Raw genomic sequence first — 141,117 nt, 5'->3', positions numbered from 1 at the left:
AGTAAACTTACTCAATTTTAAGAGCGTGTTAAATATATTAATAATATTGATTTGAATTAAGTAATTTTTTTTGTTTCTTGAAACAGATCAGTTTAATTAAACATTCTCAAATATTTTGATAGAAATTTCACATATATATTAAGTATATTATAAAGAAATAATTGGTTAGTCAAATACTAAATTATTTTATTGAAAAAAACTTAAATATATCTGTAAATTTTAGATAAAATTAACTGTTGGATTTTTACTCAATTATTTTGGTATGTTTAACTCAAACAATCAAGTAAACGATATACAGAGATTTTATTAAGTTAATAAAGTTAAAAATTTCTGTAATATTTACTAAGCCACAGAATATTTTTTTACAGTGTGTGTTGTGGCTGCTTCATCTGCCAGAGCTTCTAACACAGGATTCTGGCTGCTTTATTTGAAATAAGCACCAGATGGCGCTGTTCTCGACACTTTCGAAGCTTTGAATCTTTTCCCGGAACAGTCTCACTGAAAAGCCTCGGTGATTCTTGAGGCTTCATTTCCCCATCCCTATTTTGCAGGTCTGGAGAAAAAAAAAAAAAGTGCAAAAGAAAATCCATTACTCCTTTAAACAGACAAATTTTTCACTGCTTCATTGTTATTGACATTAAATTACAACTAAGAGTTCAATCACATAAAAGAGACAAAAAAAAAAAAGGTTCAAGCTACAAAAACGTATAAAGTTCAGCAGGTGTATCAGAGAGAAGATATGGTTCAAATGACACATTGAAGATTATATCATCATGCTAATCATGATCTGGCTAATTATACCTTATGACCGGAAGTCAGACATCTCTAGGTTTCAGCGCCATAGAGAAATATTGGAAGATCCACAGCTCTCATCGGTTTGATGGTGTTTATGCTACAAAAATGAGCTTTAAATTCACTATACTCTGTAAAATAATTTGCTGCTGCATTAAATTAAGTAGGCCTATAATCCAAATGGCTGGTAGCTAGGCTACAGTCATTTCAACTGTTAAATCTTAAGTGATGAATTGCTTTGACTTGTGAAAGTGAAAACTGCTAAACTTATGTATGTAAGTTCCATCCTCAGATACCTGGAATCAGGATAACAAGTACCCCAGGAACACCGGTTTACCATTTTTATAGCATAAACACCATCCAACCGACAAGAGTGTTGGATCTTCCAATATTTCTCTATGGCGCTGAAACATAGAGATGTCTGACTTCCGGTCCCCATGTAACTGATACTCAACTGCCATTGGCTCATCTGGGTTGGAGGGGAGGGGCTTACCAATAGGTCAATTATCTCAGTTAACTCAAACTCGATGCTAATCATAAACAACAGGTGTGTTTGAAGATATAATTAGCCAGATCATGATTAGCATGATGATATAATCTTTGACGTGTCATTTGAACCAGATCTTCTCTCTGATAACACCTGCTGAACTTTGTAAGTATTTGTAGCTTGAAACTTTTGTTTCATTGTCTCTTTTATGTGATTGAACACTCAGTTGTAATTTAATGTCACTAACAATGAAGCAGTGAAAAATTTGTCTGTTAAAAGGAGTAATGGATTTTCATTTGCAGTCCCCTCCCCTTCAGACCTGCATAAAGATGTTGCTTTTATTTTCCTGTCTGCTTTCTCTGACAGCAGCGGCTACTGAAGGTACCACATTTTACATTAAGTTTCATGGATTGGCAGGAGCAGGATTTTGTGTGTCTAGTAAAAGTTTTTGTATTTTGTTTTGTCTTGCAGTGGGTCTTGGTGGAAAAGTGCTTTTCTTTCCAACCCAGACGGATTCAAGCTTTGTTAAACTCACTCCTGAAAAGCCACTGAGTCTCTCAGCGTTTACTCTCTGCATGCGTGTGGCGACGGAGCTCCAGGGTGAGAGGGAGATCATTCTTTTCGCCTACCGCACACCTGGCTATGATGCGCTCAATGTTTGGAGGGAGAAAGATGGCCGCTTTTCCTTCTACCTCAGCGGCAATGGAGCGTTTTTCCTCCTGCCTCCTCTCTCCAGCTTCCAGACTCACCTGTGCCTCACCTGGGACTCTGCGACTGGTCTTGCTGCTTTTTGGATGGATGGAAGGCGCAGTGTGTTCCAGCTCTATAGGAAAGGTCACTCCGTTAGTCCTGGTGGCACCATTCTGCTCGGCCAGGACCCTGATTCAGATGTGGGTGCCTTTGAAGCAGAGCAGAGTTTTGTAGGTGAAATTACAGATGTGCACATGTGGGATTATGCTCTCTCTGGCAGTCAGATTAAGGCAGTTTATTCTAATCAGGAACCGTATGTGCCGAAGGGAAACGTGATTGACTGGAACACCATCAAATGTGAGACCAGTGGAAATGTGCTAGTGGTTAAAAATAACTGATTCTGATCTTATTCCTCCACACAGTTGACAGTCTTTATGATCCGTTCTAATGACTTCCAAAGCTGTAAGGGTTAACAAATGTTCTCAGCATTACAACTGCAGTGTCTGTGCATCATTTAGAAGAAAGAGTTGAATGTTGAAAAAGGGGTTTTACTGCTTTTAGTGGTCTATATTTTAAATTTGCAGATTACAGTACCAGTCGAGAGTTTAGATGCGTAACTGAAAGATGTTTCTTATGCTCAAGGCTTCATTTAATCATACAGAAAAAAACAGTAATGGTGAAATATTACAATTTAGAATAAAGGTGTTCTATCGTCAATATACCTTAAAATATAATTTCAAGTATATTTGGTATAAATATGATCAAATGGTATATCTGTGATCAAAGCTGAATTTTCAACATTATTTTAGTGTCACACGATCCTTCTGAAATCATTCTAATATGATTTGCTGCTTTATCAATGTTGGAAATTTTTTATATTTTTGGATTTTTTTTTTTTCAGGATTAATTGGTGAAAGTTAAGAACAACAGCATTTATTCAAAATGGAAGTCTTTTATAACAATATTAGTCTTTATATTTATCAATTTAACACATCCTTCCTGAATAAAAGTATAACTTTCTCTCATAAGAGAGAAATTACTGACCCCAAACTGTTGAACAGTGTTTATTGTTACAAAAAATAACAATAGAAAGCCTTTCTTTAACATTGTAATATTTCACAATATTAGTGTTTTTTTCTGTATTTTTGATTAAATAAATGTAGGCTTGATGAGCATAACTACCAAAAAAAAAAAAGTAGTTTCCAAACCTTTGACTGATACTGTATTTTTGTGTGTATATATGTATGTATACCTCTAAACGATGTGGTCCATTATGTTGATAATTTATTTAGTTCATGAAAAAAAAAAAGATGATCAAAACAGCTTGTTCAGAACAACAGACCTAATAAAGGAACATATCACCTATTTCAAAAGAGCTTCATTGGTAAAAACTCTCAGATTGCAGGTGTCTTTGGCTCTATTGACTTTTATTGCAAAAAAGTACCATTATATATTTCTTTCTTTTGGTAATGTGTTTTTGACAACATAGCCTACATATTAATTCATCTCTTATAAACACCTGCACTGGATTATCTAGTTTATTTCCTTTACTCGACTCTCCAACCTCAGAAAACCTTCACTGATGTTGCTGTATATGATTGTTCAGATAATTCATAAGGGAAATTCATCTGATCCACTGCTGCTGTCTGGTTTTCACATGCAGGCAGTGCATCGTGAGAAACACCGACTCATGGCTTGAGTAATGGAAGTCTGCATTCATATAAAGTTCCAACATCACATTATTAAACCACAAACCTATGCACAGGGCCGGCCCGCGGAATAGGCAAATGCTAGGGGCGCCACTCATCCATAGGGGCGCCAGAATGAGGGTTTTGGGGGTATACAGTACAGGCCAAAAGTTTGGAAACATTTGGCTACTATTTTTAATGTTTTTGAAAGAAGTTTCTTCTGCTCATCAAGCCTGCATTTATTTGATCAAAAATGCAGGAAAAAAATAATATTGTGATATATTATTACAATTTAAAATAATTGGTTTTCAATTTATTATACTTTAAATTATCATTCATTTCTGTGATGCAAAGCTGAATTTTCAGCATCACACATTGTATGATTTTTAAATAATTAATGTGCATTTTATTGCATGACATAAGTATTTGATCAACTACCAACCAGTAAGAATTCCGGCTCTCACAGACCTGTTAGTTCTCCAGCCCTCCTGTTCTCCACTCATTACCTGTATTAACTGCACCGGTTTGAACTCGTTACCTGTATAAAAGACACCTGTCCACACACTCAATCAAACAGACTCCGACCTCTCCACAATGGCCAAGACCAGAGAGCTGTGTAAGGACATCAGGGATAAAATTGTTGACCTGCACAAGGCTGGGATGGGCTACAGGGCAATAGGCAAGCAGCTTGGTGAGAAGGCAACAACTGTTGGCGCAATTATTAGAAAATAGAAGAAGTTCAAGATGACGGTCAATCTCCCTCAGTCTGGGGCACCATGCAAGATCTCACCTCGTGGGGCATCAATGATCATGAGGAAGGCGAGGGATCAGCCCAGAACTACACGGCAGGACCTGGTCAATGACCTGAAGAGAACTGTGATCACAGTCATAAAGAAAACCATTAGTAACACACTACGCCGTCATGGATTAAAATCCTGCAGTGCACGCAAGGTCCCCCTGCTCAAGCCAACGCATGTCCAGCCCCGTCTGAAGTTTGCCAATGACCATCTGGATGATCCAGAGGAAGAATGGGAGAAGGTCATGTGGTCTGATGAGACAAAAATAGAGCTTTAAGGTCTAAACTCCACTCGCCGTGTTTGGAGGAAGAAGAAGGATGAGTACAACCCCAAGAACACCATTCCAACCGTGAAGCATGGAGGTGGAAGCATCATTCTTAGGGGATGCTTTTCTGCAAAGGGGACAGGATGACTGCACCATATTGAGGGGAGGATGGATGGGGCCATATATCTGGAGATCTTGGCCAACAACCTCCTTCCCTCAGTAAGAGCATTGAAGATGGGTCGTGGCTATGTCTTCCAGCATGACAACGACCCGAAAAACACACAGCCAGGGCAACTAAGGAGTGGCTCCGTAAGAAGCATCTCAAGGTCATGGAGTGGCCTAGCCAGTCTCCAGACCTGAACCCAATAGAAAATCTTTGGAGGGAGCTGAAAGTCCGTATTGTCCAACGACAGCCCCGAAACCTGAAGGATCTGGAGAAGGTCTGTATGGAGGAGTGGGCCAAAATCCCTGCTGCTGTGTGTGCAAACCTGGTCAAGAACTACAGGAAACGTGTGATCTCTGTAATTGCAAACAAAGGTTTCTGTACCACATATTAAGATCTGCTTTTCTGATGTATCAAATACTTATGTCATGCAATAAAATCCAAATTAATTACTTAAAAATCATACAATGTAATTTTCTGGATTTTTGTTTTAGATTCCATCACTCACAGTTGAAGAGAACCTATGAAAAAAAAAGAAACCTGCAAAATCGGCAGTGTATCAAATACTTGTTCTCCCCACTGTATGTAATAAGAACTTGGTATTTAAAGCTTCAAAAAAGTCTGTAACTTTTTTTTGTGTTCAAAATCAATATATTTAACAAGTACATCATGAATCCATTTTATAAACCGTGTTTTTGTCTTATCCTGAATCACTACGGTACACCTATAATAAGTGTTTATATTCAAACTATGTTATACTGGTTCGGGTCATACCGCAGCGGAGTAGCCCAGTACCTGCGTGACTCATCATAGACATAAACAGAGAGAAGTAGGTCCGGCTACAATGTTCTTTCACAGTTTTGTTTATTAACAGGCTAGAGCGCCAAAAGTTACGTACAGCAGCTTTAAAGTAAACATGTTTTAAAATATTTGTAAAGTATTTCTCAGAGATCTTACACCGATGGTCAGTATTGTGCAATAAACGTTACCCTCTTGTACAGCCATCCTCTGATCACCACTGGGCAGTTGGGGTCTCATTTTGCCGCTTGACATCTTTTTCCAAACGTCTGCACTTTTTCATGACACTGCACGTATAATCACACAAACCGTGTCATTGGGTTTAAAGCATCTACCTGTGTTTGTGTAAAATAGTGTAAAAATATGTGTATATGATTTACCTTGTCTCTGATTGGCAGAAAAGAGACTGGCGCTGCTGGAGGCCTGACTGACTCTGTCCTGATCCTCCATCATCCTAGAGACAATAGCGATGGACACCGAATGAATCATCAATAAACGTCAAGCTGTTCAGGTTACGCGACTTTGCTGTTTAAGGACCAAACAGGAATTGTTCAAAGATGGAGGGAACATTTTCAAGCCTTATTAAACCAAAAGGCATCAGTTGATCTTACAGTGTTAAAGGAACTACCAACTTTACCAAGAATAGAGAGTCTTGATGTTCCACTGTCCTTTTCTGAAGTGTATGCTGCAATCAAGGAATTTAAAAACAAGTCCCCTGGACCTGACTGTATTCCTGCTGAGCTCCTGAAGGAAGGAGGGTACCTCTATACTAGGGCAATCCATCAGTTCATCATCCTAGTGTGGCAGCAAGAAAATATTCCCCAACAATGGAAAGATGCAAATCTTGTCACAATATATAAAAACAAGGGTGATAGGTCTATCTGTGAAAATAGTAGGGGGTCTCACTTCTTCCAGCTGCAAGCAAAGTTCTGGCAAAGGTCATGCTCCATCGACTTGTCAATTCCATTTCTGAAAATCTACTAACAGAATCCCCAAGTGGATTCAGAATCGGTTGAAGTACAGTGGACATGATATTTACCTTACGCCAGTTGCAGGAGAAATGTCACGAGCAACATAAGAATTTGTTCATTGCTTTTGTGGATCTTTCCAAGGCTTTTGATACTGTACATCGTTACCTCTTATGGAAAGTGCTTTTGCATTTTGGATGCTCTGTAAAGTTTACCACAATCTTGCGACAGTTTCATGATGGGATGACTGCCAAAGTAACATTGGGTGGATTAGAATCGGCAAACTTCGCAGTAGGTAGGGTTGTGTTCTTGCACCTGTCTTGTTTAACATCTTACTGCGTGTTACAAAAATGCTGTATAAAGAGATGGAAGAAGAAAGTGGGGTTGCAGTGGCTTAAAGACTGGATGGTAACCTCTTTAACATCAGGAGGTTCCAGGAAGTGTAATGAATGGATAGAGGGGACAATAGCAGGTAAAACAGATCTTTATTAGAATGTACAGGTATAGCACCAGTCTCAGAGTGAATAGGGAAGCAGACAAAGTTCTCAATGTTGGAAGATCGCAGATGCAGTTCACAAGAGAGGTGTGTAGATCACAAGATCCTTCTCAGTGCGATGGTAATCTCCGATGATGATGACAAGGCAGCGCAGGCTTGCGTGGACAACTCGTTCCGATGGTCAGACGTGAAGTGATGAACCCAGTGTTGGTGAAGAGTGAAGACATAAACTGCAACGGCGAACTTCCAGATGAAGACAAAGCAGGAGACACGAGGAGCCGAAGAAACAGGAACACAACAGGCAACATCCACAAAACAATGATCTGACAAACACAAGACGCATGAGGTGAGTATAAATAGGCAGTGGTAATGCACAACACCGGTCGCTGATTCCCCTGGAGGATAATCAGCGACCACGCCCACACACACACACACATTCATTCACAAATACACACACACAGCACATGGGAGCGTCAATGAATTCCTCAACCGTGACAGGCAGTCACAAAGCTTCAGTTGGTTTGCGTGCTGGAATTGCAGTACGCGGATGATTGTGCCCTAGTGTCACATACTTCAGAAGATCTACAGTCCACTCTTAAAGCTGCTGTTAGGGCATACAGCAGGATGGGCTTAGATGTGAATATCAAAAAAACAGAAGTCCTCTGTCAATGGACATTGGATCCCCTACAAAAACCTCCAGTATTTACTATTTAGGATTCACCACTTGCCACAGTACCACACTTCAAATATCTTGGCAGTTATTTATCTGGTGATTGTAGCATGGATCAAGATATTCAACACAGGATCAAGCAGGCTGCATCTAATTTACATCTACACACAAAGATTGCTGTTTATCGGGAAATCTGCCTCACCACTCTCCTATATGGTTGTGAAACATGGACCATCTATGCTCGACGGAAAATGTTGGAATCTTTCCATTTTAAATGCCTGCAGCGTATCCTCAAAGTGACATGGCAAGATCGAGTGCCACATATTGAGATCCTGAAAAAAAACTGTTGGAGTATAGAAGCAACCCTAATGCTCTACCAACTCAGATGGCTTGGTCATGTTGTGAGAATGCCACCAAGTCGCTTTCCATGTAAGATACTCTACGGTCAATTACATCTTGGCTCCCGAAAAAAAAAAAAAAAGTAGTGTTTGAAACAGTATCTTAAATATCATAAATTTCCTTTTACAGTATCTTTACGAACCCTGTGCTTTGATGTTTGTATTGGTGCATTATCATGCTGATACATGGCATCCCCTTCAGGGTATATTTGAGCCATTAGGTGCACATGGTCCTCCAGAATGGTTCAGTGGTCCTTGACAGTGATGCATCAAGCACAGTAGGGAATGCAGCTCAAACCATCACTGATCCACCTCCCTGCTTCACTCTGGGCACAGAACAGTGTGGTTGTTAAGCAATGATCTATATAGAGAACTGGTTTGCTCATGATGTCATAAAAACTGAAGCCACCGCGCTGCCATATTGGTATTCCCTAGTACGCTCACGCCTTCTATTTAGTTAAAAGGAAATTATATGATTTTACTGAGAAAACATTGACTAATGAGACATCAATATCAATATATATTTTCTTAAATAATTAATTATATAATACATTTAAAAAAAAATGCATTTTCTGTTATTTATAGGCCTGAGGGATGAAACGAGAGAAAAAGAGGAAAACAAAGCAGTAAGCCACTTTTGCTTATGGATGAAAATGTTTGGATATAAAATAAAGAAATTAACAACATATTCAAGAGATGACAATTTTGGGATTTCGTAATAAAAATAAATATCGTTAAGGATAAAACGGTGGGTCACATTAGTAGGGTTAAATATAAGAACTTAAATCAACCCTAAATGTAGGCTACTCACAAAATAAATGGGCAGCAGTTTCTTCAAAAAGACCACAAAATGAGCAAGTTTAATCAATATCATGATATTTACAGACAGATGAATTAAACGTGTCGTTCAAATGTTTTAAGTTGTTGCGCTTGTGATAACGCGTCGTAGGTCACATGATAACGTCAACATGGCAGATGTCCGGTTCTCATTCATACCCAACGAGATCTGGCTATAAAGTACCTACTCTTTTAGCGCTCGTTAAGTAAGTACTTATTGAAATTAAGTACCTACTCATTGAGTATGCGGTTTCGAACGCAGCCCTAGAGATGTCTGACTTCCGGTCCCCATGTAACTGATACTCAACTGCCATTGGCTCATCTGGGTTGGAGGGGAGGGGCTTACCAATAGGTCAATTATCTCAGTTAACTCAATCCAGCGATGCTAATCATAAACAACAGGTGTGTTTGAAGATATAATTAGCCAGATCATGATTAGCATGATGATATAATCTTTGATGTGTCATTTGAACCAGATCTTCTCTCTGATAACACCTGCTGAACTTTGTAAGTATTTGTAGCTTGAACCTTTTGTTTCATTGTCTCTTTTATGTGATTGAACACTCAGTTGTAATTTAATGTCAATAACAATGAAGCAGTGAAAAATTTGTTTGTTAAAAGGAGTCATGGATTTTCATTTGCAGTCCCCTCCCCTTCAGACCTGCATAAAGATGTTGCTTTTATTTTCCTGTCTGCTTTCTCTGACAGCAGCGGCTACTGAAGGTACCACATTTTACATTAAGTTTCATGGATTGGCAGGAGCAGGATTTTGTGTGTCTAGTAAAAGAGTTTTTGTATTTTGTGTTTTGTATTGCAGTGGGTCTTGGTGGTAAAGTGCTTCTGTTTCCAACTAAGACCAACTCCAGCTTTGTTAAACTCACTCCTGAAAAGCCACTGAGTCTCTTAGCGTTTACTCTCTGCATGCGTGTGGCGACGGAGCTCCAGGGTGAGAGGGAGATCATTCTTTTCGCCTACCGCACACCTGGCTATGATGCGCTCAATGTTTGGAGGGAGAAAGATGGCCGCTTTTCCTTCTACCTCAGCGGCAATGGAGCGTTTTTCCTCCTGCCTCCTCTCTCCAGCTTCCAGACTCACCTGTGCCTCACCTGGGACTCTGCGACTGGTCTTGCTGCTTTTTGGATGGATGGTAGGCGCAGTGTGTTCCAGCTCTATAGGAAAGGTCACTCCGTTAGTCCTGGTGGCACCATTCTGCTCGGCCAGGACCCTGATTCAGATGTGGGTGCCTTTGAAGCAGAGCAGAGCTTTGTAGGTGAAATTACAGATGTGCACATGTGGGATTATGCTCTCTCTGGCAGTCAGATTAAGGCAGTTTATTCTAATCAGGAACCGTATGTGCCGAAGGGAAACGTGATTGACTGGAACACCATCAAATGTGAGACCAGTGGAAATGTGCTAGTGATTAAAAATAACTGATTCTGATCTTATTCCTCCACACAGTTGACAGTCTTTATGATCCGTTCTAATGACTTCTAAAGCTGCAAGGGTTAACAAATAAATGTTCTCAGCATTACAACTGCAGTGTCTGTGCATCATTTAGAAGAGAGTTGAATGTTTTACTGTTATTAGTGGTCTATACTTTAAATTTGCAGATTACAGTACCAGTCGAGAGTTTAGATGCGTAACTGAAAGATGTTTCTTATGCTCAAGGCTTCATTTAATCATACAGAAAAAACAGTAATGGTGAAATATTACAATTTAGAATAAAGGTGTTCTATCGTCAATATACCTTAAAATATAATTTAATCCTGTGATCAAAGCTGAATTTTCAACATTACTTCAGTCTTCAGTGTCACACGATCCTTCTGAAATCATTCTAATATGATTTGCTGCTTTATCAATGTTGGAAATTAATATTTTTGGAACTTTTTTTTTTCAGGATTAATTGGTGAATAAAGTCAAAAACAACAGCATTTATACAAAATGGAAATCTTTTATAACAATATTAGTCTTTATATTTATCAATTTAACACATCCTTCCTGAATAAAAGTATAACTTTCTCTCAAGAAAAGAGAAATTACTGACCCCAAACTTTTGAACCGTGTATATTGTTACAAAAAATAACAATAGAAAGCCTTTCTTTTACATTGTAATATTTCACAATATTAGTTTTTTTTCTGTATTTTTGATTAAATAAATGCAGGCTTGATGAGCATAACTTCTAAAACCCCCCCCCCCCAAAAAAAGTAGTTTCCAAACTTTTGACTGATACTGTATTTTTGTGTGTATATATGTATGTATACCTCTAAACGATGTGGTCCGTTATGTTGATAATTTATTTAGTCCATGAAAAAAAAAAAAAGAAAGACAATGAACAAAACGTTATTTGATTATCTTTTTGCTCCTCGGATATTATAAGTAGGCTACACTACAGCTTGTTCAGAACAACCGACCTAATAAAGGAACATATCGCCCATTTCAAAAGAGCTTCATTGGTAAAAAATCTCAGATTGCAGGTGTCTTTGGCTCTATTGACTTATATTGCAAAAAAGTACCATTATATATTTCTTTCTTTTGGTAATGTGTTTTTGACAACATGGCCTACATATTAACTTATCTCTTATAAACACCTGCACTGGATTATCTAGTTTATTTCCTTTACTCGACTCTCCGACCTCAGAAAACCCTCACTTCTTCTGATGTCGCTGTATATGATTGTATATGCATGTCCAGGCCCGTCTGAAGTTTGCCAATGACCATCTGGATGATCCAGAGGAAGAATGGGAGAAGGTCATGTGGTCTGATAAGACAAAAATAGAGCTTTTTGGTCTAAACTCCACTCGCCGTGTTTGGAGGAAGAAGAAGGATGAGTACAACCCCAAGAACACCATCCCAACCGTGAAGCATGGAGGTGGAAACATCATTTTTTGGAGATGCTTTTCTGCAAAGGGGACAGGATGACTGCACCATATTGAGCCTTCCCTCAGTAAGAGCATTGAAGATGGGTCGTGGCTGGGTCTTCCAGCATGACAACGACCCGAAACACACAGCCAGGGCAACTAAGGAGTGGCTCTGTAAGAAGCATCTCAAGGTCCTGGAGTGGCCTAGCCAGTCTCCAGACCTGAACCCAATAGAAAATCTAGTTTGGAGGGAGCTGAAAGTCCGTATTGTCCAACGACAGCCCTGAAACCTGAAGGATCTGGAGAAGGTCTGTATGGAGGAGTGGGCCAAAATCCCTGCTGCAGTGTGTGCAAACCTGGTCAAGAACTACAGGAAACGTGTGATCTCTGTAATTGCAAACAAAGGTTTCTGTACCACATATTAAGTTCTGCTTTTCTGATGTATCAAATACTTATGTCATGCAATAAAATGCAAATTAATTACTTAAAAATCATACAATGTAATTTTCTGGATTTTTGTTTTAGGTTCCATCACTTACAGTTTAAGAGTACCTATGGAAAAAAAAAGACTTCTACATGCTTTGTAAGTGGGAAAACCTGCAAAATCGGCAGTGTATCAAATACTTGTTCTCCCCACTGTATGTAATAAGAACTTGGTATTTAAAGCTGCAAAAAAGTCCGTAACTTTTTTTTGTGTTCAAAATCAATATATTTAACAAGTACATCATGAATCCATTTTATAAACCGTGTTTTTGTCTTATCCTGAATCACTACGGTACACTTATAATAAGTGTTTATATTCAGACTATGTTATACTGGTTCGGGTCATACCGCAGCGGAGTAACCCAGTACCTGCGTGACTCATCATAGACATATACAGAGAGAAGTAGGTCCGGCTACAATGTTCTTTCACAGTTTTGTTTATTAACAGGCTAGAGCGCCAAAAGTTACGTACAGCAGCTTTAAAGTAAAACATGTTTTAAAATATTTGTAAAGTATTTCTCAGAGATCTTACACCGATGGTCAGTATTGTGCAATAAACGTTACCCTCTTGTACAGCCATCCTCTGATCACCACTGGGCAGTTGGGGTCTCTTTTTGCTGCTTGACATCTCTTTCCAAACGTCTGCACTTTTTCATGACACTGCACGTATAATCACCCCAACCGTGTCATTGGGTTTAAAACATCTACCTGTGTTTGTGTAAAATAGTGTAAAAATATGTGTATATGATTTACCTTGTCTCTGATTGGCAGAAAGGAGACTGTGGCGCTGCTGGAGGCCTGACTGACTCTGTCCTGATCCTCCATCATCCTAGAGACAATAGCGATGGACACCGAATGAATCATCAATAAATGTCAAGCTGTTCAGGATAGCCGACTTTGCTGTTTAAGGACCAAACAGGCATTGTTCAAAGATGGAGGGAACATTTCCAAGCCTTATTAAACCAAAAGGCATCAGTTGATCTTACAGTGTTAAAGGAACCACCAACTTTACCAAGAATAGAGAGTCTTGATGTTCCACTGTCCTTTTCGGAAGTGTATGCTGCAATCAAGGAATTGAAAAACAAGTCCCCTGGACCTGACTGTATTCCTGCTGAGCTCCTGAAGGAAGGAGGGTACCTCTATACTAGGGCAATCCATCAGTTCATCATCCTAGTGTGGCAGCAAGAAAATATTCCCCAACAATGGAAATATGCAAATCTTGTCACAATATATAAAAACAAGGGTGATAGGTCTATCTGTGAAAATAGTAGGGGGATCTCACTTCTTCCAGCTGCAGGCAAAGTTCTGGCAAAGGTCATGCTCCATCAAATTGTCAATGACATTTCTGAAAATCTACTAACAGAATCCCAAAGTGGATTCAGAAGAGCGCTGAGAGAACACTGCGCCTACCGTAAGAATCGTAAGAATGGGAGCCGAAACGAAGCGGCTCTTCAGGTTGGCGAATACAGCTTCGGCTGTTTCGGACCACCTGAACGTCGTTCTGGGGGAGGTCAAGGCAGTCAGAGGTGCAGCTAGTTGGCTGTAATTACGAATGAAACTTCGGTAAAAATTGGCGAACCCCAGAAACCTCTGTAGGGCCTTACGGGAATCTGGACTTGGCCAATCCACCACAGCCTTAACTTTGTCAGGATTCATACGCACTCCCTCAGACGAAATGACGTAACCTAGGAAAGGGACAGACTGTGCATGAAAAGCGCATTTCTCCGCCTTGACAAAAAGCCTATTCTCTAGCAACCTCTGAAGCACTCGTCTGAAGTGCTGAACGTGTTCCTGGAGAGACGAAGAAAAAAATCAATGTCATCAAGGTAGACATAAATGAACTGATCGACCATGTCTCTCAGCACATCATTGACGAGTGCCTGGAAGACCGCTGGGCTATTGGAAAGCCCAAAAGGCATAACCAAGTATTCAAAGTGCCCCTGGGGGTGTTAAAAGCGATCTTCCATTCATCCCCCTTCCTGATGCGGACCAAATGATAAGCATTACGCAAGTCCAGTTTTGTGAAGACTGACGCTCCCTGGAACCTCTCGAAGGCTGAAGACATCAACAGCAAAGGATACGTATTCTTTACCGTGATGTTGTTCAGCCCTCGGTAATCAATGCAAGGTTGCAGAGAACCGTCCTTCTTCCCCACAAAAAAGAACCCCGCCCCCGCTGGAGAAGAGGAAGGTCGGATGAATTTGGATGCCAGAGAATCAGAAATATATTTCTCCATGGCCTCCCTCTCGGGAACAGACAGAGAGTATAGCTTGCCCTTGGGCGGAGACGTACCTGGCAGTAGATCTATAGCACAGTCATAGGGACGATGTTGAGGAAGAGAAGCAGCTCTGGACTTACTGACCACTTCCTTCAGGTCGAGGTACTTAGCGGGCACGTTTGACAAATTCACCTGCTCTTCCTGCAAGACAGAACAAGACAGAGACGAACCAGCAGAAACAAAACAAGACGCATAACACTCAGTGCTCCAGGCAGAAACAGAGTTATGTCCCCAGTCCACCCTGGGGTTATGCTGCACCAGCCAGGGGTGACCGAGGACAATGGGAACCTGAGGGGAGTCCATGAGGAGAAATGACAGTTCTTCAGAATGATTGCCGGATGTGATGAGTGTTATCTGACTGGTGGTGTGAGATACTGTGGGTAACTGTTGACCATTGAGTGCGTTGACTGAGATCTTGTTAGTAAGTGGTATGGTGGGTATCTGAAGCTGTTGTGCAAGTGACCAGTCCATAAAGTTACCCTCTGCCCCGGAGTCGAGAAGAGCTTGACAGTGATGTGACCAAGTTGCCCACTGCAATCTCACCGGGAGGAGGGTGGAAGAGGTTTTCTGGATGGAGACCCCGCCCGACAGGATCCTCTTCTTCACTGCCGGGCACGCTCTTTTACTGGGCAATTATTGAGAAAATGTCCAGCTCCGCCACAGTAGAGGCACAATCCTCGGGATCTCCTTCTCTCTCTCTCCTCCCGGGAGAGCCGGGCTCGACCCACCTGCATGGGCTCGTGATCGTCGACGGGGCTGACTGCATCACGAGCGTTGAGTGGGGAGATCCCAAAGCTCCTCTGTGTAGGTGTCGTACGAGTGTGTTGTTCCAACCGATGCAGGCGTGCATCCAAGGCCAGTTCGATCAGGTCGTCGAGCTTCTCTGGCAGGTCCAGGGTATAAATCTCGTGTTTGATGCAGTCAGCCAGCCCATGCAGGAAGATGTCCCATTGCGCCTCCTCGTTCCAGCGGCACTCTGCGGAGAGGGTGCGAAACTCGATGGAATTGTCGGCGACGGATCTTTCTCCCTGGCGGATGTCTGCGAGCTGGCGAGCCGCCTCTCTGCCTGCGACTGCCCGGTCAAACACCCTCTTCATCTCCTCCGAGAGTGCCGCGAACGAGTCACAACAGGATCGATGGTTCTCCCACACCGCCGTCCCCCATAGCGCCGCACGCCCGGACAGCAGTGTAAGCACGAAGGCCACCTTCGAATCTTCAGTGCAAAATGTCTGGGGTTGGAGAGCAAAAAACATAGAGCACTTGGTCAAGAAAGCTCTACAATAACTTGGCTCACCAGAATAACTCTCCGGCGTCGGCAGACGCGGCTCATGTTGATGGACGGGTGCGGGCGGTGCGTGGGGGATCGGCGGTGGGTTGGGCGCAATGGGCTGTGTCAGTTGTTGAATCTGCTGGGTGAGCCCGGACACCTGCGCTACCAATGCCTGCACCGCTCTTCCAGTTGCGGCGAGATTCTCCTCCTGCCGCTCCATACGGGCTGTGTTGTGTGCGAAGTAATCTGTGACTTCAGATCCGCTTGCTGCCCCCTGCATGGTCAGATCGTTCTGTAACGAATGGATAGAGGGGACAATAGCAAGTAAAACAGATCTTTATTAGAATGTATAGCACCAGTCTCAGAGTGAATAGGGAAGCAGACAAAGTTCTCAGTAATGTTGGAAGATCGCAGATGCAGTTCACAAGAGAGGTGTGTAGATAACAAGATCCTTCTCAGTGCGATGGTAATCTCCGATGATGATGATGACAAGGCAGCGCAGGCTTACGTAGACAACTCGATCCGATGGTCAGACGTGAAGTGATGAACCCAGTGTTGGTGAAGAGTGAAGACATAAACTGCAACGGCGAACTTCCAGATGAAGACAAAGCAGGAGACACGAGGAGCCGAAGAAACAGGAACACAACAGGCAACATCCACAAAACAACGATCTGACAAACACAAGACGCATGGAATTGCAGTACGTGGATGATTGTGCCCTAGTGTCACATACTTCAGAAGATCTACAGTCCACTCTTAAAGCTGCTGTTAGGGCATACAGCAGGATGGGCTTAGATGTGAATATAAAAAAAACAGAAGTCCTCTGTCAATGGACATTGGATCCCCTACAAAAACCTCCAGTATTTACTATTTAGGATTCACCACTTGCCACAGTACCACACTTCAAATATCTTGGCAGTTATTTATCTGGTGATTGTAGCATGGATCAAGATATTCAACACAGGATCAAGCAGGCTGCATCTTCATTCGGGAGGGTGAGAAAAAGAGTGTTTAGCAATACTAATTTACATCTACACACAAAGATTGCTGTTTATCGGGAAATCTGCCTCACCACTCTCCTATATGGTTGTGAAACATGGACCATCTATGCTTGATATCGGAAAATGTTGGAATCTTTCCATTTTAAATGCCTGCAGCGTATCCTCAAAGTGACATGGCAAGATCGAGTGGCACATATTGAGATCCTGAAAAAAAAAATGTTGGAGGATAGAAGCAACCCTAATGCTCTACCAACTCAGATGGCTTGGTCATATTGTGAGAATGCCGCCAAGTCGCCTTCCATGTAAGATACTCTACGGTCAATTACATCTTGGCTCCCGATTTGCAGGCGGTCAAAAAAGAAAAAAAAACATCCTAAGCATGTAAATGGTTATTTGTTTAAAGTCTGGAAGTTCCCCTTCTTATTAAAAAGTTTCGTTCATATTCATTACAGTAGTGAACATCAGCTCGGCGGGCGGATGAGACACTTCAGCAAATGTCAAAGTGCGCAATCCGAAATAGGAAGAAAGATTTATGCCTTGTAACCTGAAATTACCTTTTGCTGTTGTGTTTATGCATATAAATTATGTAATTAATAGTTGAAGTTTTTTTCAATTAATAGTTAATAGTTTATTCAATAACATATAGCCTACATCATATGGAAACTAATTCTAGTAAAAACGCCAAAGAATTTGTGCTGTCTTTAAGAGTCTGAAATAGATGTTGCTCATTCAGGAAACAAAATACATCAGCTTATTCAGACAAATAACGCTGACTGCTTTATTTCCAAGATGGTGCATGGAATTTAATTTTAATACAATATAGTGCAATATAGTCACAGAGGCTTGTATTAATATTTATTTTATCGGCTTTTCGAATAAATTTCTGCAACTAAACACAGATTTGTGTTCATGTTTAATATTTCCTACATAATAACATACATAAAGAAATCTATTTTGTGTTAGATCGGTCCTGTGTCAGAACTGTGCACACACACAATGATTTCAATATATGACTTATCCTCTCCGAAAAGACAATAACATGGATAACATTTGAAGTAACAATTATGATATAAACATATATCATAAAACTAATCCTGTGAGTCTGAGATGCTGCAAATTTGGTGATTTTAGGTCAATGTTTTGGCTGTAAATTGATGCAGGGAATAGTAAGATGGCCGCTCGAACTCACCGCCTGATGGCAGTTTAGAACGCAATGAACAATCCAGTCATACAGATCAGTGGTGTTAAGCCTCTTTGGGGCTTTTCCACACCGTAACTCCCACGGATGTGAAGGACAGTGAAGGACATGTTTCACATTGTCCACAGCCCAAGATTTGCACTGTTGGCACAGATGAAACCGACATTTGGCAATGACATGAGTGACCAAAGGTTTGGCTATAGCCGCGTGAGCTTGAAAATTTAATTTGTGGCGCTTCCGATGAACATTTTTGGTGGAAACAGGAGATTCGAGGTGTGCATTTAATTCTGCATGGTGGTATATCAACATTATCCTGGATACAATTTGTTCTCTTTTGAAGTCTGATGTCTCATTATGTTGTGTGGATTGCAATATTTTATGTACAGCTGTGCTATTGCTCTGCTAATTCAACCTTTTACTCTTTGTCTTACTAGTGGAATGTAAATTCAGTGAAGATTGACCACCTATATATGCCCACATATAGACATGAACTTCTTACACTATATTGATCAGTATTTCAGTTTTATTGTTCAAACCCTGTATGTACTGTGCCATTACCTCTCATTAAACACTCTTACATACAATTTAATTTGACCATGTTCAGATAAACCAAATATCACATCTTAAACATTTTAAAAGGAGTCAATGTATGCTGTAACCATTAGCACTTGATCAATTTAACTGTCCATGCAAGTGAAACATCTTTCTGTTATTTGTTAGTGAGTCAAGACACATACATCTTTCCCTATGATTTATGCTTTGGAATCTTGGTGAAATAAACCATAATTGTGCAGCCATAGTTTCATTAATGTGACCTCCTTTTCAAATGTAGTATTTTGTCATATGATAGTGTTTAGATCATTCAACAATGGTTTATGAAGAACACTGCATTGTTTTCTGCTAATACATTTAGTTTTCCTTTTAGATTTTTGATAAGGCATTTTCTCTTTATGTGACTTGTCATACTTGCTGCTCACCGGATACAATTCTGCAGAAGGACACACGTCTCTACTTCCTGCAGTGTGAAACCTGTCACTCACGTTGCTCACATGTAGCCAGCATCAAGACAGGCTTCCAGGCCATCACTGGCAAAAGAGCCCAGCTTCGAGCCAAAGCCAACTACAAGTACCCTATTCTGGCCTCTTTCTCAACTTTTTTCTTCCGAAAAATGTTATATCAGCATATCTGGCATAGCCTTTTATATTGAACTTTGTTTTATTAAAGGAAAACTGATTCTCCAAATGTCAACTTGTGTTTTTATGGGACAGTCATTTCACAAGAATGCACGAATGTTCAGACTGGATTCAAGCAAGTGTTTTGTTATCCAGGCATCCAGCAAAAGTGGGACTTCGACTTTGTTAAAGGAGAACTCCGGTCAATTTTAACATTGAGCTCATTTTTTTGTACATTTGGAGTGCTGTCAATACAGAGAACAACGACAAAAATCGCTGTTGCCTACACCGAGTTATTCTATTTTTAAAATTTGCACCCTGTTGACTTCAATGGGGCAAGTAGTAAACCTGCTTTTAGCCGGTTTTTCTACTGCAGTCAGATTCACTCGTGTTCACTCTGAAGGAATCACTCACATTTTCTGTGCACTTGTAATGACACATCAAGGATGTTAAGAGGCTAAAAGCAGGTTTAGTACTACTGAGAGCCTGTAGTCGTAAATCGTAAAATAAACTTTGTTGCAAGCAGATAATCAGAACCACATATGTATTGTGCACAAGTTTTATTAACTAAATCACAAACATAACTAATCTAAACATACACATTCACACAATCACACATACATGGGTAAAATAGAAAGTGACAGGATGAAACCATAAACAGGGAATGAAGCTATGGAAAAGATTCATCTAACTATGAAAAGAACCATCAGCTTATTATTTTCAGAGCACCTCATTAAATGTATACTTAATGGCCTTTGCAATGAAAGCATTTCGTTGCAAGTTCCTGAAGAAGGATTTTAATGGTTCCATGATTCCATTGTGGCCTGCCGGCCCTGGGCCAGAGAAGCCACACATCAATACGAATAAGCAGCAGAAGAAACCAGAAGAAGAGAGAGGGTCACTGTGAATTTGTCTTTAACCCTTGTGCATCAATTTAAAAAAGTTACTCATAGGTCCAAAGAGGACAAAAATGTCCATGTCAAAAAACGGTCATAAAAAGTTGAAGCTTGGGAGCACAGACTTAACTTTGGTATCATTTTAAAGAATACCCTTGCCAGATTATTGCTGATGTTAAATTTTTTTTATAAGTAAATCCAAAAAAAAGTTATATAGGTTTAAGTTTATGAAAATTATTTATGAATATTATTTTATATAAAATATATATTTTATGAAACAAGTTGAACTCTAAAACGGCTAGAAAATCAAAGCCATAAATCTAAATAAGTTGTGTTCCAAATTTGAGGTTGATATCTCAAAAAATGAGCTTTCAGTAAGATTTTGTTTGGGCGCAGTACCAAACTGTCCCCATTGGATCCCAGCAAAACTCCTCTGGTCACACAGTGATTGGCTTTGTTATTTGCAGTTGAGTTTTTCTCTCTCAATACTACAAACACACACATGCACACAAACACCTTTTTTTTTTATAACACACATACCAACCACACTCTGACATCCATACCAACACACCCACACAATTATCATTGCATAATTTATCCAACTGGCTCTATAATAGCTCAAAATTCATGCAGTTAACAGTAACAAAAAAACAAAAACTTACTCATAGGTCCAAAAGGGACAAAAATGTCCAAGTCAAAAAACTCTCATAAAAATGTTATGCTTGGGAGCAAATACTTAAGTTTGGTCTCATTTTAAAGAAGACCCTTGGCAGATTGTTGTTGAAGTGAAAAAAGTGAAAAACGTGCAACCAATTTTTTTTTATAGAAGTTTAAGTTTATGAAAAATATTTATGAACATTATAATCAATATTTTATATAAAATATATATAAGTATTTTGTGTAACTAGTGCAACATTTTTTTTTTCAAATGAAATGGGGGTGAAATAGTAAAATTACAATAAAAATAGACACCTGTGCCAAAATTAATGCAGTTAACATAAAAAAATAAAAAAAACTTACTCATAGGTCCAAAAGGGACAAAAATGTCCAAGTCAAAAAACTCTCATAAAAATGTTATGCTTGGGAGCAAATACTTAAGTTTGGTCTCATTTTAAAGAAGACCCTTGGCAGATTGTTGTTGAAGTGAAAAAATTGAAAAAAAGTGCAACCAAAAAAATGTTATAGAAGTTTAAGTTTATGAAAAATATTTATTAACATTATAATCAATATTTTATATAAAATATATATTTTATGAAACATTTGGAACTCTAAAACTGATATAAATTCAAAGCCATAAATCTAAACAGGTTGTGTTCCGAATTTGAGGATGATATCTCAAAAAATGAGCTTTCAGTAAGATTTTGTTTGGGCGCAGTACCAGACTTTCCCCATTGGATGCCAGCAAAATTCCACTGGTGAACACAGTGATTGAATTTTCGATTTGCAGTTGAGTTTTTCTCTCTCAAATATTACAAGCACACACATGCACACAAACACATTTTTTTTTATAACACACATACCAACCACACTTAGACATCCATACCAACAAACCCACACAATTATCGTTGCATAATTTATCCAATTGGCTCTATAATATGCCGAAGCAGAAAACAGGAATAAAGCGAGTATTTGCTTTATAGGCCTAACCTGAAAAAATGGCACCATCTGATAAAAAATGGTAAAAATGTCAATTTTGAAGCCTTGCCAACAGAATGAAAGCCTATTAAAAAAGATTGCATCATTTTATAGTTAAACGGCACAGGGATTAAAAAACGCAGTTTTAATGGGTTTCAATGGGGACATTTTTGTCCTTAAGGTCCTAAGAGGAAGTATTTTGTGTAACTAGTGCAAAATAGATTTTTTAAAGAAAATGATGATGAAATAGTAAAATTCCAATAAAAATACACACCCGTGCCAAATTTTATGCAGTTAGCATTAACACAGGCAAAGTGATCAAAAAAACAAAACTGAAAAAGCCAAAAATGTCCTCAAGGATGCACAAGGGTTAATAAAGTCTGAGAAAAGTCCCACCTCTCTGGGTTTGCTTGACCAATGAGAAGGGTGGAATTTCCAAGAGGGGAAATCTTTGGATCTTAGTTTCAAGCTCATTTGCATGTGAAACTGGATTGGTTGCTGATAATGAAACTATGAAATACTTTCTTGTTATACTAATATGTTGCGCAGCTATTGACATATCATATACACCAGTGTTTCCAGACCCTGCTCCTGAAGGACCCCCAACACCGCACGTTTTCAGTCTCCCTAATCAAACACACCTGATTCAATTCATCAGCTCATTGGTAGAAACTCTAGGACCTGAAATGGGTGTGTCAGTTCTGCTTTGAGGAATAGGTGGAACTGTCTCAGGCACTGCATCATGGTGGCGATGTTCGGTCATGCTCCGGGACTAAACGAGGATGATTTTTTTAGACTTTGTGCATACAAGATATAGGTATATTAGTCGTAATGTGTCACAGCCAACAAATATTTAAGATCATATCCACTAAATGATTAAAGGATTAGAATTCTTATCATACATTTTTGTAAGCCTTGTATAAAGCTGACATATGCTAAGTTTGGAGAAGATCTGGCATAAACATAAATACAATTGAAGAGTTCAGATGCAAAAGCCTCTAAGTGCCATCTGAAATTTTCTTCTAGAATGATAATTTTGATCAAGCTTGTATCAGCAATTTCACTTAAATGGCAATGAAAATAACCTATTAATAGTCATTTAAGTGAAATTACTGAACTTAAATATACAAGCTTGATAAAAATTATAATTCTAGAAGAAAATTTCAGATGGCACTTAGAGGCTTTTGCATCTGAACTCTTCAATTGTTAAGGCTTTAATCAAAGATTTAGAGAAAACAAGATTTTAAATACTATCATGCAGTAACAAATTTGTTAGCAAAAAATATAAAGTGCTTATTAGAAAAAGTAAAAATTGGCTTATTATAGTGCCATATCAGTGATTCAAGACCGTTTAATTGGCTTATATCTTTGCAGTGCTTTGATAAATCAAAATTATTTTAACAACTTTTTGTCCTAAAGGGTCTTGAGATGATAAGTGTGCCAAGTCCCAGGAGTTTCGAACCAGGAATTATAAAAAGTAGTTTTTTCAGAAAATTACACATGGTGAAAAAACAGTAAACAAAATAAAAATCAGACATATAGATTCTTGTAGGGCTTGACTTAAGGATTCAGAGGAAATCGGATTGATTCCAGTCAAACCATCCCACCAAGTTTGGAATCTCTCTATGAATTATGGTCTCAGACATCCAAACACTTTTAGGGCAGAAAAAGAATATTTGGCAAAACAGTAAAAAATACAGGGTTCCAGCACCATTTTTAATAGCATATCTAAAACAATACAACCCAATACATAAACCATTAAATTCTTTATTGTGACAGGTTACTTATACATACATTTTCTCTTATTCTTGTCTCTAAAGTGCTCCAAAAAATAAATAATCCATCAAAAAACTACAAAACATTCCACAAAGATTGAAAAATATCAGTACCAAACTGGAGAGAAATTGAATGACTTCAATTTAATTTGGTAGAGTAGTGTCTCTTTTGACTGCACATTATGTATTGGAGATGAATAATTTCAGTTTATTAGTAAAGAATGCAGGAGAGGCTATGTAACTGTAATGGAAGATATCCAAAGTCTTTGAAAGATCAAAATTGTAACAACTTTAGAAGATCTAAAGCAAAATCTCAAAGAGATTTCTGGTGTATAAAGAGTCCAGGTCATGAATTTCATTCCAGGGCAGGTCATAGATAAAGATAAACGTAATATAAAAATGCACTGGAGCTTTGCATAGCCTTGTCTGCATAACACTGCATCATAATATAGCAAAATATGAATGATTTCATATTAACTTTCATAGGAATCATTACGTGTCTGCAATTAATTACATATCCAGAATATTTCCAACTGGTCTAGTTAGTCCAGCAAAATGTAAAGTGCTGTAATGGAGAGTCTTTTTCTAGCACACATTCATACAGTATATTTGTCTTAAGAAGTGTTCAAACAAGCCTGAATTAACTTGACAAAAAACTTTGGGTGACAATTTTCCCTTACAAATACAAGTGTATATTACAATTTAAACATAATACAAATTACATGCTGCTTTCCCCTGAGTGGCCATCTTATAATGGTGCAGGGTTGACGTATTTTTTAGGACAACCCGGAAGTTAGTATCATCCTCAAAATCCCAACATGATTTCTCCATTGAATTATTGCAGAAAATAAGGTCTGTGACAAACAAAAGCTTATGATTCTTACACGTTGTGTTCATCATGATAATATTCACGAATGAACAGCGAAAATACAATCGGCAGAAGTCAAAAGCAAAACGTTGGCTATAATAGAACTACAATCTTCTATGCCTGAAGAAGACCCAGCAGGGTCGAAATGTTACCTTTATATTAAATATGGGAATTTAAAGCAGTGTTGCGGACATTACATTTTTTTCACTATACTAGAACTATACCACGGTCGCATGACTTCAACATCAACATAAGCTTCTGACAACTCTTTCTGTCTTTGGTTAAAAACATTTTCCCTGAAAGTTCGAGTTCTAATAGTTTGTAAGAGTGCGATTATAAACGCAACAAGGCTGTGGAAGTGGACTTGTGAGTGATAAGTTTACCTCTTCAGCTGATGACGTTTAATGTCCCTGACAACCTCTGTATAGTCCCATTTAGCCACTTGTTAGCAACCGCCTTTTACAAGACAAGTTAAAGTTTAAAATAGAAATCACAAGAGGATATTACTGATATATCTTATAACGTAGAATAAAAGGGGTTTTACATCTTGAGTTTGTGTTCACCACAGACCTTATTTCAAGCATTTAACCAAAACCATTGACTTTAGGACAATGGAACCAGTGCTACAATGCTAACCCGTTTCCAGGTATTGGCCTACAAAAATACACCATCCCAGCAATACTCTATAGAGGATAAAGAGGATTCAGGAGTATCCCCTGTCTCTGGAGGGTACTGTAAACTATGATGATCCTCTCTTATTCACAGTCTATAATATTACAGTCTCCACTGCAAAACAGTGGTTTTACTGATACTGTCCATAACCACGTGTCTCTTGGCCTTCTTTCGGAGGAAGCTGACTCGGGTCCTCCACAAAGGGACTCGCTGTTGATGAAGAGAAGATGCAGACAGTGAACACCTCTGAAGCAGCTTCAACAAAACTAAGTGCAGAACAAAACTAAAGGTATAAAAATTTCATAAACTATTACAAATTATTTATGTAATATCATAGGGTTTTAAAGTATGTAGCACCGCACCTGACACGCAGGTAAAGAAAACAAGATATCGTGGCCATGAATTCAGAATTCGTTCTCTCGTTTTAGGTCAATAGTGGCCACGCTGCATTAATTTGTTCCCCCATTTTAATTGAGTTAAATTGTTACATTGCCATGGATTAGTACAATCTTGGCATGATTTACACAAATTAATAAAACAAGGCAACAAATTAAAATTCTTAATCCACGGCCACAATATACTTTATACATTTTCTTTCTGCTCCGGCTCCGTATGAAAGGAAAGGTTTGTGCATGAAAAAAAAAAATCTTATTTGTTTAAAACTTTATGCAAAAAAAAGGAATGTGTTTTAGATATACTTTGTGTACCTAAAAAAAAAGAACATTCACAATTTGGAAATTTGGAACAACATGACAAAATTTGTATTGTTGTGTAAATAATTCCTAAATTGAATCAACTCTCTGAATCACCCAGACCTACACTTTTGAAAATAAAGGTTTGAAAAGAAGCGATACAATAGAAGAACCATTTAGAGAACCCCAATGAACTTTTTTTTTAAGTCCCCCTGTTCTGCTATTTGTAAGGTTAATTTTGTTTTAGAAGTCTCCTACAAAAGGTTTACATGCATCCAAAAACTTTTGGATGCATGTAAAAGATTCAGACTCTCTTCTTTTCTTACAGCGTGTGTCGGAAACGAAACGGCTACCATCTGAATTTCAGCTCTTGATACACAATGGCGTTGGTTTGGCCTTATCAATTCAAACGGGAGTCCTCATCATTTTGAAGTGGATTTGCAGTGCTGAAAACAGTGTCTTCTCAACATGTTGACAACACAAACCAAACTCTTCCAGGACAGGGTTTGAGGGCGGTGCAAAGTAGACGTTGTTCACGGCCAGCCAATGAAGACCATAGGCTGGCATTATGCAAATTTGTTACATTGTTAGGTAGGTATGTAACAGGAAGTGAGACCTGACTTGTTGACGGCTCATTTTAGCATTTCAGTTTTCCTTAAAGGAGAACTCCGGTCAATTTTAACATTGAGCTAATTTTTTTGTACATTTGGAGTGCTGTCAATACAGAGAACAACGACAAAAATCGGTGTTGCCTACACCGAGTTATTCTATTTTTAAAATTGTATATAAAAATGATGTTAAGGCGAGACACTACAGGTGAATAGGGTAACATTTTTAACTAGCAGATATCACCATGAAACTTTCCCAGTTGATTACCTACATTAAGATGAGAAAAAAATGTATTACAAGTTTTCTGTAATTTAATGTTTAAATATGCAAATTAGGCAATATCTAATTAAATATGCGCTAATTTGTATATATTTAAAAAAACGAAATCTGAGTATTGGATAAAGCCAGATTAAAAATTATTTTTTATTGTGTTCACATATTAGATGGGGAAAAAATTACAGAGGGATTTATGGATATCTACTTTTGTTATCCTGTGAATCAGAATATACTGTCAATAGCCTTAAAAAAAAAATTTTCGCCATGTTTTTTTGGAATAAAATGTTATATAAATCAGGCTAGGAATAATATATTTACAAATCCCTCTGTAAATGTCTTCATAATATAACTAGGTACAAGACTGGAAAGTTTGGTGTATATAGGTGCTACTGAAGTGGAGATTTCGGACTTGGAGTATGAGAGAAAGGTCATTTTGAGAAAATGGGCTTTAAAGATGTATCATCAGCCAATGAGATTGCGCATTCAGCCCTTTTACTTTCGCGATTGGTTGCCGATAAAAAGGAAATGACCATATTTGGATCCGACAGCATTGTACAGGAGAGAGAGAGCTTTCCAGCGGTGCCTGTTATGACAGAGAGCAGACAGATATCGCGGATCGGCTGGATGATTTACAACGACATCTTTTGTTGAATTTACACGAAATCTACAGACGCAAACAGACAAAGTGTAGTAAAATAAAGACCAAAATGTGTATTTCGGACATTTTTTCACCACAGTCTGAAAGAAGACATGTTATTGAAGACAGATATCCAAAAATCTCAAAATTGACCAGTAAAAAAACCCCAATGTTTTTGCCTGCCGTGTCTCGCCTTAAACCAGCGCAAATACCTGTGTTTACATCCTGTTTTCGGTTGAAGTCCAAAGTAGTCGATTGCCGAGTTCCCGCGCATAGGTTTAGTTACCTATGATCACGCGCGTGAACTCGGCAATCGACTACTTTGGACTTCAACCGAAAACAGGATGTAAACACAATTTTAACCAAGACCAGGTGCAAATTTTAAAAATAGAATAACTCGGTGTAGGCAACACCGATTTTTGTCGTTGTTCTCTGTATTGACAGCACTCCAAATGTACAAAAAAATGAGCTCAATGTTAAAATTGACCGGAGTTCTCCTTTAAAAAAAACCTCTTCATGCCTTAAAATAGCTTGAATGTAACTCTACACTCTTGCCTCATTTAGTATACGCGGTTCTATGAATATGCAAATTAGCCCCGCCTCCACTCACTCACACCAGCAGAAGAATGTTTCAATAATCTGAATAACTTTTACAACTGTAAAGAACCTTTTGCGCAATGGAAATATTCCATGGATGTTAAAGGTTCATCATGAAGCCATCAATGTAAATAAGGAGCCTTTAATTTTAAGAGTGTATTGTGTAACTTACGATTCTGAAACTGCTGTGCTGTATATCTAGTAAGAAGTATCCCAAAGCCCTCGATCAGTGCAAGCAGAATTCCCCCCATCATTGCAGAGCCCACCATGGCTAGTGGACCACCTGAAATACAAACAGTGCAAACACATTTTCAATGATCCAGAGGTAATTGCAAGACTAAAGATTTATGCAGCATGTATGCTATTACAGAACAGTCCAGATCATCATAAGATTATTTCCAGTAGGTCATTATACCTCAAATGTCAAAGACTGGAATACACTACACAACTTTAGCTCAGATTTTTGGCCCGATTTGCAGTATGGACGAGTCAACACTAGCTGCCTAAATTTAGAGCCATGCCTGCTGGCTTTGGGCAGTCGGAGTTGACAGATTTTGTGTAGAAATCCCGATTGGCACAGATTTTTTAGTTTCAGACTTTGATTCCATCCAGTCTGAGGATATCAAACTTATTTTATATTTTGTCCCGATTTTAGAACACATAGGGCTAGATTTACTAAACAGGGGAAATTAGCGCAAATACCAGTAAATTGACTAGTAAATCACCTTGCATGATTCATTTAAATACTCTCCTCCCATAAATTTGGCATTTAAAAGGGAAACTCCGACAAATGGATATGCAATAAGGTCAGCCGCAAAAATAACCCTGTCCACGCCTTTCAGTGCTAATTTTTCACTGCGTGTCTTTAGTAAATCCTGATAAAGAGGGGTTTGCGCTGGCGCAAGCTGTTGGTAAATCTGGCCCCTACTACTTGCACAACTACTTCCGCGTTCTACTTAGTACATATCGGGAGTTTCCGTTCAGCACACATACAGTACATGAGAATACAGATTATCACTACGTTTTATGGCTGCCAATTGCTTAAAACAATGAATAATGATCTCTGTATTAATTATCTTGAGCCTGCTGAAATGTTCCTATAAATATATTTTCTTTCCAACTGTGCATTCTGAATAATAAATAGGCTAAATATATTTATCCACTAACCTGCAGCAGTCCAATGCTCGTCTTCTCGTTCTCTTACTGATATTTCATACCCATTGAGTTTACATTTTTAAACGAATTTGACTTAATAAAAAGAATTTCTTGCGTTGGTGAAAAAGCTTTATTCCAGTCTTTTAAAATAGTTGAATGAATGAATGCTCGGTAGGTGCCTGTAATGGTGTTAAATAAACTATGCTATTTAATTCATCTTTAACAGTAACGCACACAGCGTAGAGGAGCATGACAGTCAACTACTTTGAATAGTAATTAAGCATTTTGGGCATAAACATGTAAAAAAATTGATTTTGAAAAATGACACAGAATGATTAAAATATTTAATCCAAATAAATAAATGTTCCAAACAAAAATTTGCAAATTTTTAAATCTTATCGCGGACACTCATTTTAGGTTTGTTCAACTCAATGACCACAGTACATTGAAAGTAAACATAACCGGAAATAAGTGAGATCACGAAGTCACGAAGTTCAGTGCAAGTGGTCCATTGTTTTCATTTGTCATGTTTCAGTGTGAATTTGTTGTCTATGGAATGAATTGAAAGTCTGGTAGCGTGTGATTCCAACAATGGTAAATATGAACAAAGCATTAATTTATGTCTAATACTATGGAAGAATACTGATAACAGAATAATAACCACTATGCTGATCTTACTGCGTGCAGCCAGTATAGCTCCAGTCATGGCTCCACTGGTGATGGAGTTCCAAGGGTCTTCCTTACCCCGTAAACGCACAAGACCACAGTCTATGGTGGAAAAGAGTCCACCCCACACAGCAAAACTCCCTGCAAGAGAAACAGAACCCATGCCAGAATTTATAGTGATTAGTGAATCACTGATACAAAATGCTAAAACTAGTCATACACAGCAGTTTTATTCCACACAAGATCAGACCAAGAAACAATACAAAAAATTATTCTGCAACATCACCTCCGATTTGTGGTGCTCTTACTCTCACAGCATTTGCGCTCCCTCTTAGCCTGTGTCGTACGCCCTAAAGTAACAGAGGGGGTTTATTACTGTATGTATTGTGTATTAGTGATGAGCTGAGCTCGATTGTTTTATTGGTGTCAGTGAAGCATACCACAGGTGCGTTCCGAAAGCCTTTAACTGACTGGAACACCCCCCCTCCAATTGCCCCCATGGTAAATGCACCTCCACAGTCATCAACTATCCTCCATGGACTAAAAAAAAGATTAGATAATAGAGCTGTTATTAAGTTATTATATTACTGTATCATATGTGATGCATGAATTTTTTTTTTTACCAACACACAAAACTTTAATTTAACCCTCTAATTGATAGTCAATACTTTTTTTCCCAAGTAAAAGGCCTTTTAATATTACTCTAAAAATGTCCCCCCTTCAGATCTTTTGTAACGTTCTTAAAAAGGTAAACATAAGAATAACTTTTATATTGTTATTAATATTTCAAGATAAACATTTCCTGGCCTAAAGCAACTTAGGTTTACTTGTTTATCCATACATTATTGTGTTACAAAAATCATAATGTGTCTATCAAATATGATACAATAGGCACTCAAACATCATTGTATTGAATTGTATTTATGTTTTGGCCACCACAATTAAAAAACTAAAAAATAAGCACTGAAATATCATCTTCATAAGACATATTATTGAGAGATAAAGAGTGATAACTGATTTTTAAATGTACTTATAATTTATAGTAGTCGGTTATATTGTTATAAAGATCTAATTGTTTTACATTACCAGATGTGCATATTTATGCTCTGTTTGAGCCTCTGAATGTAACTGAGGTGTATATTTTCTCCTTGACTATGAGTATGTTCTCACATAACATACTATAATAAAAGCCTGATGTATCAAACATGATACAAAACATAAAAACACACCTGCAAGATTTTCTTTTATATTTACCTAATAATTCGATAAACTGCTCCATTTAAAACTATAGATTTTCATATGATTTTCTATTATTTATTTTCAGGGATAATGATTTTTATTATATATAAACAAAGAGTTAATGTCTCTATTATTTCATATGGCTTTACAAGGATAAATCGTTTTATTATATCAACGAACTCAATACTAAACAAATAGTTAAAGCTGTTAGTGAAGGAAAAGAGCGAGCATTGTGCCTATTCAGTGCTGAGATGATATCGTACATGATAGCATGTTTATCAAACACTCGGTGTAAAGTGTCAACAATGTGTCTGAACTGTTACAGCAGGCTATAGAGAATGTCAACTGAGAAACAAACCGATGCACGATACGAAAACTAATGAGAATATAAACTGCTTCAAATAAGGACCCGTGCGGACCGGTCAGAAGTGAAGTCAGGATGTACTTTACCAGGGTTCACGGGCATATTCCTCCATGATAAACAGCTGACGTCAGAGCGGTTACGCAATTATTGTCCGTGACAGAAGGTTCAGTGTAGAACCAATGAAATGGGGCCTGATGTATAAACATTGCTTACGCACAAAAAAGGCATTGACATTTTCATTTTGATATACAATAAATATTCCACTCTCATTATCGGAGTTAATCACTCAAATTACATAAAGTGATTATCCAGAAGATATATTACAAAATAAAATTAGGCTATATTTTTTTTCACGTCGATTAGAATATGCATATGAAAATCACATGCCGATTAAGATATATTATAGTAAACTAGGCGTTGTAAACTCTATGGTTATTTCGGGGATTCTTTGACTTGGTTTACAGTATACAGGGAATTTTGCGGAGATCTGACGTATGCGTTTTATAAATCTGAAAACTCAGGATGAAATCTACATAAAGTTTTATTAGTAATTGTTTTGTTTTAGCCTACTGGACATATTTGTCCACCAGATTAATGCGAGGACTTGAGTCTGACACATAGACTGTAAAAAATACAGTCTGACACTATGCCATTCCCGATGCCTATTTTCATTCATTCTTTTCGGTGAATTGGCTGAATCGGTTCGCAAAATCATAATCATTACGTTTCATAAAAGATATTTAAAATCAAAGCACCACACATAAGTGCAAACAGCTTAATTTTCCAATAAAAATAGCTAGATACATTAAATGATCAATTAACTATTTGACAGATTCCTGTCTGAAAAGATTTTAGAGCGCAATGCATGCATTGACAGTCGCTTAGCGATGACGTTGTGAACGTACAAATAGGCCGACAGATGGCAATGTTTATTTGTTTTAGTTTTACCCATAGGCTATGGTTTTAAATATCACCCTACATTTTAACTGATAAAATAAACGACTTAAATATAGACGTTATCGTTATTTTATATATATAAATAACGCATAAGTTAGCTATAATAATTTTTTTCTTTATTTGGTGCCTCACCAGCTCAGTGCAAGTCATTCAGGAGCAAAATAAGGTGGGTAGCTGCAGTTGTCAATCTTATCCGAGCGAGGGCGAGGGTGTGCGACCCGTGTTGCGACTTGTCAAGAAAGTTTTGTTCGCCCTTGTAGCGCATAATGTCGGGGAGATCCTGTTCTTCAGCTGTCAGTTGAATTCTCAAGATCATTTGCGTGAAATCATGCTGTGCGTTCTGACCAGAACTGCGGTAAGTGCTGGCTAATCATGGTGTACAATACATTAGCCTACAAACGCATTGACTTTAACAGTTAACAGTACGCCTGCCAAGTGTTATGCACCAATAGCCGTCACGCCCCATGTAGTTTTGATGCGCTGCGCGTTTGTTTTTATCCATCGTTTATTGTCTTGTCTTGGTCTGAAACATATTGTATGCATTTGCTGTGCGTCATTTTGTTGTTACGAGTAGCCTATTTAAAAACATGACGAATGAATTATGACATGTTGTGATGACCCACATAATTAGAGGACAAATCAGCAACAAATGTCAGAGTTGTTGTCAAGAAAAACGGATGCCACTGCATGCACTTTGACAACGGGACATCGACGATCAATATAATGAAATAGTCTGTTCAAACAAGGTTAACGTTAGTTAGGCTACATGTTTGTAAACAGTGTGCAGAAAGGTCGTCGTGTAAGAGCATGTTTTCAATACCATAACAGAATTAGTCTAGTAGATTTTTTTTTTAGGAGACAGAATCTGTCAATTAATAAATTATTATTATTATTTATTTATTTATTTATTTATTTTTCCTTTTAGGGGGATTTTATAAAACACAGTGAATTTATAAGATACTTAAATTGAAAGAATGAATTGCACAATAACTCGTTTGAGCACATATGACGCCTAGCTTGTAGAATATTAAAAGAATATTACTATTTTATTACTAAAAGAATATATTACTATTTTAAGGGCCGTACACTGACATTTGGGCAGGTGCTCGAGCGAAAAATAAAGGGCACCCCTCTAGCCTACTAAAACAATTACACTACAGACTGTTGAACATCTTTAAATTATATTTATTTAAATAAATAAATATGTCCATTGTTGTCATTATGTTAATAGTAAATGAGCAAAATCAATGTGGTGCATTACTGACAGAAAATACTATTAGGCTATTTTATTATTACACTATTATTATTTATATGCATACTGCAATTACAGTTGCACGATGTAGTGTTTAAATGTAACATTTTGAATATAGAAATGAAATGATACTTTTCGATATATGATAGGCCTACTAATATGAACCTGAAACCGCCAGGTGGCAGAAGGTCTTAATAAGTGAGTCAAAGAGTCATTAATTCATTGATTCGTTCAAACCGGCTGATTCATTTTCAATTCATTAACAAAACACCATTCTATGTTGCACGCGCAGCTGTTCTGTTTTGTTTGTGAAAAAGAACAAAAAACATTCAAAATGGAGAATACTGTGTTTAAAATCTATTTAAATTAATATGAACTTATTTTTTATTGAACTGTATTAAAATGAATTTGCAATCGTGCTGATATTCGAGAAAACAGCACTTTTGCTTAAATATATCATAATATAAAAATATAAAAGACAAAACAATATACGGGAACAGTTCATATCTTGAATTTAGCGGTTATTTTAATTAATTTGGGGGTATTTTCATTTTGCACAATGCACAATGTTTACACGCCTTACATCAACACATTTGTTTGTTCTCCCAAACATTTTAATTATCCCATAATTATCCCATCACTCACCCTCAAGCCATCCTAGGTGTATATTACTTTTGTCTTTAAGCCAAACACAATCGGAGTTATATTAAACAATATCCTGGCTCTTCCTAGCTTTATTGAATGGTAAAAAAAAAAGTGCATCCATGCATCATGAAAGTAATCCACACGACTCCAGGGGGTTAATAAAGGCCTTCTGAAGCAAAGCCGTGCTTTGTTGTAAGAAAAATATACATATTTGTAACTTTATAAACTATAATCTATAATCACTGGCTTCCGCTAACGACCGTACGCAAGTGGAGTTCTGGCCGAGAGGGACCTCCAAGGCCTAAAATGAACACTCGCCAAGCTCCAAATGAGAGTAAAAATCGGCGTTGTTGGCTAGTTTATGAAACAGTGTCCGTCGCCAGTAATTTTTTTTTTTATTTTAACAATGCAATGTTGTGACAACATGAACATCGTGAACGATGCTCTGTACAGTTGACAGTTCACGCAAAAAGGAATTTGTTACTCGTGCACTGTGGGAAGTTTAACATCCGAAGCGCATGACCTGAAAGCCGCGTCTCTCAGACAGCGCATAAAGTTGAGCTCTCTTTCATGCCTTCCTGCCCTTCAGTGGACAAATTACTTCAAAATGTCTCGGCGAGTATCCTAGTAAACGTATTCGGTTATGTCTTAAAGGGGTGGTATAATGCCTAATGCACAGTTTTTGTGTCTGTCCCTTTAAATGTAAATGAGCTGCTGCTCCCGACACGGAGGGCGGAGCTACAACAGCTTATGCACTGAAAATTTCTAAAACTTTTAGCCTTTTATGTTAAAACCGGAGTCAGACAATGATGGAGAGACTCAATAAGAAGTGACAAAATGTAGAATGCAACTGGACATTTCTGAATGGTTAGTTGATGAATTTATGTAGCTTATGTGTAGTTATCTTCCAGTCATTGATTAGCATATTCTGTCATGATAATCTATAAATGAGTTAGGGTTTGTGATGTCACTAACCCGGGAGGAATGTCGTTTAGTCCCTACCAGCCGTTTGTTGTAGTCCTTAAAAAGCCATTTCTTTAAAAGCAAATATTTCCCTTTGCTTTGAATTTTGAGCATTGTAACTTTGCAGATGTTGTTTATGCTCAAACAGCATTATTACACACCAACTAAAGTTAGAAAAGTGAAATCATAATCAACCACCCCTTTAAGTGAACACAAACACAAAACACATGATAGTGCGTGCATTCAGTCTTAAAGTGACAGCATCCTACAAATCTGCTACTATCTGCGTTTTTTTAATGTTAACCAAACAACAAAGGACAAAAAAAAAAAAAAAAAACACTCACTGCTCTCGAAAAACACTATTGTTATTTATTTGATTAGCCTACTTTATTAAATTTCGCTACCAGAAAACTATTAGACCTGCCTGAAGAGTACTGTTTATTTCACTTGTATGTATTGTATTGTATTTATTTGTGCTTTTGCTTTTAATTTGATTGTTTGTTCTTATTTTATTACTGTCTGTTTGTTTAATTCTCTTTAAAAATATAGGCTATTAAATTTATAGATAAGCTAGTAGTTTTAGCTGTGGTATCAAATTGGAATAGAGGAATGTGAATTTTCACTGGTTTCTAAAATGTTGGTGTCATAACTGAAGGGCAGGTGTCTGACTATTTAGAAAATATTATGTTATAATGTTAAAAATTAAGCTCTACATTTATTTATTTTTTGTAAAAATAGAAAAAGTGTATACATTTTTTAAGTCTCACTTTTACAGAGTCCAGGTATTATGTTGCATGTCTTATTAAAACAATTCAATGTTCATAATCATCTGTATTTTTAGGCAAGGACGGCCCTGGTGAAGCCCTGCCGACTACCGACTCCAGTGCCGGTTGTTCAAATTTCTGACCGGACACTGGTCCATCAGGAGAGTCTTCCGAAGCTGCCCGTTCCGCCGCTGAAGCAGACATGCGCACGGTATATGGCATCGCTCGAGCCGTTGATCTCCGAAGAGGAGATGGCGCACACGCAGCAGCTCATGAAGGAGTTCCTCCAGCCCGGTGGTGTAGGAGAGAGACTGCAGAAGAGCCTCGAGCGCCGGGCACGCAAAACCGAGAACTGGGTGCGCTGGTGTGCCGTAAATCATTCTAACTGTATAATCACATATTTTTTTTAATCATTTACTAGCTATAATAATTTACTTTTAGCACTTTACTTAATACTTTTGAATTTTATTTTAATACCACACATAAAATATGCTTAGTGTGTATATATCCAAGTGTGTTGAGAAATCACACTACTAAAAATCTGTATTATCTGTAAACAGCAAAAATGGTTTTGGAATGAAAACTTGGTAGAAACAGGATCCAATGCCAAAAAGAGTACAATAACCACTGACAAAGTTTTTGAAGTACACAGTACTTTTATTTTGCGTGTGTAATAAACCTTCAAATACTCCAAATGTTTCAATTATTTCCTTTGTATGATTCAGCTCTCTGACTGGTGGATGCAATCAGCCTACCTGGACTCTCGAATGCCTGTGGCGATGTACACAAGCCCAGGGGTCGTTTTACCCAAAATGCACTTCCAAGACCGCCAGGGACAAATGAGGTGGGTGGCGACGGTTACTTTTATGTGGGCAATGAGACACAACTGAGCAAATTTAATTATTGAAAACTAAAGTGTATTTGAAATATATAACGATTTATAACACATTTTAAATACACTACTATTCAAAAGTTTGGGTTCAGTAAGATTTAAGCAGCACAACAGTTTTCAACATTGATAATAATAATAAAAATGTTTCTTGAGCACCAAATTAGCATGTTAGAATGATTACTGAAGGATCATGAGTACTCTGACTGGAGTAATGGCTGCTGAAAATGCAGCTTTGTCATCACAGGAATAAATTACATTTTAAAATATATTCAAATAGAAAACAGTTATTTTAAATTTTAATAATATTTCACAATATTTTTTGTCAAATAAAAGCAGCCTTGGTGAGCATGAGAGACTACATCTTCGTCTTCAAAGACATTCTGAATTGTACCGACCCCAAACTTTTGAATTGCAGTGTATATTTAAAGGTGGTATCAGTGATTTCAGGCCCAAAAATATTTTTATCACATTTATCTAATCTTTCCTAACGATCCGCTAGCTACCCGCCCCATAAGCATGCCGTCAAAAAAACGCGTCTCTGTAGGCAGCCTAGGCTCTGAGATCTGCACACAAAAACAAATGGTTTAGCCAAACACTCAAAGCCAAAACAAATAGTGTTCCAACCAATCACCGACAGGGGGAGGGTGTTGTGAGGTTTTGTGCTCGTGCACGGCTGCACGCGAAGTCAGAGCTGAAGAAAAAGCTGGCTCAAAACCTCACAACAATCTACATTGTTCCAAAGCGGCTTTACAGAGATAGATTGTTTTGGCCTTATAGCAGTTCTTGAATAAAGTTATTTTCCAGCTAAAGTTAATTTGATTGAATCACTGTCGTTGCAACGATCATTAGTTATTAACTTATGGGCAGCTAAGTTAATAACTTCAGTTAATCACTAATTTATAATGAATTAGTTGAAATTTTAATCCAAATTGACTAATACAGTAGCAACCTTCACAAGGACCGTCCGTCTTGATCAGTATGGGATTATTGCTCAAGAGCACAATGATGATAGTTCATGATAGTTCCAGGTTCAAAGCCTCATCAGCCCAGAGCATGTATGTGGATATATTCTTGAACAGCAGAGAGAATTGGGTTGATTTTGGAGAGGACTTTAGTTTTGGGGTTTTAAGTTTCACATCGACCTTTACACAGAGTTCTAGCTTTGCTTGGCTATTTTTGGCATATGTGCAACTCCTGGCATTGGACTGTTTTTTCAAAGAGATTTGCACTTTAGATTCGGCCGTGTTCCACTTTTAGATTTGCTCCTTATATCTTTGCAATCAACACTTATAGTGACATTTCATATAGGCAGATACCTTAAAAGTATGTTTAGTGTGTAGTGTCAGGTTATATAAAACCATCATGAGAAATAAACATTACATTTGGTATTTGTATGTTTACATAACCGTGTTGTACTCTGCTACATGATATCTATAGTCTGCTCTTTATCTATAGTCTGCTCTTTTTTTTTTCAACTTTTTTTTTAAGCTTACAGTCTTCAGTGAAAATGAAAACTGTTTGTTATATAAAATGTCTCTTTGAGAAATCAATATTTTTGACCTGTGTGCCTGTTTTTCCAAAAGTGTCATAATATGTTTTCAGCTGTTCAGATTTAGCAATTCCAGCATTCTCTTTTATAGATTTGCTGCTAAACTCATTGCTGGTGTTTTGGATTTCAAAAGTATGATTGATAGGTGAGTTATTTTATTATTTTATGAAGCAATTGGAAAATGTCCAAATGTATTAGTTTGTTTTAATCAACATTCTTTACTGTGTCATAGTCAAACATTGACTGTGGAATATCTGGGTGGCAAGCCTTTGTGCATGGACCAGTATTACCAGGTGTTGTCTTCATGTCGGATCCCTGGACCCAAGAGGGACACTGTGGTGAACCACGCAATTGGAAAGAACCCTCCTACGCACATCACAGTGGTCCACAACTTTCAGGTGCTTTGCCACACTTCTTTCAAAAATATTAAAGAGGTTTTGCTTTTAATTTGTGATGTTGCTGTTTGATCATAAAAAAGTCTGCAAAGTTACAAAGCAAAAAGTCAACTCCAAAGGGAGTTGTTCTTTATATCAGTAAGCACTGTTTCTGAACTCTCTGAAACACCTCGATTGTAGTCTTCTTTTGGAAACATACATGCCGCAATATTCCTCATTTAAATAATTACCGCCCAAGGCATATGGACAACAGGTGTAAATTATTATCAGACAATGAATAACCAAGGAAACTAGCACAGGAAACTGAACAAAACCCATGCAAAACCCACCTATACATACGAAGAACACAAACACAGATTATCCCTTACAGTATTCCCCCCCGATCAAGGAGGCGCGACCTTACTCCTCATTATCAAAAAAGTCCAACAGAGGCAGGTTGGAGAACGCTTAGGTGGAGGGATGCAGAGTCCCAGAGTACGTGGGACAGGGGCCAAGGCAGAAACAAAGACGGGAGGAGACAGGGGGGAACCCCTAGCAGGAGGGCCAGGATGCAGGCCCACGGCGGAGTCAAGGGAGGGAGGAGTCATGGTAGAGGCTTGGCAGCAGGAACCAGGGAGCTGACGGACCAAGATGGAGCTGGCCAGGGTGAAGCCGGAGGACTGGAGGAACCGGGAGACACCAAAGGTCCTGGAGGGCAGAGAGGTCCACAGTGACAAGCAACTGAGAAGGAGCCAGGACTGAGGCAAAGGTGGAGTGACCGAGGATCAAGGCTGAGCTGGAGGGAAGGAGGAACCCGACGGAGCCGAAGGACCGGACAGACCGAGGTCGAGTGAGTCACAAGTCGACACTCCAGAACTTGACTGGTGAACACAAAGCCCAATGCAAATCCAGGCGGGGGAGACGGCGCCAGCATGGGAGAAGCTGAAGGACTGAGATGACACGGTTCAGGTTGGACTGAAGGAGTGAGCAGTGCATGCAGGGTTTTCACTGACAGTTCTCTGGATAGATACAGGACAGACATATAGGAATGACCCTCTTGGCAGACTCGGAACAGGCAAACATTTTTATCTTAGCTGACTTGAAACAAGCAGAGGAGGTGGAAGTGGGAGGCAGGGTGGTAACACAGACTCGATATTAGGTGGCGAAACAGGTTCAGTGCAGGGTGACAAAATGGGCAGGATATACTCACTCTCCCACAGTAGAGGGGATACTACCTCACCTCATCCCCTCGAACTCCATCAAAATTCCGTCAGGTACTGGCGTTGAAGCCGGCTCACTCACCTGATCCTTGGACAATCCTTGGCTCAGTTTCTTTCCTCACTGGCAGTGGTATCGTTGTGGGCTCTGGCTCCACGTCTGTGGTGGGCTCAGGCGCATCTGTCACCGGGGTTAGTGTGGCTGCGACTGGCACACTCTTTTCCTCCTCGCTCTCGCAAATGGTGAAGGGGGAACCATGGTGGAGGAGTATCCATTCCATGTACTCCATAATGGTCCCCAGAGGTCCATCTCCAGTCAAGTGCACTCTTGTCTCAGAGTTCAAGCTGGATCAGAAAATCACACACAGGCAGTCGTCATCATAGTGAACAAGGTGGTAAAGGTCCAAAAATGCCTGTGTGTGCCTCTCTAGGGACTGGTTACCCTGCAAGGAGGAGGAGGATACGCAGCTATTTATCTGCCGCTGGATCCCTAAAGGTCAGTTCTTCTATCACAGCTATCAGACCTATGACCAGTTTTGTCTCCATACTGGCGTGTTGAATCCAATCTTCAATAACCAAGGAAACTTACACCGGAAACTCAACTAAACGTGCAAAACCTACCCATGCATACAAAGAATACAGACACACAGACTATCCCTTATATCATAGACATGTGACAAGAGCCGGCAAAATATGCCTGGGGTGTTTTGACATAAACATTAGAAAAAATACTGAAAACATATGAGATTTTTGCAGAAACCCATGTTTTGTATTTATATCAATTTAATATTGATATTTTTTAAAGGAACTGATACCAAATGATTAGTTTGTGAGTAATGATACATTGATACTGCAGTAACAATGTAAAACATGTGGGGAAAAAAGATGTTTTTTGAACATTCAAGCATGAAAATCTGTTCTAATAGACCCATAGTGTTCAGTAATTCTTTTTATGAGTTTTTAATTTTGACAAATTAATCGTTTTTCAAATGGTTTTCTACATATTTGAGCTTTGGGTTTGAAGCTTTGGTATTTGCCAGTAACATTAAAGTCGATTTTGTTTGTAGGTGATATCCAGTGAGACAAAATGAATAAAGATAAATATGTTTTCTTTCCATTTCTCTCTTTATCTCACATACTGTTTATTTCTCTGTGTTCCTCAGTTCTTTGTTCTGGATGTATACAACAGTGATGGTTCACCACTGACTGTAGATCAGATCTATGTTCAGCTGGAAAAGATCTGGAACACTTCCCTTCAGACCAATAAAGAGCCAGTTGGCATCCTGACTTCCAACCACCGTAACACCTGGGGCAAGGCCTACAACAACCTGATCAAGGGTGAGTTGAATGGAAAGTAACATTTGATAGAGCCTTTGTATGTCAATGGGAACTGACTAGGCAAAAGACTCATATTTCTTGCTGATTTTTTTATAAAAAAACTTATTTAGTTAAAAAGATCTTGGTAAGATATCACTGTTAGTAAACAAGTTTCATATTTAAAATTCATATAATTATTTAAAATGCCAAATAATTCTATTTAATAATAGATATATAAATAAATGTAGGTACTTTAAATTTTAAAGTATTTTTTTTCTCTGAAATTTGCATAATTTACAGAACTCAAATTCCAAATAGGATTGTGCCATTCTGAATAGCCAGTGAACCCTGCTGCATTTTTTTCCACTTTAGAGCTCACATTAATTATTCAGTAGTGGGCATTTTGTTGGTTGGTGGACATGGTGTTTATTTTTCCTGTATATTTACACTGTTCCAGACAAGACAAATAAGGATTCAGTGCGGGCAATCCAGAAGAGCATCTTCACAGTGTGTCTTGATGCTCCAAAGCCACGCGTGTCAGATGAGATGTACCATAACAAGGTGGCTGCTCAAATGCTCCATGGCGGAGGCAGTCGCTGGAACAGTGGAAACCGCTGGTTTGACAAAACACTGCAGGTTACTATCATGCATTTATATCTGTCTAAAAGCTCAAAGAGTAGATATGAATCCAGATTTATTGAGATATTTTTCTTTACCTGAAATCTCTTGTTTTCCACAGTTCATAATTGGGGAGGACGGATCGTGTGGACTCACCTATGAACATGCTGCAGTTGAGGGACCTCCCATTGTTTTCCTGGTGGACCATGTTGTTGATTATATGTAAGGATATGACATCATATAATTCTCAATTAGATTTTTAAAAGGAATTTTTCGACAAGAAATATACACTACTGTTCAAAAGTGTGGGGTTGGTACGATTTTTTTAATGAAAGAAGTCTCTTCTGCTCACCAAGGCTGCCTTTATTTGATAAAAAATAATAGTAATATTGCAAAATATTATTACAATTTAAAATAAGTGTTTTCTGTTTGAATATATTTTAAAATGTAATTCATTCCTGTGATGGCAAAGCTGAATTTTCTGCATCAGTACTCCAGTCTTCAGTGTCACGTGATCCTTCAGAAATAATTCTTCTGTTATGCTGATTTGCTGATTTCTTTTTTACGATCAATGTTGAAAACAGTTGTGCTGCTTCATATTTCTGTGGAAACTGGTAAAAAAAAATTGGAATACTTAGAAAATTTAAAAGAACACTATTTATTTAAAATAGAAATATTTTGTAACATTATTGACCACAACCGTTTAAATGGTATGTAAATATATTAACCAACAGATATGCACTGATACTGATAAGCTGGTACTTATTTTTACAGATCACAGATAAATGACTAATATTAACATTTTACTCTGCTCTGGATCACAACATTATAACAATATTAAAATAGATGTTCATTTGAGATTTGCTAAAGATTGCATTTAACAGTGTTGTTATCATTGTTATTAAAGATCTTTAACTAAACTAAGCATGATATGATGGCAGTGGTAATTTATAAACAAGGAAATGAGCATGCGCAATCAAATATCAAATATCGGCCAGTACCAATAAATAAAAAATTCTGTAATATTGGCCAATATAGTATTGTGCATCCCTAAACACAAACACATCCCTTTCACTTTTTTTGTGAAAAAGTATTGGTGTTCAAAAAGTTTATAGATTATATGTTATGCAACATGTATGTAACAGGAGGAGAAATGAGATGGTACGAACTCCCATGATTCCACTACCTATGCCACTAAAGCTTCGATTTAACATCACGCCAGAAATCAAGAAGGACATTGAGAAAGCCAAACAGAACATGAACATGTGAGGACTGAAATAATTCAAACTAAAATAATGGGCTTTGAATCAGTACCTGTAATAAATGAATATTAAATCATGTACTTCCTTCATCCTCTTATATCCTGTGTATAGAATGGTGCATGAACTGGACGTTCGAGTGCTAAACTTCTCACACTACGGAAGAAAATTCCCGAGGTCTCATAAATTGAGCCCTGACGCATTCATCCAAATGGCTCTGCAGTTGGCATACTACAGGTAAGTTTGACACCCTAGTGCTGAATATTTGGTCTCTGACCAACGGTCTCTAAAAATCCTTGAAAACCTGTAGTCCTTCAGATAGTATTTTGTTTTTACATCCCAATGGCTTCTCTCACTTCATTTCCTAGGTTGCATGCGTTCCATTTATGCCACATTTCTTCTTGTCAGGATCTTTAAAGGTCAAGTATATAATTTTTTTATGTTCAAATCCTGTCTTCTATAAGTCAGTCATTTGTAGGGTTACGTTTAAGTTTAAGTCCTTTTTAATGCCTTTTCCCTGCTAACTTCCCTGTCTAGTTCACTCGGATGTATGCCATTGCTTACGTTGCACAAGTGCCCACTACTGGCGGAACACTTGTAATGGGTTTAAATGGAACGCCGTAAGCCCTTGATCACTTTTGGGTTAATTAAGTGCGAAGCACTGCGAGTTGCTGTTGTGATGTTATGATCATGTTGCTTTGTGGTCTACGGAGCTGCCTGAAGTGAACAAATGAGAAGACTCGCTCCCTCTGTGAAAATCGAGGGGTCGAGGGTCTGTCCAAATAAACATCCCTCGTCCACTTGACGAAGATGAACGCAGCTTCTGGCTCAAACTGAATGTAGGGTGGGACTAACTGTATAGGTATCTCGATAGCCAAAGGGGGTGTGGAAACAACATTTTTGCAATTCTGTTTAGTGCCACTAGTGGCATATAAATTACATACTTTACCTTTAAAGGTAAAGCATTGCATTCTGGAAGTGGAGAGGTGCAGAAATTGACCAAAGGGGATACGACATGCAGCTTCCATGTGATTGGAAACTGGTTTCCTCCCAACATTCACACAATAATTAATTGCATGTGGATAAATTAAAGTGTGGCAAATACTTTTTGTGTCTTTGTGTCTTCAGTACTCAAAGGCCTGGTTTCTCACACAGGGCTTAGATTAAGCCAGGATTAGGCTTTAGTTCAATTAGGGCATCTAAGTAGCTTTTATAAACATGCCTTAGAAAAAACATTACTGGTGTGCATCTTGAGACAAAACAATGGCACTGACATATTTTAAGATGTCAATGCAGATTGCTTTCAGTTAAAACAGCTCAAACATGTATTTGGGACTTGGCTTGAGCCTTGTCTGTGAAACCATGGAAAAAGTGCTAACTGACGATTAATGCTATAATTTTTATGTACCCATAACCACGCCAGTCCACTATTGATTGATCTCGTTCCTGTGTTAGGATGTATCAGATGTGCTGTCCGACTTACGAGAGCGCCTCCTTGCGCATGTTTAAACTGGGCAGAACGGAAGCCATTCGATCCACCACCACAGAATCGCTCCAGTTCACACAAGCCATGGATGATCCGTCAAAAAACGTACAAGTTTACATTTTAGTATGATTTTCGTTTGTCACTCTCGATTAAGTTAATTTTCCATGTTATTATTGTTACGTTTTCACATTTGCAGAATGCTGAGAAAGCAGCACTGCTCGAAAAGGCAATCAAAGTCCACAGAGAGCACACACACATGGTGAGCGTCATATGATCTTTAAACATTTAAACATGTTTGTCATGTTATCAAGAATTCTCAATAAATATGATCTAAATTAATAAAAAAAAAAATATTGATGCTGTTACAATTTTGCCTATCTTTTTGCCTCCTGATCTCAGTTTTTGTTTCCTTTGTAATCAGGCCATCCATGGGCAGGCTATAGAGAGGCACATCCTGGGTTTAAAGATGGTGGCCATTGAGGACCTGACGTCTTTACCTGAGATCTTCATGGACACATCATTCGCTGTGTCTTCACATTTTAATCTCTTCACGAGTCAGGTTTGTGGCTGCTTAATAACAATCTGTACTCAGAGTTTTGCTATTTATGGGAATTAGACTGGAATTTATTCACTCTTATGCCATCTCATATTTGACTTTCTTCGACTTTTTGAATAATATCTTAAATCTTTAAATAAAATGAAAATCAGGTACACAAAAAATATCATAAAAGAACCATAAATCCACAATGTCCACCAACAATGATAGTCAGGGACCCCCGCAAATATTTGTTTTGTTATTTAAAGAGCGCGTTAGTAATGTGCTCCTATAGGCGGGTCTACAACACATGTACACTCTGCTTATTACACACACAAATAAATAGTGGGCAATAAAGCGCGCAGCAGCACACAAACTAGCAAAATATTAGGATAATATTAAATATTAGGATAAAAGGATTACAATGTAAAAGATCTTTGTGTACACAATATTAATATGGCAGAATCTGGCTTGTCTCGTAGATGGTCTGCTTGCGCGCTTTAACTTCGCGCACAAGGAGATGCGTTCAGTCTTTCCGCTTGCAAATTCCGCCATGTAAATAGCGAATCTGGCAAGGCGCGAGCGCAACTGGCTTTTAAAGGAAATGGGAGATGAGACTCTGGTTGGTTTATTTCACGTTACGCCTAAAACACACCCATTACTCATTAAGAGAATAGGGACAACCCTTTTAGGCCATTTTTCCCATCGTTAAACTAGCAAAATTTTAGCCTCATAGCATAATTGCCTAAGTCATATTTCAATGTCTTTGGAAAACAAGAAGAAACAAAAAATGACTTAGGCAATTATGCTATGAGGCTACCGAAAAGTGGATTTGGACACTCCCTAATTGCAATTGCGCCCTGCGCTTTAGACCTGCGCTTAGATCGTTAAAATAGAGCCCTTAGACTTATATATGTAAATGACCTCTGTTATTATTAGTTAACCTCTTTGCATGTGAAATAAGAGCAAGGATTTCTTATGTCTTGTGGGTTTGCATAGCTGGCCTGCTTTACATTGTGTCAGGTTCACAAAACAACCCTGAATGTGTCTCTCAAACGGGTAACACCATGTCCTAACCAGACGCATTTCCAGGGCAGTTGATAGCGGGACGAAAGGTACTGACTATTGTCCAACTTTTTAAATAAAATGAAAATGAGATGTCAAGTTCAAAAATGACAAAAACATCATAAAAGAACCATACACCAAAATGGGATCTCAAATATATTAAATATTAGGAATACTTATCCCCAAAGATATAAAGGACTTAGAAATACTTAATTATGATCCCATAAATAAAAAAATTTAAACAGACATTGCTAGATGGAATTTATTACCTTTTTTTTAATATGAGATCTATAATTGACTCAATCAAACAAAACATACTTCCAAGTTTACTTTATCTGTTTCAGGCTTAGCCTTTTACCTTGCCCAAAAACAATTTACAGAATGGGACAAATCGATCTCCAGATTCATATGGCAAGGTAGGAGGCCAAGGGTCAAATATAAAACCCTGCAGTTGAGTAAAGAAAAGGGAGGGGCGGCCCTTCCACGTCTAAAAAAAAAAATATTTCTGTGCTGCACAACTCAGACCAATAGTCTATTGGTGCAACCCAGAATACCAAGCAAGATGGAAAGATATTGATTGGTTTGGGGAGATTCCTATACAATCGACAATTGTAGATGAAAATCTAAGCGAAAATCAATGGATTAGGGTTACTCAGAAAATTTGGCACGAGATTATTAAGGAGTATAAAATAAAGGATTGTGTGAAAATATTGAAATGGAATACATATGAGCAAATATATTAGACACTCGTTTCAAACTGTGGACTAAGAAAGGGATTACAGCCTATTTTTCAATAATGGGCAATATAGGACAATTATTAGATTTTCAGCCCTTGAAAGAAAGATTCAATTTAGAATCTAAGGACTTCTTCAGATATCTTTAATTGCAACAAAATTTCTATCAGAAAATGTAAAAAAGTGCCTGTCGAAGATCCAAATAAGATTGCTTTAGTTAAATTAATCACCTCAGTGTATAATGCTCAACCAATGGGGAAGACTATTACTAAATTATGTAAAGCATTGACAGATTTACAAGGAGAGTCATCTCTATGTGTTAAGGAGAGATGGGAGAAGGAAAGCAGTTTGGTAATAACAACTGAGGATTGGGAAAAAATATGCAAACAACAATGGGCAACTTCCCACTCCCTATACTGGAGAGAATTCTGCTGGAGAAATATCCGTTTTATTACTCCAAAACAGAAAAAAAAATAAAAAATTAGGTAGCGCAAATTGCTGGAGACAGTGTGGTTCTCAGGATGCCAACCAATTTGACATATTTTGGGATTGCCCTAACATCAGATGTTTTTGGAAAGATATACACAGTATACTAGAAAAGATTCTAGGCACCTTAATTGATTGCAGTTTTGAGACACTTTATTTAGGCACTGTGCCGATGGCCTCTGGGAAAAGAGGAACAAACACATGTTTAGAATAATTCTTGCATCAAGCAAAAAGGCAATAACCAGATGCTAGTATAAACCTAATCCCCCACAAATACAGGATAGGATTGGTGTTTTAAAAGGTATTTTCAATATGGAGGGAATTACATTTTATGTGAATTTTCAAAAGGATTTGTTTGTCGATTTCTGGTCTAAATGGATTGAATATATAATTCCTATTGAACCAAAGAATTTTTTTTTTGTTTGTTTTTTGAGTGATGCGATTACCTCCCCCTTCCTTAGTAAATAGATTCTGTGTTAAATCTGAAGAAAACTGTATATTGTGTTCTGATACTGTCACTGCCTGGAGAGTTTTGGCACATTCACCCACAAAGTCCTTACAATAGTCAGCGTTTCTTCCAAATTCCATCCTCTCACCTTATAATTCACCAGGCTTGTTTTTTCTTTATTTTTGTTGCTGTACTTTTAAGACTTCTATATGCAAATGACCTCTGTTATTATTAGTTAACCTCTTTGCATGTGAAATGAGTAGCAATGATTTTTGCGGGTTTGCATAGCTGGCCTGCTTTACATTGTGTCAGGTTCAGAAAACAATCCTGAATGTCCTAGCCAGACACGTCGACAGTGGGATGAAAGGTACTGACTATTGTAGTGGCCACGGGATTTTAAGGGGGCCCACAGCAACAACCTGCATGAGTTCCTAGATTCCCCAGCTATGGCAATAAAGAGCTAATAATCAGTTATCTGGCCATAAGATCCCAGCGACAAGCAATATGTCTGTCCACACCAGACATGTCGCGACTACGAGATGTGAAAAAAAAAAAAAAATCAATCAAAATCACAGCCAATCAGAAGAGCATGTGGGCGGGCTCTCTCTGCAAGCACGTAAGCATATTTATAAATATTATCCATTGTCGCTTTCAGAATGGCTAAAAAGGTCTTACAAATGATATTAAAACTCACAATACATTCTTTTAACATTAAATAAAGCACATAATCAGAACCTGAGGTTATACTTGTCAAACTTTGTATGTTGTTCCAGCCATGACATCATCACAGAATATAGAAACTGTTTCTAAAATATAATCTCGTCTGTAATAAAAATCTACTGATGGCAAGTTTGAAGTGAGAACCCAAGTGCAGCTTTATTTCCGAAACAAAGTCTCGGCATGAAACTCAAAGCAGAAACATGAATGTGAAGCTTAACAATAGTGGTTACAGTGAAACAATATTTGACCGAGACACATGGCAGACATGAGGGCTTAATACACACAAGACTAATGACTAGACAAGGGACACCTGTGAACAATCAAGACAATTAACCAATGACAACATGACACATTCACATGGGGAACACTTGGCAGGGTCACATGACAAGAACAGGGGATCACATGACAGACATAAAACAAGAGCGTGAAACAAAACCAAACCGTGACAAGTATCAATCCTCAGCCAGGATCAGCACACTGCTCAGTACACTCAGTTATTTTCTTCTAGATCTGCTGTACAGCCGAAACAAACTTTGTTGCATTATTTTCCTGTTATCACTGTAAAGCAGCTTTGAAACAATCAGTATTGTAAAAAGCGCTATATAAAAAGAAGTGACTTGACTTGACTCAACTTACAATTCCCAAATTTAGATACAAAGAAATACATAGTACCTTCTTCTGGTCTACCTATCCTATTTTCTTGCTAAATACTCAATAGGCATTGATAATAAGGGTGGTCATGGTGGTTATAGTTTAAATAAAAAGCCCATTTAAAGCCCCTCTGAGACTAAGTAATAGTGTTTCACTGTCATAATACCTCGCAAATGATTCTACCATGTTGGTGCCTTTTGATATAGTTTACACTTAACAGATAACAGGGTTGCAGTAATGCTTCCCTGAGGACACTTCTGTGCTATGAAGAAATATCTTTCAGCTCTAGTCAAAGAAAGGATTGTTTTGGAACTATGTTTACAACTGTATTCGAACTAGGGGTGTCGCAATATACCGGTAATGATGATGATTGTGATATTTCAAAAATAAATAAAATACCGATATAGTGCAATACTACAAAAAATTTAATTAACGTAAATAATTCAGCGGCAATAGCTAGATGGCAGTAATTTGGTTGACACTCGTAGTAGGCTGTGGAGGCATTTCACCTTAACGCTAGATGACACCCGTCATGAAATGGAAAAACGACAAGGACAATAACGCTGAAAAAAAGACAATAACGCAGTGGCTGAATACAAATATGCTTACTTCCCTACTATGTAGTAGGCAAAAATACCCGGATGACTTAATACTTCCGGCGAGATTCTTAAGTGTGCATCCAGTGGACACTTTACTATACAATACCATGAAGCCATGGGAGAGGTGTCGTGAATGAAGTGACGCCACTGATGAGAAATAAGATACTCTATACCCACAGACAAAAAAGTTAGATGTGACAGCCCTAATTAGTACTTGCTCTTCATAACACTTAATTTGTGGTGTTATGGGAACTATATCTGAAATTTACTTAATTGATCTCATCGATCTCAAGGGACAGTTCACCTAAAATAGAAATTCTGTCATTTACTCATCTGTATGACTTTCTCTCATCTGCAGAACATCTGGGAAATTGTTTCAGTGTTTTTATTTGTCAGTACAATAAAAGTCAGTGGAAACCAATGTTGTTTCAAACGACAAATAAAAGAACATTATTCAAAATATCTTACACAGAAGGCGTTTTTCCATTCCACTGTGCTACTTTTCCATTGCTTTTCAATGTAAAAGCACACTAGACAGACGTCTTTAACCGTTGCGCTTGCGTCTTTTGCAGCAACACGACATGACACGGCATTCTAAAAACGCGGTGCTCAAGTTAAAGGGGTCAATTATTTTGTGTGTTTGGTTTAATGCAATGTGTTTACGAGGTTTTAGGTAAAAAAAAAAAAAATCATTATTTTACACATACTATACATTATTGTTGCTCCTCTATGCCCCGCCTTTCTGAAACGTGTCGATTTTTACAAAGCTCATCGTTTTGAAAAGCACGGTGTGCTCTGATTGGCCAGCGATCCAGTGCATTGTGATTGGCCCAAAAACCTTAAGCGTGTGAGAGAAATGTACATGTGTACAAATGAAATGTGTTTGGAACATCAGCTCCCAAAGCAATAATGGCAGGTGATTATGTCGGTACTGCCTTATCAATTCGAGCCCGAATCTGAACCGGAAAATGCAGATGATCAAGCTGATCGATCAGCTTAACCTAAAACGTGGTTTTAGGTAAAAAAAAAAAACAAAAAAAAAAAACATTATTTTACACATACTGTACATTATTGTTGCTCCTCTATGCCCCGCCTTTCTGAAACGCGTCGATTTTTACAAAGCTCATCGTTCTGAAAAGCGCAGTGTGCTCTGATTGGCCAGCGATCCAGTGCATTGTGATTGGCCCAAAAACCTTAAGCGTGTGACGTAAATGTACATTTGTACAAATGAAATGTGTTTGGAACATCAGCTCCCAAAGCAATAATGACAGGTGATAATGTCGGTACTGCCTTATCAATTCGAGCCCGAATCTTAACCGGAAAATGCAGATGACCAAGCTGATCGATCAACTTTGCTAGCGCAACTGGACCAGATCTTATCAGATTGGTAAGGTCTTATTTCATTGGGGACATAATTACTGATTATAATGACTTCTACTGTCTTTTTACACGTCATGCCGCGCTATGGGTGTGAGAACACTATGTAAACATAAAACTATGTCTGCATTTGTGATCATAGAAACGACAAACAAGCGTTACTCTATACTGCTTAAAACTTGCGTTTGAATAGTCATTAGCAAATTCTTAATATATGAAAACATACTTACTGTGTCTGTGAGTCAGAAGCACCAGAATGTACATGCAAATATGGAAAACAAAGTAGTTTGGCTTTAGCAACGAATGACATGGCGGCGCCGGCGCAACAAAAATACAGCGAGAATAAAAGTTATGCCTTCTTTATTTGCGTATACATTTGTGCGGTGTTATGAAACTCTGCCCCCACATACTGATTTGGGGGCGTGTTTGAATGAAGCGTTTTTGGAAGGTGTGGCTAAACCTTAACTTTTACAAAGAATATCTCTTTAGGTTTGACACTTTGAGCTTTGTAACTCTGCAGATCTTATACATGCACAAACAGCTACATAACACTAAAGAAAAAGGAAAACAAGAAATCGCATCAAATGACCCCTTTAAAAGTTCAGCTTTTAAAAAACGCGTCTCTAGACCTTGAGATTTTTTTTTTTTCGTTCCACTGACCTACATTTTTGACAGCAAAAAAGCAGTGCCCCTTATGCTGTTTGGGTGTACTGTCCCTTTAAGAGCTTGAATGTTTTGTAAATCTATATTAAAGTGAAATGTAGCATTTTCATGTAAGCTGTGGTTGTATTATTTTCAGGTTGGATCAAAGACAGACTGTGTTATGTGTTTTGGACCCATGGTTCCTGATGGTTACGGTGTCTGCTACAACCCCATGGATGACCATTTCAACTTTGCAGTGACGGCCTTCAATAGCTGTGAAGAAACCAATGCTACTAAATTGTCCAGGTTTCTAGAGGATGCTCTTCTGGACATGAAGACTCTTCTGGAGCAGGTGTCTAAGGCCTAGTGAGTGACGACACTTCTTTAATGGCAAAAGAAACTCTCACAGAAGCCCTGAAACCTTTTCAGACTGGAGGCTTTTCCCACTTTCAGTGTCATTAAACTGGCATGTATTATTGGCTCATATCATTGGCTCATATTGATATTCCATATGAGCGTGACGTGTGTGATTTTTTTTTTTTCATTATGCAAAAACTATAAGTAACTAAGAAAACCATTATTAGGTTGATTCCATTCAATATGTAAGCTTTGTGACTATGTGGTGCTTTTAAAACTTTGATCTGTTTGTTTAAACAAAGCAACATTGACCCAATGGCTAATGGAAATCGGGAAACCTGTTTCAAAACAGTCGTTATTTTTGCAGTATATTTTAATGATGCTAATGGCACAGAAATGACACACTTCACTATTCAGGGAAGTGACTATGGATTAAGAGGCTGCTACAAACAGGGACAGAGACATGTTCATTCTGGTTTTACAGTTCCAATTGTAAAAACTGTATGTTTGGGAAGGCTGTTGATGTTGTCCAGTCCATATCATGTAAAGCCCAAAGTATACTTCAGTTTTGTTTGTTTTTTTGCGTACGCTAGTATATGTGTACAGTGTGCATGAAGTAAATTTCATCATTATATTAAAATCAAAAAACGTACTAAAAAAAGGTTATATATAGATTAGATACAGATATTTTATGTTTGCATGTCATGTGACCATTAATCAAAATCAGCGAACCGTGAAAAAAAAAACGTTTTGTTAAATTATTGATATGTTTACTTCAAATCTCATGGGGTATTTCAAGTAAATATTTTAGGTCTAGGGGTTCGCCTGGTAAAAAAGTTTGGGAAGCTCTGAAATGGACTATACTTTGAATGGCTATGTGTTTGTCTGTACACATATGCTAAGTGTAGGCATAAAAAACAAAATATACCTTGGGCTTCAAGGAGGTTCATGCTAGTTTCACAATTGCTAAGTACGACTGTTATTCATTACCAAAACTCTCATAGCCACAGCCTGTTCTAAATCAAAATATCAGAAAATACATTTTATGATTATTATTTATTTCTTTGTGCTTTTAGATTAGGAGTAGATTTGGCACACATTATTGTCAGCAGATTAACTCATGTTCATTACAATAAATATACAGAAGCACTGATATATAAACAGTAAATTGTATTATTTTTGCTTTTAAATGATATGACAAAACAAGACAGAATACTTCAGATTATATCTTTGATAAAACGTTAATAAATCCTCCTGTTCTGATTTTGGTGTGCTAAACTGGCTAAATTATGGTTGTTAAATGTTCCAAGGCTCTTTATGGACTATAAACACTCTTACAAACTACACTGGTTCTTCTTCAGAAGGGTCAATGTACGAATACTCGGCCCTGAACATTCCCTTGATTTGCTGATACTCCCCGTGGAATTCCACTTCAGCCCTGCTTCCCGAGGAGCTCCACAGGAAGAGCTGTGTCCCTCTGAATATGGTCATCTTTAAGGCATCCACATCACGAATCTGGATAAGCAAGAGAAAAAAATAACACAGAACATCAGAGAATCACAACATAAACATGTTCGTGCTCAACTCACTGGACGTCACATACACAATGTCGACCAATCTTAGTGCTTGCACGACTACTTATTTTTACTAAATGAAGGCTCAGTATCTATCTTATGTAAATGACCCACAAAACCAGGAACCAGGAAGTATATTATCATATATACCATATTAGCCCGGTTCTGTCAACACTGCATTGGCTCCCTATTAAACATTGTATAAATTGTAAAATATTGCTGATTACTTACCAAGCACTAAATGGTTTAGCTCCACAGTACTTGAGCGAGCTCTTAACGCATTATAGTCCTTCACGTCTATTGCGATCTCAAAATTCCGGCCAGTTAATAATACCTAGAATATCAAAATCGACTTCTGGCGGTAGATCCTTCTCCTATTTAGCACCAAAACTTTAAAACAATCTTCTTAACATTGTCCGGGAAGCAGACACACTCTGTCAGTTCAAAGCTAGACTAAAAACACATCTCTTTGGTCTAGCATACACATATCACATTATAGACTTCTATAATTCAATATTAGGCTGCATAGATTAGGTCAGCCGGAACCGGGAACACTCCCCATAAATCCTGATGTACTTGTTACATCATAAGAAGGGTGACGTTTACGCTAACATTAGTCTCTCTGTTTATCCAAGGTTTACCGTAGTCCGCCGAATCCAGGCCATATCCAGATCTGATGAAGGACCTGTGCCTGGACATGATGGCCACGCAGTCCTGAAGTGTCAACCAGTCCCTCCCCTGTGAAGGCCTCCTTCCCTTCCCTTTACCTCAGTACAGATAAAATGTTGTCGGGATAATTCCGGTCGACAAAAAATTTCTGTATTATAAATTTTTAAGGCCAGATAAGTTGTTTATTGAGGGTTGATTTGTAAAGGACTACACGCCTGCACACATATATATTCAAACGCGCATACCTTTGGACTTTGGTTTGCGCAGAGATAACGGATAATCTTTTGCACCTTCGAACCTTATTTCAGGGAGTGCGTTCTCGAGACACCAGGCACTGTTTTGTGCGGATGGGTAGCCGGAGCGTGTTAAGGGTTTTCCTGTTAGAACAGTGTTATGTTAGCGGCCCCTAAGTTAATAACTAATGATCTTTGCAGCGGAAGTGAATCAATCAATCAAAACTAGCTTTAGCTAGACAATAACTTTATTCTAGAGCTGTTGAAAAGCTTAAACAAACTGTTTCCTATTATCACTGTAAAGCTGCTTTGAAACAATCCATATTGTTAAAAGCGCTTTATAAATGAAGGTGACTTGACTTGACTTGACAGTGCACCATCAGCTGTCTTTACTGTTTCATCTCAAATGTTTGCTTATAATGTGCTTTTTGAACACAAACTGCTGAGTTCCACTTTATTCCAACTCATTTAGACTGATTACATCTCTTCCTTTGTCCGACAGATTATTACGCATATACATTACTGCTCAAAAGTTTGGTGTCTGAAAGACTTTTTAAAATGTTTTTGAAAGAATTATCTTATGTTCATCAAGGCTGCATTTATTTGATCAAAAATAGTGTAAACAGTAATATTGTGAAATATTATTGCTATTTAAATATTTTATCTATTTATTTTATCATATTTTTTAAATGTAATTTATTCCTTTGGCAAAGCTGAATTTTCAGCAGCCATTACTCCAGTTTTCACTACAATACAGATTGTTTCAAAGCAGCTTTACAGCCATGTGATTCTTCAGAAATCATTATAATATGCTGATTTGGTGCTCAAGAAACATTTTTTATTATTATTATCAATGTTGAAAACAGTTGTGCTGCTCAATATTTGTGTGGAAAACATGATCTTTTTTTTTTCAGCATTCCATGATAGAAAAAGTTCAAAAGAACAGCATTTATTTGAAATAGAAATCTTTTGTAACATTATAAATGCCTTTACTCTTTACTGTCACTTTTGACCAATGCAATGCATAAGTATTCATCTTAAGAATCTTTCTAACCCCAAACTTTTAAACAATGGTGTATGTAAAGATGGATGCACAGTGACTTACCAGTATGTATGTTGAGTTTGTATCAGTATTGTTGAGCACAGAAAGTGCTCTGATCCGAATCCTCAATGCTGGAGGAGCATCAATGAACACGCGACAGCTCTGAGTGTTAGAGGGCGAGATGGCTGGACTCTTGATCGGATTCTCAATGAGCCCGGATGGAGAGAACAGCTGAACGTCACACTCTTGGAGGAAGATATGTACTGTCTTTCAGATTATTTCAGTTTGGCTCAATCTACAATAATTTTTTTTGTTCACCCAGTAATGAAAATTCTGTCATCATTTACTTACCATGTCTTGTCAGTCACACTTTAGATAAAGGTCCAATTCTCAATATTAACTAACTATTAACTATGACTTTTGCCTCAGTAAAGTCCTAATTACTGCTTATTAATAGTTAGTAAGGTAGCTGTTAAGTTTAGCTATTGGGTACGACTAAGGAATTTATAATATGGTCATGCAGAATAAGGCATTAATATGTGCTTTATAAATATTAATAAACAGCTAATATCCTAGTATTATGCATGCTAATAAGAAACTAGTTAATAGTAAGAAATGGACCCTAAACTAAAGTGTTACCGTCTTGTCAAACTCACAAGACTTTATTCTGTAGAACAACTTTTATTGTATGCAAAATAGCAGCTTGGACATTCTGCTACATACACAACCGATCAAAAGTATCGTCTGTGGAGCTTGGTCCACCTAGGATCTCCTCTACCAATGGATCTGTCTCAGGGTGGAAAAGACTGACCTCCTGTGTGATGGATCCACCTCTGAGGTCAGTGCAAGCAGTGACCAAGTCAAGTCCCGAGCTCCCAAGTCCGGTGGTCCCCAAGTCTACCAATTCCTAGTCCGGTGGTCCCAGAGGTCCAAGATGCTCCCGTTAATAGTCACTGGTATTCTGTGTGTGTGGGCCACACACACTTCCTCAGAGGCGGCGGCACCTGCTACAGCGCCTCCCGAGGTGGCAGCATCTGCTTTAGAAGGCTCTATGTTCACTGTCACAGCTATGGAGGTCATCCATGAGCTTCACATGCTACATATCACGGCAACGGAGGCCACCCCTGCTCGCTCTCTCGTGGCTATGAAGGCCATTTAGGTCTCTGCTCCACCATGGCCTCCTGACTTCCAAGGGTCTTATCCTCTGCCGGCTCTGCCCTGGTGGTTCCCATCTCTACTGGCTTCAACATGGCTACCTGATCCCCCAAGGACTCGTCCACTACTCCATGTTACATGGTCTCGTCTACTGCTCCACAGCCCAGCCCAGCCCACCACTGCTCCTCGGTCCAGGCCCACCATGCCATGATCCAGGCCAACTTCCACTTCACAGGCCTGGCCTTCCATCCCTCCCTCTTGTCCGCCTCCACTCCACCACCCTCCTTGTTTTGTTTGTGCGTCTGGGGCGGCCCATAGAGGGGGGGATATATGATGTTCATGTTTTCATGTACTTTATTTTGAAGTTCTCATAGGCTGCGTCCGAAAGCTGAAAAATGCTCCAAGGTAGGAAGACATCAAGGCACATCCGATTTCAAAGTTAGCTTCACTTCCTGTCCCCTGAGATACCTTCATCTGATCGATTTTTGAAGGCAGGATAGATGTATCCTTTGCTGCCTTTGATATCCCACAATAAGAAATAAGGATGGCGTCTGAAAGTTGGGTTTGGTGGTCAGTTTGTGTGTAAATGTACGTTTTTGACCAACGGTTTCCACTTTTGATGTCCTTTCTAGCAAAAACAGTACTATTGCAGTAATTAAATATTTGCTTAGTTTTCACCAAACTCTCTCTATTTTGCTGTAGATCATTAAACTGTTACGCTGCCTTAGAAGTCTGTCTGAAATCAGTTTCGTGAGGTACCTTCGTGTGCAAATGCTGCCTGCAAAGTCATTGCCTGATAAGGCAACAAGTCAGCTGCCTAAGTTTTTGGATGCAGCCATGATGTTTCCTGTCATGTCATGTGATTCCCTTGCCCCTCATATGTCATCTTGTCAAGTGCTTCCTTTGCTTCATGTGTTTTTCTGATTGGTTCATTGTTTGATGGCTTTCAGGTGTGTTGTATTTCATTAGTCCTTGTGTGTGTATACAGTATATAGCCCTCATGTCTCCATTGTTCCTCATCTAGCTTTGTCTTTGTAACCCACTGTTGGTGAGTTTTGTTAAGCCGCTGTTTTTGTCATGTTTTAGTTCTGTTTAATTTTGTATCACGTTTATCATTTTTCAGTAAAACTGCACTTGGGTTGGCATCTCTACTCGCCTTCAGTGGACCCCCGATAACAGCTGAATAGAAAGTTCATAAGAACAGCATTTATTTGTACCTCCTTATAAGTGCCAGAGAAAAATGGAAGTCAGATTTGGTATGACATGAGAGTAAATGATGACAGAATTTTTGGATGTACTTTTTACAATAACATCTATATTACATTTGATGAATATATGAACATAATTACTCAAATATGCTGTGTTTGTAATAACTCACCTCCATGAGGGCTTTTTTTGTTTTTTACACTCTGATAAAATAGTACCACTCCATTGCCAGGGATCAGGCGGCTCTGACGCACCAAAAGAACATTTGATCGTGATTTCAGCGTTTTACCAGTCGTCCTCTCGCAGAGGCGCATCAGGATGAGTCTATCATACAGGGCGATATTCTCCCCTGAAAATATACACAAAAATACACAAAATTCACCATACTAGTACTGCATCAGATTCCCATGTCTGAACGCAATTTAAGCTCAGTACTTACTTTGCTGGCAGTTAAGAGTGCTGGATACTATTTTGATTTGAATAACCTCATCAAGAGGTCGGCCAATAGCAAATATACACCTTGTCTGAGTGACATTGCGTAGATCAATAGTTCCTGAGTCTTGAAGGAGAAGTTGCCCACAGAAACCTGAAACCAGATTAGATGTTTTATTACTCACAGCTTTTTTTAATCTTTCCCTCAGTCTATTCATATAACAATCCACAAAATTAAAGAGCCAAACAGGAAATATATAAATATAAATAGTCTTAATACAAATGTATAAATTCTGAATATAAAATTACAATTCTGAATATATAAATGTAAACTTGTATATATTTGTCTGAATTTACTGTAAACAGTTTTAGGTCCCAATATATATATATGTAATTACAACTAACCCTAAACCAACCCTTGACCGTATAGTAAGTACATGTAGTTAATTAATATTTCTCAGTACTTATTTGTGTAATTACACTGACAATGTTGCCTTAAAACTCAATGTAACCAATACAAATATTCCAGACTTTAGGAATTTCAAGAAGAAATATAACAAAGAATTGTACAATATGGCCCTTTAGACACTGAGATTGTTATCAAGACTGACAGTCTTATATGGAGCTATAGACACTTGCCACCTAACTGGTCTGTGGTGGTTCTGTTGGCGTGCTCATGGTGCTTTCCATCAAGTCCACCGTAGGTACAATAGCTGAAGAACTCTTCTTCATCTTCTTAATTCTGACAGCTGGACCTATTGTGGTTCTCGTACGCACTCTTGGAGTCCCCCACGTCCCATCTCCTCTCTGGTGCTCTGATTGGATGTGAGTGCCTTTGGGCTCTGTTGTGAAGGTATGGGCTGAGGAACAGTCAGGGCTATAGCAGGCCTGGATGGTGATGGGTTTTGGCAAGTGGAGGCAAAGAAAGGGACTAACAGGAAGAGGACTGGATGGGCCTGTACAGGACACGGTCCGAGACTGGATCCCATAACCACATGAGACAGAACACTACATTAAAAAGCAGAAGGAAAATGAGTGATGGTTTATATTTACAAGATTATTCTATAATATCCAAACTCTAAATCCATAAAATGGGACTTTGGCTGTGCATTGTTAGGGCCCTATCATACACCCGGCGCAATGCAGCGCCATGCACGACGCAAGTGTTTTCTGCTAGTTTCAGCCCGACGCAGTTATCATTTTCACGTCCTGTGCCACCTTGTTTTTAAATAGCAAATGCATTTGTGCGCCCATAGGCTGTTGATCTGAAAACAAGGTGTGTTCGGGCTCATTGTTGGCGTGTTCCTCTATTTTGAGGCAACTGAAATAGCCAGATTTTTTGTTATTTAAAGAGCACATTAATATGCACCTATAGGCGGGTCCACAACGTGCGTACACTTTGCCCCATAGATAGTTTTAACCTCGCGCACAAGCAGTTCCATTTCCTCGCTAGAGAAGCGTTCAGTTTTTTCGCTTGCAAATTCCACCATGTAAATAGCAAATCCGCCATGGCGCAAGCGCAACTGGCTTTTAAAGGGAATGGGAGTTGAGACTCTGATTGGTTTATTGAACGTTATGCCCAAAACACACACATTACTCATTAAGAGAATAGGGGCAACCCTTTTGAACCATGCGCCTGGCGCACCGACCATTTTTCCCGTTGTTAAACCAGCAAAAGTGGATTCGGACACGACCTAAGTGCACTAGCACCGTGCGCTTTAGACCATGTGCTTAGATCGTTAAAATAGGGCCCTTAGAATATGTAGTTTGGATGATAGATGTGTTGGCACATTACCTCACTCCACTTGTGCACATCCCAGTGGAAAGAACAGACTTGAGTGAAGCATGGTGCAGTGACAGGAGGCTTGTTTCCTGACTCACACTGCTCCTCCTCCACGATCCTCTCTACACCCCTCTCATACTGAACACACTGCACTCTCCTCACAGCTACGCCCATCCCGCAAGACACCGAACAGTCGCCCTGCTGTCCCACCTGCCACCTACAGAATCATTTCATGAATTACTCCTTATAATAATATAAAAAATCAACTGGTTTTGCTTCAATACAATAGGCATTGAGCAATAAGTGGTGACCCAACCATGGATATTATTAACTAAAACAAAAACCATAAGCTTTTTCATTAATTGAAATAAAATACAATTTAACTGAAATAAAATAAAATATAAAAAGACAAACTAAATGAAATGAGAAATGTTGCCTTGTTACTATAGCTGAAATAAAATTGACTAAAATCAGTAAAACTAAATAAACAAACTAAAGACAAAGATGCAATAAAACTATATAGACAAAAAAAAAAAAAAAAAAACGAAAACGAAAGTTAAAACGAAAATTAAACTAAAACTTTAACTAAAATGAAAAACAAAATATAAAAATAAAATCTCATTCAAAATATTAACAAAAACGATGTTAATGATATTATAATAAAACTGGACCTGACATAGTACCAAATATGTTTAATGTTCAAAAGTGTCATAAATGAACAAAAATGGACAAGGACTGCATAGGCTTTTGGTTCTCAAACATGGGGTCGGAGGACTCAGCATCCTTTCATTTTAATTATTTAAAATAAAACAAATGCAGCTAAAACAGCTAACAATCAAGATAGAAATTAACTGACTTATTTCTTATTTTAATTTGAAAATCTTATTTAAACCTAGAAAAGTCATGGAAATTCTTAAAATTACTTTTTTTTTTCTAATTATGTGAAGCTCTAACATATTTTGTGTAATATTTGTAAATTATTTAGATAATTGACTGCTAATAAAAATTTACTAATAATTTACTATTTTCGGGTAAAATAAAATAAAAACACCTGATCACGAACGACTGGAAAGTCATGTAAACTCATAGATTATAAAGAGTGAAATTTTTTAATCTGTTATTATTTCATTTTATTATTTTAATATATTGCCACTCCTAGTTTGTGCGGCACAACAATATTCAAAACTGGATTCATTTATACACTTTACAGGCCCCGTTAGGTTTTTTTCTGTATTTTTACCGTTCATTTTATGTGATTACACTGTATTTCTACATTGTCTAAATTTCTACATTAAAATGTCAATGATGACATTCTCGTTCAAATATCCCCTCCTCAGTGTTTTTGGCAGTCTAGACTAGTTGTAATGTGTATAAACAAGAAGTCAGAACGGTCTGTCTCTTCATATGTTCAGAAGATATGAGGTGTGTACAGCAGTCTGTAGTGGTTTACCTGGCTGGACAGATTTCAGTATTACACTCCACTACCTCTGAAGGTCTGGGCACAGACTGACAAGAAGACTCTCCCACCACCAAATCCCTGTTTCCGACTCCTCCCTCCACCCTCTGGGAACAGTACAGGACTCTCTTTGCCAAACCACCTCCACAAGACACACTGCACGGTCCCTGTATGTAACGCCAACTGATAGAGAAAGACACAGTGCTCATCATGTGTGATTGTATAAAAAAAAGTCTAGAAACCAAAAGTAGAGTTTAAGCAATGCTTACACAGCAGGACATTTTGATAGGCTACAGGGTTGGGTGTACAGCTCTGGTTTACTGGAACGATCGCAAAGGAACTCTGGGACTTCTAGACGGGATTGGTGATCCACACAGGAGAACCAAACCTGCTGAGATCCTGCGTAAATAAGTAAGCATGCACAATTATGCACACATAATCCCAAATGAGTTTTGTCCTAATTTCAGCATGTGCATTCAGTTGTCTCATTTACCGTTGCCACAGGTTTTGGAGCACTGGCCAATCACAGGACTCCAAATATAAACTGGAACCATTGTGGAACGGGGCATTACACGGGAATCTGTACGGGTCAGCTCAGTCTTGAAGACATTTCAGAACAGATCACATATCATGTTCAACATACACAGGTTGGTAGGATTTTTGTTTTGTTTTTAAAAGTCTCTTATGTTCATCAAATCCATAAATATTTAATAAAAATAAAAAACAGAAATATTGTGAAATATTATTACAATTTAAAATAACTGTTCTGTTTTAATATATATTTTAAAATGTAATATATATTCCTGTGATGACAAAGCTGAATTTTCATGTCATATGAATCCAATGTCACATGATCCTTCAGAAATCATTCTAATTTGCTGATTAGGTGCTCAAGAAACATTCCTTATTATTATCACTGTTGAAAACAGCTGTGCTGCTTAATATTTTTGTGAAAACGATAAGTTTTTATCTTTTTTTAAGAATTTCTGATGAATGGAAAGTTCAAAAGAACAGCATTTATTTGAAATATAAATCTTTTGTGACGTAACTGTCCAGTAGTTTAGTAGTGTAAATATGATATAATATTCTATCAATATTTGTATACATTTTATTTACTAGATATACATTGTTATACAAAACTTAGTTCTAATCTGATTGGCTAAGTGGCGTTTCAGGTGATATTTAGAGTAACAGAGAGATGCTTCATTGTTTGGAATGTAACTTGTTTGAATACGGAGCAGATTTGTGTGATTTTGCAAGGAGCGAAGACTGCACGTTTTTTTTTTTTTTTTTTTTTGAAAGCTGAAATATTCTGAGCAGCATTTCTCTCACCAGATAGTGAAGAGCAGGATGTAGAAAACCTGAAATGTACAGTAGTAGACTGACAAATTGCTGCTGCTCCACTCACAGCTGTTCCAGTCCATGTGTTGCTTGGTGACATGCAAAGCTTAATGCTTTGATTTCTTTTAAAACAATGTTTCTTGGCAAAGAAAAATATACAAACTAATTGGCCATTTGTTTTACACATAAGTTCCTTGATATTGACTCGTTAAATTGCGTAGGATATTGATAATATTAACTTAACTAAGTAAATAACTGCAATATCACTTGCAATCGTGCCGATACTCAGTACAGCAGTACTTGCTTGTGTAATACTGCTTAATTATAACTTGATGTCAAATGATACAAGCTATAACACTATACCTCTTTTTGGCTATCCCAGCCAACAGGACAAACGTCCACCACACAGCGAACGTGTTCTGGGGGTTTGGGTTCAGAACACAAATTTTGGTCAACCTCAGAATCAGATCCATGATGGGAGCGGACACACGACACCGTTCTCTGGGCCTCCCCGGGTCCACACACAGCCAAGCACTCACCAGGCTCAGACACCTGCCATCTACAACACACACATACATATGAATATACACACGCAACTGCCAGAATGACTCAATACAAACTCCGAACTATTGTAAACAGTTCTCATTACATCATATCACGTCACATGTTAAGGTGAACATTAAATCTAAATTGTCCCAATACCAGCGTTATTTTAGTATTATTGATATACTATTATAGTTTTGGACATTTCAATACGGTTTTGATTAAGGTTTGTTTTTTTCTAGTAGTTATTTTAATTCTTCAACTTAAACTTTGGCAACTAATTGCAATAAAATTAGTTTTTTATTTTATTTCAGTTAATGTTTATTTTATTTCAAATAATGAAAATGTTTTTTTTATGGTTTAGTTTTAGCTAATTATAATAACTTTGCCCAATATTGTCTTAATACATTTTCTTGTCTCATATTGAATGATTTCTCTGTGCATTACATTTTTTATCTTTGTAATCTCTGTAATCTGGTACTGGACTCCTAACTTGCTAATTAATTTCAGACTTGCACACTTTGGCACATTACCTGGCAGGACAGATTTGGGAGTTGCAGGTTTCAGTTGTTGGTGGTTTAGAGTCAAGCGTACAGTCAGAGTCAGGCAGCTCCACTTTCAACGTACCCTGTTTCTGAAAACACGTCACAGAGCGCACTCGCTCGCCCACTCCACAGGGGGCGCTGCAGGGTCCAAACTCACCTAACTCCCAGCTACAACAGATACACAAATTAAACTCCTGTATTCAAAGACCCTGCCCAAAATTACACTTTCAGCCCTTACGTTTGTCTTTCAAGTTCACACTTTAATGTTATAAATGTAATTTAAAATGAAATGTTGATTGTTGGAAACACTGTAATTTCTTCACAATTGCAGCCTTCTCACAGATTGCATTGTTGTGGGCAATAACACAACAATCCTAAGTACGTTTTGAAAAATAAATGTGGGTTTTCACAGGTATGGCCAAACAAATGCCGCATCCCAAAATTCAGAGGCCTCATCCTTCGAAGGCCACATTCGAAGGCTGACTGCATTACAGCAGCGCGACAAAGGCTGTCCCTATTTGAAGGCTCCTTCAAATCTGGCTTCGAAATGTGTCCATCGTTTCCAATGAAGGATACAACAGATAGATCCTTCGCGGCCTAGCCTAGGCCAAACTTCATTGTGTGCAGGTGACGACAGGATAAAAAAAAAAGAAATTTTCGGATTACACTTTTAAATATTATTGAGTATATAGAATACATATAATAGTACTGAGTTTCAACACTGTAAAAAAAAAGTTTCTGCCTTAAATTTTTAAGTACAATCAACTTGGAAGTTTAAGTCATTTCAACTTAAATTACATTAAATTAACTTAAAAAATTAGTTGAATATTGTATAACTTTTTTAAAAAAGTTGAAAATTACTTTTTGATCATATCATTTTTGACCTGAATATCTAATAATACCAATGTTAAAATAAAATAAAACTTTACAGCGGTTCAAATGTTGACTTATTTCTTACTAAGATGCGGTTTTATATAGTTTCTCCCGGTTACTTTCCCCTGGTTTCACAGACAAGGCTTAAGCCTGTTCCTAAAATGAGTGTTTGGGCTGTTTTAACTAAAAGCAACTTGCACTGACATATCTTAGACATGTTCATCTATTGTTTTGTCTCAAGATGCACACCAGTAATGTTTATTTTTCAGCAAGGCACGTTTATAAAAGCTACTTAAATGTCCTCATTGAACTAAGGCCAAATCCTGGCTTAATCTAAGCCCTGTCTGTGAAACAGGCCTTTATTATGTACAGAAATGGACCACAGTTAACATATTTAGACAGGTTGAGAACACTGTTTTGTTTTCAGACAGTTGAATATAACTTTCAATAAAGTCCAGTACAAACGTTACTGACGCTCGTCAACGGCAGATGTCACAGTTGCTAGGCGACAAGAAAAATCCTCTGTAGGATAGACCGTCCCATTTGACAACGCTCGGTCTGACCTTTGCAGCCTCTGAATTGGGACACAGCTGAAGTCTACAGCAAGTGGTTCATGTTCAGAGTGGTTTCCTTTTTGGTTTTTGTCAAGATAAATAAAAACAATTCTTTGAAATTTGAATGAAATTTCCTAGTATGTTTGAATGGCCACTTGTTCCTCTGAGGTATAACTATGAACCTGAAAACTGAAAAGCACCTGGGTGGGCAGTTTGGCAGAAAGCAGGGCTGCAGCAGATCTGGTGTTTGAGGGGATGAACTACAGAGCTTATCTTCCAGGTGCTCGAATGTGACCACATCTACACAGTGCTGACTGATTTTCTGGATGCCTACCATAGAGATATCAATGAGTTCAAACAGAAATTATATTTAAAAATGGTTTATACATATACTTAGCATAAACAGTTTTATTAAAACAATATATGGTTCATTGCATAAAGGTGATATATAAATACATATATACTGCAAATGTAAATATCCAATCCATTATCCAAATTATCCATATTTTTTGTCAAAATTGTATATATATATATATATATATATATATATATATATATATATATATATATATATATTATTTTATGCATTTTATGTAACAAATAATATATATATAGAGAGAGAGAGAGAGAGAGAGAGAGAGAGAGAGAGAGAGAAGAGAAAAAGAGAGAGAGAATTTATTTAAGAAAAAACTATTTATATAAGATCATTAATAATGATACACATTATAGTTATTTAGGGGAAAAGATTCCAAAAAAACTAATGTATGACTCATTAAAAGAAATTTCACAGAACAGTTCATTCAAATAGTTGCACAAAAGTATTTTTACTGTGTTTCTGCAAAAAAAGTATTTTTACTGTGTTTCTGCATCTTCTGTTGTGTTTGTGAGCACAAATCATTAATACAGAATCTAAACAAAGTTTTATCAAGAATAGCCCACAGCCCTAGTTATAATTTGTTCAGTTGAGATGTATGAAGTTAACAAAACTGGTTACATGTAATATGTTTGTGTGCCCAGAATGTAACTACTCATGTGTTTCCTGTCAGTCACTTAGACGTTGAGTTGATGAGTTCATGTACTCAACTAACTGTCATACTTAGGAGCCCCAAAAAACTATTTTGAGAAAAGGCCAATGAGAATTGGCGAGTGGAATTTTCATACGCTACTCCCCTGAACATATGGGTATAAAAGGAGATGTTGTGCATCCACTCATTCAGATTTATTCTTCGGAGTTGAGTTGATGTCAATGAAGACAGATGCTCATTCCATTCACCTCAACTTGCTGATGTTACGGTCTCTCCGCCCCACACACAGATAAGTGTAATGAGAGCTCCCCTGGGCGCTTCAGCAATTAAAAGAGCAAGCTTTCCTCAAAAAGAGCAAAGCACTGGTGAAGGGCATCTTTCAAAACATATTTTTTGAGATGTGAACAGATATGTACAGGCTGCACATCACTGAAAACACTAAAAGCGCTCATATATTTTACCAACAAGTGGAAATGGGTTATTTTGGGGGTTTTCTGAGCAATTTCATTCTTCCAGGTTGAAAAGTCGAAGCAACTTCACTGAATCTGAGGTAGAAGCATGCCTTCGTAATGTGTGATTGGCTGCCGGCACAATTCTACATCAGCAGTTTCTGAGCGCTTCTCTGCATTTATGCAGGTCTGTGTTTAATTGGTTGTTTTCTCCCCTCTTCCACCGTCTACAGTCCCATTACTTTACACACCCATTTTTTGAGAATTTTTCAACTCTGAGGGGTGAACTACCAGGCTAAAACAGAGAGGGTTTCATTACATTTTAAAGATGCCTTTCTACCATTCTCATTTTGGGGCTCTGAATGAGGACAAACTGTTGATTGCAGCATCGGAGAGCGAGCTTATGCCTTCTGATGCTGAGGACTCTGCAGAACTCCCACCTTTGGGTGTGGCCACTGCGAACATCGGGCTAGAGTGGAGTTCTCCACCCTGTCCTGAGTGTTCGCAGCTAGATGATTGGTATCTGGGCTCGGAGGGCGACTCACAGCCACGCCGCAATTGCGATTGCAGTGCATTTATGCCCACAAAACACAGCTACCTGGTGGAACCATCCCAGACTCCCGTCAAGAGCCTGTAAGTTTACTTCCACAACGCCGAAGGCTTACAGTGCTGCTGGACAGGCTGTGTCAGCCCTGCATGCCATGACCATCCTGCAGGTCCATCAGGCCAAGCACTAAAAGAGCTACATGAGAGTAGCTCTGTCTCTCTGGTGCCACTCATACAGAGCTTGGATGCATGGTTAGCACTCCCCAACCTGTTACGCAGGCTCATCAAGATCACCAGGTGCACGCCAGTCTTCTTTTGGCGAAGGATGCAATAGAGCCTGTCCCTCCAGCCAAGGTGAAAAAAGGGTTTTGCAGCCCTTACTTCATTGTAAGAAAGGAGGCGGGTTACCACCACTCTTAGATCTTCGAGTTTTGAATTGGGCCCTGCACAAGCTCCTGTTCAAGATGTTAACACAGAAATGCATTTGACATGCTTTAGCCATTAAGATCCTGTTGGTTGCGCCATATCGGCCAGCCAGGACTTGGTTTTCAGTGCTCACGCTCCTCACGACAGCTCCTCTCTGGCGAAATCCCCTGAGGAAGGACCTTCGGGGCACATTTTGGCACCAGCGCTAAGACCTCTGGAACCTCCACCTCTGGAACCTCCATGTCTGGCCACTGGACGGGACAAGGAAGACCTAAGTGAATTACTACTAGCGGTCACTATCATCATTTAGGCCAGAGCTCCATCTAAGAGGCGGCTCTATGCCTTGAAGTGGCGTCTGTTCGCGAACTGGTGTTCTTCCTTAGGTGAATACCCATATAGATGCGCAGTCAGGTTGGTACTTTCCTTCCTGTATGTGGCCTCCATAGTGGCACATCACGATGCAGTGGACGGAAACATGACCTAATCTTCAGACGAACTGGCTGACGAACCCTGAACGTCCTTCCAACCTTCAGCACCCTAAGGCAGCCGAATTCATACTCATGGTACTTTTCAGGTCAACCTGTGTGCTAGGTGCTTTATATGTAGTGATTTCCTGACGTAATCCAATATGATGTATTTTCCATGGTACGGTTTCCCTGACGGTAAACCTGTGTCTTCCTCTGGGAAGAACTTTGCTGGGCCACCAGTCACTGTGTTTGTAGAGCTCCTCCCTTATCAGGTAGGACCTATCGAGACTTTTTCCAATGTGTGGCACTTCCCGGTCGGAATGTCCATTTGATGTATTCTCCACATGTTAACCTCCCTTCGCGCAGGATGTGATCTCCGTAGTATTCTTTTTTCCGAATAGTAAAAAGAGTGCTTTCCCCAGTGCTATAATTTCTGGTATGCACAGCTGTAAGTTAAAAAAAAAACAAGAAGAAAAGAGAAAAGTTCAAGAAATGGCTGAAGTGCACGTTCCTTGTGGTACAGGGGAAGATGTTGCTTATGTGGGGCGATGGGAAGGTTAGGATGTTGCGAGTGCACTTGTTACCCGGCACGCAGTAGCTTGCCAACATCTGCACCTCCAAAACCTCGTAACACCGTTCAGCTGGTTGTGGCTTTTTCCCTAGGGACCCCTAGTGTCAGTCCATCAACACAACGTCGAAGTGACTGACAGATAAGGAACGTCTTGGTTACAGTTGTAACCTTCGTTCCCTGATGGAGGGAACGAGACGTTGTATCCCTCCTGCCACAACACTGAACTATTCGCTGAAATGGCCAGGACACTGTCTCGGCTCCTCAGCACAAACTTGAATGAGTGGATATCTCAGGTGAGTAGCGTAAGCAAATTCCACTCGCCAATTCTCATTGACCTTTTCTCAAAGTATCAGAGGTGTTTGGGGCTCCAAAGTGCGACCCCTAGTGTCAGTACATCCACACATAGTTTTGTTCCCTCCATCAGAGAATGGAGGTTACAACAGTAACCAAGACGTTACCTGTACCGCAGGTTACTGAGCAGGTAGATATGACAGTGGACCATCTGCCCTGAACAGCTCTCTCCACTGAAACAGCATCAAATGAGTAGTACTGGTATGTGATGTTTGGACTGGTGAGGTCTCCATACTCTTGCCCATATTTCCGAAACACCTAAAAAATGTGCAAATAAACAGTTTTTGTTACAAGTAACAATGAATACTGAACATTGACATTAATAAAGTCATTAACAATGAAGGTGCTGAAACAAAGAAAGATGATAATTCAGATGCTGCACACCTGTATTTGGATCTTGTCTGTGACTGGTCCAGAAATAGTGAGCTCTTCAGTTTGAGGTTGGTGGTCAGGTGCGAGGTAGAGGCTATAAATTATGGGGCTCTTCTCCAGAGGTGAGGGGTATGTGATGCTTAGCCCTGGGCTTCCATCTCCAGACACCACATATTTATCATTTAATAACACCGCTGCGGGAAGGAGGGACATTTCTTTCATGTAGTCTTTGAACTGTATTTATTATTTGGTTGGACATTATACTGTATTATAGGCATCAGTGTATCAAATGCCAGAAAAAAGACAATACTTACAGATAGATACATATAAATTGGCCTTTTTTTAAAAGACATTTGTTAAGCATTTGTTAATCTAAATAAATAAAGCAACATTCAACAGAACACGTTAAATTTAACAAAAAGTGACAGTAAAGATATAATATTAGAAAATATTTCTGTGTCTGTCCTTTCTTATTCATCAAAGAATCCTGAACAAAAATATTTCAATGAATATATTAAGCATTTGTTTTTAACGTTGATAATAAATGTTTCTTGAGCACCAAATAAAAGAGGACATGTTTAAAGGAACATGGATGTGACACTAAATTGTAAATTGTAATATTTGTAATAATGTTTCAAAATATTATACTGTGTTTTTGAACACATAAATGCAGCTTTGGTGAACATTAGATATATATTTTAAAAATGCAAAAAACTAAAAACAACAAAAACTCCAAACCTTTGAATGGGAGTGTGTATGAAGTCAATCCCCTTTTCTAACTTTCTAAAAAATTCTAAACTATTTAATCATGAAATATCCAGCTAAATTTAATTCACTCAGATACTCAGATTCCATCATACAATACAACTTCAACACCAAACTGTGTAAACAACAATGTTTAACCCTTCTTACAGGATTCACAATCACAACTGTATTCTGCTGTTGTGTAAACGTAGCTATACTCACCAAGGTGTGTAAAAACGGGCTTTGTGTTAATCACATGAACCTGAGAGGCGTTCATAGGAAGGGTGAGGAAAGTGACATACTCTTGAAAAGACAAAAGACAAAAAGAGGTTATTGTGCATATAGGAAAGCAAATAACTGGACAAATGATGGATATGTCTGAAAATGACCCCTACCATACCTCCAGCCTCTCCACCTGAATAGCTGTTTGAGATTAACTGGCAGGTGGAGCCATTGCCCCCACACACCCCACACACATCCTCCAACTTCCCAGAATGCATTACTCCATCACAGCCAAACAGCTAAGTAAACCATATGAAGAAATTATACTTGTTAAATATTCATTCACTGTCCAATTTGAAAGTCAAAGTGGACAGAAACATATTTCAGTTTTAAAAAAAGTAAACTTTGTTTGCGTTATGTGTGTGGCATTACCTGGCACTTTCCACCCAAACAGGCAGAAATGGAACCACGTGGCACAGTGTTACCGGCTTCACACCGTGTCCCATCAATGAACTGAGACCCACGACTCACCATGAAGTCCTGCTCACGTGAGCGACACATCAGTTTACACTGAGCATCACCTGGAAGGGAGAGAAAGACATTAGAACAGAGAAAACAACAAAGGACAAATTCAACTGGAAGACCTTTACTAGGTTGACCTGAGGTGTAGCTGACGGCAGGTATCCAGGTGTAGACTGACACTGAAAGAGGCTGCTGGTCTGTGGCTGAGCACTGCTGAGACATGAATTCCAGCTGAGTCGACTCACAGGCCTGTAACAAACAACGGCAAGCCAGGTATGTCACCATGAATTTACTTGGTTTCATTTGTAACGTCATTTAAAGTTACTTCTTCAACTGTCTTGCACTAAAACAGTAGTAACATTTATTTTGCTAACTTCAAGGTTGGCATACAAAATTTTGTCATCCTTGCAGTGCTCCATTGCACTAACTAATGTTAACGACTTCAACATTAATGTAAAGTGTTAGAAAATCATTAAAGAATTAAGTAAAATAATAGAGGAAACCTGTTTAACAATGCTCACACATCTACATGGAAAGAACAAATGCTATTTAGCAATGAATAAAACAAAAAGAAAGACCAAAATGCAGGCCAGCACACAGATATCACTGCAGCCTCATGCCAATGTATAGATGTAACCCTTAACATGACCTACGGAGGCCCAAAGTAAACAGTAGCTATTACCTGCCGATTACAAAGTTCAGCTTCTAAGTCCTGTCCTTTACAGACAGAACCACCAAAGGCTGCCCTGAAACACAGAAACATCACTCTGAATACATATATCAGTGTGGGATCTAATATACAACCACAGCAAAAACTCATGCATAAATGAATGCACATTCACAATACTGTCATGTTGGATACTGCATACCACTACACACCAAATTTAGTTTTTTTTTAGTTTAGTTTAGTTTAGTTTAGTTTAGTTTAGTTTAGTTTATAGCTGGTGTTTATATTGGTGTGGTATCTGAGAAGTTGTTATTGAACCATATGCTCTTATTTCTAACACCAGCTGTCCCTGTCATGTTCTCACTCTCGCACCTGGGGTTATTGCACTGCCTCCTGCGATATATGATTCCTCCTCCGCATGTTCGTGAGCAGGGAGAGAATTCAGACCATGAAGACCATGAGCCGTGAACCATCATGGAGGAACCCAAAGTAGGAGACACACACCGACCCTTAAAACACCACTAAAGCCACACAGAAAGAGAACAGTAACACAGATCTGTATTTTTCATGCTCTGTGTTGTATAAAATTTTTAAAAAGGTAAATTTAAGTGTTCTAAAAATGTTATCAAAATCCATCTTTAAATCTGCATGTAATATATTAATACAGTATGGACACAATGGTATTTTTTTTTAGTAATCTCAAACATATTCCATAAAATATGAAAAAATGCAAGGATAATGAAGATGTATACGCATATTCATTCAATGTAAATAAGTGTTGGTTGTAGCAGTGTGTCACCTGACTAGGCCCACACTCTGTCCCGTCCAGGAGCGGAACAAGGAGACGTGTACATGAGCTACGGTCACGAGGGTTGATATGGCAGGACAGAACACGGCAGCTTGCCTTGAAGACACCAGAGAGAAAACAAAACATCACCACAATTAACCTCAGCGGAACGTCCGGGTGAGATATGTATTGACAAAGTAAAAATTGCAATCAAAATGTGATACAAATCCCTTATAAAGGTTTTAAAGATTTTTTTTAATTTAAAGTCTCTTATGCTCGTCAAATCAAAAATACAATAAATGCAGTAATATTGTGAAATATTATTACAATTTAAAGTTTTCTATTTTATTATATTTTAAAATGCAATGTATTTCTTTAATGACAAAGCTGAATTTTTTAGCATCATTACTCCATTCTTGAGTGTCACATGATCCTTCAGAAATCATTCTAATTTGCTGATTGGGTGCTCAAGAAACATTTATTATTATTAATAATGTTGAAAATAGTTGTGCTGCTTTTAGTTTTTAGTTTAAACTCCCCCCTTCTATGAAAAGAAAGATACAGCATTTATTTGAAAATTATTTATTTTAATAATTTTTTTTTTATTTAGAATAAGTGGAAAATTATGTTCATGGTTGTAATGTAACCAAAGCCTACAAGGTATTTAAAAAAAAAAAATAGCTGTGCTCTTAATTACACCCAAACTTCCTGTATCAATTGACATGTCAACACAAAACGAAGAACTGCGTTGGTAAAGCGTTTTCAGGTCATTAAAGTGCTAGCATGGCAGTTAGCTCTTTGATGATTTACACTGATAAATGTCTTATGATGGTCATTCTTACTCACCATATTATTATCAGTGAAAGAACAAGCAGTAGCTGAGCTCCCGAACGCTATACGACACTGATCGTCCACTCCATAGAACAGACCAGGCCTCCAGTCCTGCACTGAACCACCCAGTACCGGCACATCCTTAACACACTCCGCCTTACCAGCACTATAGCAGACAATGAACACAGTCATGTTATAAAGAACGTCCTTTTGATGAAGAATATTACAGATGACTTAAAATAACACTTTAATGATACCAAGGGCATGTTATCTATGATAACAGGGAAAGGAGTACAGAGTGATCAAAGTACTTGATCAAAAATACAGTAAATACATTAACATTTTGAAATATTATTACAATTTAAAATAACATTTCTATTTGAATATATTATGTAGTTTATGTAGTATACTGTGATGACAAAACTGAATTTTCAGCATCATTACTTCAGTCTTCCATCACATGATCCTTCAGAAATCATTCTAATATGCTGATTTGCTACTTAAGAAATATTTCTTATCATTATCAAAGTTGAAAACAGTTGTGCTGTTTAATATTTTTTTTGAAAATCGTGAAACATTTTTTGATGAATAGATTTATTTGAAAGACAATTTATAATAATGCAAAAGTCCTTACTGTCACTTTTGATCAATTTAACGCCTCCTTGCTTAATAAAAGTATTAATTTCTTTACAAAATAAATATTACTGACCTGAAACCTTTGATTGGTAGTTTTCAAATGGGTTAAGGCATGAACTCTCCACCAACCTGAAGTGGGCAAGCCACCCTTTTCCAACTGAGGACCATGGCCTCGGATTTGGAGGTGCTGATTCTCATCCCAGCCGCTTCACACTCGGCTGCAAACCATCCCAGTGCATGCTGAAGGTCCTGGTTTGATGAGGCCAACACGACAACATCATCCGCAAAGAGCAGATACGCGAAATCGAGTTGTCACCAAACCTGACACCCTCCGGCCCCTGGCTGCGCCTAGAAATTCTGTCCATAAAAATTATGAACAGAACCGGCGACAAAGGGCAGCCCTGCCGGAGTCCAACACGCACCAGGAACAAGTCTGACTTACTGCCGGCAATGCGAACCAAGCTCCTGCTTCGGTCATACAGGGACCGGACAGCCCTTAGTAAAGGACTCCGAACCCCATACTCCCGGAGCACCTTCCACAGGCCGCCGCGAGGGACACAGTCGAATGCCTTCTCCAAATCCACAAAGCACATGTGGACTGGTTGGGCAAACTCCCATGAACCCTCCAGCACCCTGTAGAGGGTATAGAGCTGGTCCAGTGTTCCACGGCCTGGACGAAAACCACACTGTTCCTCCTGAATCCGAGGTTCTACTATCGGCCGTATTCTCCTCTCCAGTACCCTGGCATAGACTTTCCCAGGGAGGCTGAGAAGTGTGATCCCCCTGTAGTTGGAACACACCCTCAGGTCCCCCTTCTTAAAAAGAGGGACCACCACCCCGGTCTGCCATCCCAGAGGCACTGTCCCCGACCGCCACGCGATGATGCAGAGACGTGTCAGCCAAGACAGCCCCACAACATCCAGAGACTTGAGGTACTCAGGGCGGATCTCATCCACCCCCGGTGCCTTGCCACCGAGGAGTTTCTTGACTACCTCGGTGACTTCAGCTTGGGTGATGGACGAGTCCACCTCTGAGCCCTCAGCCTCTGCTTCCTCAATGGAAGACGTGACGGTGGGATTGAGGAGATCCTCGAAGTATTCCTTCTACCATCCAACAACATCCCCAGTTGAGGTCAACAGCTCCCCACCTCTACTGTAGACAGCGTTGGTAGGGCATAGCTTCCCTCTCCTGAGGCGCCGGACGGTTTGCCAGAATCTCTTCGAGGCCAGCCGATAGTCCTTCTCCATGGCCTCACCGAACTCCTCCCAGGCCCGAGTTTTTGCCTCCACAACCACCCGGGCTGCAGTCCGCTTGGCCTGCCGGTACCCGTCAGCTGCCTCAGGAGTCCTGCAAGCCAACCAGGCTCGATAGGACTCCTTCTCCAGCTTGACGGCATCCCTACTTCCGGTGTCCACCACCGGGTTCGGGGATTGCCGCCTCGACAGGCACCGGAGACCTTACAGCCACAGTGCCGAGCGGCCGCTTCGACAATGGAGGTGGAGAACATGGTCCACTCGGACTCAATATCTCCAGCCTCCCTCGGGATCCGGTCGAAGCTCCGCCGGAGGTGGGAGTTGAAGATCTCTCTGACAGGAGACTCGGCCAAACGTTCCCAGCAGACCCTCACAGTACGCTTGGGTCTGCCGAGTCTGTACAGCTTCCTCCCCCACCATCGGATCCAACTCACCACCAGGTGGTGATCAGTTGACAGCTCCGCCCCTCTCTTTACCCGAGTGTCCAAGACATACGGCCGCAGGTCAGATGAAACAACCACAAAGTCGATCATCGACCTACGGCCTAGGGTGTCCTGGTGCCACGTGCACTGATGGACACCGTTTTGCTTGAACATGGTGTTCGTTATGGACAAACTGTAACTAGCACAGAAGTCCAATAACTGAACACCGCTCGGGTTCAGATCAGGGGGGCCGTTCCTCCCAATCACGCCCCTCCAGGTATCACTGTCGCTGCCCACGTGGGCATTGAAGTCTCCCAGTAGAACGACGGAGTCCCCAGTTGGAGCACTTTCCAGCACCCCTCCCAGAGACCCCAAGAAGGCCGGGTACTCTGCACTGCCGTTTGGCCCGTAGTCACACACGACAGTGAGAGACCTATCCCCGACCCGTAGGCGCAGGGAAACGACCCTCTCATTCACCGGGGTGAACTCCAACACATGGCGGCTGAGCTGGGGGGCTATAAGCAAACCCACACCAGCCCGCCGCCTCTCACCACGGGCAACTCCAGAGTGGTGAAGAGTCCATCCTCTCTCGAGGAGTGTGGTTCCAGAGCCCAAGCCATGCGAAGAGGTGATCCCGACTATCTCTAGTCGGAACCTCTAAACTCTGATATATATATATATATATATATATATATATATATATATATATATATATATATATATATATATATATATATATATATATAAAAATGTTTAGGTTGATAATATAATTTGTAGAGAGACCAATTGCATTAAAATCCATTAAATAATGGAATAAAATTGCATTAAAAGCACAATTGCAGCATTTTAATAGCGGTCTTCTGGAGGCTGCTGTGCATGTTTGTGATGCAGAAAGAGTGTGACACCTGAAGAAGTTGTGGAGCTGAGCCCTGCTGCACTGGGACCAGGTCAGATCGACACTGTTATAACCTCCGTCAGATGCCATCATAAAGCCACTAGAGCTGCATGTGTTGTCTATTCCATCATGATTTATGCCAAAACTGAAAAGACAATAAGCAAGGCTTGATTTACAACAATTCAGACCATTGTAACTTACATTTCAGCATGGCAGTATATCTCATCTGAGTTTTATTGGAAATCAACTTTCTCAAGCTTACCTGTGGCCAATCTCATGAGCAATGGTGATGCCGAGATCAAAGCCTGTATCCTCTGTAATCACACAATTCCACCGAGTGGAACAAACTCCTCCCAGCTGAGTTACACCTCTCACAAGTTTATTCCCATTGGGTAACACCAGATCAAACCTTAATGATGTCAAAGAGAGTTACTAAAATGCAAGTATGCAGAAACCCTTGATATTCTTGAGATCAAGATATCTAACAGCTTGCTCCAAAAATGAGTTGAATTTAAGAGTTTTAGGGAAGGAAGGTACATAAGGAAGGTTCCATACTGTCTGCACAATATTAGTCCAAATTGCACAATAAAGAGGAATGACTGTTCTTTAGTTAAAAATGCTCTCTATGGTTTTTGACCGCACCTGGTAATGTATAACAGCAGATCTGCATGTAAAGGGTCAGAGTCAGCATCAGGGTTGACCTTTTGACCCCACTCGCACACACTTTTTAGAGAAGAGGTGATGTTTTCAGAGATCTGGATGTCTGGCTGTGGATTAAAATAAACCGTATTGTCCATGTGGATTAATATAATGGCTGTTGTGTACAGCATTAGGTCAAACAGACATTGTTACCTTTGGCTCTGTGAGAATGACCATACGGACAAGGTGAACTCTTATATTAGCACCGAGACTAGCATCTCTCAGAAGCTCTGAGGCCTGCAAGTATTTACAACAGAAAGTATTTAATATGCACTAATCCTATTCCATATCTTGTATGTCAGATGTGTTGAACATAAGCATATATTCACATACAGTGTTGGGAAAGTTACTTTGGAAATGTAATAGGTTACAGATTACAAGTTACCCTTTTTAAAATGTAATAAGTAGTGTAACCATTTTAATTACTTTACTAATGTAACAGATTACATTTGATTACTTTTCTAATTTCCAGCACTGGAACGCATTTTTATCACTCGCCATGGTGGAAAACTAAAGCTTTCAGCGGCAATGTGGATTTGTAATTGACAGACGTGGTGCAACAAGACAGCCAATCAAAAGCATCAGAATAGCAACTGATATAAAAATGTTACATTTTACAATGTTACAGTTACATTTATTTTTGTAATTAAATTACATAACTCTGTTACATGTAACTTACTCCCAAACACTGTTCACATACAATGTCTTGAAAACATAGATTAAACACACACATACGATGTTGAGGTTGGTTAGGATGTATCTCTCAGTGTCTTGCCTATGAACATCATAAACATCTGGACCCACCACCACTGCTAGCTCCAGATGTTTGACCTCTGACCCAAGAGGTGTCCTCCGTAACCTGAACTGACCTTAGATAGAAGCAGATAAAACTGAAGGAAATGATAATCCAAAATTGCATACTTTTTTCAAATAAAGGTTTCAGAGACAGTGACATTAGATTGTGTATGTATTTTTAATGTACTTACCCTGTAACTACATGGAACAAGCGGGTTACAAGCGCCACTTTAATTTACGGCACGCAATGTCACAATTTTTTAACATTAATAGCAATAGTTTTAGTTTCATTTGTCTTGAAACATGTAAGCCCAAACTAAAACATCTGCACTTTTGATATAACAAAACTGTATAAATGCATAGATGTGTACCCTGTAATTTTTAAAAAGCCTATACAGTGTGTATTGGTACACCATTATTACAAAAAGGTATGCAGTTTATGTTCTCGTTAAATTGCTCCCAAATGTGAGATTGTTGTATCATAAAAGTAGAATAAATACCCCTTAGTTCTATAATACTTACGTTATTTATATATATTATTATATTATTTGTTAATTCTCCTGGTTGTTACCCCTTTACTCACAAAACATGACATATTGTTCCCTTATACTTACATGTAAGTACTTTATAGGTACACTATAATTACCGACATTTATGCTGTAAATTCGTCTTAATTACCCAATACTTTCCGGGCTGTAATCTAAAGCGTTACCCATTATTTAATACTACACACTGTCATGAAGGAATTACTTATTCAAAATAAGTACCTACTCAAGAGAGTGTGCAATTTTGGACACAGCCCATGACTTGTTTCATTCCTCAAACAAATTGTTTGATTGGCATCTACTCAAATGTTAGTCTTTCTGTTTATTCCGGGCCGTATCCAGATCAGATGGAGGACCTGCGCCTAGACACGACCACAACGCTTCCCTGAACTGTCAGCAGAAATCGTGTCAACTAGACTCTCCCCTGTGAAGGCCTCATCGACACGACAGCCATCAGCACTGATCCTCAACAAACCCGTCTCCATACCGGGGTGACTCCGATCTTCAACCAGATGGAACTGGATAATATTCTGATTGTTCCAAGCCAATCTGACTTCTGACCTATAATGCTGCCTGAATCATAATCATACACTGTTTATTCATTGTCCAGTGGAGAACTGGCCCCGACTGAGCCTGGGTTCTCCCAAGGCTTTTTTCTTCATTCTGCCCTGATGGAGTTTTGGTTCCTTGCCACTGTCGCCTTTGGCCTTTGACTTACTTAGTTGGGGACATTTTAATATTCAACAATATTATTCTGCCTGCAATGACACCATTATATGAGAACTGAACTGAACTGATATACTCAAGAGTGGCTATATATATTAATATATTTCATTTTTGTAGTAAAAAAGTTATTAATGTAGTTAATTTTATACATATATAAATGAACTAAATTAATAACTTTTTTACAACAAAAATGAACCATCACTGAATTTACTTAAGCTGGACTGTGACGCTATTTTCTTCTAGATTGTAAAAGGCACTATATATAAATAAAGGTGACTTGACTTAACTTGACTAAAGACAGTCACTTGTCACCACCTACTGGCGTAATGATGCAACCCGTTTGTTATATCTCTATATTAAAGCTGATTTTTTTAAACACTGTAAAAAAAAAAAAAAAAAAAAAACATGGCACTCATGGTATATGACACTGAAAAAGATGAAAAGTGAAGTAGTGCCCTGCATGTGAACGACCCCTCGAACATATGGACAAGCTCAATTGCAAAATGTATTGCTGTGGACTGCAGGTCAGTGATAGGCTTATGTTCAGTGATATGGTAGTACACTGTGTGTATAACCAGTATATTGTTCACTCACTCTTGGGCTGTTTAAGATGTGTCCTCACTGGTAATGTGTGGGTTAATAGCAGGTGAGGTACACCAGAAGGTAAATCCATAGTAAGATCCTTCAGATGGTCTATGTGTTTTTGAAGCACTGGGCGAATACACAGCCTCCTCTCCCCTGACTGAATCAGACCTTGCTGAGGACAAAATTAGAGTAAAATTAGTATACTACAGTATATCTAGCCACAAATACTGTATTTGGGACAAACATAGAGCATAGTAAAAAAAAAATCTTACTAATTTGCCATGGCAGACAGGGAGAAGAGTTCTTGTATGTGCTGGCCTCAGTAACTTCAGCTGCTCGCAACACATGTCCTCCTTCTTCTTCACCACACTGACCGTTGAGTTGATCACCATCTCCAGACTTGTGGGACAGGACACCGGTTGTTCATCTCTATGCTGGCCCAACTCAAATATCTCCCCTTCGGCTTGAAACGAGCACCTCCACAGCCCTCCGAAAGACTCATTCCTCAAGCAATTCACCCACACCAGCTCAAAGTGAGGCACTGAGGAGTACAAAATGTCAAGGTATGTACATGTTTAGCAGGCACGTGCACAGGTAGGGCTCAACCTGTGCAGAGCACATGCCCTTTTTGCCCTCACACTCCGAAGTGCCCTTTTTTTGGTGTTTTTTTTTTTATTTTTTTATTTTTTTATCAATGCTATTTGTCATCCTTTACGTCTGTCTGTCTGTTTTACAAATATTTAGCCAATGAAAGTTCTTAAACCGAGCTTGTGTAAATCTTTTTCGATCCTCAAGCTGTCAGTAAGCTGATAACTCCGCCTCCTCTATATTCACTGCATCAACTGAAGTTCCACAGCAGCCGCACAGTAGACAGCAGCTGAACGAAGTTTTGCGAAGGGTAAATAAATATCTTGTTGTTTGAATAAGTACTACTAAACACTATGTCTATAAAGGCTCATATTTTATTTATTTGATGACTCACTGAGACATGTGGGACGTCGCCTGAGAGAGAGGTCTAGGCTAGCATTTGATATCTAGTCATAGCCAACATAGCCTAACGCAAATAAATTAAATATCCTGTGCATACAGTAGTATTTCATCTTTTATAAAATGCGATTTTGGCCAAATGTATTTTACAACAGGAAAAACAAACTAGTTTGTAACCTGTTGATGAAAATGTAATGTGATATACCGCCTGCGCCGTTTTAATGACGGACAAAAAAATGCACATTTGCACACATTCGCTGGTCAAAAACTATATATTGATAAGTAATACAACAACATATAATTTGTTTTTACCATTGGAAAATCATAACAGGTGCGCCCCCGCGCTGTTTCGTACTGGAACTTACACAAAGCGATCCTCATCACCTAGGTAACATATTTCTAAGAAATTTCTTCTTTGATTTATGATTGCTGATACACTTAATTTATTAACATTTAGGATAATCATGTTATGGTAATAATATTCAATTATGGTTAATTCAAGGCTGTTAATATGCATGTATTCGCTATCTAGCTAATTTTTAATCTATATTATTCTATACTCTCCGCTCATCCTCACATGTATAAAATGTAGTAAAACATGGTTTTACTACAGTAATGTTGTAGTAGTAACTAAAAAAAAAAAAAAAACATTACAGAAGATCACTGTGAAATCTTTATTGTATCATGCAGAATGTAATTCATGATGTAATTCATTCCAAGGCTTCATTTATTTGATCCAAAATACAGCAAAAACAGTAATATTGTGAAATATTTTTAGTGAATAAGAGACCTTCAAGAGACCAACATCCCTTGTCCTCCACAGCACAGTATAATTTTTGCCAGGTAGGCGGATACATGTTGGATATAGTAAAGGCATGGCTATAGTTTCTTATAATCTGGAATTGATTTGGACATAATTACTCAAATTATATTTTAAAATAGTTTGTCAAAAATACCTGACTCATTGCTCTACCTTCCCCTCTTCTCAATGTCATACATAATCATGGTAACCAAATAATACAAATTAGCTTATAAAACCAAACAAAATAGCTAAAAAAGAGAATATGAAGAGTTCAGATGCAAAAGCCTCTAAGTGCCATCTAAAAAATTCTTCTAGAATGATCATTTTTATAAAGCTCATATATTTAAGTTCAGTAATTTCACTTAAATGGCAATGCAAATTAGCTATTAATTGTCATTTAAGTGAAATCACTGAACTTAAATATACGAGCTTGATAAAAATTATCATTCTAGAAGAAATTTTCAGATGGCACTTAGAGGCTTTTGCATCTGAACTCGCTCTCTCTCTCTCTCTCTCTCTCTCTCTCTCTCTCTATATATATATATATATATATATATGCAAAGTTCATAAAAAAGTGCATAAAGTTCAATAAAAAAAACAGAACTTTTTAGCTATTCTGTTTGGTTTTGTAAGCTAATTTGTATTATTTGGTTAACATGTTTATGTATGAGTCAAGTATTTTTGACATATATTTCTATAAATGCAATTTAAAAAAGAGGGAGTACACAAGAGCAACAGAAGGTTGCTGTTGTATTTAGGTTAAGAGGCCCTTAAAACCCTGTTTATCTATATTATCTATATTATTATTATGGTTGTTATTAATCGTGAATAAATCTAAAGCTTTTGAGACTATTATTTTGTGTTATTGAATTTGTCATGAAGACGTGACCATTTCTTCCTTTTATGTAGGCTTACTAAATAATTTTGATATAAAAAAAGGGAGGGGGGTGCCCTTTTTCAGTTTCAGCACATGCCCCTCAAAAGGTCTGTGCACGGCCCTGATGTTTAGTTTAAATGTACTGACTTTTTCAAGTCTTTTAAAACTTCTAATGTGTATGTATGAACCTAATAACCTATCTGTAAACCTTTTGACTCCTAATTTGTGACCACCATTTCACAATATCTGAATCAGACTCACCTGATTTAGTGGAAATAGTATCAAAATAATAAAATAAATCTTGAGGTTTCAGTGACTCTAAAAAATCCTGGGAAGAAAAAAAAACAAAATACAATTCGATTTTGAACAAACAATACCATTTTAAAAAAAACTCTAAAAGGATGGCATCAAGCAACGGTCAAACCATTTAATAAAATTTATTTTAAAAAAAAATAATAATTTACACTACTGTTTACACCTACTGTTCAAAAGTTTGGGGACAGTAAGATTTTAATTGTAAAAAATAAAATAAAAAATACTTACATTCAGCATGGATGCCTTAAATTGACCAAAGGTGACAGTAATGTTACAAAAGATTTCTATTTTTAAGTAAATGGTGTTCTTGCTTTTGAACTTTCTCAGAATCCTAAAATGATCACCGTTTTAACAAAAAAAAAAAATTAAGCAGCACAACTGTTTTCACCATTGATATATATATATATTTTTTATCAGCAAATCAGCTATTAGAATAATTTCTGAAGAATCATGTGACACTGGCTGCTGAAACAGATACTTGAAATGATATAATATTTCTTTATATTTCTGTTTTAACTGTATGTTTGATGAAGAAATGAAGCCTTGGTCACCATAAGAGACTTTTTTCAAAAAACATTAAAAATATTACTGATCCCAAACTTTTAAAAGTGCCCCTTCTTCATGTACCTTTATTACTTATATATTTTTTATTGTTTTATTATGTTAATGACAACAGCGAGTGAAATTCCTTGTACATTTGGACTAAAATATTTTCTAAAATTTGTAAACATCCTGAAATAGGTCATAAATTTGCCTTTTTCCAAGCTAAAAAGCACTTACCTTCTGCAAAGTGCATTGTGAAATCAGTAGTGCTGTTGTTTTTAACAAGCCAGGAACTAGAAAAAGCCAGATCAGAGATCCCATGTTTGACCACATCTTGAAGCACAGGACTAAACAAATGTAGCTGAACCAGGCAGGATTTAATAATGATCAGTCTACCATAACACCGCAATTCTGACTGACAAACGTTTGAAGTTGATTGAAAATGTCCTGTTCAGAGACCAATGTCTCACATTCTGCTTGTTTAGAAAAGTTAAACAAGAAAGGTTATTGATCAGCATGGAGAAGCCCCACTGAAGCACTGAGTTGATGAATGACAGACGATATTTGTTGACACACCATGATCTGTGTAGAAGGTAACAAGCTGTGATGTGGTTGGCTCACTGTTGATGCCTGTTTTATTGATTTTTGTGACATTGCTAGAAAACTGGAAGAGAATTCTCATGTACGAACAAATTCAAAATCACAGTATGGAACATGATGTTAAACTAGTCAATTGAGTGTGGACACTACATTAAATAAATACTTGAAAAACCAATAGTCAATTTATGAAATTACGTGATAAATTGATCATATTCAGAAGCCATTTAAACTTTCTGAGACAATGATTTTCAGTGTTGTCAAACATATTTTAATAATTAGAAATCTAGCCTTACTTTGAGGGATAATAATTAGTAATTAGGGTCCAAGCCATGAAAGATCAAAGCCCTACAGGTTATTGAAAACCTGAAATCTTTGTTACATTACATACTAGCATGTATAGATATCATCGAGCCAGACTACTTCCGAGCTGCAAGTCATAAGCTCCGCCCAACAGGAAGTCGGCTATTTAGGGTTGTTTAAAAAAAAAAGCGGGTTTGATATATTCCTCAGAGAGAATTCATCCAATCTCGACCAAACTCAGTCAGCATGAAGCCAACACATCGAGGATGCTAAATTGAAAGCAGATTTTTGATATCTCAAACGGTTTGGCCATGGAGTTGAAATTATTTTATGGTGAAAAAAGGATAACAGGAAGAGTGTTATAACTTTTGCAGACTGTCGTGATATTGAGCTGACAACATGATGATGAACTCAGAGTCTCTTTTATTTAACATACGCAGTTGTCAAACAAACTACTTACATCAGCATGGTAGTTATTATCACCTAGCCCAACACATAATCCTGAAACTTTGCAGGCTTTTACTTCTTTACCAGCAACGGTTCTTTTGCAGGTGTGTGTGTGGTATGATGGGAGTTGAGGTATTAGACCCATTCATAGAGTTTTTTAGTTAAATCAGTCTCAAGAGAGGGTCCATAAGTTAATTCACTGTTTCCATGTACAATCTGTCTGTCGGGTGTTTCAGGTGTTTCTGTCGTCTCAGGAACACTCTGGATGTGTCTCCGGTTCTTTCCGATGAGAGATTGTACCTTCTTTTGTTTGTACAATGTATGACCTGAGTTCAGGAGCTTTCTCGACGACCATTGCTGATGTTTTCCATCCTTTTTCTCCATCCAACTTGACTTTCACGCTTTGTCCTGGATGTAAGTCGGGTAAACTACGTGCTGAGTAGCGTCGGTTGTAGAAGTACTGGTAAGCCTGCTTGGTTTGTTTAACCTTCCTTCTGACTTGTTCATAGTCAATTGGACTTGGTAGAAGGTTCTTTGGCAGCATCGGAACGGTTGTTCTGATCTGGCGTCCATAAGTTGAGCTGTGCTTAGTCCAGTAGCACTGATAGGTGTAGAACGATAGCTCATAAGAGCTAGCCTTGGATCTGGCTGTCTGAGCATCCACTTGCAATAGCAACACTCCTTTCAGTGGCACCATAAGCCTGCGGATAATGAGGGCTGGACATAGTGTGAGTGAAATCGTATGTCGTTTTAAACTCTGCAAACTCAGTGGCCGTGTACTGAGTAGCATAGTCTGTCACAAGTTCAAATGGGATCCCCCATCGAATAAACATGTTTTTCAGATGTGTGTCCTACTGGCTTGTGATGGCTTGTAGTTGAGCAATATCAATATCACGAGAATAATAGTCCACAACTATTCGGTATTTCTTGCCATTTAGTTCACAGATGTCAGCCACAATCTTTTGCCATGGACCGCTGGGAATGGATGTAACCATCAGAGGCTCTCTCTTTTGTGTGGGTTTGTTGACTTGGCAAAACTCACACGACTCGACTATTTTTTGATGTTCTTGCCAATACCAGGCCACCATACCGACATGTTAGCTCTTTCCCTGCATTTAGTGAGACCTTGATGGCCTGTGTGAAGTTGACGTAACACCTCATGTCTCTGTGAACTTGGAATCACTATTCTGTCCTTATACAACAAAAGTCCTCCAACCTCAGAGAGATGAGCTCTGACAGTGTGAAACTCGGGGCGTGAGTGTGACAGCTGAGCAATCTAACTGGGCCAGCCTTGGTGAGTGTACTTACAAACTGACTGAAGATTTAAAAGCACACTATGCAGTTTCCGTTTTTCTCAAACAGTGACCCCTGGAGCCGCTGTGGAGTACTTGTATTTAACGTTACTGTCGTAAATACCACTCACGCAGAGCCGTGTCTGCACTCTTCCATGTGACTCTACCATGATTCACTTCTGAAATGCATGCAAGTGTCTTCCATAGAGGCTGCTTCATATGTTGTTGATGAATGTGACATTGTGCCGTAAAGCAAGGCGAAGCACTGCTACATGGGTGGAGGGATTTGCTCGCAACACCTGAGAAGTCCTGTGGTGAGGAGCAGAGAGTTCACACAGAGTTGGAGTAAATCACTCCACCGAAGTAGCAGTGCTTCGCCTTCTGAGAATATAGTTCCCAGTATGTATACGGTTAGAAGATGGCTGTGTCTCATGTGACCTTGTTATTTGTACACACTGTGACTTTTCAAATCACAACATGTAAATAGGAAAATGTTGGCATTATTTTGTCACTAATTGGGAGCAGTATGCTAGCTAGAGCATTTACCTCCAGTCTTTGTGCCTTTGGGAGGGAGGGAGGGGACTCAGGAGGAGGACGGAGAGTAGGTGAAGGGCAGACCGAAGGCAGGAGGAACAAGGGTGGAGCAGACGGTGTAAGCGGCCATTCTTTAAGGTCTGTATTTGATATCTTAATGCAGTAACAGTGCTTGCTTATTTAGCCCGGTTTTCAGAAATAAATTAGGGACTTATTTTGTGTTTGAGAAAGGTCTTCAATGTGTTAAAACACATAGGGGTTATTGAAGCCAATAGTTTAAGGGACCATTTCTTTGTTAAAGCCTTACTTTCCATTTAGACTAAAGTGTAGCTCTCCTTGAGAGAAAGAACGCATTATCTTGATGTTTTGAGAGGACTATCATGTTTATAGTTAGAGCCTGGCCAAATCCAACCTTGAGGAAGCTGTGTGTCGGTGTGTGTGTTAATCTTTTTGGTTACAGGTTAAGGAACCACTGGCATTATTGGAGATTGACTGAGTTTTTATTCTGGACATGTTGGCGCCCAGTTACCCAAATCTGCGACCTGGAAGGTCACGACGTGCCTAACTTCAGTGTCCGAGTGTCAGCTGCCTAATCAATGGAGATATGCTTCCGTCTATCTGTATATGTGTGGAAAATTACTATGTTTATCTATTTCTTAGCCAATCAGAAACTGCAACCTATAGACCTTGGTTTAGGGTGTAACTGATGTGATCTTTGAAAACTGTTAGCGGCGCAGCCTACTAACTCCTGCGTGAGTCTTGAAGCTGACTTCTGCTGATGAAACTGCAAACTATCTTCAGTAAAACTTTTCTTCAATTTATTATCATTTTTACTCTGGGTCTTCTTTCAAACATCTGGTCCATGGGTCCCTAAACTGTTACCCCCTAACATTAAATAGGCCAACACAAACAAGCTAATGAACCCCAGAAGTGGGAGAAATCAAAAACTAATGAGTAGTAACAAAATTAATTCTACTACAGAAGCTGGGGCCACCTAGTGGCTGGGAGAATAATTACAGGTCAGGACCAACTAGAGGCTGGGAGAGTCATTACAAGCTGGAGCCTTACAGGAGCCCCTCCTCCAGGAACGGCTCCCAACGTTCCCTTAGCTGCGTTGTTAGTGGTGGTTGAACTCCCTGATGAGATCTGGATCTATAATATCTCGAGCTGGCACCCAAGACCGGTCCTCCGGGCCATAACCCTCCCAATCCACGAGAGACTGGGTTTACCCACAGACTTGGCGAGAGTCCAGTAGTTGGTGCACAGTGTAGGCTGGCTGACCATCAATGATGCAAGTTACTGGAGGGGGTTTCCTGGCTCGGACAAAGGAAAACAGACAACAGGGGACAAATTACAAAACAGAACGAGTCTTAAGTTAAGATTAATTTAGGATTTTTCACAAATTCGTATTACAAAAGCAAATGTCAAGTTGATTTAGGATTCTTATCTCTGTCCTGGTCTAAGTGACAGTCTAATTCTACATTGCTGGTTTGCATACCTCTGCTGTTGTTGAGTGGCTCTTAGTGCTCTCCGCCATGCCTGTGGAGACCTCTGGACAAGTTGAGCAGCAGCTGGTACACGGACCTCAGGATCCTGTTCAGGGAACAGAGTGGGAGGGAAACCAAACTGGCACTCAAAAGGGGACATGCTTAAAGATGAGTGGTGTAGAGTGTTGTATGCAAATTTAGCCCAGATCAAGTGGGAGCTCCAAGCAGTCTGATTGTTAGAGACCAGGCATCTGAGAGTAATTTCAATCTCCTGGTTGACCCTTTCTGTCTTTCCATTTGATTGGGGGGGAAATCCAGAGAACAGGCTGATGGATGCCCCAATTAGGCGTCTCTTACTTTGATGCCTTCTTGGTAAGAGTGGTCAGGGGTTCTGCAATTGCACTGAAGTTCCTAATGAACCTCCTATAAAAATTGGCAAATCCCAGAAAACGTTGGACCTCTTTGACGGAGCCTGGTTGGGGCCTGAATCTTACCAGGATCCATCTGGACATTGAGATGGAGGGGTGTAGTGCACTGGCTTACCTTACCAGAGCCCAGGGGTCTCCCTACCAATGTGGTATGGTCAGGGGTTCTTGAAGAGAGATGGGCTGAACTATCAGGTGTCTGGCCAAAGTAAAGTCTATAAACTTTCCAGCAGCCCCCGTATCAAGGAAGGCTAGAAGCTTGTGATGTCAGATACCCCAATCCAGTTAAACCCCCGAAGCAGCTAGTTGGGAGAAGGTGATAACTCTCATCCCAGCCCCCCTCTTTTTGGACGAGAATTGTTTTTTCCCGTGGTCTGGCTTTTCACAGTAAAAGCAGCCTTTCCCCTCCATGCGTTGTTCCCTCTTGGCTTGCGACAGTCTAGCCCTTCTCAACTCCATGGGTTCCTCGAAATTCATGGGAAGTGGAGGGGATTCAATGGCACTGCTTGAAACCTGGGGCTCAGGCAGCCTGAGCTCCCCTCGGCATTCCCGTCTGTGTTCTCGAATGATTACAGGTCAGCACCAACTAGAGGCTGGGAGAGTCATTACAAGCTTGAGCCTTACAGGTAGGATGTTGGGAAGGTGCAGAAACTCTGTAATCAGTACACTTTTAATGTTGCTAGTGACATGGTTCAATCCATAAGAAGTCTAGAGATGGATATCGTGGAGCTTCAGACTTTAAATGGAGCCACTGCAAATCAAAACCAATTGCGGACTCTTAAAGGTCCCATGACATGAAATTTTCACTTTCTGAGGTTTTTTAACATTAATATGAGTTCCCCTAGCCTGTATATGGTCCCCAAGTTTCTAAAAATTTCAATCGGTGTAAATCGAGCTTTTGCTATCTTTCTCTGCCTTTGAGAAAATGGAGGCTCATACGCGCTGATCTTGAATCTCCTCCTTATGACGTCATAAGGAGGAAATGTTACCTCCCTTGTCTCTGCTTTGCCCGCCCAGAGAATATTTTCCGCCCATGAGAAAATGCGCTAGGATGTAGGAACGCGTGCGCGCGACTTTAGTTTGTCCACGAGAGAAATCATGGCTTTTGAGCGAGCGAAGCATAACAATTGCTCAATAATTGGATGTACAAATGAACATCGAAGGGTCAATACAGAGCTGGGCTTGCTGAACGTCTGAAACTAAAGTCTGGATCACTCTCTTTGGCTCAGCTACACACCTCAGACAAGTAAGTCAACTAATGATATATAAGTGTGTTGCTTTACTGTTTATGGTTACCTAGATTGTTACACGTAGAATGTGGCTGTAACCTTAGCTATGCAGCTATGCAGTTTATGTGTGTGAATACACACACTGTAACGCGAGTGTTGTACACTTCTTTGTTATTTGGATAACCGTTTTCCTGTTGGTTATATGGCGCCCGCGATATCCGCATTTCAATATCACAGAGCTTGATGTAATTGTAATAAGATAAATACAGACGTTACAGATCTCTCATGAAAAGGCAACAGTAGGTTAGCGTTATCTACATGATAATAACCGGTACCGTTGCGCAAGATGGTCAAGGCCACACCCACCCTCCACCTTGCACCGCTTTTCTCCTCCTCATTATCATTTAAGGCTACAGACACCGAAACGGCCCGTCTGAAGGAAGCTCATTCTGGGACTGGCTTGTAGTGGCTATAATTCTGCACCGAGGCTGAATTTTTGGAAAGAGATTTCAGATACAGTACTAGGGACTACTAAGGCCTATATTAAATCCTACAAAAAGTAGCATGTCATGGGACCTTTAAAGGAAAAATAACAGCATTAGCAGATCTTTTAGGTACAAGGCCCCATCCAAGTTCTTTAATTTAAAAATATTCAGTGTTTACCGTCCGAAGAGGGAAAAGTTTTTACAGAGGTTTCTGATATTCGTAAAAGGGCTGCAGTTAAGGAGCTGTGTGCCCGCAGTTTTGTTGTTGTCCACCCTGATGGCAATGTCAATAGCCGCATTTCCACTGTCAGGCCAAAAGCGGGCGTGCTAGTGAGTGCCTGCATTACAGGAAAAGAATACTTTATCTTTTTCTATCAGTTTTAATGACAAAATAAAGGCATATAACCAGTTCAACTGACAACATTTTTTTTAGATAATTAGATGAATAATTAGGTTTATGAAAAATATAAAAAAATCTTAAGAAATTAGGACTTTCTGAATATTTTGCTGCAAATGATAACTTCGTACTCATATGATATTGACCTATGACATCCTATGACATGAAATTCATCTGAATATAAGTGATCTTATGGATGTGGTTGTTGTGGTTTGTGGTCACAGTGGCACCATCTGCTGCAGTAAATGTGGCACATTCAAACGACTTTGACATAGTCCTTTTATATTTACTCACTTTAAATGCATATTGCCCACCATGCAGTTTTCCTAAAGCCACCGGGGTGGTGGTGGCCACGGGGCTTGAGCCCTTCATCACTGCTTGCAGCTATATTATTAATTATTGACTGTTTTGATCCGATTCCATACAATTCTGAATGTACTGTAACTCATTAAATAAATGCTGTGAACAAAAACATACCTTGACTGACTGATGTAACAGATATTCAGTTATTGTCTTAGTTTAATTTTCATGGACTCTTAGTTTGTTTCTATTTAGTTTTCTTTTTCCTTTGTTCTAGTTCTAGTTCTTTTTTGTCATAGTAACTAATTTGATTTGTCATTCTGTTCAAGAGTGTGCACGTCTTTTTTCATCTGTATATAGGTTAGTGTGTGTTCTTCTTTAGTTTCACTGTGAGTTTCTTTAGTTCTTCTTTAGTTTCTGTAGTTTCTCTTCTTTAGGATCTGTGATTCAGAAACATGGCTTTTCCTTTCACTGCTACGCCGATGACACACAACTCTACCTCTCATTCCAGCCTGATGATCAGACGGTAGCTGCTCGCATCTCAGCCTGCCTGACAGACATTTCTGGCTATGAAGGACCTCCACCTTCAACTAAACTTTGTGAAGACAGAGTTGCTTGTGGTCCCGGCTAACCCAACACTACACCACAACTTCTCTATTCAGTTCATCAACCATAACTCCATCCAAGACAGCCAGTAACCTTGAAGTTGTGATTGATGATCAATTGAACTTCACAGACCACATTGCTAGAACTGCCCGGTCCTGCACATTTGCCTTATACAACATTAGGAGGCCCTTCCTATCAGAGCATGCTACACAACTCCTTGTCCAAGCTCTTGTACTATCCAGACTAGACAATTGTAATGCTCTCCTGGCTGGTCTTCCAGCTTGCACTGTTAAACCTTTGCAACTGATCCAGAATGCCGCAGCTAGAGTGGTCTTTAACGAGTCGAAGAGAGTACATGTCACTCCTCTCCTCACAAAATTGCACTGGTTGCCAGTTGCCACTCGCATCAAATTCAAGTCACTGGCCTATAGAACAACCACTGGCTCTGCTCCCTTTTACCTAAACTCATTACTTCAGACTTACTGTACGTGCCATCCAGAAACTTGCGCTCTGCAAGTGAACGTCGTCTTGTGATGCCATCTCAAAGAGGCACAAAATGTCTTACTCAGAAGAGAGAGCTGCTGAGTCCGTAGCCATTTTCAAGAAACAGCTGAAGACGCATCTTTTTCGTCAACACTTGATCCATTAATACTAACACTTTGTCTTCTATTCTATATCTAAACAAAAAAAGTACACGTACTGCGTTAAATTAAACTGGAAATGGTCATAGCACTTGCATATTGTTATTCTATTGTTAGTTTAAACGCTTCTGTTGTTGTCATGTGTACATTTGTTAGTCACTTTGGATAAAACATCTGCTAAATGAATAAATGTATGTAAATGTAAATGAAGTTTGTCCGGTCTCGTTAATGCTATTGTTGTGTTTCTTTGCCTACCTGGATTTGTGTTACTCATGTGGATAATTAAAGACTGAATTTGATCTTGATCCTCTGAATTTGGTCTTCATCGTGTGTTCTCTGAAACCTCGCGTGACATCTGACTGTGTCTTTATGAATGAATCCTCAGATATAACCAATAAGACTCTGATTCCTAAATTCTTGTTTTATTACAGTTAATATGAGGCTGATGAACCAGAACAGTAAGACAAGACAGATGTTTCACATACACGAATAAACAAAAATTATTGTTTTTTTCTAATACAGCATTTAATATTTTACACACATAAGGTTGTCTTTAACATGTCAAGATGATTTTATTAACTGTCTTAAATATAAATGAGCATTTTGACATTGTGTTCTGCTTTTCTGTATGTCTTTCTGTTCCCCTCCAACAGAACTCCCGAATTGAAAATATTTTGCTAGTGTGTATTCCGTGTTTATGAAATAAAAAAAGTGAAAGTTCAACACAGCTCACTTGAGAGAACAGGCTAAAGAAATTATTCTACCTTTGTATTAACTGAAGTATCATTTAATTTCCAGTATAATAAAAACCGTTCCATATGTCATCAGATTCACCCAAGTAGAAAAAAGAAAATTAACCACATACTGTATGTTGGTTACATCAACTTTCTAATAAAATGCCCTTTTAAAGTTACACCGATGAAAACAACAGCAGCATCACAGTGCTTCAGAGCTGCATGATTTACAGGTGTTATTAGTGAACATTTTAGAATAAAAAGCCTAAAGAATGCTTGTGACTAACATCCTTGTATGAAATCTTTGCAAAACAATCATGGGGGTGGAGCTTTAAGTCCCTCATCAGGAATCTGTTGATAAACCAGCTCATCAGGTTAATCAGTACAGACACCTTGAGTAAATGCACAAGAACAGACAGACAATGCTTAAAGATTCATTATTGTTATAAAAGGTAGAGAACTGAAAACTAAGAAAAAAGGAGATTGAGAAAAGAGGAGTGACAGAAAGACATTGAAGCAAACTTCAAGAACTTCAGTCTATGACGCACAATAGAGACAGAGGACTCAGATCGTCATGATGAGAGTGAGTTTTCATAATGTCGTACATTTAATACAAATTTTAAACAAACCTTATATAACAAACACTTTTAGACAGTAGATGATCTGACATAAAAGTCTTCAAAAACATCATAATTTCATCTTTGAACAGAAACTTACATGATGTCACTACATTGCTGTTCAAAAGCTGTTAGGTGACATTTTATTCCCCAAAAGTACACATCAATATTGTAAGCTAAAACATTTTACTTCATACAGATGACAGGTTTCAAAATAGGTGTACTGAATGTTAAGAGAAATGTTTATATGTACAAGTTTCCATTTTCACTCTGCAATGCTGGGAAACCTTGTCAAAATATGAAGGGATGTCATCTGATAACAAACCCAAAACAACAATGCAAGGCAAAGACCCACATTGTCGTCTAAAAGGCTTTAAAAATAAAAACTACAAACCACATGCACATGAAAAATGCTCAATCTATACATTTAACTAGACATTTGAAATATGATGATCAATCTTAATTCATTTTCGCTGTTAACTGCAAGTGATAATTAATAATTCCTTCATTTTCTCTTGTAGACTGTCCAGCTCTTTCAGAAATAAAGGTTATTATAATAGGTAGTAAAGCAGAGTACAAATGCAATGCAGCAAATACTATTATTGGTCAGAAGGAGTGTAAAGTGGGAAAAGAGATAGTTGAGAATGAGAAGAAACACAGGACGAATCAGGGCAGGTCTGTCTCTTTAGTAATGACACCAGGATGGTGGAAAAGCTTCACACTGAGAGTGCAAAATACATACAGATGGAGATTGTGCACAGTTTAAAACTGTGTCCTGATCCACATGCCTTCCTTTTAGTCATCAATCTACACACACCATTCATAGACATGCACCGAAAGAGTGTGGTTGATCACATGGAGATCATGGGTGAGCAGATCTGGAATCACGCCATCGTTCTGCTCATGTATAACAACAAAGAGCAAAGACATGCAGATACAGAGCAGCTAATTAAGAGAGCAGGGAAAGAGCTTGATATTGTAATAAAGAAGTGTGGAAATAGAGTTCACAATTATACTGACAGAAGGGGGATAAATGTAGAAAAACTGTTTCATGAGATAGAAATCTTGGTAGCTAAGCATGAAGGACAATGCTTTCAAATTGACTGCCGATTGCTTGAGGATATGGAGGAAAAGAGGACTGTGCATATTTGAATATTATCATTATTATTATTATTATTATTTATTTTTTACAATTAATAGAAGATACATAATTATGTATGCAATATAACCAACACAACTCTTTATTTTTTTCTGCAGAGAAAAGTTGTGATTTTCCAGAGTTAAGGATTGTCCTGATGGGTGGAAAAAATACTGGGAAGACCTCAGTCATGAACATTACCCTGAAAAATAAACAAGTCGTCAGCCAGACTAAAAAGTGTGTGATGAGTGAAGGAAAGGTTGACAATAGAAACGTCATTTTAATTGACACTCCTGGATGGTGGCCGTACGCGTCAGTAGATGAGACACCTGAGTCAGTCCAGAAGCAGATCAAGGCAAGTGCTAGTATGTGTCCACCAGGACCTCATGCAGTTTTTGCTGGTTCTGCGGTCTGGTGCTGCCTTTAGTAAGGCACATAGGAGGTCTGTCAAGGAGCACATGAAACTCCTGGGTCGAATTGTCTGGAAATCCTGTATAGTGGTGTTCAGCGGGGGCGACTGGCTGGGGACCCCAACTATTGAAGAGCACATTGAGAGTGAAGGAGAGAATCTACAGTGGCTGATCAATAAATGTGGAAACAGTACTAAACAACATGGAGCAGGATGATGGAAAACAGGTCAGAGAGTTGATGGAGAAAGTGGAGATGATGGCCAGAGTGAACACTGAGCAGACACCTGTGGAAGAAGAAATGGTGGACATTGACAGTGGATGTGAATCTAACACGTCAGACCAAGACATGTCAGGGAGAAGAAGCGCTGACCAAGTAGCCTGACAAACTTTTTGTAGAACAATGATTTGATTACTGTCAGTCAATAGAATATTTTTATACAAGGTTATAAATATCAATTTTCTTCCTATAGTGCCTATGGACAAAATGGATATGTTTGAATACAGGAAATTACCAGAATTTTCGGAGGACATTTCAGAGCGTGTCAAACAAAACAAATATCACTGATGGCTTGCAGAAGAAAATACAGAAAACAGAAACAGGAAAATAAAGAAAACAATAACACTGCATGCAATAACTTTTCATACTCATGTACAGCTAAGTAATGAGAGCAGATTTACTTGCAAATGTAAAACAGTTTTTAAACTGTAAATATCAGCTCAACCTGACAGTTCTACTTCTATTGTCACTGTTATACAAAGTTATTGTGACTGATAATATACATGAGTGTGTTGCTTTTTACTCCAGTACTGGAGTGCTAGAAATGTATTTGATTTGCTCTGTCATTATTCATATTCAAAACAATGGCAAACGTTGCTTGATTGTATTCTGCAAAATCTACAAACTTTAAAAGATAATGCCTATGACTGTGTTTCTTCATCCATCATCGTTCACATTCTTCATTAACTGTTCTAATACTTATTCTTGTCTGTTTTATTTTGTTCCTTTCAATTATTTTGCCCTGATGTATCTGAATCTGCTAAAATTAATAAAATATTTGCTATGAACAAAAACATACCTTGAGTGAGTGGATGAGTTTATGCACATATGTCATGTACAGTATAGTGTCCTAATATCTCCAATAAGACTGGACATTTTCTGAAACCCTCATCACTTTTTAATGGAAAATTTCATGGGCTGATTAACCAGAACGGCAAGACAATCAAAACAAAGACAGATGTATCAAATACACAAGAACAAACAGAAAATTACTCTCGGATCCTTTCCTTTTATTTTATATATTACGGTGGCCTTGGTGATTCTATTAACTGCAATATTACTATTCCATTATTATTATAATTTTTTTACTAGTAATTTATTTTTCTGTTTAACAGTGTAGAAAAGATATAGTGACAAAGTTTGTCTTTTCTATCTCAGTAATGATGGGCTGGTGTTTGTACTTTAGATTTTTAAGAAACTGATTAACCAATCAAGTTAACCAGTTCATACACACATTTAGAAACATGCACAGAAAATATTTGAAATAATTTTCTTAATGTATTATGAAAGATGAAGGAAAGGTGAAAGAAAAATACTTTTTTCAGAAGACATTTCACATAAAATCAAGATCACTGATGGCTTGCAGAGGTACAGTAACAGAAGTAGAAAAATAAAGAAAATAAAAGCATTGCATGCAATAATATTTCATTATATACATACATCAAAGTTCTTAGAGCAGGATGCTAACTCATTGACTTGCAAATTTAAGTTTTGTTTTAAATTGTAAATATGGGCTTGACTTGTTAACTATTTATACCATCAGCTCAACCTCATGACAGATCTTCTCTATTGTTTGTATAGGTAATAATCACCCTGGAGCAATCTAGGGTTATGTGTCTAGTGTAAGACCAAAATGCTAATAAGCGATCTCTAAAGACAGTTTTTGAGTTCATCTACTCCACTTCCAATCTGTTGCCATAAATGTATATTGTGATTGACAATACCTTGTGTGTATGTGATTTGGTATCTACAAACTTACTAATTTGCAAAATGCCTGTCATCACACTTCATGATTTGCATGTTCTGTGCCATGACACTACATTTGTTAACTCTTTGCTGTTCTAATAGGCCCAAACACTGAAAGGGAGAAGGCACTATTGTTTTCCTTAGGTACATTTTTTTCAACATTTCGGGCACTTGGGCAACAAATTTATGGAGAAAAAAAGCAAACAGGAAGCGTGTTGTAACTATAGCTGTGTGAAATGGGCATGTAGGGGTTCAGTAGCGCCACCTTCTGATTAAAGTTGGGGGTTAGTTTTACCTACAGTCACCAAACTCACTATATATATTGTTCTCATCGAGCCAGATAACTTTCTAATTTACAGTAATTAGCTCTCACTAACAGGAAGTCAGATATCTGTGTTTGAATGTGGATATTATGAATCAAGCTGTTCAATTTTAAGTACTGCTCCAAAGGGCGTCATACAATTCACACCAAACTTTCTCAACATGATGCCAATATATTGAAGATGCTAAATTGCGATCAGGTATTGATATCTTGAATGTTGTTGCCATGACAAGGGATTAGATTAATGACAAATAGGGGAAGTGTCTCATATTGTCACACTTAAAGTGCAAACAGTGTTTATTAAGCAGAGTGGTGGTGAAACAGCGGGAACGAGACTGGAGACTGGAGACAAGACTTGTGACGTGTGGCTGACTCTGTGACATATCTTCTAAATAATAAATCATGCATTTATTTCTATATAAAATAATACAAATAAAAAGTAAAAAACGTTTTGTTCTTTTTTTTATATAATTAATGCATTGTGTGCAAGTACAAATATGCAGATTTCATGCTATGTGGTTGAAATAAATAAATAAAATAAAATGTAAAGCATAGTATAACCACTTTATAGCAACACTATATGAGAACAGATTTAATACTTCAGACATAATCAATTACTTTTTATTAGCTATTGCATTTATATTTCGACATAAAGACTACTTTCTGTAACGGTTTAGATATGACTTTTTTTTGTAAATGTTGAATTTTCTGGCTCAACTATCAATCTTTGATCCCACTCTACATCTGTGTGTGTGTGTGTGTGTGTGTGTGTGTGTGTGTGTGTGTGTGTGTGTGTGTGTGTGTGTGTGTGTGTGTGTGTGTGTGTGTGTGTGTGTGTGTGTGTGTGTGTGTGTGTGTGTGTGTGTGTGTGTGTGTGTGTGTGTGTGTGTGTGTGTCAGGTGTGTGTTTTTGCCTGCCTTACAAGAAAAAGAATCTCTGTAACACTTTACAATAAGGTTTCATTAACATGAACTAAGGATTAACAATACTTTTACCACATTTATTAATCTTATTAATATTAATTTCAACATTTACTTGTACATTATTATCAAATGTTGTATGTTAACATTAGTTAATGCACTGATAACTAATATGAACAATCAATGAACAGCAGATTTTTTTATTAACTAACATTAACAAAGATTAATAAATATTGTAACAAACGTATTGCTCATTGTTAGTTCATGTTAGTCAAAACAATAACTAATGTTAACTAATGAGACCTTATTGTAAAGTGTACCCCAAATCTCTTAGGACTCTTAGGATCTGCTATAATTTTTAATTACAAAATAAAGACAGAACCAGCATATTTGTAGTGCACTGACAACATAGTTTTATATAATTCGTTTAATAAGAAGGTTAATACAAATATCTATAAAAAAAAACTTAAGATAAATACTTATGGACAAAACTTTGAGCTGCAAATGATAACTTCACACTCATTTGAAAGGGACCTATAACATCGAAACGACTTTCTTTTTGCTATATTTACTCGCAAATATATGTACTATATTTACATTTATCTACAAAGCCTTGTGGATTCCGTCATTCTATGCTGCACGGCTCGGGACTTTTATTTGAATAATGTCGTCTAGGCTTTTATATTGAAAAACATCTTTGTTCCTCGTTGCGAGCTTCACGCTGCTGTTTGTAGGGAAGCGCGTGCGGTCGGTGGGCAGGTAAAAACACACAGCGTTTGAGGGAGCGGAGAGGGTATGTCTGTGGTTCCGAAAAAGCGAAAGCAAACCCATTACCGTCTACTTGTAAAAAGAGCATATGTTTTTATCTTGCCAGTGATTAAGGGTTTACATTACTTCATTTTGCCTTATTATTAGTGGCAGATTAGCTGGCGTTTGTTGTCGGTTGTTCGTAGCATTAGCAGCGGCGCGGCGTGGTGCAGCCCAAACAGTTAGCCGAGCCTGTTAGCATCTGCTTGTTTTTAAAATCCCGTCTATTCTAACCGTGGCCAAACTGACTGTTAACATGACGCAGTTGTGGCTTTTAATTGAGCGAACATATACCCGAATAATATGATCACTCGCACGAGTTCGTGTGTCTGTTACTAAGGGCCATTTCACGGTTGCTGGTCCAATCTGTGTTGTTTTAGTCCGTCGTGAAGGTTGATATAAATGTTGTTAGCGACGGTTATAAACCGTTACCGCGATTATTTTTAGTCGGCCATTAGCAAAGATGTTTTCGTTCTAATCTCATCAATCCCCCTAACGTTATCTAGACTGCGTTTTTGGCCGAACTGTGCGTTGCCGAAGTGTGCGATCTAAGTAGGCGACTCGGTAGGTTTTGAAATTCAGTCCTTGTTAAAAAGATAAACCCACAAAAATATAGCATTTTTTTATACCGTTATAATGTTTCAAACCCATATGACTGACTTTTAGTTTTAGGTGAACTGTCCCTTTAAGATTGATGTGCTGTTTATATGTTGTTGCAGGCGTGTTTTATTTTTTCAGGAGTGGAGTTTAGGTGGGTGTGTAAGTGGACACCAGTCCAGACTATGTTTGCATGGCTATATTTAAGTGCTGGGCAGATAGGGGAGTGATAGTCTTACATGGGAAGCACAGAGCTAAGAGTTAAACTAGCCACAGGCCCGCTTGCACCTGTCACTAACCTTTTCTTACACAAACATCTTGGGAATACTTTTTTTTAATAGTCTTGTGTGTGTAATATTCTGTCTCTGTTTCCTCCTCTCCTCCAGAATTTTCTATTTTGTACATACATTATTTTGTATATACTGTTTATGATGACTTCAGTGGTCACTGATGCTGCCAGGGGCAATCGGGACAGAGCCCTACAACAAACCACACACACCTCACAGCCACAGAAACAGATACAGGTAAGCAACACACACTCCATCACTGAGGTTTGACATAATGAACAGGCCAGAGTTCCTACCTATGACTCTGTGTTTTGATTATGAATGTCATCTATCTCTAGGCCACAGCGGAACAGATCCGACTCGCCCAGATGATTTACGACAAAAATGATGCAGATTTTGAGGGCAAAGTCCAGCAGGTGAGCAACATCAGAAGGAAAATTGTGGCCAGATTTTTTTTTTTTTTTAACGGTTCTTGATTATTCTTCCAACACTGTACCAAAATACACTGATATTTCCTACACAGTTGGAATGAGCAGCCCTATGGTAAGAAAATCTAGGGCTGCCCTCAACAAGATTTTTCTAGTCGACTAGTAGTTCATTTAAGCCATTAGTTGACTAATAACACGTTATATTAATTTAATTACTTAAAGCTGCAGTCCGTATCTTTTTTTGGGTTAAAAATTATCCAAAATAAATTTGAGCAAGTACATAACCAGCCAGTGTTCAAAACTATCTGCTTGCCTTAGCTCGATTATAAACGGTAAGCTTGTAATAATGTTTTTAATTCTAGTGGTACTGGTGGATTTACGCGGGAAATGCGAGCATGTCTTTGCGTCATTACGTCACATCTGTACACATAAAGAAGGAGTCCCGGCAAGTAGGCTATATTGCGTGAGGATGTTGGAGGTGGAGATTTATTGCCTTTTCTCACAGCACTTAATATAATTAAACTTATCAATTTGATGGCTGATCCAGAAAGGCTCAAACGACAATCACCAGTGACAACTGGAGATTCACCCGTTGTGAAATGCAAAAGACTTCGGAGTGGCTACAGAAAAAAAGAGACTGCAACCGGCCCATGCGAAAACAAGGATACAAATCTGAAGGGCATTAAAGGAGAACTCCGGTCAATTTTAACATTGAGCTCATTTTTTTGTACATTTGGAGTGCTGTCAATACAGAGAACAACGACAAAAATACACCGAGTTATTCTATTTTTAAAATTTGCACCCTGTTGACTTCAATGGGGCAAGTACTAAACCTGCTTTTAGCCTCTTAACATCCTTGATGTGTCATTACAAGTGCACAGAAAATGTGAGTGATTCCTTCTGAGTGAACACGAGTGAATCTGACTGCAGTAGATGTGAAAGATATGTATAAAAATTGTTATTTAAGCCAGCGCAAATACCTGTTTACATCCTGTTTTCGGTTGAAGTCCAAAGTAGTCGATTGCCGAGTTCATGCGCACAGGTTTAGTTACTTATGATCACGCGCGTGAACTCGGCAATCGATTACTTTGGACTTCAACCGAAAACAGGATGTAAACACAGGTATTTGCGCTGGCTTAAATAACATCATTTTTATACATATCTTTCACATCTACTGCAGTCAGATTCACTCGTGTTCACTCTGAAGGAATCACTCACATTTTCTGTGCACTTGTAATGACACATCAAGGATGTTAAGAGGCTAAAAGCAGGTTTAGTACTTGCCCCATTGAAGTCAACAGGGTGCAAATTTTAAAAATAGAATAACTCGGTGTAGGCAACACTGATTTTTGTCGTTGTTCTCTGTATTGACAGCACTCCAAATGTACAAAAAAATGAGCTCAATGATAAAATTGACAAGAGTTCTCCTTTAAATGTAGTCACTCAATGATGATGTTGTTAACATTAACAATTTGAGAACAAAGTATAATTTGCACGGTTTGACGTGATAAGCGAACGTTAGATTTAATCAGCGCGATTTACTGCAATGCTTTTTTTCCCTTAGTTGGTCAGAACAAAAGTGGATGTTACTTGTTCAGACGACATTTTCCGGTGAAAATTCTTTTGTTGTTCATACTTCCAAAAAGTAGAATCTGTGATTCCGAATGGCAGTATCCACACCGGCGCGGTGACCGACAGCCGCACCTTCTCCTCTAAACATTGGATCCATCCGTTCTGTGCTGTGCCGTGCCAAGGCACAACCCATGTAAAGTTGATAATTCCGCTAATAACTGCAATGCGTAACTGTTGCGCGATTCGTGTGAATGTGAAAGCAACACGGACTCGAGTGCGCACTTGTTCAGGAAGTAAAGTAACCTGTGCGTGCGTTTTAGCCGATTACGATGCATTTAGTTCAATAAAACAGATGTTAGGGATGATGGTGTTGAGGATTTACCTTGGGTACGATCAAGAATTAGCCTACAGTGTATTTGCGCATAGTGAGTGCAATCAGAGAGGCAAATTAATGGCAACTGTCCCCTCAAAAGCGTCTGTTTGCAAGCAGCAGAAAGCTGCCTTCATGCAACACATACAGTAAACCCAAGTGTAATTTACTCAGCTGCACATAATAGCACCAAATTAATAATAAAAAAAAAAGTTTGTAGTGCACATTTTTGATGATGCAAGATGAACGCAAATGCACCAGATTTCGATAGTCAAGTTGAGTGTGAAGACCAACGCAGCGCAACGGGGGGCGCCGGGACTTGGACATTCGCTCTCGGACCGAAACACTTGCCCTGTGTAAAAGCCCCCAGAGTCAGTGTCAGCTGCTAAGATGTTGACGATGAGAGAGAAATGCACCTTTTATACGGTTTACATAAGCAGAGTATTTGTTTTTGATTTGAATTGGTTTAGTAGACTTTCCAAGCTTTCTATAGATATATTTCTCATGTCTCATTTCTAATTTTAGTAAACCTCTTGTGTAGCACTTTGTTTGCCAAAATGAAAGGAATTTTTCAAATTTAATTAGTTTTTATCTTAAAATATGAATTAAATTAAGTTTTAAGTGTTCATTTGATAACCACTATTTTTTATAATAAATTTGATTAAATCATAAATAGGGTTGGGTACCGAAACCCGGTTCCAATAGGGAACCGGTTCCGACGTAAACGGTAGTAACCAGACCGAATAAGAACGAAACTTTCGGTGCCTGATTTCGGTGCCTGACGTTTTTTTACCGCCCCCTATAAAACATCTCGCGGTACGAATGATCCAATAATAAAACATCTCCAGTTAACCAGCAAAGCATTCATTTAGTTCGTTTGTTAAATAAGAGACGATCTAGCGCTGAAATGTGTTTTTTTAAATCAAGTGATCAAAGTGCTCGTTGCCGCTGCGATCAGTGGCGCGGATACAGTGTTTTCTCGTGGCTCGCGCACACCGCACTTTTCTTCACTCGGACGTGCGCTTCAATACGTTGCGGAGATCGATCTATTTATGAGGCGGCGTTTATATGATTATGTGCGCGGAGAGTTTGTGTGTGTGTGCTCGCGTCTCAGATGAGTATGTGCGCGGAGAGTTTGTGTGAGTGTGTGTGCTCGCGTCTCAGATGAGTATGTGCGCGGAGAGTTCCGCGCGTCTAGTGCGTGAGTTTATAGAGTGTGTGTGCGTGAGCGACTTTAGAAGTTGTGCATTTCATATGTATTAGTTTGAGCATTCAGCAGTATACATGTATGTGTGACTACCTAGTATACGTGTATGCAAGGGTTTCATATGTGCGTGAATGAAGTTTGATTTAAGCCCTAGATGGCGCCTCATATCTATTCGTTCTGGTAAAATCTCAAAATATAATGGACACAGAGTGTCCCTGCTTGATATACAACCACTGATGAGCATAATTGGTTTAAAAAAATAAAAAAATAAATAAAAAACTACAAATGCGGATTAGAACCCAAAACCTCTGACACGCTTGACTAAAGTTCAAGTTCAGCTGCCAGTGTTCCTCTTCGGGTAAGTCTAGCATTTTAATGCCAACTGCAAATCTTGCATATCAAGTATGAAGTATATCAATATCAAGTATATTTATATGAGGCTATACTGTGTGTGTTAAATATTTCTGCTCAGTGTCAGATATTTCTCTGTTCTGTAAAAGTCTTAATATGAGAAGACAAAATTTTGATCTTAACTCAAGTGTTTTGTGCTACATCAGTAGCCTTTTAAAGGGCACAATTTTTCATTTAATCAGAAAATCTTTTTCAGAAAATCACACACACAGTGCACTACAAATATGCTGGTTCTGTCTTTATTTTGTAATTAAAAATTATAGCAGATCCTAAGAGTCCTAAGAGATTTGGGGTACACTTTACAATAAGGTCTCATTAGTTAACATTAGTTATTGTTTTGACTAACATGAACTAACAATGAGCAATACGTTTGTTACAATATTTATTAATCTTTGTTAATGTTAGTTAATAAAAAAATCTGCTGTTCATTGATTGTTCATATTAGTTATCAGTGCATTAACTAATGTTAACATACAACATTTGATAATAATGTACAAGTAAATGTTGAAATTAATATTAATAAGATTAATAAATGTGGTAAAAGTATTGTTAATCCTTAGTTCATGTTAATGAAACCTTATTGTAAAGTGTTACAGAGATTCTTTTTCTTGTAAGGCAGGCAAAAACACACACCTGACACACACACACACACACACACACACAGAGGTATTTTTTTTTTTTTGATAAAGTGTGTGCAGTTTAGTTTTCTTAAGTACCGTTTCAAGAACCGTTTAAGCACCGGAACCGTTTGAAAAATACCGATTAGGTACTGGTATCGGATAAAACCCAACCAATACCCAACCCTAATCATAAAACATAGAATACAGAGAAAAAAAAAAAAAACACAATTTCTGAAAAAATAAAACTTCATTATTGTTAATTCTTTTTTTTTTAAATTCAGTGGTTGAATAAACCATTATTCAAAGTTTCTTTAATTTAATTTTGGCAGTGGGCGATATAACCAAAATCTTGTTTTTGATTATTAAAATGTAATTAAACCATTAAAACTGAATCCAGAAAAATGTTAATGGAGAACACAGCTTTTGGGAAATATAAAACCGATTTCACAGGGCTCTACATTTTGAATAGAATGTCACAAGAGACTGGGCTTTGCAAAAATAATTCAAAGATAAATTAAAAACTTTTTCCTTTTCTGTTGCAATGCCCGTGCTGATTGCGAACTTCAACTTTGATCAGTGTAATCCAATTTGCAATAAAAAATAACTCTCTTTGAGGCAGTTCCTTTTAATGAGTCAAATTAAAATTTGTAAAAATAATTTATCTTTACCGATACCCATTATATCGGTATAATTCCTGGCTCAGAGATGCACATTCAGAGTTTTATTGTAATGAATGGTAGGCTACTTGAATAATAATAAAAAAATCCTTATGCTTGATTTACCTGATTCCCATCCTTGGTTCCCTTTATAGTTTGTGTATTTTGTTTTATCTTCAAGAATTTGATTGCATTTGGTTTTGTTTGTGTCCTAGCTCATGGAGGTTACAGGCAAAAATCAGGATGAGTGTATGGTGGCCCTTCACGACTGCAATGGAGACATCAACAGGGCTATCAACTTCCTCCTGGAGGAGGTCACTGTCAAGGTGCACACTTCATCCTGTTTTACTCGTTTCTGATTCACTGTATTTCGTAAGAGTATTAATCATACCAGAAAAACTAGACTGAATTAAAATAATGTAATGGATTTTTTTCCAACTTTACTAGCCTGCCATACTAGTGATTTAAGCTGCAACAGATCTTTAATAAACAGATATGAGGTTAATAAATCCATGTACTGATTATGTTTTGAAATATTCTCACGCTGTGCTAACTTGATTGCACAGGACTCATGGGAGACAGTTGGCAAGAAGAAAAGTGTTGGAAAAGAAGGGACTGCACCAGAGAGCAGAGAGAAGAGAGGAGAAAGGGAAAGCAGAGGCCGCGCAGGTCCAAACAGACGTGGCCGAGGGGCCAGCCGCAACCAGGAAGGTGTGTTTCTGTGCGATTAGTGTGTACATATCCTGACATCCATGTATAGATTTGTGTTTTTGCCTGAGGCAGAGTTTCTAATGGCTTGCATAATGTTGTTTTGGTGATTTAGATATCAGTTGTATGAGCATTTCTTGTTCTCTGTCGTTGTTTTAAGGGCGGTTGGAAGAGAACGGGTTTGATTCAGCTCCAGGAGAGAGAGGAGACCGTGGGCGAAGAGGAAGAGGGAGAGGTCAGAGCATTATTCTCACTCCAAGGCATTACTGCTCACTAACACAGTGCTACCCCCTGAAGTGGTTTTTAAGTTGATTAGCTGCATAAAAAGTATCACTCAAATATAATTTGAAAACTAGAAGTACACTACTCTTTAAAAGTTTGGGGTCAGTAAGACAGTACAGTTCTGCTCATAAGTTTGCATACCCCTTGAAGAATATGCAAGATGTTAATCAGCACCATTATGAATGCCTGAGCGGCCATGCACATTTTGCTTTCGAATTAGCGACCCGAATTTTGATCTATTATATGTAATTGTCTACAGTGTAACATTTATTATTATGTGTATGATATTTGGACAGAACGTGTCTACGGTATGCATTCTGGTATCTTAGACTGGGCAGGATGGGGCCTGTTCCTGTGTTGCTATTTGTGTCACTCTGAGCAACGTTTGTAGGGCACTTCATGTGACGTAGCGTTGTTTAAAGCAGCTGCAACTCGAGAGGGGAAGATAAGGGAGGGAGCAAAAAAAAGACTGGAAAGAGTCATTAGAAGGGGCTGTCATGTCTCTTAAATGACCTCATTTTATTTGCAGGGTGGTTAGCCAATCATATCTGAATGTTTGAATGTAGATGTCTTTGAGGTACAGGAGGAAAAAAAACTATTTATAAATGTACACAAGAACCACTTGCTTGGAAAGACATAAGGGCAAGTAAATGACAACATTGGCAATTTTGTATTGAATTTTTTTGTTTTATGACATTTACTATATTTTCACTCGTTCTAATTAGTATTCATACTGATGTGTCTTGTCAGGTGTAGGAGGCCGAGGAAGAGGCAGAGGAGCTGGAATGAGCAGGTTCTCTCAGGGAATGGGGTGAGTGTTCACACTTGTTTTTTAAAACCAGAAAAAAATTTGCGCACAACACCTGTGCCCATTCTTGGTCATTCTCACTCTCCCTCCTTCGTTTGCTTGTCTTTGACTAGTAGGACGTTTAACCCTGCTGACTGCACCGGCTCTGCTGAGGCAGGGGATCCTGGAAGTGAGACTACTGAAGGAGCAGGTGAGTGCAATTTATTGTTCTGGATTCTGGACACTATCTTTAATAGAGCGGATATTGGTTCTCTAAAGCTTTTCACTTAATCATATCTGAAGCCATTTTCAGAATAGCGTTGACGTCAGTTGAGACTGTTTTTAGTGGTATTGATTTCATACCACATGCTCTGTATTGATTGAAAATCAGAATGCTGATCTCATAACAGATTTATGTAGCGCAAGTCATCAAACCAAAAAGCTAAATTTGTGTAAATGAACAAGCAATAAAACAGGGTTTCTGAGTTTTATATAATATAACCCTCTGTAAAAAAAACAAAACAAAAAATATAGCTGCGAGCAGCGATTACGGGCCCAAGCCGGTGGCACCGCAACCCCGGTGCCTTTAGGGTGGCGGTGCCGCCGGCTTTGGCCCTTTATCGCTGCTCGCAGCTATATATATATATATATATATATATATATATATATATATATATATATATATATATATATATATATATATATATATATATATATATATATATATATATATATATATATATATATATATATATATATATACACATACATATATATATTTATTTATTTATTCATTCATTCATTCATTTTTTTTTATTATTATTATTTTTTTTTTTATTCAGATTTTATGATACACTCAAAATATTCCACAACAAATCCTTTAAATTTAATGTAAAAGTAAAAATGAAAGTAAGCAGTGTTGGGCTCACGTAACCCTCTCATCAGAATCAAAATGTTTCAACATTTGCGATGTATTTGGATGCTAAACTATTCTTTATTATAGGCTTTGTTCTTCACTCGTGTTCCAATATTGATGGAAAAAATCATCCTCTTCACATGCGCAAAAATTTGCTTGGAAACATCACAGTGGAGCGAGCGGTGCTTACTGTGAATGTACGAATTGTACTACTGACTATTTAGAGCAGTGTAATTTTTATATGTTAGGTTAACTATTTTATTATTATATTTTATTAAGGCTATAATGAACAGGCTGCGATGTCAAGATTGTAATGCTGGAGTGTGTGTGTGTGTGTGTGTGTGTGTGTGTGTGTGTGTGTTCATGTTTTTCTATCCCGGTGGGGACTTTAACCTGAATGCACACAGACTCATGGGGACTCGTGTCACAGTGGGGACCTAAATAGAGGTCCCCATGGGTAAACAAGATTATAAATCATACAGAATGAGTTTTTTTGGAAATGTAAAAATGCAGAAAGTTTTATGGGATAGGTAGGTTTAGGGGTAGGGTTAGTGTGAGGAGATAAAATATACAGTTTGTTCAGTATAAAAACCATTAAGTCCATGGAGAGTACCCACAAAGATAGTAAACCGTGTGTGTGTGTGTGTGTGTGTGTGTGGCGTGGGCGCGATTGAACAGTAGACACATAAAAACATACTCCATCATTATACAGGACGACATTCAAACTGCAAAGCGTTAACTTATATTTGTGTACAGTTGCAATAAAACACAAAATTGTGCTTTTGTAAAATAATTTCAAGCAATCCACCCCCCGAAAGGCGCTAATTTTAAAATGAAACTAAAATGCTCATGGCTGCACGGGCATTCATAACGGTGCACGTCCACGGCGAGGAATGAGCAGAACAGAGTGAACGTTTTTCAGTTAATTCCTACTTCCATAGGAATTCATTTGAAACGCTCGCTCAACCAATATAAATGTCAGTGCGGACGAACATATTTTACTTTCGTTTTTAAGTTAGCGATTAAAAAGCCCCCAGCGGTGTCACACGTCAGTTAACCGGTGGTAAAATATTCTCACCGTCACATACCTAGTATATTTATATATAGATATAATAGGCCTACCTGATTTTGAACACAAGAGGGCAGTATAGCACTATGTTTGACTTTATTTATGTATTGTTTAGACTAAACAACCATTCTGGCAGTTTTTAAACTTAAAATTCATTCTTAAATTGAAAAAAAAAGAATAAAATGTTTAGTTGTGATGTTTGTATACTTTTATATAGAAATAAATGGTATATAATTACATTTTTAGAAAATTTGAGGCTTTTAGTTTTTCCTTTTTGGACATTACTTTAATCCCTCGCCATAGCAAAACCGTTTGAGATATTTATTATCCGTTCACAATTTAGCATATTTAATGTATTTTCATCATGTTGAAAAAGTTTGGTGGGAATAAAATAAATAGTTTAAGAGGAGTGGCTAAAAATTCATAGGCTGATTTTGCAAAAAAATCCACATTCAGACCAAAATATCTGACTTCCTTTTGCTCTGAGCTAATGAATGTAAATTAGAAAGTTGTCCGGCTTGATGAGAACAATATAAAAACATTTTTTTTTTACTGTATTTAAAACTAACCCCCCACTTTTGTCAAAAGCATGTTGAAAGTGACACACTTCCTGCTGCCAGTTGGTGGCGCTATAACTTTGACTCACAATAGTCACATCCATCTGATCGGCCTCTTACCACGAACACACTGCTGAAGTTTCATCAAGATCAGTTGATGTATGCAGAAGTTATAACACTTCGTGTCTCTCTTTTCTCGCCATAAATTCGTTTCCTCACCACGGCCAAACCGTTCAAGATATCAAAAATCCGTCCGCAATTTAGCATCCTCAATGTCTTTACTTCATGCTGACTGAGTTTGGAGGTGATTGAATGAATTCTCTAGGAGGAGTACATCACATTCCACAGCAAGCGTTTTACAAACAACCCATAATAGCTGACTTCCTGTTGGGCTGGCGTGAAACTTGTCAGAGGGAAAGTTGTTCGGCCCGACGAAATCTATATGTGTACCGAGTTTCATATTATTTCATGCAAGCGTGTTTGATATATGGACCAAGTTTTCAGACCCTGTTCAAGAGGGCGCTGTTGAGCCCCCCTGCCACGCCCGTTTCTGAAACTTTTCACATGTCTACTGGCTAATAAGTGTTATGTGTCTGTCGAGTTTCATCCAATTTCAAGCATGTTAAGAGTCTCAAACGCATCCGAAAAGAATATTAAAACTTGATGCGTTGCCACGGCAACAGTATCTAAGATATCAATAATCCTTTCACAGGTCTACATCTGCCCTGTGTTTACATTATACACATAAAGTTTGAAGCAAATCGGGTAAAATTAAGAGGGTGACTTCAAAGCATTTTGAAAGTGACACACTTCCTGCTGCCAGTTGGTGGCGCTATAACTTTGACTCACAATAGTCACATCCATGTGATCGGCCTCTTACAACGAACACACTGCTGAAGTTTCATCAAGATCAGTTAATGTATGCAGAAGTTATAACACACTTCCTGTGTCCCATTATTCGCCATAAATTTGTTTCCTCGCCACGGCCAAACCGTTCGAGATATCAAAAATCCGTTCGCAAGAATTCATCCTCAATGTCTTGACTTTATTCTCACAGAGTTTGGTGGCGATCGGATGAAATCCCTAGGAGGAGTATTTCACATTCCATTGTATGCGTTTTCCAAACAACGTATAATAACCGACTTCCTGTTGGGCTTTTGTAAAACTTAGAGCACGAAAGTTGTTCGGCCCGATGAGATATATATGTGTACTGAGTTTCATATTATTACATGCAAGCGTGTTTGATTTATGGACCAAGTTTTCGGACCCCATTCCAGGGGGCGCTGTCGAGCCCCCCTGCCACGCCCCAGTACCAGCTTCAGCCCGGCCCTGATGGCCGCAGGTTCTGACGTGTGTGCAAAATTTCAAGAGTTTTTGAGCAGGTTAAGGGCCCCAAAAGTGGCAAAAAGGCAAAAAAAAAAATAATGAAGAAAAAAAAAAAAAATAATCCTTACGGAAACAATAGGGCCTTCGCCCTTTCAGGGCTTGGGCCCTAAAAAAACCTTCTCTAAACTCTGCTCTCCTGTCAGGAGCCTGGAAGGACAGTCTGGAAGATTGGGCAGCCGAAGACTGGAATGAAGATGTGAGTGATCTCATGTTAAAATGAAACTGGAAAAGTTGATCGTGATGTCAATGTGTAACGCTCGCTTCTCCATTTATCAGCTATCTGAGACCAAAGTGTTCACTGCTTCCTATGCTCTTGGCTCCAAGAACCCCATGCAGCCTGGACAGGGGTGAGTGCTTCCTGTGCTTCAGCACTTTCCAGCACAGAGCTCAGATGTGTGGAGGCCTAGGAGTGCCACTTAAAAATAAAAAAATAAAAATGACTTAGTTCAAATAAATTCAATTATTCATATTCAAATTTGAATTTTTTTAGCTTAAAATCCCTCTTCAGATTGACAAATGCTCATTTAATTTGTCTAAAGGAACACTAACTTTTGGCCCTCTAGCTGTGAGAGATTATCCTACTACCGGTACTCACAAAACATTCACTACTAGGCTTAAGAGATAAAAACCAGTTTAGATGGAAAATATCTTTAGCTGAATACGTTACTGTATATAGCTATACCCATTAATAGATGTTACTTCCTTAAAAATTTATTCCAGCACAGCTCTAACAACCCATAATGAACAATTTTTCTCTTTCACAATTTCTTGCTAAAACCGTCCCGCTAGGTCTAAAATATAAACACTTATAATAGTCAATATAGTCAATCAGGGCAAGACAAAAACATGTTTTGGAAGAAGGATTGGTGTATTGACTCATTTAATTTTTAATTTTGAACAAAAAAAAAATTATAAAGTGTACTAAAGCTATAGTATACTTCAGAAAGTATTCTGAAGCTCTCGAATTTCATCAAAATATCTTCATTTGTGTTCCGAAGATGTGAACTTAATGACTCACCCTAATGTCATTCCAAACGTCTTACGGGTTTGGAATGACATTAGGGTGAGTCATTAATTACAGAATTTTCATTTTTGGGGGAACTATTCCTTAAAAAAAGTCATTGGCCAGGTCAAACATGGGAGCAGCTTATTAAGTGAGTGGCGTTATAAAGAAAATGCAAATTGATAAAGAAAAGCTATATGTAAGTTTTAAAGAGCATATTAAAAAATTACATTTAATAAGCAGCTTATTACATTTAACTGCACATCTGAATTATTTAACAATGCATCTTTATTTGTCAGTTTGAAAAGTGATTTGTAAACATTTTGAAGTAGTATATTGTTATCGATGGACCCCCTCGAAAACGAGATGATTCATCTCAAGGGGTTGATCCTAATATCTAATATATAGTACTTTTATTAATTTTTAAGTAGCACACCTAGGATTACAATGGAATTACTTCTTACTCTGTCAGTCACATTTTTCATTATCTACAATTTGTTTGTACTCTTGTTGGCTCGGTATCATTTTATATAAATTTCATTTGAAGAGTTTCTGACCAAAGATGCTGACTATTTGTTTTTCCTTGACCACTAAATCACTACATGATAAAGAGTGGTTTGTCTAGTGCTTAATCATCTCTGTATTAAATGTTCAACAAGCAGTTAAGAGCAGCAAGTTTAGACCTATATCTCTCTACCCGTGTTCTCTAAAATATTTGGCAAGCATTCAGGTATGATTCCCCTCCCTGTCTCGTGAATTTACGACTTATGTTTTGCAATTAAAATAAAACGAAGCACACATCCTTACAACTAAGCAAGCGTGACAGATGAGCAGGTGTATATAAGTGGAGTCCCCTAGAATATCCTCTTTTCCTGTGTTGTGGAAGCATCAGAACCGAAGAAAAACGCATCACAGAGTAATGGCCTTTTTTTGTAGTTGTCTGATTGTTTGTCTCTGCTCATCAGGATGGATCTCAGCTCTCTGTTGCCTAAGGTGGCTGATGGCGACTCTGAGCTGGTCGGATTGGAGCCATCATCCCTTGATACGCTCACTCAGAGCCTGGTGTTCACCAACTCCCAGCAGTACTCCACCCGAGCGCACACACACAGCTACGCTTCTGCTGCTGCTGGCACTTATGCACATGCTGCATCGGTGAGAACACAGGCACACATACAGCACTTGACTCTGCACCTTTACCACAGATTTATAAGATTATTCTGGCTATGTTAGTAATTATTCACACAAGATCCACTACAATTCAAAAGTGTGGGCTCGGGCAAAAAAATTCCTCATAACTGATATGGTGCCAATAGTGTCCACTATTACATAGCATTTTCTTTACAATTTTTGTAATAAGAAATGTCTAAAAGGACCAGTGCTTTGGTACAAAGACGAAACTTAAAACTTAGTAAAACAATGCATATCGGTTGGCATAGTTTTTGCTTTGGTGTCAAAATTGGTATTGACAACTGAAATTTTACTGAAATTGGTTTTGACTACTGAAATTTTGGAATAATGACAACGCTTTCTTTTTCCTTCTAGAGCATGCCGGGATCCAGGCTTCCCTACAGTGATGTGCAGAAAACTGAGCCAATCAGCACACCTCGAATCGCTCCTCTGTCCAATCAGATTTCAGGGGCCCTGAGCAATGGCACTGCAGCTGTTGAATCCACTGCTCCGATGCCTATTGAATCCACACCCATGACATTGAATGAACCCAAGGAGACCCCTGTTACAGTAGCTCACCGTGAGTATTACGCATACTGTTTATACTATGTAATGGCTGATTACATGTACACATGCAACTGAATGCCATTGACCATTGCAGTCGATATAGTTTTGTAGTAAAACAAAGACTGACCACATCTTTTGTCTTAAGTGGACCTCAAGGCCCAACCCGACCCATCTCCCATCCTCAGTCATCTGACCCAGCATCAAAATGCAGCACTCCAGTCGGACCTGCCGGCTCAGGCCCGAGACCCCGTCCCACTTCCCCCATATGATGAGCCTTCTCCAACACTGAAACCCTTCTGTGAGCCTGTCGTTATCACTGCAGAGCCGCCACAACCCCGAAACTTCAGACCACAAAGACGGAGAGCGCCCCCTCCATCTAAGGTAACAAAAGTAAACTCGTAGCACCCGTAGTATTGTGTGTGTGCCTTGTAACATTAATGTTAACATTAGCGATTCAATTTGACAGCCATTAAAGTTTTTTAAAGAATTTACCTCATTCAAATAGTTTAATGGCTTTTCATGTTGTGTTGCCAGATCCCTTCTTCGGCAGTAGAGATGCCAGGCTCTGCTGACGTGTCCGGGCTGAACGTGCAGTTCGGCGCGCTCGATTTTGGATCTGAATCCACTGTGGAGAATCTCGACCAATCTGAAAGTAACTATCAGGAACCTGCGGCTGCACCTCAGACCCAGTGCAGCTTGTACTCCAAGCCCACCACCGTCAGGTCTGTCTGACCACCTGTGTGACACTTCCTAATTAGCATGTTTACAAGGGATATTTTCATCTTAAAGGGATATTTCACCCAAAAATGAAAACTCTCATCTACTCACCCTCATTTTGTTCCAGGCTGCAACTACACTAAACCGGATGCATTTGAAAAGTGTTCACGTTTAAAAAAAATCTTCGCCACGCTACTTTAAGCATTTTCCAAAAGTTGCTCATCCACACTGAAATGTCTGAAAACATTCCTGTACTGCGTATGTGTAAATTGTAAGAAGCTTTGACATGCGTTTTTTTCCACCAGGCATTAATTTACTTTCCGCCTAAATTGAGGAATTTTAAATGGACGGGGCAATAAGTTGGAGGTAATACAAGACACATAAAGCACATCCACAACAAAGTTACTTTTAAAGTAACTTTCCCCAACACTGGCTATTGGTTTTCAAATATAAAGAATTGTCGGCTTGCTTTATCGACCAAATTTCATATCGGTGCAGCCCTAGTTTCCACATTCGACACTACAATGAGTAAATGGCTTTTTCAAATATATCCACTTGGGATAGCGTCTCCAAATACCTCCGTTTTTGTAGGACAAAAACAGTGTCTCAGTGTGGATGGTAGGTCAAAACGTAGAGAAAAGGATGCGTTTTCAAATATATCTGGGTTAGTGTAGACGAAGCCCCAAACACGGAAGACTTTAGTTCATCTTTGAAGCAAACTTTTTTTCAAATATTTTAATGAAACCTGAGAGATTTCTGTCCCTTTTGACTAGTACTCTTCAAGACTGTACAAAATGTTTATAAATCCACATGAATCAAGCAGAGTCTGGGAATCTCTAGCCACCTCACGATTCCATTATGATTCAGAGGGCTGTGATGCTAAAACGATCATCGATGCATCTTTTTTTTTGTGTGTGACTACTTGGTACTTTTAAAGCAAATGATTTATAATGACCCGTAAATAATTTACTTCCAATATATTTTATTAATAAAACAAATGGAAGTGATTTGGCAAGTCAACTGTAAGTTTACATTTCCCAGCATATGTCCCAACATTGCAAAGAACCAACAGAAAAATAAATGTGTGCCTGAACTAGCAGCATACTTGTAGTAAATTAATACAAACTTCACCATATTCTGAATCTCTAACATAAAATAATAGACTTCTATCCATCATCCTCCTGTTATGTGCAATGAGCAATATAATCCTTCAGACAAAAAAAAAAACAGCTTATACAAAAAAAGTAAAGAACATCTGCAGAGAGAACAGTCAAAATGTAACTTTTTGTGACTGGCATTGCACTGATACACACTGTGACTATGGAGGGCATTACAGTAAACGTACGTAAGGTTTTGGTGGAATGGACTTCCAGTGGAGTGACATCTCCCAGGTTTCATTAAAAATATCTTCATGTGAAAAATATCTTCATGTGTTTTAAAGATGAGCAAAAGTCATAGGTTTGGAATGACATAAGGGTGAGTAAATGACAGAATTTTCCTTTTTGGGTGAACTAGAACCTTACACTATCTGTAAGTGATTCTTCCATATTTAGCAAATGTTTGACTCTGGAAATCAACATGGCCACAAAGTCAATTAAAGTCAAGCCACCGGAAGTGTTCGAGCGGCCATCTTACTATTCCCTACTGACAGGTCATCATTGACTCATAGCCAAGACATTGACCTAAAATCACCCGATTTGCAGCATCTCAGTATCACAGGATTAGTTTTACGATATATCTACATTAAAGGTGCTGTGTGTAACTTTTTCGGTCTACTAAAGCTTTAAAAAATACCATAATGTTTGCATATATTGAGGAAACCTGCCAAGTTCACAAATGCTCGTTTCTCTGAAAAACACTTCTACAGCCAGTTATTTTACTTTGAAATGTGCATCAGTACAAGGCGATTTCAGGTTACAAGACATAAATCTATATTCCCATTTCAGAATGCTCACTGATGTTCACTACTGTAATGAATATGAACGAAACGTTTTAATAAGCAGGAGAACTTCCTGACTTTGAACAAATAACCATTTACATGCTTAGGACGTTTGCGAATGTACAGGGAGATTTCAGATATAAAAACGGTCTCGTTAGTCAATGTATTCTCAGTAAAATCTTATAATTTTCAATTAATTCAGTAGAATGCGTGAGTTTTCTAGGGAATACCAATATGGTGGCGCGGTGGGTTCACTTTGTATGATGTCATGAGCGAACCAGTTCTCTATATATAGGATCAGTGATTTAAACCCAGAACATTCCACAAACAAGTGACAGTTCTAATCAAGGTATCTTTTTTCTCTCTTTTTCCTTTTAGTGAGTCTCTAGGTGGCTTGCCTCCAGCAGTAATGGAGTCCAGTTACCCATCTGCCTCTCTGGGTTTACCGAGCACTACTGCTCCTTCTGTTTTGGCTCCCTCCTCAGCCAACAGAGTGGAGTCATCCGCCACCACCCCTCTCAGTGTATGACAAACGCTTTTCATCTTTTCACTTTTAAGGCACATTCACTGGTTTATGAACTGTGACCGTTCTTTTAATTAGATGGCTTGCACTGAACTATCTAGAAACCAGAGCTAGATTGATTATATGCAGGGTTCTTATAATCTTTTATAGATATCTTATCTTTTTTGTGTGTGTGTGTTTCATTGGTCAAACCTGTTGAGTCCCAGTTTCTATGCAGATTGGAATTTAAGTTTAGAAAATTGCATCATACAAATTAAACAAACCAAATTCTGCTATCCACAAATTCACCCAAACAAAGAAAAATTAAATGCACTTAAAGAAATTGTTCACCCAGATTTTTTTTACAAACCTGTATGACTTTTTATTTGTAATTTATTAATGCTTAATATCTTTGTATAACTGCATACGAACAGTGAAATGTTAGTTTAGCTTATAGCTGAATCTGTTTATCGGTTTCCCCACAGAATGGATTCAGTGAAATGAGGACGTCTAGTGCACAGGAAGGTAACTGAGTTCTGTATTAGAAGATTTTCCATTTTTGCCTGTTTGTTCTTTGCCATGTGAATTTGTAGCATTAGCCACAATTGACATTTTTGTCCTGATATATATCTGCAGCTGCTCCGTCCAGCACCCCTCAGCCCATATCCACAGCCCTGCACACTGATAACGGCTTGTCATCTTCCTCCTCTTCAACCGCACCGCCTGCCCTCAGCACAGCTCTTTCATCACTTAGCAGGTATTATCGCATCATGAGAATTTCAGCTTTATTAAATATTCATGAGGAAATCAGTCTCCTTATGGTCTCGTGTTTGCTTGTTCTCTCAGTCACGTGAGCAGCGTTAACTCTCTCGGATCTTCTGCGCCCACCAGCTCTTCTCTGAGCGTAAGTTTCTTTTGAGACTCCTCCCATTTCCACTTTTTAGTTTCCTCACTTTATTCCCCTCTTTACCTGAGCTTCTCTCCCTTGTTTGTCCTGATTGCAGCAATGTGTTTCTTTTGTGATATTTGAGGGGATTTATATTGTGGATGTGTTGTGGATCAATGTTAAATTAATTGAAATGTTTCTTTCAGAACCAGATGGGCGCTGACGTGAATGTGAACCTGACCACATACTCTGGTTCTGTGTCCAGCGCGTCGGTCAACATGAATGGCCTGAGCGCAGGAACCCAGAACCTCATGGCTAACGGCCCACCCGCTCCCTCTGCTGTCCGTTCTGCTCCGCTGCAGAACACCGTCACACCCTCCAACACCTCTGGTCAGTCACACAAAAACATTCACTGCATATGATCAGTGTGTTGCAGCAGAATTTTTATGGTTGATTGCTGTTGACAACTCCTTTTTTTGTTTAAAAAAGTAAATGTAAAAACTAATTTATCACCATTTCACGTCATTTTGTAAATCGTGTGTGTGGTTGGTGTAATATTAAAAATGTATGTTTTTACTGAAAATCTTGTTTTCCCCAATTTTTTTCAATATTATCAGGCAAGGCGCCTCCTAACCTGGCTCAAGGAATACCGCCGCTGCTGGCCAGTCAGTATATCATGGGTCCTGGTGGCCTCCTTCCTGCTTATCCGGTTAGTGTATAGCTGATCTGCTATCAGATGGAAGCAAAAATATATATCCACTTTTGTTATGCTTATCTTTGTTAAAGTGTTCTTGGCTGCATCACATTGATGGCTTTGATCCGTGTCTGATCTTTCTGTACTTTCTCATCCCTAAAGCCGATCTATGGATATGAAGATCTACAGATGATGCAGTCCCGTCTACCTATGGTAACAATTTCATAGTCCACTGTTTCTGTCACAGCACTTGACTCAATGCTCCGTTTTCTTCTATTAAAAGAAGTTTGCCCCAAAATAAACTAAGTAGGGCTTCACTATTTGGGCAATGTTTTCTTTTAATGCTCCAGGTTTGTTGAGCTGCACAGTTTGGCTAAAAATTTATTAAACATCAATATGACAAATACTTGTACTTATTTTATTATGATTATTATTTGTAATAGTTGTAGTGTAAAAGTAAGGTTAATTAATAAATTATTTTAAATGAGTGCTCTCGTTTCACTTTCAATTTTGTATTAGAAATCGCCCATACTCTGTTTAGGCCTATAATTTGCAGGCATCAGGGAGCCGCTATCTATATGCGGGGTGTTGAAATTCCTTTTGAATGCGCACTTGCTTTTGGCTTTAACTCAAATTTGCGATCACTTGTACTTTGTGTACAGGGAGAGGCAGGACATTTTTCAAGATGAGATATTTATCAATGACACTCAGGATCAGTTTATAATTGTAGCACATGTTGTCCAACTGAACTAAATGGTTTTTGTCTATAAAAAAGCAAAACGACAGTGCCAAGTAGACCGCAGCAAGCCTAATCATGACCCCTTTAAATAATATGATAAATTGACTAAATTATGGGAATTTTTATTTTTAGATGACCTGTCCTTTTAAGGTTTTTATTTCTCAGGGATGAATTAAAGTTTGTTTTTCGGTTTCTTCTCGATGCAGGATTATTATGGCATGACTTTCCCTGGTACAGCGCTAGCTGGCAGAGATGGAGGATTAGCAAACAATCCCTACTCGGGTAAGCAGACATCGTCGTTATTGTTTTATGCTAGTGAAGATAGGACTACGAGTTGTTGCATTCCAATATTGGTCAGTCTAAAACACTTTTCTGTCTTGCTTGTACAGGTGAACCCACCAAATTTGGCCGCAGCGACTCAAACTCCCCAGCCCCTGCCAACAGTCTCTCATCTGTGCCACCCTCACAGTCTCAACAGAGTGCTGTTCAAAATCAAAATCAAGGACCGCAGAACCAAGGTCAACCCCAGCAGGGTCAGACCCAGGCCTTCCTCAACCCCCCTCTGCCTCCAGGTTACGGCTACACCAGCCTGCCCTACTACCCCGGGATGCCGGGAGTGCCCAGTGCCTTCCAGTACGCCCCCACTGTCTTCATGCCCCAAGCATCCACTAAGCAACACAATATGGGCCCAGCCAGCCAGTACCAGCACCAGGCTGGATACAGCCAGCACACATATGGCCCAAGTAAGTGTTTTATTGTTTTAAAGTCATTTTAGCCCTGCAAAGCCTGGCACATGAAATAGGTAAAATCTCATTTTTGTAATTGAACAGTTTATTGTACCTCATGACTTAATGTAAAAATATTTAAAAGTTAGTGTTTTTTGTTGAGTATAATATTTGATACATCCGTTTTTCATGGCTTATGTGGTATGATATAGAAGTAGGGCTGTCACGATTCCTCAATTAAATTTGAGTACTCGATAAAAATATCCTCAATTGCAATTTACCCGCATCGATTAATCAGCAAAATACTGAAAGTAGTGCGTTCCACGGACAAGATTCTACGAAATGCATTATTAGACCATTCCCTAAGGCTGCATGATATATTAAAACCATTTAAAAATCATAGAGTAGCGCTATTGTGAGATCATAAAGGCTGTTTCAATTAAAATAAATATATGCGCTGTTAGTTTCAGAGTTAACTCAGTCTCTGCATGTGCTGTTTGTTTGGGTTTCTAATAAAGATTTGGGAAATGCATATTTTTGACGTGCTTTGTTCCATAGCAAAGTGTTGCACTGTTATTTACATGCGTGGAGCTCAGCAGCTCGGTTTGCTTAACGCAATGTGCACAGTTTCACCAGATTGGTAACATAAATCAATTACAAACCTACTACAACAGGAGAATACATCAATATGTATCTAAATATGCATCACGATTTCCAAAAATCCGTTTAAACCCTAGCTCTAAGTGTTTGTTTTGATGTCCACATGTTCTTGTTCAAGAAATGTCAGTGGCTGTAGCATTTCTATTGTAAAGAAGTGGTAAAAGATTAAGTGGACATTTGAATTAAATGTTTTTTGGCAAATATTAAACAAGGATTTGATCATGCTGTAAAGTGTAACAATCATCAGGCTGTTTGCGCCCTCTGCAGGCATTTGTAATAATACAATGCAGTACATTTACATTTATGCATTTGGCAGATGCTTTTATCCAAAGTGACTTACATTGCATTTCAAGGTACACATTTTAAATTCTTATTTTAAAAACTTTCTTGCTTTCCCTGGGAATCGAACCCATGACCTTGGCATTGCAAGCGCCAACCCTCTACTGTTTGAGCTCCAGAAAAAAATGACAAATTCTAAATTTTTATCAGTCTTCAATAAAACCATGTGATTACTTGCTTGTAATACTTCATTTGAACCTATCACTTAAATAATCTAACGATAATCACAAAAAGTAAAGTTAGTGACAGCCCTATATAGAAGAATATGGAGTTCATACTGGAGGAGGGAAAAACCCTTCATTTTTATTCAGAGGCCCCAAACTGAGCATAAGTGTGCAATTTGGTGCAGTTGCTGATATTTAGATGACCTATAAGTAAGCTAGCTAGCTTTTTGACGTTATAAACTTATTCTGATAACCATATAGTAGACTACTTGCATAAAATGCATATACATTCAGTTCAATATCTTCAAATAATGTCGTGGCAAGATATTTAAATGCTTAGTTGTATGATCAAAGCTGCAGTTTTTATTAGGGGGGCAAAATATATAAAATGCAGATAAACATTTCTCAAAAGTATAAATTTTGATGCTTTTTAAAAAATAAAATAAAAATCATGTTAAAATGTATGTATAATAAAGTATATTTGCTTCAGTCCAGTAGGGCCTTTTAAGGGTCCTATACTGTCCTTGCAATGAGTTGCTTCAAAGCTTGACAGTTAGCTAACAGTGTAAAGTTCTCCAAAAAACACAAGGCATAACTTTTCTTGGGTTCCACGAAGAAAATGTACTTTTCTTATTATACTGTAAAAGGACAAATAGTATCCAAGGCAACAATGTAAAAAGAAAAAAATGCAGCAGGAGAAAACAGCACTGGCACTCTGCTCTGCAGTGCACTCAACTAACTTTTGATGGAAATTTACTAAACTAAAGCCACTGCTGCTGGATAGCCAAAAGGGGGCACTGTTGCACACACAATTGTTAAAAAAAACAAACTCTTAATTTACTTCAGAGAGGTCAGAACAGGTCCTAATGTTCATGTTTGGCTGGAAAATGCACTTGTTTTGAAATCTTTTTATTTTCTCCTAAGCTTTTGATGAGTTGTCCCAGGCTCATGCTGGAGATTATGGGAAAGGAGGATATGGAGGAAGCTCCCAGGCCAAAGGAGTCAGCAACAGCGTGGGAAAAGGTAGATCTTGCTCTCACAATATTGGTTTGTTTTATGGCCGCAAATAACGGTTATTTTGACAATCAATTATGCTAATTATTTCTTTTTAATTTAAAAATAAAAATTACTACTAAAAATGTAAGTGCATTTAATTTACAAAATGATTCCACATCATGCCCAATGTTATTCTCCAAACAATGTGGGTTAGACTAGTCGGTTGCCAGATTTCTGTTTAAACGTTAATGAAATTAGTCTACTCATCGGTTTGATGCCATAATATACTTCTGTAAATAACACAAATTACCATACTTTTATTTAATATACTTGTGTATAATGGATCCATATAAATTTCACTTAATCTAATTTCAAATTTAAAAGCCCTAAACTAAATGATAAATGTGTGTTGCGATGTTTAATATGAAAATAAACGTAATGTGCCAATGTCTTTTTATCTTATTTAACTCTTTATCATGATAGTTGACTTGTTAATTGTCGCCACCCTAGACTGGAATTTGGAAACCCCTGATGTAGGCTTTGTGCAATTAAATGCAGATTAAACGTCATCATGCCACGCAGTAAAACCTATCTACTTGCTAGTCTGGCTTTACAGCCTTTTTGTGTTTGTATCGCACTTTTGTCGTCGCGACCTGAGTGATGCTAACTTTCATGTTGGCTTAGAAAAAAGCACTGTAGCACTCTATAAATCTTACTAAACAGACTGTAACAACTATACATTGCTTGCAGATGTATTGAATAAACAGTCATATATAATATTTTCATTCATGTATTTCAAACCTTTTCTTAGCACCAGGGCTGTCTGGATCTGCGAGTTCAGACCTCACTGGAACAGTGTACGGCAAAACTCAGGTGAGGTTCACATTTCTACTTGGAAAAACACCTGGATAAAAAAATAAAACGTTGTTTACTTTGACATACTTGTGTTAGGCTTCTTGCACCAAAACAGTCATAATTTTACTTTTTAATGATCATTTTCCACCCTCTCAGTGTCTCTTCGTATATTCACCTTATTTTTCAATGTGGGAATTAGCTATTTCCTGTGAAAAGTACAAGAGTTCTAATTCAGTAGCTGCTAACAGTGCAGAAAATGTAAAACTAGTGCTACAAACCAATGTGTCTGATTTTAAATGAATTAAAATATAACATAGTAGTTTGCAACTTTAAGCAGCATAATGGGCTGTTTTTGTTGTTTTAACTAAAACAACTTGACACTGGAAGCCTCACACATTCAAGGTAAAAATGGCGCAGCCGCTCTTAAGCTATGAATAATAATATGGTTTAGACTGTTTTGTTAATGCTGTATCTTTAAGACTTCTGTCTGTAAATGAGGTTGCTTATGATTGGCTGACTGCTTCCCAGGTTCATAACACATGGTGCTTTTATGTGCACATAGTTGTAATGTCAACCAAAGCCAATTAAAGTTGCAGTAAGTGATTCAGAGAGACAATTTTGTTGATATTTGTTTGATGTCTGTTTTTTGTTTGCTAAAAAAATAAATAAATGTTTGTACATAGTCCTGGCTGTGTAAATAAGAGAAAAAACTGGATCGGACTGATCCATGAAGCACCAAAACACTCTTGTAGCCAATCAGCAATGGGGGGGGGGGGTCGTATCCACTCATGATGGGGGAGGAGAGCGAGTGAGCGAGCGGGGCATTTGTCGTAAGTGAGATAGCTGAGATTGAGGAAAAGGTCAAAGAATATAATTTGGAAAGAAGGGTTACGATCAGGCTAGAGCTACTTGATATCGGAGACGCTTTCCAGCGCTGGGGAAATGTTAGAGAGCAGGAAGACCTGAAAACAGACACAAAGGTTGCTTTGTTTCTGCTCGATACATGAGTAACGTTGATTTTGCTGTTTCAAAAAACGAAGATATGCTGTTGTTGTTGAATCACAGCTGATTCATCCTTACTTGCGTGAGATGTCTGAGCACCAGCTGTTAGTGGTTGCCTGTGTTGCATAGCATGTTCATTTATATTGTGGTGGAGCAATGAAGGGAGGAGGGGTGTGTTTAATTTGAGTAGGGGTGTCTCTCAGAAATCGCTTACTGCACCTTTAAAAGGAAAACAGAACAAACGAAGCACAAATTATAGAATATATTGGATTTCAGTTTGGGTGGTCATGGTCAGTAAGTCAAGAGTAATTTATTAAATCATTAGAGACACGCCATTTAAAGTTCATCACGACTATGACATGCATTGTGACAGGCTGTCGTTTCACTGTCTGACTTCTGGAAATGGCTATGACTAACTCTGACTGGTTTTTCCAAATGTTTGTAAACCACAGTGCTTAAATGGTCTTTGTTCCCTCTTAACTTTGATCTCTGCTTTTAAACTTTTACATTTATTATTTAGCTGCCAATAGAATCAAATTATTATTATCATGGCAGTTGACCTCTAAATATTTGAGATTTGATAAACGTTTTTTTCTTTTTTCACAAATATTTTGCCTTCAGTCCCCTGCCCTTTTTAAAATAAATACTTAGGGGCCGATCACACCTGACGTGTTTTTTGCAGTGAGGCGCCTATTTTCAATTGGTTTCCTATGGCAGCGAGCGTTCTGCGCGCTGTTTATGCGCCTGCTGTGCCTCGCGTTTTTGAAGTTGAAAAAAAAGCAACTCAGAGCGGAAAAAGCGCCTGACGTCATCGCGTTTTTTTACACTGTCCAATCGAATGAATGGAGAGGTGGGCCTTCCGTTTTAGTGATGAAAGCTACAGTGGCTTGAACGCCCGGAGAGTGCGATGATGGAGGATAAACTTGTGGTGCTCTCGCGGGTTACCAGGAGCTTAACGACTTCACGAACCATAACTACCTCAATGTTAACAAAGTAAATAAAATTAATAAAAGTCTGATTTGATGTTTACTTGACTGACAGGAAAGCTGTTTCAGTGGTTGCCTAGCAACATAAAAAACGCAGCGCACTGCTCGTTCTGTGTGATGGGGCAGTGCTGTGCACCTCACGTTTTCGAACCTGAAAAATGCGTCAGGTGTGATCAGCCCCTTATATGGTATCTATAACTTTTTTAATTGTACTATTTAAAACCAGGCAGAATTGACTGCGTTAACTGCCTTAATTTGACACCCTTTAAAGGTGAACTATGCAGGTTTTTAACCTTAAAGGTATAACGGAGGATCGCTCCGAATTTTAGATAAGACCCGCCCTCTCCACTTTTTGAAAAGTTTGATTGATTCACCAGAATGATTGACAATTAGGAGGACCAATAGTATAGGCTATCCACCCGGAAGTAAAAAATCCTCCGCTATACCTTTAACTGAACAGCTTCGGAGTCTTTTTACCCGACTTTTTTCGGGTTGAATGGTGGTCGTCTCTCACCCCCCATCGCCTGTCAGCGGAAAAACCACCCTTGCAACTTTGAGCCGGTGGGTATCAAGTATCGCGTGATATCAGGTCTCGCGATGTAACAAATTGCTTTACGGCAAAAAAAATCTGAGTCATTATTGCGCTTCCTCACGCTGTTCGAACCCGAATGAAGACGTTGTTTTAAAGTGTAAGTTGCAGGTTAACCACCACAGCCAATTAATGTGTAAATTAAAGTGCTCTATATGTATATATTTAATTATTTCGGTCTTAAAATGCGTTAAAATAACATTTATTGGGGTTTCTTCAAACGTAGCGTGTTTTTCAGTTACTGGGTGATGACGTCACAAGAGGAACTCGCAACCCATACTCTGCTAGATTCCTACTGTATTATGGCTATTTGGAGAACGACTGAGGATGTGGGAAACCATCAAATTCTTTATGGACCACAGCCCTACAATTTTTAACCAGTCAGGCGTGAGAGAGGGGAGCCATGGCACTCAAAGAGTTATTAATGCTTGGTGTGAGGAGAATTAGTGGAGGGTTAGCCAGGTGTCCCGGTGAGTAACGTTAGCTACGTTAGAGCTAGTGCAACCAGGTGCAAACTTAACCCGGATAATATAACGGAACAAGCAAGTCTTTTCAAAATATTGCCGTCGTGTAGAATAGCAAGGAGGGACAGCGACTGAAGACATTATTTACTTACAGTAAGTCAGTCCAAATCAGAGCTGTAACGTTAGAGATGCACGTCAGGCGCAATCGCTAGTCTCATCGCCGCCTCAAACGTCATGTAATACCCTTCCTCAATCCACGCTTTAGCAATTTCTCACGATTTAATTAGCGATGTTTATTGTCAGAAAAGAAAAAGAGAGATCGATGTCCCCATCACTGTGTGTGTGTGGGCTATCAGCAGTGGAGAGAGTAAGTGCTGCCGTGAGGTGAACGCGTTGTGTTTAGTGGAACAGCTCGACCTGCGACCGGCTGATCTGACGTGCCTGAACCCGTTTGTTTTGCGAATAGCTTATTCTCATTTCAGGCAGGATCACGATCCCCTTGAAGTCAGCACACACGAGTATGTTTACAATGGAGTTATTTTATCCATCATTTTTTTATCAAATAAAACATACAACCAACTTTTCTGAAGTTATGTAAGGCATCTATAGCTGCTAGCGTACGGTAATTCTACTAGTGAGTTCCTCTTGTGACGTCACGCCCCATCTAGTGGAAGGGAGCGGGAGCGGTTAAAACCACTGTTAAAAGTGCCAACTTTTCATATTATATCAGCATTTTGGTATAAAAAAACAATGGTGGGCGGTTCTTATCTTTATGTTTAATAAACACATTGCATTATCTTCGTGAAAAATTTAACCTGCAACTTACACTTTAAAGAATGTCCCATCTGCTTTGATGTCGTTGATCTACTAGCCTCTGGTGTCTGAGAGTCGCCAACGAGTTTTTCAACAGTGTTGTTAAATATCTATTCCAAAGCTATAGGGGGAGCTCTATAGAGTAACCTGTGAGAATACAGCGAAGAAATTCCCGAAACTGCATAGCCCCAGAGAATGTCTAATAGGAAGAGAATTGGCACTCTGTGCTTACTTCCGGTTTCTGGACTGGCTGCAGTAACACGTCTCTGTCCATGCGGGGGCGCTCGCAGGCGAGTGCAGAATGAATGGAGGCCTATGGCGCTATACCCATCAAAATCCCAAAATTTTTGTCTAGTAATTTGAATGTTGTATTCGAAAGGAGAAATTACACATTGCTGGGTGTTAGATTTTTTAGAGTCACTTATTTGCTTTAAAAAGTCTTTTAAAATGTCAATGACGTCATACACATCGTACGACCAGAGATACTGCTTTACGGCAATCCTTCAGTCGCTTTGGTGCTTTCACGCTCTGCACTTTCTTTTCTCTCGAGGCATCGACAACACAGCTGACACAGGTAAACACGTGCTAGAAGAATTTTTGTTTTGTTTCTGGTCCCGCTTCGGATGCCACGATGCCATCAAGCGGTATCTCTGGTCGTAATCAGTCCTTCACTGACCAATCAGCGTTCGTTAGCAGAATGTTAGCGTGTTATGGGCAACAATTCAACCTGTAAGAAATCGAAAGGACATAAGTACTCGTTCATTCAACTTTCGACCTATAACCCATGTTGAACTTGCAAAACCTACAATAAAATCTGAGATTTCTCAACGGCAATTGGGTGAAAGAGACACATTTAGCCGTCTAGCCCCATAGACTCCTATTCAGTGTACACTCGCCCGCGATCACCTCCAGTGGAATTCTAATGGAACTGCAACCAAAATCGATACAATGGGGCTAATAGGAAGTGCCAAGGCTCTCCGTAGACGGGCTCTGATAGCCCTGCTTTAAAAATCCAAACTGGACGATACGGTAGGGGGCGCTATAACATCTTCTGAAAGAGTGCTGAATCACCTGATCAAAATATGTGCGAGGAAGCTGCAGAAACAAGTGATGGCATACGTAAAATAATGCAGTCATCAACATTAAACCGCATATAAATCAAAACGGCCTAATGTTACTGAATGATTAACTTAAAAAAAAAATGCTGGTGGGGAGTTCATTTTATTTATTTTAATATTTCACATGAATAACATTTAACATGATTTTTGTTTTTAAATAACCTTTAAAAGTCCTTTCAAAGCCATTCATCTCTTTTCTCTGTCCCCTCTAGACATTTGACAAGCAGGGTTTCCCTACAGCAGCCGGCCCTGCGTTCAGCCTGCCCTCGGCTCTGGGAGGAAGCGGCCCGCTGAACCCCGCAGGTGCCCCTGGATATGCCCCCGCACCCTTCCTTCATATACTGCCCCACCAGCAGCCCCCCTCACAGTTACTGCACCACCACATGGCTCAAGACACACAGGTACATCATCTAAACATGCTCCCAAAAAAAAAATAGTTTTTAAGGTTTTGTCTCAGGTATGCGTCTCAACCCCCTAAGATAAGTCCAAATTATTATTTTTATTTTTATTTTATTTTTTTATGGAATTGTTTATTGACCTATTAGACACAAATAAAAACTGTAGTTTTGCTTTTTATTTTTATTTTTTTTCATGTTGATACATCAGGCTTTTATGGCTCATATAGTATGATATAGTGAGAATATTATGCTCATACTCAGGGAAAAGCACCTCAGTTTTATTCAGGCCCAAACTGAGCAAAAATATGCAATCTGGTGCAGTTGCTGGTATTTGTGGCCAAAAAATGAGATGAAATTCTTCTAGTTTGTATAAATCAGTGAGATCTGTATACAAGTATAACAGACGACTTGTATAAAATGCATATAAATACTAGTATTCACTCTATATTTCCAAATAATATGTCTTAGTAAGATGAGATATAAACGTTTAGTTTTATGATCAAAGTTTGATTGACGATTGAGACATGTTCAAATAAACATTCCTCAAAAGCTTGATGCATCATATTTAATACTCGATTAAACTTAAAAACAAAAATGCAAGTAAACCGAAGTTGCTTCAGTCTAGTAAATGTTCAACTTTCTATCAGTATGAGTTATTCTTGCGTATACTTTACGTTAAATTTGTCAACCTTTGAATTTGCATAGTGTATGAAATGTGCTATATAAATAAACTTGCCTTGCCTAAAGATTTCACAGCAAAAAAAAGCGTGTACCACTTCCTGAAGAGGGGTGTTTTTACAATTTACTGGCTAAAAAGTATAAACTATCAATCAGAAGAGAAGAGGGCATGTTAGAAGATTTTGTACAAGTTTTTCCAGTAAAGTTTTGATCATTTAGAGGCCTTAAAAATGTGCATATCAAATATGATTTTAAGTGTTAATGTTGTTTTTTTTGGCTTTCTTTCTGTCTTCTGCAGGGGCAACGCAGTCAGTCCAACAGCATGCAGAAGAGTCAGGGCAAGTCCAACTACAGCAGCTCTCCTTACTGGGCCAACTGAGTGCTCCGTTTATACTGTTACTGATCTAAACGCCCAGATCTCTGTGTCTGCACTGTCCTGACTCTAACATGAAATACACACACACACACACTGTATCAGTTCTCCCCCATCCCCCTCCTCCGAAGTTCTCCTCTGCTTTTTCCCCATTTTTGTTTTTTCCTTCTCTGAATTAGGTTTTTCCATGTAAGATATTTATGTAAGTATTTATATATACTGTAAATGTTAAGAAGCCGAACATGAGATGTGGTCGCTCCATTTTATTTTTTTGAAGGACTTTTGTTTGTTTACTTTTTAAAAACTGCAGAGATGTAGCGAAAAATTAAAAGGAAAAGCATTGAGGAAAACTTGGAGACATTGCGACGAGAACTAGAGCACTGATGGCGGAGGAGAGTGAACTGTGGGGGTTTCATCCATTCAGACATCTTGCAAACCACTCGAGTCCTTTCCTCTAGGGATTGTTCTCCTGTACAATGGTTCGGAAATTCATTTGTCGCCTGACAGAAAGGAAAAACAGCCCATAAATTTTATATTTTACTCTTGTTGCCCTCTGAATAAAGGTTCTGAGCTATTCACCTGTGTTCCTAGTCTTTTTTTTTTATTGATCTGGGATGTATCTTTAAATCTATTACGTTGTTGTTTTACTAAAATATTAGAATTGGTTAATTTTAACAATTAAAAAAACAATTAGCAAAAACGCTAACATCAAATATGCTTCTTGACTGCCAATTTGAACTTGCCTGATTTTCTCAATGTTGGCTTGATCATTTTGTAATTACATTTTGAAATAATTTTAGCCAATTCTATAGTAACAAATGTTACAGAATATTTTTCCTGAAGAATCACTTTTTTAGTGTTATAGTGCTTTAATCTTTTGTCATTGGACACTTGAAAATGATTTCACTTTGTATTTAATGTAATTTTGAATAAAATATGTTCTGTATAGTCATCAGATAAGTGACTACCACTGTTTTAAAGGTATAAAATATTCTATTTGTCATTTAAACTCAAGATTTTTCTAACGTACAGAATCTTGTATTTTCTGTGAGTAAAAGACTGCTTTTAAAGTGGTCACCTTTATTTATATAGTGCTTTATACAGTACATTTTTTCAAAGCAGCTTTACAGTGAGAAACAGGAAAATGATGCAAACAGAGTTCAAGTTAAGCAGCTCTAAAGAGACGATAGTAAACTCATTATTCAGCTGAAATCGGTTCAATAACTGATTCAATAAAGTCCATCAATTATGGAGTAAGTTCAATTCAGCTATCAAGCATCTCTGGAGAAAACAGTGATGTCATATAGTGTCAGTGCAGCCAAATCAATAATATTGCAGAATATTAAGTGTCCCCAATGTAGCAAGCCAAAATACAACCGTGGCAAGGAACCCAAACTCTTATCAGGTGGCATAAATTGAAAAAAAGAAAAAACTTGGGAGAAACTAGGTTCAGTCAGTCATGCAAATGAATGCATATACGTGATTTGTCTTCCCATCAAGGTTAAAGTGAATTAGCACATCTCACGGACATCTCCTAAATAGATTAAGAAGGCAAAGGCTACAGACTAGTAGCTTATAGGTGCTTTATCTCGTCTAAGCTGGTCCTGTAAACAACACTTATGCTCCATTGCATCTGCGCTGGAGACCATTTGCAACATAGACCAAAATCATTCAGTGTAACTACAGCACTGGTTTTCAACCTGTTTGACTGGACGTCCCTCTATTGTCCAATACCATATTCATAGACACCTATATTGGCTCGAGATTTCCTCTGGTGTTTTTGCTGTAATTATGACTACTCTGCTTCTTGATATAGTAATTTAAATTGTATTTTATTATCCTAAGATTCAAGATTCTAATTCTGCATGTTTTTCAATACAAAAATATAGGCTACACACACACACACACGTGAGGAAAATTAAGTATTTGAACACCCTGCTATTTTGCAAGTTCTCCCACTTAGAAATCATGGAGGGGTCTGAAATTGTCATCGTAGGTGCATGTCCACTGTGAGAGACATAATCTAAAAAAAAAAATCCAGAAATCACAATGTATGATTTTTTAACTATTTATTTGTATGATACAGCTGCAAAGTATTTGAACACCTGAGAAAATCAATGTTAATATTTGGTACAGTAGCCTTTGTTTGCAATTACAGAGGTCAAACGTTTCCTGTAGTTTTTCACCAGGTTTGCACACACTGCAGGAGGGATTTTGGCCCACTCCTCCACACAGATCTTCTCTAGATCAGTCAGGTTTCTGGGCTGTCGCTGAGAAACACGGAGTTTGAGCTCCCTCCAAAGATTCTCTATTGGGTTTAGGTCTGGAGACTGGCTAGGCCACGCCAGAACCTTGATATGCTTCTTACAGAGCCACTCCTTGGTTATCCTGGCTGTGTGCTTCGGGTCATAAAGACCCAGCCTCGACCCATCTTCAATGCTCTAACTGAGGGAAGGAGGTTGTTCCCCAAAATCTTGCAATACATGGCCCCGGTCATCCTCTCCTTAATACAGTGCAGTCGCCCTGTCCCATGTGCAGAAAAACACCCCCAAAGCATGATGCTACCACCCCCATGCTTCACAGTAGGGATGGTGTTCTTGGGATGGTACTCATCATTCTTCTTCCTCCAAACACGTTTAGTGGAATTATGACCAAAAAGTTCTATTTTGGTCTCATCTGACCACATGACTTTCTCCCATGACTCCTCTGGATCATCCAAATGGTCTTTGGCAAACTTAAGATGGGCCTTGACATGTGCTGGTTTAAGCAGGGGAACCTTCCGTGCCATGCATGATTTCAAACCATGACGTCTTAGTGTATTACCAACAGTAACCTTGAAAACGGTGGTCCCAGCTCTTTTCAGGTCATTGACCAGCTCCTCCCGTGTAGTTCTGGGCTGATTTCTCACCTTTCTTAGGATCATTAAGACCCCACGAGGTGCGATCTTGCATGGAGCCCCAGTCCGAGGGAGATTGACAGTCATGTTTAGCTTCTTCCATTTTCTAATGATTGCTCCAACAGTGGACCTTTTTTCACCAAGCTGCTTGGCAATTTCCCCGTAGCCCTTTCCAGCCTTGTGGAGGTGTACAATTTTGTCTCTAGTGTCTTTGGACAGCTCTTTGGTCTTGGCCATGTTAGTAGTTGGATTCTTACTGATTGTATGGGGTGGACAGGTGTCTTTATGCAGCTAACGACCTCAAACAGGTGCATCTAATTTAGGATAATAAATGGAGTGGAGGTGGACATTTTAAAGGCAGACTAACAGGTCTTTGAGGGTTAGCATTCTAGCTGATAGACAGGTGTTCAAATACTTATTTGCAGCTGTATAGTTAAAAAATCATATATTGTGATTTCTGGATTTTTTTTTATTTTTTTTTATTATGTCTCTCACAGTGGACATGCACCCAATGTGACAATTTCAGACCCCTCCATGATTTCCAAGTGGGAGAACTTGCAAAATAGCAGGGTGTTCAAATACTTATTTTCCTCACTGTATATATAGTGGATCAAACCTTTTCATCAAAGTTATACATGAATTTTGAATACCTGTTCTTGTCTTAGTACAACTTTGATGAACTTTTTTGATCCACTTCAAATATTGACTACTGTATTTGTTTAGTCCCTCAGCGCTTAGCGTGTGGTTAATAACACTAGAGGGCGCCAGCATCAGTGTTAGTGTTATGATGGGATGCTGGAAACTCTAACCTAGTTTTTAAATGTGCTTAAATGATACTTTCAGAGTGGGGGAAAGTAACACAGTATGGTTCACAACTATGTAAACACTATATGTGTTTAAAACTTCTGTAAGGATATAGTTGAGCATATGCTATTGCTATGGGTTGTAGCCTACCTTGTGCTAGTAATGGCTAAGGGTTGTTAGGCACAATGTGCAGCGGACTGACTACATTCACAATTCATTCTCAAATGCCTTATTGCTTTTTAAAAAACAAACAAAAAAACATTTACTGCAAAATATAAATAAGGACACAAATGTTAATTTAAACATAATTTTTAAGCAAATTTAGAAGACACAGTCCCTTACGCAACAGAACGTTACTAAGGAATACAATTAATAACAGTGATGTCATAGCATTTTATTGTGGAATATATCATGACGGGAAAGTATTGACCAATGAAAAACCAGGATTGGAACTATTCTATAGCTACCTCCATTTCATTTTGCATTATTATTGAAATTAGGTCATTATTTTTCAAGGTGATTTGTATTGTAAAATAAAATGTATATTAGTGCTGTCAAATCGATTTAGATTGTTTTGTATAATATATGTGTATAAAAGTTGATATAAAAGTTTATGTTTATATAATATATGTGTGTATATAATATATGTGTGTAAATATATATATATATATATATGCATTTATAGCATTAAGTTATCTGAGCTTGTCCCTTATAGCTTGTTACCTTAATAAAAAGACTTTTAATAAGAAATTGTCATTATAAGAATAAAAGACGAATAAGGAATAAATAAACAAGTATTGTGTTACTTTTTTTTACTCAATTTTTTTATATAAGAGAAATATATATATATAATGTCTTATGTGAAACGCATACCAAAAAAAAATATATATATATATATATATATATATATAAATTTAATGGGATCAAAACAACATTGACTTTCTTTTTATGGTCACAAAAAGGAGACATTTTTCAAAATATTTGTGTTCCACGGAAGAAAGAACGACATACAGGTTTGGAACGTCATGTGAGCGAGTAAATGAAGACGGAATTGTAATCTTTTTCAATTTTTTTATGTTTCAACACCACAGCAATGAATTGTTGTCCTTCATCGTATCACACTGCTCCTGTGACCCTCAGATGATGATGCCGTCTTCATGGCTCACACTATTGTGTATTTCCATCCACTTCAGCATATTTAGTGCCGGCCTGCAGGGTTAATTACTCTGATGCAGTGAGGCTTTGCATTAATTGATGCAGTGTTTGCATTCATTCATTTACTTTGCTATAGCATAAGAGTGTCTGTCAGCTGAATAGCTGGCTGGCTCAGATAATGTAGTCTCTGTGTGTGTGTGCACATAGAGGGAAAATGTTTCTAAGAATGAAGTTGTGTGTCATCCATGCTCTGATTTGCTGAGAATAACAATGATCTCCTGCCAGTGGGACCAGTGAGGGGCTCCCACATTGCCATCAGGGCCACAGAGCCCTTTTTGTGTCGCTGCTGTGTGTTTTCTGGCTGTCCCTCTCACATATGCAGGTCAATGGGCCCAGCCTGTGTGATGTTTGACTACTGTCTCTTTCATTTCCATCAGCGTTTAGAACGTAAAGTCCTCCCAGCAAAAATTCAATTTAGAGAAGCCATCAAGTAATATAGTCTTGACTGCATCAACCAGTCAAATCATTTTTCATGTTGCTGACCCACTTCTCTTATTGCATTTGGTGAGCAAGTGCACAAATGAATAAATGGGTTTTATGCATTAGCTACAGAACTCCTTGTCAGGTGAACTGAGGAGTTACACTGGCAGTGTTAAATTTATAATATGACATTAAAGGGGGCTTATATAATTAAACAATCATTTTTGTCAGTACATTTCGGTTGAGGATTTTATCACTCATGTTGGACAATAAAGGATATTCACTCATAATTAAAACTCTGTCCTTGTTTACTCACGGTTTTGTTCAAAACTGCATGACATAATTATTAAAACTTACAAAACTGAATACATAAGACCTTTTTGACAAATTCTCTCTTCTGCAGAACAAAAAATAATATTTTTTTCCAAATAACTTTTGTGTTCCAATAAAATAAATAAAGTCATACTGATTTGGAAGGACAAGTAAATGAAGACATCCATTCAAACATCCTAAGGGGGTGAACTTTTTGTTTAAAGTCCCCCTGTAGTCAATAATTGTATCCCTTAAAACTCACTTTGAGCACCAAAATGACATATTTAAAAAAATTCTTAATGCCTTAAAAAAGTTTCAATGTAACTCTACACCCTTGCCTTAGTTAGTATAGGAGGTTCTCTGAATATGCAAATGAGCCCCGCCTCCACTCACTCACACCAGCTCAGAGATCCACTCGTTGACGATCACACGTTGACCTGATTGGTTACATGGTAGTTTGTGACGTCAGAAACACCAGCGATTTCAAACCGTGTTTTTGAGACTGTCTTTGGTTCAGTGCAGTTTTAAGGAGAAAATACTCAGATGGTTTGTCAAAAACATAGCCTATAAAAAACACATATATAAACAACATTAAAAGCTTGATTTTCAAGGGGGACTTTTTATCTTAAATAAATCAAAAGGTTACCTAGTCACGTGACTCTGCTAAATCAGTCAGCTCCAACTCAGTTAACCAACCAACCAAAAACTGCAGACTGTCTCAGACTTTCGGGGACTAAACTCGCCAGACTATATCGGGGCAAAAGTAGTGTAGTGTATTCCAGCCTTTGTAATCTAATTTTGTACATAGGTCTACTGAAATGTTGATTACTTATTTGTAAAAAAAAAAATATATATATATATAAAATTAAACAGGCCTAAATACAAAAAAATAATAATACATAGCACTAAACCCCCAACTTTTGTTTTGAACGCCTTTACGGGTTCAAGCCTTAGGGGGGTCAGACCCCCCAAACCCCCATAATTCGCACCCTGGTATAATAATTATCCAGTGATTTCCGCACATTACGTTTGTTTACTCAGCTCTGAAGAGGTGATAAATAAAGGCTTAATTGCAGCAGAAGGAATGCACGCTGGTAACTGTTCTCAGAGAAAGACACTTGAAGGGGGGCGACTCGGGCTCGCAGGGTAATGGCTGTCAAGCGGAATTTGCGCCCCCCGGTAGAGAAGCGACGCGCTGAATGGGGTTGCCCGCAACCTCCGTGAGCTGGGTACTTGATTCCTCTCTAAAATCTCCGCATGTTCCCCCTTTTCTCCTCCTCCCTCGGTGCTTTAAATTGCAATCCTGCTCTCGCGCTCAATGGCGTGTTCATGGGGTGTTTTCGTCCCCCTTTCATCTCGTTTATAAGGACCGTGAGATATTCTTGTCCCTCGTCTGTTGTAGGATTTGACAGCGGCTCCATTCACGGAGAAATTGGCCGTAATTAGTGCAATTATGCTGATTCGCACTTGTACTGCAAACGGAACAGAGCGCGGAGGGATAACCAAAACAAAGATCAATCAATCATGACGTGAATGAGAACGACGCGTAACGCTCGCCACATAATGATGCCATCAAAAGTATGTCTGGTGACGAGCGGATGCGACTGTGAGAGGAATAATTATAAGCAGCCCACCACCTTAGATCTGTAAGTCACACGTTTATGGACAGAATGTTATGGACTCGACGTAAACAACAAGGCAAACTTACTCAAGAGCAAGTTGAATGCACAGAAAAACAACTTTTGACTGATGGATGATGCAGTCATATCTGACCAATAAATCAAAAATAAACAATATCAAACTCAATATGACTGGGCAGTGATTCAGCTGGGCAGTCATGCTGATATTCCGTGAATGTTGCTCTAAAATAAAATTAATAAAAGTTAAGAGGCAGTAGGCCCTATAGGCTATTTAATATTTCAGACCAAAATCTTGACCAGTTGGTAGGCTATAATGTTTCTCCGCAAAGGAAAATAGTCCCAAAATAAGCCAAAGCATCAAGCGTTGCGCATGTCACCCATGTCACCAATGGCGACCGAACTGGAATAGCCCATTTCAGAACGCTGACTGACAATAATGTTCTGTTTATTTTATAATCGCACTTTGGCTACTTGTCTGCAGCGCATAGGCCTGTGTCGGGTGGATTCTGATTGGCTGTCAATGAATTTATTGTTCATCAGCTGAAAAAAAAAAGTCCTTAAAGTAATTCCAACAAAATTGTTCCTTTGTGCCGTTATCGTTATTGTTGTGTTGTGAACTTCCCTATTATTAGAGAAAGACAGACTCATGGGGACTCGTGTCACAGTGGGGACCTAAATAGAGGTCCCCATGGGTAAACAAGATTATAAATCATACAGAATGAGTTTTTTTGGAAATGTAAAAATGCAGAAAGTTTTATGGGATAGGTAGGTTTAGGGGTAGGGTTAGTGTGAGGAGATAAAATATACAGTTTGTTCAGTATAAAAACCATTAAGTCCATGGAGAGTACCCACAAAGATAGTAAACCGTGTGTGTGTGTGTGTGTGTGTGTGTGGCGTGGGCGCGATTGAACAGTAGACACATAAAAACATACTCCATCATTATACAGGACGACATTCAAACTGCAAAGCGTTAACTTATATTTGTGTACAGTTGCAATAAAACACAAAATTGTGCTTTTGTAAAATAATTTCAAGCAATCCACCCCCCGAAAGGCGCTAATTTTAAAATGAAACTAAAATGCTCATGGCTGCACGGGCATTCATAACGGTGCACGTCCACGGCGAGGAATGAGCAGAACAGAGTGAACGTTTTTCAGTTAATTCCTACTTCCATAGGAATTCATTTGAAACGCTCGCTCAACCAATATAAATGTCAGTGCGGACGAACATATTTTACTTTCGTTTTTAAGTTAGCGATTAAAAAGCCCCCAGCGGTGTCACACGTCAGTTAACCGGTGGTAAAATATTCTCACCGTCACATACCTAGTATATTTATATATAGATATAATAGGCCTACCTGATTTTGAACACAAGAGGGCAGTATAGCACTATGTTTGACTTTATTTATGTATTGTTTAGACTAAACAACCATTCTGGCAGTTTTTAAACTTAAAATTCATTCTTAAATTGAAAAAAAAAGAATAAAATGTTTAGTTGTGATGTTTGTATACTTTTATATAGAAATAAATGGTATATAATTACATTTTTAGAAAATTTGAGGCTTTTAGTTTTTCCTTTTTGGACATTACTTTAATCCCTCGCCATAGCAAAACCGTTTGAGATATTTATTATCCGTTCACAATTTAGCATATTTAATGTATTTTCATCATGTTGAAAAAGTTTGGTGGGAATAAAATAAATAGTTTAAGAGGAGTGGCTAAAAATTCATAGGCTGATTTTGCAAAAAAATCCACATTCAGACCAAAATATCTGACTTCCTTTTGCTCTGAGCTAATGAATGTAAATTAGAAAGTTGTCCGGCTTGATGAGAACAATATAAAAACATTTTTTTTTTACTGTATTTAAAACTAACCCCCCACTTTTGTCAAAAGCATGTTGAAAGTGACACACTTCCTGCTGCCAGTTGGTGGCGCTATAACTTTGACTCACAATAGTCACATCCATCTGATCGGCCTCTTACCACGAACACACTGCTGAAGTTTCATCAAGATCAGTTGATGTATGCAGAAGTTATAACACTTCGTGTCTCTCTTTTCTCGCCATAAATTCGTTTCCTCACCACGGCCAAACCGTTCAAGATATCAAAAATCCGTCCGCAATTTAGCATCCTCAATGTCTTTACTTCATGCTGACTGAGTTTGGAGGTGATTGAATGAATTCTCTAGGAGGAGTACATCACATTCCACAGCAAGCGTTTTACAAACAACCCATAATAGCTGACTTCCTGTTGGGCTGGCGTGAAACTTGTCAGAGGGAAAGTTGTTCGGCCCGACGAAATCTATATGTGTACCGAGTTTCATATTATTTCATGCAAGCGTGTTTGATATATGGACCAAGTTTTCAGACCCTGTTCAAGAGGGCGCTGTTGAGCCCCCCTGCCACGCCCGTTTCTGAAACTTTTCACATGTCTACTGGCTAATAAGTGTTATGTGTCTGTCGAGTTTCATCCAATTTCAAGCATGTTAAGAGTCTCAAACGCATCCGAAAAGAATATTAAAACTTGATGCGTTGCCACGGCAACAGTATCTAAGATATCAATAATCCTTTCACAGGTCTACATCTGCCCTGTGTTTACATTATACACATAAAGTTTGAAGCAAATCGGGTAAAATTAAGAGGGTGACTTCAAAGCATTTTGAAAGTGACACACTTCCTGCTGCCAGTTGGTGGCGCTATAACTTTGACTCACAATAGTCACATCCATGTGATCGGCCTCTTACAACGAACACACTGCTGAAGTTTCATCAAGATCAGTTAATGTATGCAGAAGTTATAACACACTTCCTGTGTCCCATTATTCGCCATAAATTTGTTTCCTCGCCACGGCCAAACCGTTCGAGATATCAAAAATCCGTTCGCAAGAATTCATCCTCAATGTCTTGACTTTATTCTCACAGAGTTTGGTGGCGATCGGATGAAATCCCTAGGAGGAGTATTTCACATTCCATTGTATGCGTTTTCCAAACAACGTATAATAACCGACTTCCTGTTGGGCTTTTGTAAAACTTAGAGCACGAAAGTTGTTCGGCCCGATGAGATATATATGTGTACTGAGTTTCATATTATTACATGCAAGCGTGTTTGATTTATGGACCAAGTTTTCGGACCCCATTCCAGGGGGCGCTGTCGAGCCCCCCTGCCACGCCCCAGTACCAGCTTCAGCCCGGCCCTGATGGCCGCAGGTTCTGACGTGTGTGCAAAATTTCAAGAGTTTTTGAGCAGGTTAAGGGCCCCAAAAGTGGCAAAAAGGCAAAAAAAAAAATAATGAAGAAAAAAAAAAAAAATAATCCTTACGGAAACAATAGGGCCTTCGCCCTTTCAGGGCTTGGGCCCTAAAAAAACCTTCTCTAAACTCTGCTCTCCTGTCAGGAGCCTGGAAGGACAGTCTGGAAGATTGGGCAGCCGAAGACTGGAATGAAGATGTGAGTGATCTCATGTTAAAATGAAACTGGAAAAGTTGATCGTGATGTCAATGTGTAACGCTCGCTTCTCCATTTATCAGCTATCTGAGACCAAAGTGTTCACTGCTTCCTATGCTCTTGGCTCCAAGAACCCCATGCAGCCTGGACAGGGGTGAGTGCTTCCTGTGCTTCAGCACTTTCCAGCACAGAGCTCAGATGTGTGGAGGCCTAGGAGTGCCACTTAAAAATAAAAAAATAAAAATGACTTAGTTCAAATAAATTCAATTATTCATATTCAAATTTGAATTTTTTTAGCTTAAAATCCCTCTTCAGATTGACAAATGCTCATTTAATTTGTCTAAAGGAACACTAACTTTTGGCCCTCTAGCTGTGAGAGATTATCCTACTACCGGTACTCACAAAACATTCACTACTAGGCTTAAGAGATAAAAACCAGTTTAGATGGAAAATATCTTTAGCTGAATACGTTACTGTATATAGCTATACCCATTAATAGATGTTACTTCCTTAAAAATTTATTCCAGCACAGCTCTAACAACCCATAATGAACAATTTTTCTCTTTCACAATTTCTTGCTAAAACCGTCCCGCTAGGTCTAAAATATAAACACTTATAATAGTCAATATAGTCAATCAGGGCAAGACAAAAACATGTTTTGGAAGAAGGATTGGTGTATTGACTC

General features: G+C 38.5%; 7 protein-coding genes across 15 annotated transcripts in view; 5 read left to right on the top strand and 2 right to left on the bottom strand.

The window, feature by feature from the left end:
- The first annotated feature begins 1,379 nt into the window (after nucleotides 1-1,379).
- LOC308680191 (C-reactive protein-like) lies at nucleotides 1,380-3,468 on the top strand. Of its 4 annotated transcripts, none has more exons than XM_081348184.1 (3): nucleotides 1,380-1,444; nucleotides 1,582-1,660; nucleotides 1,751-3,468. In XM_081348184.1, the coding sequence occupies exons 2-3, from the start codon at nucleotides 1,609-1,611 to the stop codon at nucleotides 2,365-2,367; spliced, it is 669 nt and encodes a 222-aa protein (XP_081204310.1). In that variant the 5' UTR covers nucleotides 1,380-1,444; nucleotides 1,582-1,608; the 3' UTR covers nucleotides 2,368-3,468. The 4 variants fall into 4 exon arrangements, with proteins under 4 accessions (XP_081204310.1, XP_081204308.1, XP_081204311.1 ...); XM_081348182.1 differs by having other exon boundaries at nucleotides 1,559-1,660; XM_081348185.1 differs by having other exon boundaries at nucleotides 1,597-1,660; nucleotides 1,751-3,348.
- A 6,003-nt stretch (nucleotides 3,469-9,471) lies between these two features.
- On the top strand, nucleotides 9,472-10,789 carry LOC308680620 (C-reactive protein-like). Of its 3 annotated transcripts, none has more exons than XM_081348834.1 (3): nucleotides 9,472-9,556; nucleotides 9,671-9,772; nucleotides 9,867-10,789. In XM_081348834.1, the coding sequence occupies exons 2-3, from the start codon at nucleotides 9,676-9,678 to the stop codon at nucleotides 10,481-10,483; spliced, it is 714 nt and encodes a 237-aa protein (XP_081204960.1). In that variant the 5' UTR covers nucleotides 9,472-9,556; nucleotides 9,671-9,675; the 3' UTR covers nucleotides 10,484-10,789. The 3 variants fall into 3 exon arrangements, with proteins under 3 accessions (XP_081204960.1, XP_081204962.1, XP_081204961.1); XM_081348836.1 differs by having other exon boundaries at nucleotides 9,694-9,772; nucleotides 9,867-10,596; XM_081348835.1 differs by having other exon boundaries at nucleotides 9,492-9,556; nucleotides 9,649-9,772; nucleotides 9,867-10,581.
- Nucleotides 10,790-23,530: 12,741 nt separating this feature from the next.
- timm17b (translocase of inner mitochondrial membrane 17 homolog B (yeast)) lies at nucleotides 23,531-32,805 on the bottom strand. Of its 2 annotated transcripts, none has more exons than XM_081348223.1 (6): nucleotides 32,481-32,805; nucleotides 30,229-30,328; nucleotides 30,075-30,138; nucleotides 29,801-29,929; nucleotides 28,140-28,250; nucleotides 23,531-25,366 (listed from the first exon to the last, which is right to left on the bottom strand). In XM_081348223.1, the coding sequence occupies exons 2-6, from the start codon at nucleotides 30,286-30,288 to the stop codon at nucleotides 25,287-25,289; spliced, it is 444 nt and encodes a 147-aa protein (XP_081204349.1). In that variant the 5' UTR covers nucleotides 30,289-30,328; nucleotides 32,481-32,805; the 3' UTR covers nucleotides 23,531-25,286. The 2 variants fall into 2 exon arrangements, with proteins under 2 accessions (XP_081204349.1, XP_081204348.1); XM_081348222.1 differs by lacking the exon at nucleotides 32,481-32,805 and adding an exon at nucleotides 31,478-32,317.
- LOC308680209 (carnitine O-acetyltransferase) lies at nucleotides 32,569-53,561 on the top strand. Its single transcript, XM_081348221.1, has 14 exons — nucleotides 32,569-32,703; nucleotides 36,050-36,328; nucleotides 36,698-36,816; nucleotides 38,505-38,558; nucleotides 38,646-38,811; nucleotides 41,168-41,342; nucleotides 41,779-41,957; nucleotides 42,061-42,161; nucleotides 43,085-43,204; nucleotides 43,313-43,435; nucleotides 44,654-44,789; nucleotides 44,881-44,943; nucleotides 45,106-45,243; nucleotides 52,099-53,561. Exons 1-14 carry the CDS (start codon nucleotides 32,677-32,679, stop codon nucleotides 52,306-52,308), a joined length of 1,890 nt encoding a protein of 629 aa, XP_081204347.1. The 5' UTR covers nucleotides 32,569-32,676; the 3' UTR covers nucleotides 52,309-53,561.
- Nucleotides 52,662-84,243, bottom strand: adamts13 (ADAM metallopeptidase with thrombospondin type 1 motif, 13). Its single transcript, XM_081348220.1, has 31 exons — nucleotides 84,002-84,243; nucleotides 83,168-83,234; nucleotides 80,513-80,781; nucleotides 80,250-80,412; nucleotides 78,325-78,458; nucleotides 77,743-77,826; nucleotides 77,533-77,657; nucleotides 77,153-77,299; nucleotides 76,901-77,035; nucleotides 73,700-73,850; nucleotides 72,866-72,970; nucleotides 72,439-72,587; nucleotides 72,082-72,145; nucleotides 71,537-71,648; nucleotides 71,310-71,458; nucleotides 71,056-71,176; nucleotides 70,878-70,958; nucleotides 69,924-70,105; nucleotides 69,647-69,797; nucleotides 65,905-66,034; nucleotides 64,266-64,445; nucleotides 63,553-63,748; nucleotides 62,342-62,447; nucleotides 62,118-62,247; nucleotides 61,843-62,031; nucleotides 60,405-60,609; nucleotides 59,257-59,617; nucleotides 58,617-58,763; nucleotides 58,350-58,526; nucleotides 55,880-56,061; nucleotides 52,662-53,813 (listed from the first exon to the last, which is right to left on the bottom strand). Exons 1-31 carry the CDS (start codon nucleotides 84,095-84,097, stop codon nucleotides 53,640-53,642), a joined length of 4,662 nt encoding a protein of 1,553 aa, XP_081204346.1. The 5' UTR covers nucleotides 84,098-84,243; the 3' UTR covers nucleotides 52,662-53,639.
- Nucleotides 84,244-99,383: 15,140 nt separating this feature from the next.
- Nucleotides 99,384-130,281, top strand: LOC308681292 (ubiquitin-associated protein 2-like). 3 transcript variants are annotated; one of them, XM_081350046.1, is made up of 27 exons: nucleotides 99,384-99,430; nucleotides 100,462-100,599; nucleotides 100,701-100,778; nucleotides 105,842-105,952; nucleotides 106,193-106,337; nucleotides 106,495-106,569; nucleotides 107,367-107,427; nucleotides 107,538-107,614; nucleotides 111,475-111,527; nucleotides 111,608-111,678; nucleotides 113,300-113,486; nucleotides 113,877-114,081; nucleotides 114,214-114,449; nucleotides 114,603-114,790; nucleotides 117,103-117,247; nucleotides 117,712-117,751; nucleotides 117,863-117,983; nucleotides 118,073-118,130; nucleotides 118,319-118,502; nucleotides 118,730-118,821; nucleotides 118,969-119,019; nucleotides 119,752-119,827; nucleotides 119,935-120,288; nucleotides 122,358-122,456; nucleotides 123,241-123,302; nucleotides 128,469-128,657; nucleotides 129,631-130,281. In XM_081350046.1, the coding sequence occupies exons 2-27, from the start codon at nucleotides 100,504-100,506 to the stop codon at nucleotides 129,709-129,711; spliced, it is 3,135 nt and encodes a 1,044-aa protein (XP_081206172.1). In that variant the 5' UTR covers nucleotides 99,384-99,430; nucleotides 100,462-100,503; the 3' UTR covers nucleotides 129,712-130,281. The 3 variants fall into 3 exon arrangements, with proteins under 3 accessions (XP_081206172.1, XP_081206173.1, XP_081206171.1); XM_081350047.1 differs by having other exon boundaries at nucleotides 99,391-99,464; nucleotides 107,541-107,614; XM_081350045.1 differs by having other exon boundaries at nucleotides 99,391-99,464.
- Nucleotides 130,282-140,354: 10,073 nt separating this feature from the next.
- LOC308681293 (ubiquitin-associated protein 2-like) overlaps nucleotides 140,355-141,117 on the top strand; it is an 18,835-nt gene continuing 18,072 nt past the window's right edge. Inside the window, exons 1-2 of the mRNA XM_081350048.1 lie at nucleotides 140,355-140,435; nucleotides 140,516-140,586. Of these exons, the coding sequence (XP_081206174.1) occupies nucleotides 140,570-140,586 (17 nt within the window). The 5' untranslated portion in view covers nucleotides 140,355-140,435; nucleotides 140,516-140,569. The remainder of the gene's footprint in view (nucleotides 140,436-140,515; nucleotides 140,587-141,117) is intronic.

The sequence above is a fragment of the Scardinius erythrophthalmus genome (assembly GCF_964197995.2).
Source record: "Scardinius erythrophthalmus genome assembly, chromosome: 20".
NCBI classification, from domain to species: domain Eukaryota; kingdom Metazoa; phylum Chordata; class Actinopteri; order Cypriniformes; family Leuciscidae; genus Scardinius; species Scardinius erythrophthalmus.
The sequence above is the reverse complement of the archived record's forward strand: the minus strand, read 5'-3'. Positions and strand labels throughout refer to the sequence as shown.

Bases quoted from the DNA above. Each gene is read 5' to 3' on its own strand.
- LOC308680191 (XM_081348182.1), top strand. From the start codon at position 1,564: ATGGATTTTCATTTGCAGTCCCCTCCCCTTCAGACCTGCATAAAGATG. The intron at 1,661-1,750 runs GTACCACATTTT...TTTGTCTTGCAG, and splicing joins GACAGCAGCGGCTACTGAAG to TGGGTCTTGGTGGAAAAGTG.
- LOC308680620 (XM_081348834.1), top strand. From the start codon at position 9,676: ATGGATTTTCATTTGCAGTCCCCTCCCCTTCAGACCTGCATAAAGATG. The intron at 9,773-9,866 runs GTACCACATTTT...TTTGTATTGCAG, and splicing joins GACAGCAGCGGCTACTGAAG to TGGGTCTTGGTGGTAAAGTG.
- timm17b (XM_081348222.1), bottom strand. From the start codon at position 31,503: ATGGAGGAATATGCCCGTGAACCCTG. The intron at 30,139-30,228 runs GTATGCTTCACT...CTGTTACTTTAG, and splicing joins GCTTTCGGAACGCACCTGTG to GGCGTACGACACAGGCTAAG. The intron at 28,251-29,800 runs GTAAGATCAGCA...TTTGTATTTCAG, and splicing joins AGCTATACTGGCTGCACGCA to GTGGTCCACTAGCCATGGTG.
- LOC308680209 (XM_081348221.1), top strand. From the start codon at position 32,677: ATGCTGTGCGTTCTGACCAGAACTGCG. The intron at 43,436-44,653 runs GTAAGTTTGACA...TTCCTGTGTTAG, and splicing joins CTGCAGTTGGCATACTACAG to GATGTATCAGATGTGCTGTC. The intron at 45,244-52,098 runs GTTTGTGGCTGC...TATTATTTTCAG, and splicing joins TTAATCTCTTCACGAGTCAG to GTTGGATCAAAGACAGACTG.
- adamts13 (XM_081348220.1), bottom strand. From the start codon at position 84,097: ATGTGGTCAAACATGGGATCTCTGATCTGGCTTTTTCTAGTTCCTGGC. The intron at 78,459-80,249 runs GTGAGTGAACAA...CTTCTATCTAAG, and splicing joins ACATCTTAAACAGCCCAAGA to GTCAGTTCAGGTTACGGAGG. The intron at 60,610-61,842 runs GTAAACCACTAC...ATGATTCTGTAG, and splicing joins ACTGAAATCTGTCCAGCCAG to GTGGCAGGTGGGACAGCAGG.
- LOC308681292 (XM_081350046.1), top strand. From the start codon at position 100,504: ATGATGACTTCAGTGGTCACTGATGCTGCCAGGGGCAATCGGGACAGA. The intron at 105,953-106,192 runs GTGCACACTTCA...TTGATTGCACAG, and splicing joins TGGAGGAGGTCACTGTCAAG to GACTCATGGGAGACAGTTGG. The intron at 114,450-114,602 runs GTAACAAAAGTA...TTGTGTTGCCAG, and splicing joins GAGCGCCCCCTCCATCTAAG to ATCCCTTCTTCGGCAGTAGA.